This window comes from Gossypium raimondii, chromosome 1 (genome assembly GCF_025698545.1).
Source record: "Gossypium raimondii isolate GPD5lz chromosome 1, ASM2569854v1, whole genome shotgun sequence".
NCBI classification, from domain to species: Eukaryota; Viridiplantae; Streptophyta; class Magnoliopsida; order Malvales; family Malvaceae; genus Gossypium; species Gossypium raimondii.
Window position 1 is genome coordinate 47,866,564 of NC_068565.1, and position 144,179 is coordinate 48,010,742.

The following is a 144,179-nucleotide window of genomic DNA, read 5'->3' on the forward strand; positions in this document are numbered from 1 at the left end:
GGACAGTCCTATTCTTCCTTTTGACAAACACCGTCTTGCTGTGGTGTGTAAATGGTAGTCAGAATCCCAGCTTCATCACAGATCTTTTGGAACCTCTAAGACACATACTCAGTTCCATTATCTGACCTTAAGCATTTAAGCTTACAACTGGCTTGGTTCTCAGCCAAAGCCTTAAATTTGCAAAAGAAGTTAGCAACATCTGACTTTTGTTTCAAGAAGCTTACCCAGCAGAACCTGGTGTAGTCATCAATGAATAGAGCAAAATACTTGCTGCCATTTAAGGAGGAGGTCTTCATAGGTCCACAAATGTCTGTATGAACCAGTTGGAGCCTCTCTTGGGCTCTCCATGCTTTGTTGACTGGAAAAGGCAGTCTGGTCTGCTTGCCAAGCTGACAGACCTCACACACTTTCTTCTTTGGCTCAAACTTGGACATGTCTTCAACCAAATTCATTTTTTGCAACTGGCTAAGTGAATTATAGTTCACATGCCCCAGCCTCCTATGCCACAAGCTTGCTTCCATAGCTTGAGCTATATGTGCCTTTGCTTGCAGCTGGATTCACATCTACAATAAAAGTTCTATCGTGCATATCTACTATTATCAACACTTGGTCAGTAGCATCTTTAATCATACAGGTTTTCCCTTCAAAAAAGAGAGAGTAGCCCTTTTCCAGTAGTTGACCAACACTCAGCAAATTTTGATCAATGTTAGGTACATAAAGAACCTCAGAAATGGTTTTGTTACCTAACTTGGAGGCAATCACAACCTTGCCGTTGCCTTTGGCCATGAGAAGCTCACCATTCCCAATTCTAACTTTGGACACAAAAGCGATATCTAGCTCATTGAACATGCTTTCATCTGAGGCCATGTGGTCTGTACATCTACTGTTAATCAACCAAATCTTGCTGACCTTGCTGAAGCTTGCAAAACAAGAAGCTGTAAAGACATGCTCTTCTTGTCCTTTAACATCCACAGCAGCCTGAGCTTGATTCAGGTTTTGTTACTGTGCTTTTGGCTTATTTTTGCACACCTTTTCAATGTGGCCAAGCTGTTTACAGCCTCTGCACTGAATATCCAACCTGTACCAGCAGTATTTTCAAGGTGAGTGGTCTTCTTGCAATGAGCACAAGGTGGAAACTTCTTCTTGGCAGCTTCCTTCTTCTCTTTTTCTTTCTTCTCTGTCCAAGGCTTCTTGCCTTTGTAATTTGAGCTCGAGCTTTAGCTTTCTCTGCTTCTGGCCTGAAAAGCTCCCTTAGAATGCTCTTCCATTCTGTTTGTTATTCTCTACTTTTGTGCATAGAGAACATTTATCAGCTCTGTCAAGGGAATGACTGATAGGTCCCTCGAGTCCTCCAAAGAAGAAATATTTGATTCATACTTCTTTGGTAAAATTGTTATGACTTTCTCAACTACCCTTTGGTCACTAAACTCATCCCCAAAAAGTCTTATGTTGTTGACAGTGGCCATAATTCTGTCAGCATACTGCTTGATGGTTTCTGAGTCTTTCATTCTCAAATTTTCAAAGTCCCTTCTCAAGTTGATCAACTGTTGTTGCTTGGTCTTGTTTGACCATTGAAACTCTTCTTTGAGTTTGTCCCAGGCCTACTTTGGAGTGTTACAAGCCATTATCCTTATGAAAATCACATCTGAAACTCCATTTTGAATGCATGACATAACCTTATACTTCTTGGCACAGTTTTCATTGTGCTGCATGATTTGAGCTATTGTTGGATTAGCTCTCAAAGGTGGTGGCTCTGTGTCATTTTGAACAACGTTCCACAGGTCATGAGACTGTAGATATGTTTTCATCTTCACAACCCAAATGTTGTAGCTTTCACCTACAAAAATAGGTGGAGGTAATGGTGAAAAACTCATATTCACGCAGCTTCCAAACAAGTCAACAAAGGTAGCTCATTTTTCTTCTCTTTCAAGCATGAGTCACCCACAAGAACATCACACAATAAGAGGCCCTCAAAGATAACAAGCTCTCGATACCATTTGTCGGGTTATTCGATCAACAGCACATGAACAAAATGAATATTTTGTGTTTGAAAGATTAAAACAGAAGCAAAAAAAGGTTTTTGATGAGAATGAACAAAGATTAACTTCATTACTTGAATAAGTACTTGGTTACATACATAAGTAGTTCAAATTACATAGAAAGAAAACAGGGCTTGCTTGTTCAAGTATCTAAAGTATTACATCAACATAATGACAACCTAAGTGACTAACAAATCAGCTAAGCACACAATTAAACCTTAGCTGAACAAAATACAAATGATTACAACATAACCTAGCAAAAAGTCAACTATGCAAAAAAGGCTTTACAATCGAATTACACCATGGACATTAGCATGTTTCAACTGTGTTCCAGGTCCTTTGCATGCTACAACTGTCTTGCATGGTTTCTATCATATTGCCGCTGTGTTGCCACCTTTGAACAATGATCAAGAATTCAAAAGGATCTCCAAGTGTAAAAAAATAAAAGAGGTCTGAGATATTCTTAAAATTGCCCATAAACAAACCAAAGCAGTGAAGCAATTGAAGCTACTGATGCTGGCCACCAAATTTAAAACACTCAAAATGCAGGAAAGTGAGGCTCTTATTGAGTTTTATGCCAAGTTATGTAATCTATGAAATCAAGCATTTTGCACTTGGTGATGAATACTCAAGCCTAAAGTTGGTTAAAAAAGTCCTTAGATCACTAGGAAAGAGATTTGCCATCAAAGTGGCTACAATTGAAAAGGCCAAAGATATAAATAGTATGTGTAATAGGCCCAATTTGCCCGGCCCAATTTTATAAATAAAAACAAAATTATCAAAACTAAACAGTCCAATAAACAGTCCAAATTACAAAATTCACCAGACCCAATTACAGTGGCCTGATATCTGGCCCAAATCATTTTTAGCCTAATCCAGCCCAACCTAGCCCTAAAACATTTTCAAAACAAAACCCTAAAACAACTATCTGCCTCAGCCGCCGCTAGCCACGTACCAAACCTTTCGCGCGTAACCAGCCCCTGTACCCAGCTGAGCCATACCACCACACGTCCTTTCCATGTTACCGCGCCTCTGTACGCCCCATTCGAGCGTGTACCTACAACAAAAGAACAACAAAGCAGAAAACAAATGGGGCTAGCTAATAGAAAGAAAAAAAATAGCAGAAAATAACAAAAAAAAGAGAAGAAAAAAAAGGACTTTCTTTTGTAACTTTCATTTTTATTTTTGGCGATATAAAGCCATTTTTTCAACACTGTAAAGGGGTTATACACACACAGAATATCAATAGAAAAATTAGAAAAACAAAAGCTGAGTTTTTGGAAGGTGATTTCTTTTTAAAGTTTTTTTTCTTTATCTATCGTTCTGTTCTGGTTTCTTTTTAGGATATACTTGAAATAAACAAGGAAAAGGCGAGGATCTCACCTTCGCATGGACGTCGATGAAGCCCTGTTCGCTCCGTTCAAATTGAGACCGGAGGGGTTTCACATTCGGAGGCGGCAGAGGGGAATGATTCGGGTCTAAAGTGGTTAGGGGGACTAATGATTTAGGGTTTTTATGGCATTTATATTAGTGAAACGGCCCCGTTTGGGCCTTGCTTCGATGGCACCAAAACGGTGCCGTATTGGACCAAAACCGATGACCCGACCCAGACACCGATAGATCCGCGTGTTCTGGCATGGAGAGGGATATTTGCGCAAATGGTCCCTTAATTTTTATAGCGTGTTTAAATAGATCTTTTTATTTCCTTTAAATTTTGCCCTGCTTTTTAGTTTTTTTGTTTCACTTTAGTCCTTCGCATAAAACGTTGCGTTTTGGAAGGGAGGGAATATTTCCCACTCGCCCCCATATAATTCGCGCGTTGCGATATAGTCCCCGGCTTTGTTTTAATTACATTAATTTCTTGTTAATTTAGACTTAATTGCGATTTAACCTTTTTGACATTTGTTTTTTTTATTAATTCATTAATTATATTATTATTATTATTATTAGTACATTCGGTCATATTTTCATTTATGTTTTTGTGCATTATTTTATTACATATATTATCATTTTGAGTTTTAGTTATATTATTATTATAATTTTATAATGTGTTATTTTATTCGACATAATATATTATCGATTACATGTTATTATATTATTTCCACTTATTTCATACATAATTTATTTCATTTGAAATACTCCATTATACTTTATTTATTCCAACCTTTTATACGTACTATTATACATATACCATTATATGAAGTTTTTCAATCCTTATGCATTACTCATTTAAATTAATATATGTATATTATTTAATGTGTTTTGATTTATTTTATATAATATTTACTTTAAAATTTATTTGGATACTATTATTTTATGCAGTATTTATTTTTAATCGTATTAAAATTTATTTCAAATTTTATATATATTATTTATTTTAAATTTATTCTAATATATAATTTCCTTTCTTTCATGTTATTGTTTATTTTTCAAAACTTGTTGCATTTTTTTGTATTAATTTGCTTGGAACTTCGTTTAAGATTAGTTTTAGTTCATTAGCTTTTGAATATTAAAGCTATTATTTGTATGTGATGTGAGATAATTGCTCTTACGTGTATTGTATTGTTTGCTCATATCTATCACTTCTTTGTCGTTCATTCGCGTACATTTTAATTAATGAATCACCATTCCGCGTTGTATGTTATTATTTGATTGTTTTATTTGTTTAAAAGATTATGTTTAATATCATTCAAGTATCGAGAGCTTTTTTATTCAAAAAGTTTTTTTAAAAAATAATAACGCGACACTCGGGATTTGTGATCCTCAAAAAGATTGTGTCCTAACTCACTGGATTCCAATCTTCCTCGGGATCTAAGAGACTTAATATTCCTTTTAATTAACATAAATAAAAAGCTCATTCTCGAGAATTCGATATGTGGTGTCCTAACGTATTGGATATGACATATTGTTCTCTCGAGACGATGATTTTTCTAATAAATGAAAATAAAGGCAATATTCGATATTAAGGAATTTTGTGAAATCGAGCCCTAACTTATTGGGTTTTGATTTTCTCATTTGACCCAAATAATCAAATACCCTTCTCAAAATGCATAAGTTTTAAAGGTCAAGAGATAAACTTAATTTTGAGGATTTAAAATGTCGCACTCTAACTCACTGAATGTGACAATTTAATTCTTCGAAATAAGTGATCCTTACCATCCAATTCATTTTACCCAAATTTTCTTTTCAAAGGATCGTATTTTAAAATCTTTTCAAAATTTCAATATTAAGACATTAAACAATCAATTCGGTACCAATTTTGGGCGTCACGAGGGTGCTAACCCTTCCTCGTGCGTAACCGACTCCCGAACCTGTTTTCTCAAAATGCGCAGACCTAAAATCATTTTAATGGTGAACCGGTCACACCTTAATAAAAGATCGGTGGTGACTCGTACTTTTCATTTTTAAAAGTTGATTCCCCTTTTCAAAAAAACGGTTTCGACAGTATGTGCATTGATGAACACGTAGGGTCATTACAAATATTTGAAATGAACCTTGATGAATCTAGGAAGAACATAAGAACATATATAAAGGTGAGAATAATATAGCATTTCAAGTTGCAACTTTAGTTGTAACCGGTGATAATGCTGCTATTGAATAACTCCGAAAGTAGATGGCTTTGCTTACACATATCTAGAAGGAACAAGAAGTCTGATGTTGCAAAAAACTTCTCTAAAAGCAAAAGCAAAGGTGTAGTGATCAATGATGAATCCATCGGAGAAAAGAAGAAAGGTATACAATGTCATGTATGTCATGGCTTTAGACAAATTCAAGTAGAGTGTGTTAATACACTCAAGAACAAAAAAAGCTTTTTGTGTTACTTGGAGTGATGAAGGCTCTTCTAGCAGTTCAAATAAGGACGATGAGCATGTTAGCAACTATATTGCTATCACCACTTTTTTCAATAATCCAACTGTAACTGATTCAGAAGCTGATAGTGACTCTGATATAGAATCAAATGGAGAGTTCTTGGAGACTTACAAGACGATGTTGGAAAAATGAAAGCATATATGCATTATAAATAATGTAGTTAATAATGATGTAATCCTGATGAAACCGAGTTGTATTAGTAATAGTCTTGACAATTTAATAATGACAATTTACAAGACTTACAGTCGGTAATAACATCATTCATTCAATGTGATCTTGATGGAATCGAGTCGTATTAATAGTGATGCAATTTTAGACATTGCAACATCAACATGGTTGTCATATCTTCTACGGCTGTGGTGTATAATCGTTATTCTCTTTCCACTATAGCACCATTCACTTGAAATCTCGAAGGATCAGTGGCTATTTTGAAGGATGACAAAAAAAAAGACAAGAAATAAGAAACAACTTTATAACAAAGAATAAAGAAGAAGAAGAAGGAAGACGATGAGGGCTGGAAAACCAACTACCAATAGTTGGATCTCGTAAGACATATTCTGGGTTGGGTTACAGTAAAGGTTACCACCTGATGACAATGTCACATTATAATCATTAGGACTACCAAGTCAATATTCAGATCAAAGTCATGCCTGTATGCAGATGGTCGTCTAGGCATAGACTGTAACAGCCCGATTTTGACTCTAATCGGATAAAGTGGTTTCGGGACCACAAATTCGAGTTAGAAATATATTTTAAAATTATTTTTGGCATTTATAATGAGTGAATTACTATGTGTAAAAATTTTGTACAAAAATTTAATTGTTCGAGGGTTCAATTTGATAAAAAGGGCTTACTCGCGTAAAATAAAATTTAGGGGTTAAATTTAAAAGCACCCAATTGTTCTTGTCTTTTTAAATGGGAGGAGTTAAGAAGAAATTAGCCCATAAATTAGATAGCGGGTGACCATTGCCCTTGTATTATGTGTTTTATAATTTATTCAAATAAGGTTAAAATAGTAAATTAAAATACATGTTAATATAGGTTAATTAAAACAAAAGAAAAATAAATTCATCATCATCTTCCTTCTATTGCCGAATTTGAAATAAGAGAAAAAGAGTAACCTAGCTATATTCGGCCATTGATGAGCTCAAATAAAGGTTAGTTCTTTGTTCGGTTTTTGATAATTTTTACGTTTTTAATATCATTGCTTTGTATACTACAAGACCCATGTTTTAATTTTTAGAATTGGTGTTAATTTTGTGATATGCCATTGATGAATTCTTGAGCTTTGTGATAGTTGGTGATGAAATATGAAAGATAAGTGAAAGATTAACAATTTTATCTTTGAATTTTTGGTGAAATTGAGTAATTAGGACTAATTTGTGAAATTAAATTTTTGAGGGGCTAAAATGTGAAATAAATGAATTATGTGGACTTGTATGAACACTAGGGATATTTGGACCTTGTATATTGTAGACAAATTTTGTGTATTTTGTGTTTTATGCAATATGGACTAAATTGCAAAAAGTGTAAATGTCAGGGGTAAAATGGTAATTTGCCCATTTATATGTTTTTGGATTAAATTTAATATAATAAGATTTAAACTAGCTCAATTTGAATATATTTAGATCAAGAACCAAAGAAATCGGAGTTGGATCGGGGAAAAACTAAAGTCGTCGACTAGTCGTCCGGTTTCGATTTTTCACTATCTGAGGTAAGTCTACTAGTTATTAACGTATTTAAATCAGTATATATGTATGTATATCTATTGTATTTTTGTTAAGCTATAATTAAAAATAATTTGATTGAATAAGTTTGAAATATAAATGGTATATATGTATATACTATATTCGAATATATGAATATATGCCTATATAAGTCTTTGAATTAAATGTAAGTACGAATGGTATATAGATAAATATATATACATTGCTTGAATATTAAATATGTATCTATATGTTTATGTTATTGAAAATATTTGATGATATGAGGATTATAAATGTAAACACAAAATTGAATATATATGTACATTCATGTATAATCTTTGAGTTTGATTAAAAGTATGTATATTGCATTTGCATAGATAATTTCAAATAAGTATATATATATATGAGTTGAAACATATACGTATAAATGTTTGAATAGGTCTTGAACATATTTCAAGTTGTGAATGTTAAATATATATATGGGTAGTCTTGCATATGTATGAATATACATGTAAAAGTTATTTTCGAATAGATGTATATATATATACATAAATATATGTTAAGTTCTTGTATTGAATTTAGTTAAGTAATAATATATAAATATTTATAAGTGTTTGAATTGAATTGAAGACATGATTTATAAACTTTTATTTGATTGGACATGAACTACAATGAACATGTGTTTATTATAAAGAATTATTTGAGGAAATATTTTGTATATGTGAAATTGAAATTTTCAGACTTAAAGTCTAGCAGGTTTAAGGCCGGTGATATAATTCAAACATAAAGTCTAGCAGGCTTAAGGCTGGTGATATAATTCAGCCTTAAAATCTAGCAGGCTTAAGGCCGGTGATATAATTCAGACTTAAAGTCTAGCAGGTTTAAGGCCGGTGAAATAATTCGGACTTTAAGTCTAGCAGGCTAATTGTTGGTGAATTGAATCAGGTTTTTTTTTTTTAAAACCTTGCAGGCTAGTTGCCGGTGAACTTATTTAAAAATGTGTAAGTTGTGCAGACTTAAGTATTTGAAGGAGTTTGTGTTTTTATTTGGCATAAGTAGTTGAAAAATTTATGTATATATATCTATGCATTTGTTAATGGAATTGGAAGTTATATATATACGTGTTAATGTATGTGTATTTGGCATAAGAAATTGAGGAAATATACTATTGCGTATATGGGAACTTAAATATGTATAGTTATTGTTTGCAAGTAATTGTTGATCAAGAAAGCATTCGGCTTATCATGTTTAAGTATGAGTTAGGTAAAAAAAAGATTAATATACAAATACGTGTGATGGGTTGTGAAATGTGATTAATGTATCCATATTTATATTCAAGTATATGTACAGGGTAAGTTCACATATACCTTTAGTTATATGCTTATAATAAATACATGTACCCACTCAGTCTTTATATTTGTTAAGCATATATATATATATATATATATATATATATATATATGCATTTCGTATATATAATTATTATTAAGTTTCTATGAGTTTAGTGATATGTAATTTGACAGGTAAAGAAGTGTTCTATTATATTAGATTGACATTTACATGTATTTGTATAAGCACATATGTATATTCGATATTGATAGTTATTGAATATATATGTATATAAATAAGTATTCGGTTATACACACTTCATGTGTATGTATATTTAATTCTAAGTATTATATAATGGGATATGTGAAGGTTACGCTGTATATTTATGGAATCAGGAAATTATTTGATATTTATGTAATGTTTTAATATTAAATATTTTTGGTTTACTATAGACTTACAAAGCTATAAAAGCTTACTTCATTTGTTTATGTCTTTCTGTTTTATAGTTTTAAAGATCAAGCCTCAAGCTCGAGGATCGTCAGCAAGTTCATCACCCTATCTGTAGTCTCGGTATTTAAAATGTTTAAATTCTAACTATGGCATGTACAGACTAGATAAATGTGTTGAAGGTCGTATTTTGTAATGGTGTATATGAATATAATAGCCATACTAATATGGTTTATTTACTTATGGATTTGTTAGTTTGTAATGTCTTTGTTTACTTTAAATGGTTAGAAGGGAAAATTTAAAATTTACATATTTAATTTTAGGCTCTAATTATCATATGTAATTGTTAAAATTATTGAACTTTAATGAATGTCTGTTTGGAGTTGTGTTATGTTTAGTAATGCCTCCTAACCCTAATTTAACGACGGATACGGGTTAGGGGTGTTACACGGACGATTTTGGTACATCAAAGTACGTTTTGCTTGAATTCGATTATGTGAATTTATTGGGATAACATCTTGAACAACACATGTGGATGACGGTAGAATAGGTTTCTCGGTTCTAGGATGACCATATAACTTTGCATACAACTCCGCGACACGAAGGTACTCATGAAGTTATACATACGAGGATTGAATGGCATTGGCAATTTTTAAAATAGTTTTAACAACACCCTCCCGGAATGTTGAGCTAATTTGGACCCAATCTTTCTTTTTATTTCATCAATTTTAGCACTCCTACTAAACCTTACACCAACCTGATGACTCAATTCAAAAACATAACCAACATCGAACTAACGAATTTGGTCTTGAAGCTGCACAATTAAATTACTCGAATGGTATAGTCAGAGATCAATTTCAATTAAAATATTGCACACATTTTCAACTATTGCTTAAGGTTATATTATTTTCAATTTCTAACAATATATTATGCTACTTTCAATGTCTAAAAATTGAAACCCTAACAATTCACCAATCAAATTAATATAACAGTTACTTTCAATAGATTATATTTATTGTATCATCTAATTAAATTAAACATCAAAAGCGTAAAACTTGCAACTTAATACTGTGTCATTGAAGGCTCGACCCTGGAGTAGTTTGGGAATACGGCCGCCTAGGGCTCAAGGTTGGAAGGGGCTCAAAAATATTCTTCAGCTTTTAACGTGGAAAAAAAATCTTCAATATTTTAAATCTTTTGATTGACACTTCATTATAGACAGAAAATAATAAAATAAAAAGGGCCCCAATTTTTTATTTTATTAGTAGTATATGTTTTTATTTTATTGTATTACATTTTATAATTTTTTTTAAAAGGGACTCTAATTTATTGTTTCGCTTAGAGTCCCAAAATGTTAAGAATGGACCTATTTGTCATTTACTAAACATGACTAAATGAATACAAAATCATGCTAATATATACAAAAACTAATATAACACACTTTACGCTTATTTAAAATATTTATTTATCGTCCTAGGTGTGGTCGAAAATAACATATCATTAATATATATTTGTCATTCTAATTACTACAAAATAATACTTTTCACAAAACTCAATAAACATGTCAAACAATTATATTCATAAAAAAACCACATTACTTCAAAAAATTAATCAAAACATAATACTCTTAAAAATATAATAAAAGGACTTAATATTTTAAAATAAACCTATCATAATAAACCATACATAAAAATTCGAAAAATTAATAAGACAATAAGTAATTTCTTATTTAAGTGGTTTTTGCTAGAATGGTAAGTAGTTTTAGATTTTGAAGTTTAAAAATTATTTATGATTTTTTAGAGGTGTAGTTTAAAGTTTTAAAGAGGTTTTGAGAGCTCCAATTTTTTGAATTATTATTATTTTACATTTATGCTATTTTAACTTCCACATAAATTTTTTTGTTCAAAAGGAAAATTTTAAAGCAAAACAAAACTTGTTTGTCTTAACTTGTTATTGGATTGGAAGCCTCAAACTCCATAACGCTATGCAACGCCCAGCAAAATTCATCAAAGACTTTTCATTCCACATTCATTCTCATGTCAAGTTTGGCCATACCGTCCACTACTCTGTTTTTTGGTCTTGATACATGTTCTAATCTCAAGTATTAAGTTTCGCTCCAATAAATCCTCAATCTTCCTCCTAACAAGTTCTAATCTCGAGTCTGACCAATTAACAGATTAATTACCTTTATACAATCCATCTCTAAGACAATTTTCTTAACTCCCTTCTCTCATGCTAGTCTAACTCCCTCAAATGTCTCTCATAACTCAGCTTTGCATCGGATAGATCCCTAACTTACGGAAGAACCCCCAAAGCCATCGTCCTCCATCATCCCCCACCACAACAACAAATGAGCCAACTCACACTGTTGCATCAGTATTCACCTTTATCCATTCCTCTTTCGACACCTCCCATATTATCCCCCAAATCGACATAATCTTTCATCACAAAAATAAACTAATATTACTTTTTTTTAAATCTCCATCTTAAGTGACAATTTGATGATTGAAATCTTAAAATTGTCATTTCATTTGATGATTTAGGTGTTAAAAAAAATCAAATATTATAGCATTCATTTTATTTTGATAAAAAATATATTATAGGAGTAAAAAAATATTTTTATTTTATTTAAATAAAAAGAGCTAAATTTTTTCCAAAATAATTTGTTGACCTAATATTTATTTTTATCGCTTTTGACTATACTTCGAACTAAAAAAAAAAACTTGACAAATCTATCATAAATAAATAAATAAATAATAAAAAAGTGGAGTTTACGCGTAAGAGTGGACGCCGAAAGACGCAGCCTTGACAGTCAAACCTGCAGAATAAGTAGATGAAAGCCATTGCACTCGTTGAGTCAAACTCAAAACTCAAAAAAAAAAAAAGAAAAAAGAATGTAATAATAATAAACCATGGTTAGATTAGATTAGCTAAGTAGTACGTTCGGTCGATTCCCGTACGAGAAAATATGACGCCTGTCCCTCTGTCATTACGACGCGGTTTCTTCCCCCCTACCCCCCACCGCCCTATTTAAAGCTTCCTTAAAAGTCTCCTCTTTCCCCCCCCGTTTCCACCTCTCTTCCTCTCTTTTCTTTCTTATGCTCTTCCCAATCGCTTTGTCTCTTTTTTGGTCTCACCTAAATTAAAATATAATTCCATAACATGACCAATCACAACTACTGGATGGTTCCTTCCTTTTGATTTTCTTTCTTTTACAACTTTCCATCTGGACATAGCAAAAAAGCAGAGAGATCTATAGTTTCACTGAACTTGCAGTAGATGGCATCATCATCATCGGAAAACTTGGCCAACATTGAATCGTGGGCGTTTCGTCCCAGCTTTGCTGATTCTTGGCTCTCCGAAGCCGAAGCTCTTACCAGGGCACTCCAGTACTCCTTCTCTACTTCCTTCTCTAACTCTGATTCGCATTCTCTTTCCCCGCTCTTCGGCCTTGTCAACTCTAACCCCTTACCGACGCCTACTCCTACCCCCAGCGGGTCAAACGTTTCAGGCTCTGACCCTGAAACCACTGTTAAACGTCAGCGGACACTACTCAAGCCCCTTCCCACTGGAAAAGTCTCCAAGTCCAAACGCAAGTCTCGTGCCTCCAAGTTCTCTCAAACCACTTTCATAAAGGCGGATCCGGCCAATTTCAGGCAGATGGTGCAACAGGTGACTGGAGTCCGCTTTTGTAACGCGCAGATGTCTTTGAGTCCGATCCTGAAGCCCGAGCCTCAAAGACCCGGATGCCTGCCTACGCTCGACACATCAGCCTTTTTGTTGGATCAGCAGCAGCCATCTTCAGGAGCTGTTTCCGGGTCCAGCTTAGTTCCATTACGGTCTTCAGACGGTATAGCTTCTGCTGAAGCTACCTTAGATCCCAACAGTTTTCCCTGCTTTCCCACTCTAGAATCCTGGAAAGCCTAGTTTTTCATTTTTGCTAGTTATTTAAATTATCAGCTGTACCCTGCTTTTTTGCTACTAGTTTATCATTTTCGGAGTAGAATATGGGTGGAGCTGTTAATATAGTTTCTTTTCCCCCCATTTTTTTTGACTCCATGATGTTCATGTAGATTAGTATGGTTCATGAGTGATATTATAATGGCTAATTTATTTTACCAGTTGATGAATGAATCATACCACTTGAAACTTCAAAACTTTCAACACACATATATACCGAAAAGAAAACAACCTTTAAAACTTCGAAAGAAAAGAATCCATTTACATTGCAATTTATAATATATTTTCATAATTTTACGGGAAAGTATCCGTAAAATTAAATTAATTTTTACACTTTTTTATTAGGAAAAAAAGAGAGAGAGGTAATAGACCGATGAGGTATATTATTATTTTTTAAATAATTAATTTATTACAAGATTGTAATTAATGGTAAAGAAAAAAAATTAGAAAACTTCCATAACTAAATTTTCTACCCATTTAAACTTCAAAGAACTGCAAATCGAATCTTTGCTACAACTGTGCGTGACAACAATAACTATGCATCGAGCTTCAAGAGCTCATAGTGCTAAGCAATTTTCCTCGAGTCCAATTGAAATTTTTAGAACTCATACTGAACTTTTATCAAATTGGCTCTGAACGATATTTATTTATTTTTATTTTGGTACCAATTTTTTTTTGTCTTCCATTATTCGATTTAGTCTTTTTTTTTGTAATGACATAAGAAAAACCGTCATCGTGGTACATCTAATAAATCACAACATACAATATGGTAACAGATTTTTCTTTTAACACCGTTACAAAAGAAATAGTAACGAAATGATAATTCAAGCAAATTATGTACCAAAACGAAAAAACAGCTCGAAGGTGAAATTCAGCATTAATCCAAACTTTTATTACACCAATTGTACGTACTCTTACAATCTATTTTCTCTTTTTAAGTTTTTGCCAAAATTTGCCATATATTACAATAACCTTTTCAACACTTCTTATCAATTTAAGCCAATAGACAATTAGTGACTAAGACTCAATCCATTTTACAACTTATGTCTTTACACTTTACTAATTTAACTTTTATTCATTTGATAAACATATTTATAAAATTGTACTCTTTTAACTATAACTTGCTTTCTTAAACCCTAATTATCTTGACATCCCTTGTACTTTAAATTTATCATTAGCTATACAAGGAAGCATATTGGAACTTTTACTATCTTTACTCACCCTCTTTATGCTATATAAATACATTATATGACTTTAGGTCTTTCATAACTATACTCTTCTGTTTAATTTTCTTTTAAGCTATCAACTACCTGTTTAAACATCTTTATTAATTCTTTTATACTTTCACCCAAATAAACATGGATGAAAACCAATCTTAGATAGTGTTGGGATAAACCCGGTTAAGCAACAAACAAGTAAATACGGATAAATTGAAAAGATCGAACAAAAATATTTTATGTGGAAAAATCCTCTGAAAAGGGTAATAAACCACGAGCAAAGATAATTTCAATAAAACGATAAAAAACGAAGAGTAAAAAAGATGGAGATAAAATTAAACCCCAAAACCCGAAATAAGAACCCTTAAAACGTAAACACAAAATTATCTGAAAGCTTATAAAAGCTAATACCTAAATGTGTAATGAGTTATTTTTCTAAGGTGGAAAAAGGGCCTTTTTATAGGCTAAATTTGTAGGTCAAATAATATTAAAATAACCTACACTAATCAGAGTTTAAGTGGAAAACTAAAAACATAATTTAACTGGGAGAAGAAAAGCCAAAAAATACGAGGCATAACTCCACAAACCTTGACTCGTATTTCCACAACACCTTCTTTGCTAAAGTCTACCACGGGCTTATCTCGAACTATGCAGGATATTGACTGAGTCAAAATTGTTCTTAGAAGCTGGAAGTCAAAATTGTGCTTAGAAGCTGGAAGTCTTCTAGTCTTCGACTTGTGCACTGCCAAACCAAAACTGACTCGGGTTTAATTTTCACAAACACAATGCCCTATCTTTTCAAAACCTATATCCAAAAGAGAACCTCTCTTATACGAAACGGTGATACCTTTTTCCCTCCTATGACCAAGTTGCCTCCACTTCAAACGAGTCGACTTCGACTCCTTAACAGAGGAGGGATGTCCTGTTTCACCAATCATCGTTGATTCTTCCAGAACATAAAGACTGCCAGTCTTTTTTCCCTTTCATCAAAACAAGAGCCCTGCGGGATATCTTAATGTTGTTTGACTCGAAATTAATTCTACAACCCTTCGAGTTCAAAATTCCCAAGGAGATGAGATTTTTCTTTAAGTCAGGCACATGCTTGACATCTGACAATGCCCTAATTGTCTCGTCGTGCATCCTGATCTGAATAGTACCAATACCGGTTACCGTACTGGGTAAACCATTCCCCATGCGCACAACTCCACATTCAATTGAACTGTATGTGGAGAACTAGTTCCTGTTGGGATACATGTGGAAAGAACACCTAGAATCTAGAATCCACTCGGACATAAGCTTGGAGCTTTCACTTGTTGACACCAATAAGAAATCATCACCCTTGTCATTGGCCAAATTAGCACGAACTAAATCTTCCTCGTTGCTTTCAGCAACCCTTTTATTTCGCAGTTTGTAACAATCTGTCTTGACGTGACCTAACTTCTTACAATATCGACATCTCTTGTCTCGTTTCCTTGATGCTACCAAAATCGAGGCTTGCCTATCTGACTTGCTATCTGAACCACACTCATTGTTAATTTTGTCTTTACTTAACATGTGACCCTTCACATCTTCGAATAAGAGATTATCTCTGCCACAAATCAGGGGTTCCCTGAAAGACTTGTATGAAGAGGGTAAAGAGCACAATAATAGCATAGCTTGATCTTCGTCGTCAATCTAAACCTCAACATTTTTTAAATCATTCAAAAGAGTAATAAATTAACTGAGTGACCTCTAAGGTGCTTACTTTTGTCTATACGGAACGTGTATAGACGTTGTTTCAACACTAATCAGTTAGCTAGAGACTTTTTGTCACGTAGAGGGTTTCTAACATTTTCCATAAGGTGAATGTCATTTTCTCCATCAAAACCTCATGCAAGACATTATTTGTTAGACATAATTGAATTGTGGAGAGAACTTTTTTATCTAACTTATCACATTCTAATTTATCATTGTTTGCAGTTTTCTTCTTTGTAAGGACCTTTTCAAGATCGTTTTGAATCAAAATTTTCGTCATTCGAACTTGCCACAGATTGAAATTTGTAATGCCATCAAACTTATCAATATCAAATCTTATAACTGCCATCTCTGAACGTGTTGATTGTAGAAATCAAACTAGATTTTAATATCAGTTTATTGGGGATAAACCTGGTTAAGCAACAAACAAGCAAAATAACGAAGAAATTGAAAAGATCGAAAACAAATATTTTACGTGGAAAAACCTCTTTGAAGAGGATAAAAAAACCATGGGCGAAGATAACTTCACTAAAATGGCAAAAACAAAGAGTACAAAAGATAGAGATAAAATTAAACCCTGAAACTGAAATAAGATCCCTCAAAATGTAAACACAATATTCTCTAAAAGCTTGTAAAAGCTAATACCTAAATGTGTAATGATTTATTTTTCTAAGGTGGAAAAATGACCAATTTATAGGCTAAATTTGGAGGTCAAATAATATTAAAATAACATACACTAATCAAAGTTTAAGTGAGAAAATAAAAATAAAAATTAATTGGGAGAAGAAAAGCCAAAAAATACGAGGCATAACTCCATAAATAGGCAAATAAGTTTTCATTCTACTCTTTAAATTGAAATATAATATAGTAATATTTATCTATCTTTCCAAGTAAGGTATCAAGTGCGTATGCAATTGTTCAGTTATTTATTATGACACATATAATGCAAGTATTTATCCACTCAACCACACTCTATACAAACATAACTCGTACTATATGACAATATTGCTACGATATCCTATGGCATGCCATATCTATCTAACTAGTTTCCCACCTAGCTTACAAGGGTTTTCTCAGTTCATAAAATAGTTTTGTCACTTTGATTATTCAATGTAATTACTATCATATAAGCATGTAATTTCAGTAATACAAATAACAAATATTTAGCATACAATTGACGAAATTAATCATTCAATTAAGCTTACATTAAAGTATCACAATTCATTCTTATACAATAAATTAAAAAAAAATTAAACTCATTATAGATTCTTATAGAATCTGTGACGACTCGAAAGTCAATGGTGTCAAAAAATGTGGTTTCGAATCCTATTTTTGAAACCGATCGTAAATATATTTATTAAATATTTACTAAATTATATTATAAGTTAATTGAATTTCGGACAAGTAATTTTGTTGAATTAGTGCTTAATTAAAGTTAAGAGACCAAATCGCATAAGTAATAAAAGTGTAAATTACTTAAGGATTTATAATTAGAATTTAAAATAAGGGCTTATATAGTAATTATACCCTTAGAACTTTAGCGGCCGATTTCTAATTATGTTTGTAATAAAATTTTAGTTTAATTAAAGTATAAAATAATGATTAAAATGAAATAAACTAAAACATTAAGTAAAAGTGGGTGGAAGAAAAGAAAGATATTGTCATCTTTCTTCATGCAAAATTGAAACCAAAAAAATAAAGGAGAAGGGCAAATGGCTTGGGGTTTTCTAGTTTCAATTCCAAAATTGGTTAGTTCAATTTAGTCATTTCCTTGAAATTTTTATGTTTTTGGAATCCTGGGAGCTTAAGCTAGTTGACCTATGTAGTATTTTTCAGTGCTGTTAAAGATATTAGAAGTTGCCATTATTGAATAGTTGAAGTTTTAAGTGCTAATTTGATAGGTTTTAAGTTTAAAATTGAAAAGGGACTAAATTGTAAAGTCAATTGATGATTTTGTTCAATAGGGACTAAAATGCATAAATTTTGAAATTTGTGATAGAAATGAAAAATAGGAGGTACAATAAGGACTATAGTGAAATCGACATGAAAAATAGAGGTTAGAATTGAAAGTTATGTTAGTCTTGGTTTTAAGGACTAAATTGAATTAAATGCAAAAGTTACTTAAATTAGCAATTGAATGTGAAATTGTTTGCACATTGGTAATTTTGTATGCTTGTCTTAATTTGTAGCTAATGTCGATCTAAGTTCCTTGGAAAAGAAAGGAAAAGAAAAAATCGTCGACGAATAGCTTGTAGTTTACGGTTTGTGTTTCTATAATTCGAACTACTTTGTAATTGCAACATATTGAATTGTTTGGGCATGGTAAGTACTTAAGGTGAGACACTTTGTTATAATGAGTTATTTTGGATTGATTTGAATTGGATAATGTTAGGGAGGACTAAATTGAATGTATGTGAAAAATGTGTATGTTTATATAAATGTGTAATTGAATACGTATTGAGATGATTTATGCTTCCATATGAATAGATAAGTAAATTCATGATGAAAATACAGATTAAATGAGATTATTGATTGATAATGAAATGAGTAATGAATACCTTATTAATTGTTCGGGTAGAGTCAGATATAGTTGGCATGCCTTAGGATAGGAAGAGTTCAGGGTTACTTCGACTATGAGTCGATGAGGCACTGGATGCCAAATTACTTCAGTTATACTGATGAGGCACTGGGTGTCAAACTTATTGATAAGCGCTAGACGCAAACTATTTACTTCAGATTTATCCGATGAGGCACTGGGTGCCAAACTGGTGTGTTGATTGGATCCGTGTATCTGTTCGAGTTGAGTCAAATTAATAAGGAGATAAATGGTAAAAAATAAATATTCATAATTGAAATGATGATGATGAATAAGTCCTTGAATCCATGAAATTAAAAAATCTAATATGAGATGTGGTATTTGATATTGAGATTGCAAATGGATATGAAATAAAAGTAAAAATGTAAGATGAAATATCTATTTATGAAATGAGTTAAAACAATGATAGTTATGTTCATTAAATACATGAATTTGGAAATTGAGATAGAATGTGCTATCTTATGGATTGAGATATTATATGATGTATGAAGTGAATTGTTATGCCTATATATTAGTGGATTGTGTTAGATTTGAACAAGGAATGTGAGAAATGGTATATTTGACATGTTAATTGCATATCATCATTGTTTTTAACTTATGAATTTTAAATGACTTATGTTATGTTATAATGTTCGAATTATAGAAATACCATTGATTTATACTCAGTGTACAATTTTGTTTTTTTTTTGTGCACAAGTTAAGTTCTTTTTTGTTAGATTGTCACATCAGCATCTAACGGCAATCCCGAACTCGAAGTGTTAGTGATGTTTTGGTTATTAATGGTATGTACCTAGGGAGTCTTATGTTTTTGCAAATATTATGTTTTGGATGAGTTTGACATTTTGAATATCATGAATATGTGTGTGTGTGTGTGTGTGTGTGTGTGTGTGTGTGTGTGTGTGTGTGTGTGTGATGGTAATGATCATGATAATGATAACTTGTTAAGTAGTTTGGCATGTACGTTTATTTGCTTCAATGGTAATTAGGTGATGTGTAACAGCCCAATTTTGGGTCTAGTCAGAACAGTGGTTTTGGGACCACAAATCCGACGAGGAAAAAATGTAATGGCCTGAATTTTCAGAGGTGTCGGAACGGTGATTCGAGATCACTAAATTTGAAAAATGGGTAGAAAATATTATTAATTTAGTGAGTATAAGTTAAATGTGAAGTTAGGAAAATTTTAGAAATAGTGAATAGTACACTAGAAATAAATATTAAAATAATTAGAATCGAAAATGAGGTATCGAGACCTCGGGGATTTTAAACCGAGCCATAAACATTTTTATAAATATTTATGTAGTGTTAAAAAGTTAGTATTAAAGTTTCGTTAAGAAATTTTAAAGTTCCGATAATTAATTGAACAAAAAGGACTAAATTGTAACAAATGCAAAATTATGGGAAATGATTAAATAGCTTAAATGATAAAAGGAAGAGGGCTTAAAAGGCAAATAGACCCAAGGTATATTTGGGCTGGACGGCAAAGGCCTGAAATCAGCAACAAAGTAAGGAGAATTAAGGGCAAAATTGGAATATTGCAAAATTTACTTAATAAAATTAGGACCAATGTGGAATTATCTAGATTTCTCTTTATTTTTCTCATTATCATTAGCAAAAACACCATAGAAGGGTTTCCTTAAGCTGGTTCTTCCCATTTTTACTGCAGGTAAGTTCAATTCTTGATTATTTCTTGAAAATTTTATGTTTTTGTGACTTTTACAACTAGACCCACTTGTTGAATTCATTAGTTTTTGATTCTATGAAAGAAGTTGAAAGTTGCTATGAATATGTGCTGGAAGTATATGATGATTTAGCATGGAATTAGAGCTTTAAATTGTTCATATGCTGATTTTATTGAAAGAATTGAATAGAAAGTGAATGTTTGGGACCTAATAGTAAAAGAGTTTGAAGATAGAGTTATATGTGGAAATTCTGAATTTCAATAGTTGTGTAACAACTTATAATGTCTAGGTAAAGTATTAATTGAGAAAATTAGATTAATTGAGGGGTTAATTGAGAAAGGACCGAATTGTATAAACTGTGAAATTTGGGGCAAAATGGAAACCAACATTTTGCACTAAAGCAGTTTTGGACAGCAGCAGTAGTCTAAATTTGAAAAATTACCAAAAATTGTGGGAATTTAATTATAGGATGAATAAAATATGAAATTAAATCTTGTTGAGTCTAGTTTCTCATAGAAGAAACGGTGTAAGTAATGGAATTGTAAATTTTGAGATATTTGAAGTTTAGTTAGACCGAGTCAGAATGAGTTCAGAATCCCCTGTTCTGACTTTGGAAAATTGTTAAAAATTGTACAAAATTAATTATGAGTTATAGTTTATATGAATAGAATCCTTAATGAGTCTATTTTCAAAAGAAATAAATGGAAACATCATCTGAATTCTGTACAATGAGATAATTAATTTTTAGTGAAGAGAGGTCAGAACTGTCAGACAGCGAAACAGGGGAAAATTTAAAGAATAAACTGTACTATTTGGATAAACTAAAAATTCTGAATTTTTTATGGTAAGAAGATATGTGAATCTAGTTTTGGGGAAAATTTACGGATCTTAATTTGGAGTTCTGTAGCTCCGAGAAAAATAATTTGGTGACTCTAACTCAGACAGACAGCTTGAATTTTACATACAAGAAAATAGTGAAAGTACGAATAATGTTGTTTAAATGTGTTCTACACATTAAGGATGAGGAATGGAGAGGAGGTGGAGGAAAATTGGGAAATATATGAATGATTTGTGTATAATTGGTCATATGTTTGATTATAACTGATAAACGATGAAATATGAATGATGCTTATATTTGTGTATTATTGGTCATGGTTTAAGCTCATGTGTGAAAATGAAGTTTCATAGTATGTGTGTATGGTATATTCGGTATATGATTTGGCATGAAATAATGTCATGAATGGTTTATCATGTGGTTAGTTCCAAAAAGAATTATGTTTATATACACTAGCTTGCAACTATGGTTGAATGATATGTTTATATCTTGTGTGATGTGCATAGGAACAAGTGTGGAAAGATAATGAAATAGTAAGTTCATATGGCTGAAATTTAATGATTAAATGTTAATTTCATGAATTATATAATGTATGATGAAATATATATTTATTGATGAAATGAGAATAAAATAAAAATGCTAAAACTGAATAAATGATCAAATTGAGCGGAACGCCGGATTTGAGTACTTCTGATCAAGTGACAAAGTGATAAGTGGTAGCTTTAGCTACACTTATCTGATCAAGTGACAAAGTGATAAGTGGTAGCTTTAGCTACACTTATCTGATCAAATGAAAAAGTGATAAGTGGTAGTCTAGTTACACTTATCTGATCAAGTGACAAAGTGATAAGTGGTAGCTTTAGCTACACTTATCTGATCAAGTGACAAAGTGATAAGTGGTAGCCTAGCTACACTTATCTAATCAGGGACAAGTGATAAGTGATCATACGTAAGACCATAGTTATACTATGGCCAAGAGGAAGTGAAGTACTCAATTTTCCGTAATCGTTCCCTAATTTGATTAAGGATGGTAAGTGACAAATGGACCCAAAAGAATTAAAGCAAATGGATAAGTGATTGTGTATTTATAACAGGATGATGTTGTTATTTAAGCTAAAGTGATATTTTCATTGCAAAATTGAGAATTTCATAAATGTGTTATTGAATGGTATAATTGATAAACATTGAGATAAATGGTGAATACGTATTAGTGTTGAACTTAATGTCATTGAATTGTACGTGAATTAAATGCAAATTGCTAGTGATATGATTTAAATTGTGAGCATGAGAAATTGCGAATTAAATGAAATGGAAATGAAGCATTGAATTGCATGAGTATGTATCGGGTCTCGTAGGCCCTAATTATTATAATTATAATATTTTGAGGATATATTGTGAAAAGTTATAGAAGCATGTTAATTATTTTGAAAGTTTTAATTTAGATGAAATTTTATAACTCGGTTTAATACGTTTATAAGTGTATGTGTTTTGGTAATGCCTCGTACCCTATTCCGGTGTTGGATACGGGAAATGGGTGTTACATGATGTGCCATGGAATTGGTATGGAAAGGTGTTTCATATGCCTATGTTATGCTTGAAATAATTTGGTAGGTTTAGTGCATAAATTATAAGGTTGATTTGGAGTCAATTTTAGATTATTTAAATGGTTAAATTGATGCATGTTTGGTTGCTTGTTTTAAGGTGCCATTGAAGGCATATCAGTATGATTGGAATGTGGTATTTTGGATGCTATTCTAGTGAATTATGTGCAGGTTATAGATAGGTACCATTGTGAATCATACATGCATGTGGAAAAATGTTAGGCTTGTTGTTGTGATTTATAGGTCACTTTTGGTGCCACACGATCGTGTGCCTTACACGGTTCCTTGACACGACATCAGGCTGTTACACGGGTTAGCACACACTCGTGTGACCTGTTGAATTTTATGCTTGCATAATTGCACGTGGCCATAGCCTATTACATGGCTGTGTGACAATTTTTAGATAATTGCACTTTTGACCCACACGACCTTAGTGAGTTACACGGTTTGTTATCACGACCGTGTGACTCTAGTCTCACTCGGGGTCAGTCTGTTACACAGTCTGCCCACATGGTCGTGTGTCCCATCTTTGCACAGCCTCAACCTTTCACATGGTTAGGGGATAGGCCGTGTGACCCCTGTTTACAAAATTTTTTCATCTTTTTTTTTGTTTCAAATTAATCCCTGATTGATGTCAAGTTAATTTAAAGCTTTCGTAAGCTCGATTTAAACCTGAATTTGGTTGTATTGCATGTTATGCTTGATCATATGTGATAAATTGAGATTGAATTGGAATTTTGAACTATGAATTGCATGTAAATGTTTCGTATTTATCTATAGCATTCTATTACTCGGGTTCAACGACTGGACCTGGTAAAGGGTGTTACAATATCTTCTCTTTCTGATACAATACCTAGAATTACCTATAGCCCCTCCCCAACCCTTAGACAGGAGGATAATGTGTTTCAGTGCACTCGAACTCACGTCTTCCTATACTGACAATAATATCAATGCTAATCGAATTAAGACTCAATCAACTTATACAATAAACTTATAGAGCAACTTACTTACCTATTAGGTTGCCTTTGTATTTTATTAATTTCATAGCTTTTCCTATCCACATACAAACATTTAAAATAAAGTAAACTGGCATTTATCAACTTACTCGTCCTACTTCAGTAACTTTTAATTATTACTCTATCATGAATCAATTTCATATTAATTTTGTCACATCCATGTATATCATACGTGTTCATTAGCTTAAACTTATAGCTTAATTAATCATTTCCATTGATTACTCTAAAATCACTATAATTAAAACATATTTCAATTAACCAAGGTAACACTTAACTCTAATTCATCCTTCACTAATCCTTTTGATTCTTCGTACTTAAAAAAAATGAAAGGTAAAACTTTTTCATTATGGCTTGAGTTTAAGTCATGTTAATTATAATTCACTAAAAAAACTACATCCGAATGTGAGGTATTTCAACCATATTAAAAACTTGCTACCTCTAAACATGCTCTCTCAATCAACGTCAGATCCTTTACATTTTGTTAAATCCAAAGAATTTTTCTTTAATCAACGGAAAAATTAACAATTTATAGAATTAATACTAAAATTAAATATTAACAATAAATAAATACTAGCCTGAATAATAAGTTATGAAAACAACATATCCATAACTTCCATAAAGCATATGATTTGAATTTAAGGTAAAACAAAGAAATTTGGAGAGGCTTTTGGGTGAGAAACTCAAAAACAGTAAGACGTAATTTTTGGTTGCGTAAAAAAAACAAATAAGGCACAGTAAAAGAAATGATTATGTAGAACTCCACACTCATGGGAAAATTTTGCCACAAGTCCCTGTCATTTCAAAAATTGAGAATTTAATCCCTGTACTTTTATTTCATGGAATTTAGTCTCTCTATTTTTTATATTTCAAAATTTAGGTTCTAACTGCTAACAATGCTAACTTTTTTTTTGTTAAATTCAGGTTAATTACAAAGTCATTTTTTAATTACATGGCTACCAAGTGAGTATTTTTTATTTGAAAAATGTCACAATGACTACTTTAACGAAAAAAACTTAATAGTGTTAATAGTTAGATTTAAATTTTGAAATCTATGAAATATAAACTAACGACTAAATTCCTAATTTTCGAAAAGTATTGTGGCATATATTAACGTAATTACAATTAAAAAGCATAGTGATCATCGTTAAATGCAGATGCATTGATTTTTTTACAAGTAACTTAATACCTCTAAATGTTGAGGTCATTGAATTTGTACTAAATGCACATTTTGAACTGATAAAAATCTTGGTAGTTGTATTACCATTACGGCTCAACACGTTAAGCTATTCCTAAACAAATATTTTTAAGATATAACTTTTAACATACATATTTAGTAATTATTGTTTTCACTATATTCAAATGAAAACCTACAAACAAATATCACAATAGTGGATGAAAAAAAAGTCTTGAGTACGAAGTTGGAAAAAAAAAACTAAATGTACTAAGCTGAAAAGAGGAGTCAAATTCAGGACCAAATGAGCACTTAAACCATTAAGATTTAATGACGTTCATAAGTTCATTTTAATGGAAGTTCAAAAATCATGCAAACATTTAGTTTTATCATTTTATATCTAAAACTAAGAAACATTGTGTGTTTTTTAGAAAAAAAACATAAAATGTTTTAGATTTTTATTCATGAATTACTTTTGTTTCCTTCGTTGTTTTATAATTTATGTTTGAAGTTGGTAATTGTATTTTTCAACAATGTCATCTCCAAAAGTGTTCATGAATATTTTAATTATTCATTAGCATATTTAATTATACATTGATGAACATGTTCCTTTAATATTCGTGAACAAATTCATTTAGTTTAAAGTGAATACGAATACACATAATTTTAAACAAATTGAGCTTTGAACTCAAATTCGAATTCTTACAAAATACAAACCAAACACAAACAAACTCAAAAATAAATAAATGAACAAGCACGAACGGAAAACGGTTCATTGAAACTTGGTTGATTTATAATCTAATTGGTTTGGTGATTGTAATAATTAAGCTATACCAAATTTAGTTTGATCATGAAAATCTTGGTTCTTGGAATTCGAAGGCTTATTATCGAAACCATCAAAGTCGATCTTCTGCAAAAGCTTGGGAACTCCCAATTCTACGTCAAAATTTTTGGAACCAGTCTCGCTGTCTCCATTGTCATCTATAACTGAAAGCCCGGTGTCATCTTCTGATGTCCATGCTCTGAGATTGATCAACGAAGGTGAGATTTTTGAAAACAGTACTTGTCTGAAGTTGCTCAATATGCCTTTGTTGAATGGGTTTTCCTTCCTATCATACCGATACCGGAAGCTCTCATACGTTGTCTGAAATCAACCAATTATTTATTTATTTAACCTTTTACCGATAAAAATATCATGACAAATTAGTCTCTATACATTAGATGAAAGAATAAATTGATTCTTTTTGTTAAATTTTTTTTTATCAATTTGTACCATTAAAAACTGTTATTGTTGACGAATAACTAAACAGTGAACATGGCATGCCACATGTACATCATGTCAATATATATAATCAGTTTTTAACAACGAAAATGGATGAAAAGTTTTAACAAAAGAGCTAATTTGCACTTTTTTTTTAAATTTAACTACAAAGATTAGTTTACCTATTTTTTAGTAGAGTAAATAAAATGCAATCAAACTCTTAATACAAAGATACTTACGATACTTTTACCGCATTTAACCTTCATATATAGAGAGAGAGATGAGGGAGGGAATTAATGGAAAAAAGAAGAAGACCTGATTAGTGGAAATGAGGTAGAAATGGAAAACTGTAAGGCCACCAACAAACCAGACGACAATGAAGCAATAGAGTATAAGAATAACTGATAGTATATCACGAGATATGGCAGTCCAGAAGCTCGTGCGTTGTCGAAGAATATTCACCCAAGAGCACGTGAAGACGTATATGCACAAGGCAGTGGATGATGATATGAAACAAATGAAGAATGAGTAGTTGCGCTGCAAATCATTCATTAATTTGGTTTTAAACAAATGAAGAAAGGATAGATGAAGAATGAATCATTATAAAGGAACTTACAGCTCCGATGCATTGACCGACCCATGGACAATGGTGGTCAAACCTCTGGACGCAATTGTTGCAAATGGAGCAGTGAGAGGCACGGGGGGATCGATATAACAAGCAAGTTTCACAAAACTTGACTTGAACCGTTTCACCCGTCTCCAATTTCACTTCCTTAATCCTCGGTAGTCTCAGGGTTCCAGTCTTACCATTCGCCCAATCAAATGAGGTTGACTTGCACAGATCATCATCATCTGATGATGATTCTGGTGGTTTTGTATTTCTGGGTATTATTCCAGGATCTCCAAAGCTTGTCAGAAATAAAAAACCTAAATCCTGCAAAAACAACAATCTTTTCAATTTTACTAAACAATCAAGGAGCGGAGAAGATATAATATTAACCCAAATTTAAAATTTTTACTACTACTACTACTACTAATAAAGCTGTATAAAATCTTTTTACCAACCAAAACAGTGAGGATGAGTCCCCCAAGCAATATTTGATGGTTAAAAATTGTATCTTGGGGCTTGATATGCAACGCCATCTTTATACAGAAGGCAATTGCAGGGCATCCAATCAAAAACGACGTTAAGAAAAGTGATGAAGCATCGGGGCCAAGTATAATTCTTCCTCCACAACAAAATTTCTGAAATTGAAAAATGTATTCTTTCATTAGCACATAAAAATGCCGAATTTATAACTGTATCATATAAGCTTCTATACTCAAAATAGTCAAAATTTTCAACCCTAAAACCATTTAGATAGTATCTAAAGCATATATGTTTAGGTACCATCCCCTCAAGGGATTTAACCAGATTTTGCAAAATGATGCTATGGGGTACCTCGTTATCTTTTCAGCCCTCTTTTATTTAGCACCATGCATACATACTTTATGAAAAATAGGAAAATGGCATGAACAATGTTAAAAGTTCATTAATCAAAAGGAAAAGAAAAAAAGCCCTTTAAATATGCATAAATAAGAGAATATGATTGAAAGAAAGAAAGGGAAGTTGAAGAAGGATGAAAAAGAATACATTATTTCCTTTCCAAACTTGATAACTCCTTTTAGGAGTGGAATTGGGAGGGGAGGGGTCGATTTCAATGGAAGAAGAATCATAAATTTGGCTTTTGCTCGTTCTCATGCTTCTCTTTGTACGGTCTTTCAATTCTGTTGAATGCATGACCCAAGGTACGTGGTAATGGGAGACAAACACCCACAAAGAGGAAAAAAATGAACCTTAATTACAAAAACCAAACAAAATTGAAAAGGGTCAAAATGGCTTTCATTGTTTTCCTAACATAAGAAAGCCAAAGGACAAAGGATACCAAACGCTTCGTTAGCGTTTGCTTTTCTTCTCTCTTTCAACTCCCCTTATCAACAGTTGTTGGTTTACCAGATCGGTCCTCACAACTTTTTCCTAACGAACTTTTTCATGGGTCCTCAAGATTTCTAAATTCAAGCGAGCTTTCCGCAGCCGAAACTAATTTTTATTTTTTTATATTCCTTACCCTTACTTTTTATTGTTTTCAACCCTCTATGCTCCTCAACTAACTCATCACTATTTTTATTGGTTAACTCTCATTATCAATCCATCTATTTCTCTCTAAATAAAATTTTATTAATAATATCATGTTTTTAATTTGCAAAAGATAAACGCGAATTTTGGAGTATTATTACATGTGAAGAACCATTAGCAACTCAGAATGTACGTCGAAAAGGTGATGTGTGTATATATATATATATATCTCTAAAATAAATCCCTTAGATTTATAACGACAAACTAGTTATGGTGTCTAAAATAAATCCATGCACAAACTAGTTAATGCATAATTTATAATAGTTTTCTTTTAGGTAAACTTATATTCAAAACAAAAAAACAAGTAGACAAAATTCAACGACTATTATCTAGTATCCCTATTAAAACATCTAAAAATGAAACAAGAACATTATTATTACTTAAAACATCTAAAATTGAAGACGGTAAAGTAGACTATTCAATGTGATTAATATGTAATAAGGTTATCCGAGAAAGTGAATGAACTGCCTTTTTGCCGATCGACATATCCTGTAACACCCCTAACCCGTATCCATCTCCAGAATAGGGTTATAGAGCATTACCGGAGTTTACAAATTAATTTACAGACATTTCATTTCATCAAGCATTCATATTTAAAATCAATCAAACGTTGGCCAATTTAACTCATACATGTCATTATAACCAGAATCAAAACATCCAAAATTACCGATAGAATTAATGGATAGTGTGATAAGCATTCATACATCCATTCAATGCATTATTCCCCTTTTTATCAAATATATCAATGTTTCATCAATTTTCATACAATGAACATTCAAATCATATTCACATCAATAACATACATTTCAAGCATTTAAGAATATAATTCAAGTTACACGAACTTACCAGACTAAATTGCAGAAATACCAAAAATTCAGGGACATTTTGGTAATTTTTATTTTCCTCAAATTTCCACCCAATCATGATCTAAATTAATATTTTATTCAATTTATTAATTTAAATAATAAAACAATTCATTTCATGCAATTTGGTCGCTTTTGACATTTTTACCAATTTACCCTTAAAATGTTACTTTTATTCAATTTAGTCCTTGAACCTAAAACATGCAAATTGGTCATTTTAATGAAAACTCATGCTAGTTGAATAATCATTTATTTTCTCCTCCTCCTCTCCATTTCACATCCTTAATGTATAATATGCTTATATGTAACATTATCTATAATTCCATCATTTATTTATATATTAATTCAAAGCAGTCCACTTGAGTCATAGTCACTAAATTATTTATATCTTGAGCTATTGAACTCCGAATTAAGATCCCCTACATTCCTATGAAACTAGACTCACATATATTCTTACTATAAAATTTTCAGAATTTTTGGCTTAGCCAATAAATACAGTTTATTCTTTAAAGTTTCCTTGTTTCACTGTTTGACAGTTTCGACCCTCTTCACTAAAAATTAATTATCTCTTTGTACAAAATTTGGATGATGTTTCCGTTTGTTTCTATTGAAAATATACTCATTTAGGATTTTAAAATATAAATTTAAGTCTCTAATTATTTTTATTCAATTTTTATGATTTTCCAAATTCAGAACAAGGAACCCGAATTCATTTTGACCTTGTCTCACAAAATTTATTATATCTCATGATTTACAATTCCATTACTTACATCGTTTCTTCTATGAGAAACTAGACTTAATAATATTTAATTCCATATTTTTTCATCCTCTAATTCGATTTTCACAATTTATGGTGATTTTTCAAATTTAACCTACTGCTGCTGTCCAAAACTGTTTTAGTGCAAGATATTGATTACTAAATTTATAACTCCCTTATTCCCTTTCTCTATAATATTTCCCATCATTTTAACTTATTTACCTTCACTAGTATATCAAGAACATAAGACTTTATTTAAGAAAACTCTACTATAACATCATTTCCATACTTTTCAACAATAACAAACTTAAAAATATATTGAAATCTTGATGTTCTTACCTTATGCTATTGATTTCAATCTTTAACTTGATTTTCTCTCTCTTCCAGCTTCTATTTCTTGAATCTAACTTGACATTCTAGCTCCCCATTGTCTCCTTATTATTTTTCTCTCTTGGAAGCTATGGAAATTTTTTTGATTTCTAGGTGAAAATAGTGAATTTTTGGTGAAAAGACCAAATTGTAAAGAAAGTAAAACTTTCTTTCTTCTCTTCTCTTCTAACGTTGGTTGCATGGAAAGATGATGATTTTTCATCATCTTTCCTCCCTTTTATATTAATCATTTAATAATAAAATAATACTAAAAATCTTAATAAAATATTAATTAAATAACATTTATCTAATTAATTAATTAAAAATATCACAAACATCATCATTATCTTCTAGAATCCTCTCTCTATTTGACCATTTTTCCTTTATAATCTTTTGAAATTCCATCATTGAGTCATCACTTAATTTGGTATAATTACAATTTTGTCCTCAAAATTCTTCACCTTTTCAATTTGGTCCTAATTCATCCATTTTCCTTAGTTTCTAGATTATTCCACCCTTAAATATTTACACTATTGGTCCTTCAAATTTTTCGTATTTACACTTTAACCCCTCAAATTTTGAGTATTTACTCTTGGGCAACAAAACTTTTCTCACTTTTGCAATTTAATCCTTTCTTGAATTAATATGTCATAATATACTTCCCAATGTTGACATAACTCAATATTACCCTTTTTATCACTTTATTTCCTTATTTTACTATATCAAGGATATTATCTTACTTTCTTACTGTAGTAATTTTCGGGGTATTACATATCCAATTAAAGGATAAGTACTTAAAAAAAGCACTCAACATAAACAACCCAAAATTAAACAGTCGAACTCTGAGTTATCAACAATGGATTGATTCAATGCATGCACCACTGGCACACAATCCAACTCAACAATTATGTGATCGTAATGATTAGATTTCAACCATGACAAGGCCTCTCAGATGGCGAAGGCCTCAGCTAACTGAGGGCTAAATGTTACCTTCTCAAATGTTGACAACCCTTTTATCAAAACACCACGACTATCTCGAAGAACTAGTCTAACCCTGACGGTCGGTTCATCTACAAAAATAGAGGCATTGACATTACATTTGAACAGCTGGGAAAGAGTTGGTTGACACCTTGGAGCCTCCGACAATCCTCCTATCATCTCGACCTCGCTCCCATCCTCTATCTCAGAGGTCGATTGGGACTCAACTTTCGGATAAACAACATTTGCAACCATCCACTCTTGAACGAAACAATACACATTATAAAGAAGCTAAAATGGTGGAAGCTCACGATGTTGCCATAAAGATAAGTTCCTGGCCGACCATATTTGCCACAACAACACAAGACTCCGTCTCTAAACCTCACTGTTCGATATAGTCAACAATCTCTACAAGAAATCCAACCAAGTAACCTTATCTGTAGGTACCATTGCTATAGTCCAAACAACTTGTGCCTTACAGTAACACAATAAGGCATGCTCAATGTCCTCATTCCCATCACCTTCCCTACACACTTGCGTAACAAAAATACCCCTTTTAAGAAGTTGACTTTTAACTAGAAGAAAGGTACGCAAACAATGCTAAAGAAACTCCTTCACACGTGGAGGGATACACAAATGTCATATCTATTACCATGGCTTGTCCCGAATTAAAAAAATTCATATTCGAATACAAGTTCATCAAGAGCAAAGTGCCATATAATTTTATTTAGGCGACGACTGAAACTAACCGGGATCTGCCATATCCATTCACAATCACTTGGCGAAAACACACCTTTAACCAATGGCTTATTCCAAAAACACCCATCCACATTAAGCAAATCAGAAACTCGAAGATCCTCTATACTAGGTAACGAAAGTGAATCAACATAAAAATTATCATCAATAAGCCATGGATCCTGATAAACTTCAATGTCACATCTATTACCAACTCTCCATCAAATTCTGCTGCGCACAAGATGACAGACAACCATTAAAATTTGCCAAATAAAAGACAGATGGTCAGCCTCATCAGCTTCAAAAAGACTACAACTTGGAAAATATTTATCCTTAAAGAAATGACTAACTAAGTTAACCGGATTTTCACAACCTGCTTTCCAATAACACCAAGTCAAAACAATGAAATTCCCTAAAGCCCATGTTGCCCCACTTGTAAGAGTCTGATTTTCAGTGGTACCGAAAAAAGGCAGTTTCAAAACCCCATTTTTGTAAACCGAATCCATATGGAGTTGGTATATAGAATATTAAAGTTTGGTCCTTCAATATTTCTAATTAATTACTTAATTAAGATACAAGGACTCAATTGTAAAAGTCTTATCGCTATAAATTTTTAATTGGTCAAATACCAAGGGACTTATATTGCAATTAGCCTAAGGTTGAAATGGTAATTAAACCAATTTTCTATTATGGATAGTGGATGGTGATGATTTCTCCAGTAACTAAGTTTAATTATTAGTTTTTTAATTAATATAATTAAGTTAATTAAACCTAATTAACTAATCCCTAATCCAACTATATAAGATAAATTAAAGAATTAAAAGGTCGATTTCTATTCATCTTCTTCTCTACCGAACTAACAAAGAAAGAAAACCCTAAACGTTAGACCTTTAATTTGTATGTTCAATTAAGTATTTTTTTTCTTGTAATTTTTATATTTTTGAGGTCATGGGAGCTTGATTTAGCTAGCCCATGTACCAATTCGTAAAACTGTTAGATTTTTTGAAAGTTACCATTGTTGATATCTTGTAAAAAATTGGTGTTAAATTGATAAATCTTAAACTTAGATGTGAAAATGACTAGATTATAAAATTTAATTGTTAGTTTTGTTCATAAGGACTAAAGTGAATAAAATGTGAAATTTCAGTAATAATAGATAGCAGAGGGTACCAAAGGGATGAAATTGAAATTATTTTTAAAATCGAAGCTCAAAATTAAAAATTATGGCTATTTTGATTTTAGGGACTAAATTCAATAAAATGAAAAACTTAAGGGGAATTCAAAAAATGGAATTAAATAGGTTTATGCATATCATGGAATGATATCAAAATGTTCGGTATTAACGAATCGTCTAAGATAATTATTTAGATAAAAAATTGAATCAAACCGGAGATAATCGGGAAAAAGCCAAAATTATCGAATAGTCCTTGAGGATTCAGTTTGCTTGTTATTTTGACCAAGTAAGTTCATATATAACTTACTATTTTATTTGATGCCATGTTGAATTGTGTTTATTTAATTTATATGTTTATATTAAAGTTTGTGATACCCAATTGTTGCCCGGGGCCCAAAACCATTTGCACAGCCCAATAAACCAAATACATTTGGCCCAAATGGCCCAAAGTTAACCCTAGCCCACAACATGTTTTCAGCAGCAATGGAAGCAGAAACTGCAGATCGCGCCGCTCGCACGTTCTCCATCTGCAGCAACGGCCCCATCACCCCACGTTCAGCGATTCCTCGAATCCACCATGCATGTTCATCCTACAAATGAAGCAAGAACAATATTATAGAGGAGATACAACAAAAAAGGGGGGAGGGTTATAAAAAGCAAGAGGATTTCTGTAACAAGTGTTAGAAAAATTTTGTATTGAAAACCATTTAAGAAAATAAAAAAGGAAAAAACAGAAAAGCAAGGATTTTGAAGGTGATTTTCTTGGTCTATTTTTCTTCTTTCTCATTGATTTCTTTTCTTTTTTTTTTCTTTCCTTTGTACACCAAACAAAAATAAAAGAAAGAGGAGAAATCCTTACCAAAAGAGGCGCGCCGTCGACATCTTTAATTCTCTTCGTCTAAATCGAAGTTGGAAGGGGGAGTTCAGCTTGAAAAATAGAGGAGAGGATGGAGCAGTTCTTGAGGCTGCTGTTACCGCAAAAGGGAATAGGGTTTTAACTAGAGTTTGAAATGGATTTTAACTTTTAAACATTGATGGGTTATTTGTGTTTTTAATCCTTCCATTTTATCCTATCATTTCAAAACCATTTTTTTGTTTTCAAATTTTTCCATGAAATATCGAATCTGTTTTATTTTAGTCCAGTGCTGTTCAATGTTTTTGGGTAATTTGCTCCTTCGACCCTCCCCCTGTTACGCGTGTTTTAAACTACTCCCTTTCTTGTTTTGATTTTCAAATTCAGCTCTCAAATTCTGTTTGTTTTTTAACTTAATCCTTAATTTGTTATTTTTAGTTTTTTATTATATTGTTAATACTGTTTATTTATATTATTATTACTGTATTATTATTAGTTTATTATTATTATATTATATATTATTATTATACTTACTTATATATGCGTATATGCATATTAATATATATATATATTAACGTTTTAAATATATATACTATATACATATTTTATTTTCATAGTTTTATATATATATATATATATATATATATATATATATATATATACATTTATATTTCATAATCTTTATATGTTTTCCCAATTTTATAATTTATATGTTTATACAATTTTTATAACATGTACATATATATTTTATACTCTATTCAAAGCTATTATAAATATTTTCCACGTTTTTATATTTACTAATATATTATACTTATGCTTTTTTTAAGAAATGTATGAATATATTTTATATGTATTTTATTATTGTTTTATTTTTATGACTTATGCATTCATATAGATATATGCATTAACATTTTATAATACTTATGCATTTTTCTCTTATATTCATATACATATTTGCAAAATTCGTTTATATATCATACTTATGTATACATATAATTTAAATTAAAATTTTGTTTCATATTGCATTCACATTTTTAACATATCTTTTAAAATATATTTTGATTTTGTCAAAACATTAAAATCATTTTTTTTATGTTTTTCCAAAGGCTTTTAAAATAAAAATGATATTCAAAGTTAGGGATTTTCGAGGAAATTGAGCCCTAACGTATTGGGTTCCGATTTTCTTTGTTAATTCCCAAATAACCGAGAATATTCGTTATTCAAAATGTATAAGTGAAAATCATTTTTAGGAACTTAATTTGTTGTGTCCTAATGTATTGGGCATGACATAATTGTTTCTTCGAAATGAAGATTTACTTATAAAGTAAAAGTGATATTCAAAGTTCGGGAATTTTGAGAAATTGTACCCTAACGTATTGGGTCTCAGTTTCTTCGTCTGACTTGAATAATTGATTATCCTTTTCAGATTTCAACATTTGAGTTTTTTTTAAAAAAAAAAACTTTTTAACCCTTGACACCAAGACATTAAACAATCAATTTGGTACCGATTTTGGGCGTTACGAGGGTGCTAACCCTTCCTCGTGCGTAACTGACTTTCGAACCTATTTTCTCAAATTTCGTAGACCAAATTTGTTTTAAGGTGAGCTGATCACACCTAAATCACAGATCGGTGACGACTCTAGTTTTTGTTTTAAAGTCGACAACTAAATTTTTGTTTTCAAAAAAATGGTTTCGACAAAGTTAAATTGGTGAAATTGATATTAGGGTGAGCATTTGATTGAATCGAATCGAATCGAATAAAAAATTTTCAAGTTAATCGAGTTTTCGAATCTCATTTTATCATCCTAACTTTATTTGAAGTTTTCTCGAATCGAGTCGAGTGAGATGGAATTCGAATCGAATCGAATATATTTGTTCAAGTTAAATTTTAAAGAATAATTTTGGGTCCTTATAACCATTGTCACCCATCGTAATAAAATTTGTCCACCTTAATCAAATTTTTGATTAACTTTCATCACCTCATAATTTATTTATTAATTTTTTATATACTGGTTAACTTATTTGTTTGCTTAGTTGTTTCAATTATCTTCTGATTCTTGTCACTATGTATTTTGGAATTAAAAATATATTAAATATAAAATATGATTTTTAATAAAAGTTATTTTAAAAATAAAATGTGAAATTGATACCAATATAAAATTTTAACACGAATATTGTATGGCATAATTAAGAATTAAATTTTAATATAAATATTCAATATGACTAAACAATTCAATAATATAAATAATATAAAATGTGAAATTTAATTTCATAATATAAATAGTATATATAAATAAAATTATTACTATTTATGTTTAGTGATTTTTTGGATAATTTTGATTTTTATTTGAGAGTAAAGGGTGAGAAGTAAAAGTTTAGGGGGAAAATAAAAAGTTTTGGGGAATAAAAGTTTGAGGGAAAGTAAATAGGGGAAGTAAAATTTTGGAGAGAAAATATTAAAAAAAATTGGAGGGGGGTGAGTTTGGGGTAGATCGGAGGTGGGATGGGAAGAGAATAAAAGTTTTAGGGGAAAAGTGGGAGGGAGTAAAAATTTTGGGGGAAAATAAAAGGTTTTGAGGGTTTTGGGGAGTAAAATTTTGAGAAAAAGTAAATGGAAGAGTAAAATTTTGGTGGGAAATGGATTTTGGATAGATTGGGGGGTTGGGAGAGGAGAGGAGTAAAAGTTTTGGGGGGAAAGTGGGAAGGAGTAAAAGTTTTGAGGGAAAAGTAAAAAAGTTTGGGAGTTTAGGGTAAAAATGTAAAATATTATAGTTTGATATTCAAATTATTCGAATTGTTCGAGTTATTCGAATTCGAAAACTCAACTCGATTCGAACTCGAAATTCGAAAAAAAAAATTCGAGTTGATTCGAATAACTCGAATAACTCGATTCGTTAAACTCAAAATTTGAATTTTTTTTTGATTTTTCGAGTCGAATCGAGTTTTGCTCACGCCTAACTGACATATTTGGCTTCAAATGAATTGAATTGAAAAGCATGAAAATATTTGTTATTACGAATAGGTACGAAGTACTAAATATGATTGTTGAATGTTTACAGGACTAGTATGAAAAATGTAAAATGATACTGGGTTTGTTAATGACACGAATACGACAATGATGCCCATGTGAACTTAGTAAAATATTAAGATACGTATGGCATGTCATTAAGGTTATTTACGTAATTGATCAAATATTTACATGATGATACAAGATCTAGCATTTGTTGTAGATTCTCGAGCTATATATATCGTTGGTTTAGCTTGGGCTGGTAACCTTGATATGATGTCATCTTGTCTGAGAAAAATACTATTAAAATGTTAGCTTGTGTAAGCAACCCTAATCTATGTCAGCTTGTGTAAGCAAAACATTCTTGTGTATCTGGGTTCGTTTTACTATAGTTCCCTCGGGCAAAACTTTAACCTAATGGAGGTGGAAATCTTGAAATGGTTTGGATATAGTTTGCATATACACTCAATTTGAGATGTGGTATGTGATTTCTTATTTATTGATCTTGATATGCAAAATGACTAACTTATTTGGTTGTATATGATGATATGTAGTAGTTGCATCAAAGCATGTCAAGGTATGCCATATTGAATGCCAATGTAATTCATAATTTAGCTTGTTGAATTGATTAAGGTAAGTAATGTAATTTTCATATGAACTTACTAAGCATTTTATATGCTTATCCCGTTGTTTCCCTTTTTCTTGTAGATCTTTACCTTGCAAAACTCGTCAAGCCAGATTGTTCGAAGCTCACACTATCCTATCACCAAATTGGTAGATGTTTGATCATTTTGAACCTAGAATTGTGGCATGTAAAAAGGTATTTTGATGTATATAAGTGTTAATGAGTTGAACATGATATTGAACTTGGTATATATGTGATCTAGATGTTGGTTTTGTAGATGGTTTAAAAATGCATGATTTGGTATTTGTGATGCCTACTTTGAATAGGTACACTTTGACTTATATGTTTAAGGTATGTATGACTTATGAAATTGCATATACTAAAGTGGATTGGCATAGGTAAAGTTGCTATGAAATGACTTGGTGAATTTGTAGTAATTAACATTGATTTGTTGCAGTTTAAATGATGTTCATGTAATGAATGTTTTGATGAAACCTTGAACATAGTCATTTGAACAATTTGGTATGTTTGGTAAGTATAGAGAAAATTGGGAATGCTATTTTGATGCATCTTTGAATGGTTGAAATGGAAGCTTTAAAATAGGCACAAAAAATGTGTATTTTGCCAAAAGCAAAGACTTAGTGGTCTGTTTCCGTTATTGCAATACCAAGCCTTGGGTATCGCGATAACCACCTAGCATATTTTGAAAATTTTCAATTTGTTTAGGGTTCGAACCCAGGATGGTATTGAGCTTTTGTAAGCTCGACTAAGACCTTGAAATGATTTTTTATCATATTTTGAGCTTGATTAACAATTGATTACATGTATAAATGTTTGTTTGTTTATTGATTGACTATAGTTGCTCTGACAATGAATATAGAAGCATGCATCTTGGACCCGACGATCGGATTGAGCGAGGGGCGTTACAGCACTTCTTAGGGACGCAAAAATAATCCCACGCTGCCCAATGAACTTATTTACAAATGTCTTGACTAGGACCACACCAAAACAAGTTCGACATTCTATACAACTTAACACATAAAAGTTATAGGCAAAAAATACGCTCATGCAATATACGAGAACAAATGAGCAACATTCTTTATCAATACTTCTTTACCTACCCGAGACAATATCTTATTTTTCCAATGAAAAATGTATTTACTAAGACGTTCCTTGATAAAACCAAAGACTTGCCACTTGTTACGACCTACCAATGAAGGAAGCCTGAGATAACACCCATTATCAAGAGGGCTATTAACACCCAACATCGATTTAACTGAATCTTTAATGATGCCACTAGTGTTTGAATTAAACATGATTCCTGACTTCACAAAGTTAATTTCTTGACCCATGCCGCCTCATACATTTAGAGCGTCTCTTTGACCACTTTACATTCAGAATCAGTTGCCCAAAAGAACATAATATTGTCATCTACATACAGATATACCATGCAATTCACCTCGTGATTCCACCGTACTAATCAAGTAACTTAGTCCCTCAATACATGATAAGAACAAGTATGGAGATGATGAATCTCTCTGACGAAGACCCATAATAGGACCAACCTCGTGCCCATTTAAGAAAACAAAATACCGAACTGATGTGCCAACCAGTATAATCCAATCAATCCATTTGGGTTCGAATGTAATAAGAAACAATCACTATTTACAAAGAGAAATAAAAGCTTCTAGAATCTTCTTTAGCCAAAAGTTGAGTCTTGTGATTCTAGTCCCAACTTTGACAAATTATAGTAACATGATTCCTATTCCTTTCCGCATGCAATAAGGAAATATCCTTAAAACTGAGAGTTGTTTGGTGACTGTCAAAGATTAGAGTGTTGAAAGCAAGATTTTTAAAACTAGTCCAGTCAAGTCATCGATCCATCAATTCAATAAATTTGATTGGTTCAATTGGTCAATTTGGTTCAATTAAATAAAAAATATTATAAAAATAAAAATTCGATTCAACTTCCCTGTTTAACTTGTTTTTTGCCTTGACTAATTGGTCTGTACTGATTTTCGAGTCAACCGGTCGAATGGCTTTCTTTGTACCAGTACACAGGTTGATTCTCGATCTAACCAATCTAACCGGTCGATCCAATTCAGGTCAAATATCATTGGCCTATAAGAGAGGTGTAACAACCCATTTTCAATGAGATCGGAACAGTGGTTTCGAGACCACAAATCTGAGCCCTAAAGAAAATTTATTTTAATATTATTTCATGGTATGCATTATGATAGAAATGTTGCATGAAAATTTTGTAAAGAAATTTTTACTGATTAAATGTTTAATTTGATGAAAAGGACCAAATTGCATAAAGTGTAAAAGTTGAATTCTAGTAGCTAAAGGGATCAAATAGCTATGAAATTCAAGATTTGAGGTCCTTATATGACAAATAGACCATTTAGTGGAGGTAGTAGATAAGTATGATTAGTCATCAATGAATAATTTGATAAAGAAAATGATGAAATTGGAAAGTAAAAGATAAAAGATGATAAATAATAAAATAAAGTAAAATATTATCATATTATCATATTATCGTCTTTCCTAAATTAGAAACATGAAAACCCTAGCTATGGAGACTTGAATAAAGACAAGCTTATTTGGCTTAATTAGGTGAGTATCCTTATTCCGTTTTTAATGATTTTTATATTTTCGAGATCGTAACAGCTTAATCTAGCTATCTTGGGGATTAATTTGTAAAGTTATCAAAGTAATAGGGTTTTTCCATGGATGAGTATGTATGAATTATGGAGTTTTATGGTAGAAAATGAAAGGTTGTTGATAGATAAACAACTTTTGTTTAGGGAATTTTGATGAAATTATGATTTAGGGACTAAATTGAAAAGATGTAAAATTCATGAAAAAATTCTGAATTTTATGAAATACATAGGCTGCTATTGTTACATGTAAAAATCGGCTAGGCTTGGAATAAGGATTAAATTGCATGAATTTCATTTTCTGAGTCTAGGGACGAAATTATAATTAATTAAAAGTATAAGGGCAAAATGATAATTTTGCCTAAGATGTGAATGAGATTGAATTGAATATGAATTGTATTAAATTGAGATAAATTTACTCATATAATCCAGATAGACCAAATACAAAGTTAGATCGTGGAAAAGAAAAAGTGTCGGATTAGTAGATTTTGCGTACACGAACACTTGTCGAGGTAGGTTTGTATAACTAAATTGTATATTTATATGTTTTAAATTGAATGTTATGTATATGAAATGTATTAGCGCCCTGTATATGAAAACAATCACATATCCGATAATGTCTGACAAATATCAAGTCCCGTTTGAATAAATGTAATTCGATGGATACAGGGTTCCTGAATTGGTTGTGGTCATGCATGTGTTGCAGACACACCACAGCTCGAAAGAGCGTCCCGTTATTAGCTCTAATGAGTATCCCGATATTTGGCTCTCATGAGCTTTCCGTTATATGGTTCTTGCGAGCTTCTCGTTAATAGCTCTTTAGAGCATCCCGGTTGGTTGTGATCCTGTATGTGTTATGGACACACCACAACCTTTATGAGCATCCCGATATATGGCTCTCCGGAGCTTCCCGATATTGGCTCGTTTGAACTTCCCAATTACAGCTCTTTTGAGCTTCCTGTTACATGGCTCACATGAGCTTCCCATTATATGGCTTGAAAGAGAGCTTCTCGTGCAAGTGTTCGTATGAGCATTCCCGAATATGAATTGACGGATCACAGATTTGTACACTTCGTGTGTACTACTCGTGTATCCATCGATATTTTAAATGATTCAACAGGAAAATTTCTGAACATGAGATAACATGAAATTGAAATGAATTATACTAGTATATACCCAAAATATATGGAATTGATGTATGAACACAAGATGTGGAAAGTTTATGAACATGAAAATTTGATATTTGATAAGCTCATATATGTTTCATGAAATTCATGTGAAATACATGACTAACATGTTTGATGAGGATATGTGTATAGGCTATTGGCCAAATTGCTTTGGATGTATTTTGTATGCTTAACTTAAATGTAAATGAATGGTAAGTTAATTTCCCGTTATATGAACTTACTAGGCTTTAAAGCTTGCTCTATTTTATTTTCCTCTGTTCTATAGTAATTCGAAAGCTTGTTGGGTTGGAAGCTTGGCAGAGATATCATTACACTATCCATCGGCCCATTTCGGTACATATAGAAAACTAATTTTGGTTATAATGGCATGTATAGGGTAAATTGGCCAATGTTGGCTTAATAACACTTTGTTGTAATTAGCCATTGGAATGGCTTGAGTTGAACATATTTTGACATATATATATGTGTGTGGCTTTATCATGTTGTTGTTTTTGATATGGTTAAGTGATAAATAAATTAGGGATATGTTGATGAATGGTTTGAGATAACATGGTTGGTAAAATATGCATATATATTATATGGTCAATTAGGTAAGATTGAATACTTGGACATATGGGGTGTATTGACATGTATTGAACTTGACTTTGGCTTGAATTGAAGATTTTATTGTGACTTGTGATTGTGCAAATTGTTATGATTAGGTCGATACCAAAATGGGGTGAGAAATAAGGCTTGAAAATGGCCTATTTTGTCTACATGGGCAGAGACACGGGCGTGTCTTAGCCGTTCGCATGGGCATGTGGTTTGGCCGTGTGTCCCCTGTATCTTCAAAATTTCAAAATAGTATTCTCAGGTATTTTCACACGGCCTAGCACATGGGCTTGTGTCTTGGCCATGTGATCCCTGCACCTATTTAATGCAAGTCAGTATATTCACACGGCCTAGCACACGGGCGTGTGGCTTGACCGTGTGACCCAAGTCAGAGAGCACCCTAATTTGGACACGGGCTGGGACACTGCCGTGTGTCCCTATTTCAAATGCCCACACGGACGTGTGTCCCTTACACCTTGGAAAATTTTTGATATTTTCTGAAAAATTCTCTAAGTACCCAGTTTGGTCCCGACTTGTTTCTAATGCATATTTTGGGTCTCGAGGGCTCATATAAGGGACCACATGATTGAATACGAATGACTTCTTATATAAATGTTAAATGGTGTGAAAAATCTGTATTGGATCTGTAAATTTCGATAATGCTTTGTAACCCTGTTCCGGCGACGGATATGGGTTAAGGGTGTTACAAGAGGAGTCAAGTGTTAGTCATTTGATTTTCTTAATGACTCTAAATCTGCCCTTTCAACTTGAATCTTATGAAAATCCAAATCTAAAGCATACTCCATTGATCGAAGACAAGCTTTGGCCTTTGCTTCAAACATCAATTCTATCATCACAAAAGGTACTGAACATGTCATACACTCACCTTTATAATTTTTTTTATAATTACCCCTTTTGCTCTCTTTTTATCTAACCATCTGTAACAACCTATTTTTCAGTGGTATCGAAAACAACGATTTTGGAACCCAATTTTTTATGTTCGAGTCCATAAATATTATTATTTAATATTTAGTAGGTTATTAATTTTTTCAATTGGATGATTAATTAAGGTATAAGGATTAAATTGTAAAAGTAGTAAAAGTCCATTGATATGGATTTTATTAATTGAAGGACCAATTAAGCAATTGGACCATTAGTAAATGGCTGAATGGTGGTGGATGACAATTGTACTCCACCAATTTTTGTTAATTATGTTTATGTTTAATAATTAATGGTTAATTAAGTTAATTATTATTAATTATATATTAACCTAAGTATAAATAATGAAAGCAAAAGAGAGTCATTTTTCATCCATCTTTTTAACATTACGAAACAAAATGAAAAGAATAGGGTTTCATGCTTCAAATTTTCAACCATTCAATTGGTATGTTCAATTTAGTCATTTTCTTCTAATTTTTATGTTATTGACATCGTTGGAGCTTGATTTAGCTAGCCGATATATCAATTTGCAAAACTATTAAAGTTTCTAAAATTTTTATTACTTAATTCTTGAATAAATTGGTGTTAAGTTGTTAGATTTTAAGCTTAGATATGAAAAGGACAAAATTGTAAAGTATAATTGCTAGTTTTTGAACATAGGGACTAAAGTCTGTAAATTTCAAAATTTATGTTAAATTTCTGTAATTGTTGATAATAGAAGGGTTATAGAAGGAAGTAATATAGATGAGTTTTGAAATCAAGATCAAATTTGAAAGTTATGACAATTTCGATTTTAGGAACTAAATTGAATAAACTAAAAATTTTAGGAGGCATTCAGAAAATGAAATTGAACTAGTATATATATAATATAAAAATATAATATGCTTGAAACTAATAAGTTGAATTGAATTATTATATAGATAAGAAATTGGACCAAATAAGAAATAATCGGAGAAAAGACAAAATTATGAATAGTCCTTGAAGTTTAACTTGTTTGTTGATTTAACTAGGTAAGTTCATATGGTATGATTGTATTTCAATTTTGTATGTTTGATTTATGAATTTGTGTATGTTTAGTAGTAGTTTGAAATGTTTGCAATTTGGTACAAAAGGTGAGATATGGACTAAATCGTAAAGAACCGATAAATTGAATATGATGAATTGTAATTTGAGATATTAGATCAATTGATAGCTAATTATGATTGATTGAATCATATTGGTATGGATTTGATTGGTTTTTGAGATAGATGATTAAATTGAATAAAATTGAAAATAGTGTAACTTAGTGAATTTGACTTAAAACTAAGATGATTCATGATTTGTTATGTATGAATTGATATCTCAATTGATGAATTGATGATATTGAGATCGATAATATGGGAAGTCGAACTTATAATTAAATTGGATTATTGGATACCCTATCAACTGTTTGGGTTGAGTCAGATATAATTGACATGCCATAAGATAGATAGTGTAGAGGTTACTTCGACTACGTGTCCATGAGTACTGGGTACAACTTTTACTTCGGTTATATTGATGAGCGTGGGATGCAAACTATTTACTTCGAAATTGTCTGATGAGGCATTGGGTGCCAAATTGGTTTGTTGGTTGAATCCGTGTATCCGTTTGAGTCCGAGCCAGGTTAATAGAGGTATAAAATGTAATACTTGATAAATGATATATAAATTGGATTGATAATGTGACTTGGTAATACAAAGCTGATTTATGATACATGAATATCGATAACATAGGAAAAATCATGTGAACCGGATATACGAGCCTGGAAGGCCGATATGGAAATGTAGCAAATCTATAAATTCGATTCAGAATTCAAAAATTGAAACGAAATAGTGATTGTCATTAAATTGAACTTGGATGTATTATTGATAAATAAATGAAATGGTATGAAATTGCCATAAAGTTGATTAAATGTTGATTGATTAAGTGAATGGCATTGAAATGTTGATTATAAGTGGATTGAAATATTATATGTTTGAATCACTATATGATATGATATATATTGAACCCACCTTGTTGAATTGTGATTGCCATGTTTAGGCAATTTTTGTCAAGCTAGTAGCTTATCGTATTAAATTGTGAATCGAGGTAAGTTAACATTTAATGCCTATGAACTTACTAAGCATTTGATATGCTTACCCCGTTTTTTTCCTTTTCCTTGTAGATCGCCAACTTGCGGCACATGTCACGTGGATCGTCGAAAAGCTCACACTATCCTGATATTGATTTGGTAGTCTTTTAATCATTTTGAAGCTTGTTTTGTGGCATGAATATAGGTGTTATGCTTTTGCTAACTTAGAAGTTAATATGGTTGAACCTTATCTAATGTTTGATATTTGGGAAGGTTAATGCCAGCATGTATATGTATGCTTTCGTTACTTGATGTGACATTGTGAATGGCTTTAAAATAGTATGTTTGAGAATGAAATGATATACGTAAAATGATGGTATTAAATGGCCAAAAAGCATGGTTGAATAGATTGAAATTGAATTAGTATGCTTTGGTGTCAATTAGAAGTCATATTGGAATGAATGATTGGAAATGGTTAAAGACAAATTTTTGGCATGTAGTTGGTTGATTTTATGTAGGTTTAATTGTGCAATAGTGCACCAAACTAAAGGTTTGATAGGTGGAAATGAACTAGGTACCAAATGTCCTAATTTATACTAAAACAGAGTCCATGTCGCAACGAGCTCTGGATTTCAAGTCACGACGTGACGAGGAACTCCATCGTCACAACGAGACCAAGTAAGTATGTCATGTCACAATGAAGAACTCCCTCACATTGCAACGTCGACCCAAAGTTTTGTAATCTTTACAATTGGTCCTATTTTGTGCATGGGTCAACAAATGATCTTTCTTAAGCTCGATTAAAGCTCGAATCTGATTATGTGTCATTTTGTAAATGTGTTTATGACATGGTTGTATATTTGAATGATCATTTTACTGCATAATTGATTGTAGTTGCTCCGACAACGAATGTAACATCTTGTTACTTGGACTTGTCGATCAGGTCGTGTAAGGGGTGTTACACCATCGATATGATCTATCAAAGTTGACTTTTAATGTTGTTAGTGTCTTCTTCAAGCTAGTATTGATCTGGCTTGTTGAGATGCTTTGAGGGGTTTAATTCGATTTGCAAAACTAAAGGATAAGCTAAGGGTGCTGAAGTTGGCACTTTGATTAGTCTTTAATGTTTAAGTCAGTCAAGGATCCATAGTTATGGAGATAGTAAAAATATATCAACTTAGTGAAGAAAATGAAGAAGATAAATATGATAAGAGACATAAAATCTCGTGGTCTTATTCTTGGCCCTCCAAGCTTGCTTCTTATTGAATGTTGGTGTAAGGAGTGGTCTTACATTATACTAAGTAGAGTTGGTAGTGTTTGACAACTAGCATATTTTTCCTTATTCATATCATGATATAACAATAGGCCCTCTTCAAGTCTGAAGCTGGTTATAAAGTGACTAGGTAAATGCCAAAACAAACAAAATATATTGATAAATGCATTAATTAAGGATGCGGAAGATGTCAAAGGAAAAGATTTTTGCTCAACCAATTTTGTGGGAGCAAAACTTTTGTAATCAAGTCTCTGGAGAGTATCGAAATTTAAATGCATTCCTTGAAGGAATTTTGTATCCTTTGGGGGGATTTATGTGAAAGTCAAGTTTCTTAATGAATACCTCACATAAATATTTATTGTTTGTAATTTCAAAAATGTCTTGTAGGTGTATCAAAATGAACTCGAGGGTTTAAAGAGGATTTGTGGGTTTGAAGAGGATCAATGGATCTGGAAACGACCTGAGAATCTAAAGATGACATGTTTGCAAACTTATGTAGTTAGAGAGTGTCTTTAATATTTCTGTGGCTCTTGTGAGTATGTGTCATAATACTTAAATGAAACTATTTGTAGAAACCTGTTGGGAGTCGGAGAAAATTCTGTAATTTTTTCTCGAAACGTTTTACGTACTCCGCCTTTTATTTCAAAGGGAGTTTGAGAAAATTTTGTGATTCTATATGCAACTCTCTGTAAGCACTCTTTACACCAAACATTCCTTCATTATCAAACTTCTAAATACAAACATCAGGATAGTCAAACTTATTACTTGGAAAAGCAATAATCTGATCAGCATCATTAGGGATAAATAAGCTTTTTTTTCCCTCAACAATAAAAAATTTATTAATAAGCATCCAAAAGATAATAACAAGGACACCTGGTAGATTTAACGTTCTCAAATGCAAATTGGGATGATTTTTTCTCATGACCTCCATTGGCTAAAGAGTATGATTTGCATGATAAATGAAGAAGCCTTTCTGTTAAAAAGCTTTCACCTCTGTTGAGCAGTGAAAAGGTACCGCATCCTGAATTCAAGTTTGATCGTATCTGGAATCTAAAGATACCCCCGAAAATTTGAAGCTTCTTGTGAATGCTCATCATTGACAGAATTCCAACAATGTCATTCTTAATTAATAAAGGTTGTCATATTGACCAAGTGCAAAGTCTCTTCATCAACTGCTCATTTGTGGGGGAAAAAAAAATCTTTTAGTGGTTGAAGTTGCCATAGGCTCCTTTAGATAACATTTAGTTGTTCTTTGAGTCCTGTTTTTCTTGCAACTTTTCAAGCATTATCAAAAGTTGGTGGCTCATTAGTTGTGCAGCAGCGATATGGTCTTTGTGGCTAGCAAGAAATGGTGTTTGAAAGGAAAGTAACGAGAGACGAGGAAATTCTTTTCTTGGTAAAGCTTCGATCAATGATTTGGATTACAGCTACTTATGAGAAGATTCCTATCATGGAGCCTTCATGGTGGGACAACCCAAGGCATTGCTTTTCGGGTAAAGTGGTCCTGATATGAGATGTAAGGTGCTCTGGCTGCCACCTGAAGCTGGTTTTATCAAATTTAACGTCAACGGGGCTACTAGAGGAAGAGTGGGTCCAGGACCTGCTCGCATTGGAGGAGTCTTGAAGGATGAACATGGAGTGGTGGCTGCATGTCTCTTTCCAGTTCATCAACCAACAAATACCCTTTCTTCTCTCATTTTGCTTCCGCCAGTAAGTACTGATTAATCTGCTAAAGTCTACACAGAATGAACTAGAAAGCTAAAAGCAACTCATAGTCCTGTAAAATTGCCTTTACCACCACTAGATAGGCATCTGATGCTCTGACTAAATTTTAGCTTTCATATTCACCCTTTGCCCATAACAATTTGCATAGGACTGAATAATTTGTTTAATTTCCACTATCACCAGTGAAGACCCGATAGATAACACGAGGGCGATTTCTGCTTGCCTTGTTATCCTTACTTTTGCTATTTGCCTTCACCTTATTTAGAAGAGCTGAGAATCCTTCACTACAAGAAATAGAAACGGTGAAATTGGATCCTTTGGCGGAGGCCTGTTTTAGGGAAAAAAGCTCTGTCCATACATTTCTCATTTAATACAATAAGAAAAGATACCGACCGAGGTGACGCGACGTATCTCTTTATCAAACTAATCCCCTTGCTCGCAATGTCTAGTTTTTTCATTATTCTCTCCACAAAACCCCAATCAACTCGGTTGTAGGTTTTATTCATATCTAGATAGACTTTCATACGTCTATTATCCCTCATTTTATTTCATGACTTCTCCAATGACGATAAGATTTTGTTGAAATCACCAATGTCCACCAAAAATTAGATTGTGTTCCTAATAACCTCAAAAGATCCTATGGCTGCTAACAATTATATCTATTTTTTTAAACTTATAATATGAGTGCATATGATATAACATTTCATAAGAAAATATTTTTTTACATTTAAGATGATTGTTAGAATTTGAGGAAAGATAAACCTATATTAGTATAAAATTAAATTAATTTTCCACACATTTAAAATTTTTTTGTATGATTAATATTTTAACATTCTAAATTTTCTAACTATTTGTTTTATATAAAAATTCAACCATTACATATATTTTAATATAGATGAATTTTAGATCAGTATAAAAAAATTACAAGCATGACAAGTACAATGATTGTAACACCCAGTTATCTTTATTGACCTGAAAATTCAAGGATAGTTAGGATTAAATTGAAAGGATTTGCAAATTTCTGGACTCCATCAGGAAATTCAAAAAAAATTCAGAGGCTGAATTGCAAATAGTTGGATCGCAATTTTGGTTTAGTTAGGATGGAACTAGTTGGTTCCATAATGGGAGACAAAATTATTAAGAATGAATGGTTTTGGTGACAGGTGAAGATCGTGCCAAAGGAGTATATATATTTAGGTGTGTGTGTGTATGTGTGGAGAAATAATTTCTCAATTATGTTTACATGTTTTTCTTTCCGTAGCATCATCTTCTTCAGTTGCTCTAAAGAAGGAAAGGATTTAACTAAAAAATATTTTCATGCCACAATAGTAGTGTGAATTTTAAGTCTGGTAGTAGAGAAATTGAGGAACTGCTGCCAGGACAAAGTAGGTTCCAGCGATTCAGACAATCTAAACTGACTTATGTACTCCATTCTTGGAATGCTTAGTAGCTGGTTTAACTCGATGATAAGTGTTGTGATGATGAATGAACCATGTTGATTGTGAATAATAAGCCTGTATGAATTTTGCTTGATGTATAAGTATCCGCTAAAGTAGTTAAATAAATGTATCATGTTTAAAAGGATAGCGTACTCTATGCTAGTATATATGTGAAATGCATATATCGCATAATTATAACTATGAGAAAATAATTGACCAGATAGATGAAGTTAGGAAGGGAAAATTGAGTGATTCTGTTAGATATTGTCATATGGTGTTATTGAGTACACCCGTTATGAGCGAAGCTCTAGGCCTTGTCAAGGGGACAATACATTATTTGAGCATCAAGGCTGGGAAAGGTGAAATGGAGGAATGGGTGGAGGAAGGGGACACGACACCGTGACGAAGGTTATTAGGTTCCATAGACCAACACCACGACGACGGTCAGTAGGCTCTATAGGGAGACACCGAGACGACGATAAGGTCCTACGGGGCGACACCTCAAAAAAGGTCTAATGTGTAAGACCATAGCTTAGCTATGGCAACTAGAATAGTCCTTTAAGATAGTAAACATGGGGTAGTCTGCTAGGACAGTAAATACGAAGTAGTCTATCAAGACAATAAACACGAGGTTACACTAGGGAAGTCCGCAGTTAAGTATACCAGTAGAGAATTCGCCAAAGACGAAGATAAGAGTGGTAAAGGAAACGTCTCAAACCAAAAAGTGTAAAAAGAGGAAGTGACTCCTTAGATAATGAGGTATACATATTATGTTCAGTTCGAGTCTGCCAAGGAAGGTGCGGATCCCACCCTACTTGAGTGGATACGGAATTGGACTAAATAGTACTCTGACTTCAAAGATAGGCAAACCAAGAAGTGGTTATGGGTTTGGCAAAACCTGCCGAAGTCTTTTGGGTAGAAAGTGTCAGCCCAAGGCCAAATGACAAATGGAGTCTGCCAAGGCTAGTGAATTGTAACAGCCCATTTTCAATGAAATCGAAATAGTGGTTTCGAAACCACAAATCTAAAGTCAGAAGAAAATTTATTTTAATATTATTTTATGGTCTACAGTATGATAGAAATATCATATGAAATTTTCGTTAAGAAATTTTACTGTTTACATGTTTAATTTGATAAAAAAAAGGACCAAATTGCATAAAGCGCAAAAATTGAATTCTAGTTGCTAAAAGTATCAAATAGCTATGGAATTTAAAATTTGAGGTCCTTATATGACAAATAGACTATTTAGAGGAGTTAGTAGATAAGGATGATTATTCATAATTAGAAATTGAAGAAATATTAAGGTTAATTTTGGAAAGATGATAAAATAATTATGATAAATGAAATAAATAATTAAATTAATATCATTTTCATCATCTTTCCTAAAACAAAAACATGAAAACCCTAGCCATGGAAGTTGAGTTCAAGCAAGCTTATTTTGCTTAAATAGGTGAGTATTCTTGTCCCATTTTTAATGATTTTTATGTTTTCGAGATCGTAATAGCCTAATCTAACTATCTCAGAGATTAATTTGCAAAGTTGTTAAAGTATTAGGGTTTTTCCATGGATGAGTGTAGTTGAAATTTGAAGTTTTATGGTAGAAAATGAAAGATTGTTGTTAGATAAACAACTTTTGTAAAGAGAATTTTGATGAAATTATGATTTAGGGACTAAATTGAAAAGATGAAAATTTATGGAAAATTTTTAAATTTTGTGAAATACATGGGCTACTATTGATATGTATGAAAATCGGCTAGGTTTGAACTAAGGATTAAATTGTATGAATTTCATTTTTCGAGCATAGGGACAAAATCGTAATTGATTAAAAGTATAAGGGCAAAATAGTAATTTTCCAAAGATGTGTATTGGACTGAAATGAATATGAATTATATTAAATTGAGTTAAATTCATTCGTATAGATCCGAATAGATCTAATACGGAGTTAGATCAAGCAAAAGAAAAAGTATCGGATTAGTGGCCTTTGTATCTACGAACACTTGTTAAGGTAAATTCGTGTAACTAAATTATATATTTTTATGATTTGGAATTGAATATTGTTCTGTGTGTGACTTTTATAAAATGCCATGTATATTATTGATCACATATACGATAAGTACCAAGTCCCGTTTAAACCTTAGAAATTCGATGGATACAAATGACATATTATTAAGGGTGGTTGTGGTCCTGCATGTGTTGCGGACACACCACAGCTCTTATGAGCATCCTGATATTTGGCTCGCATGAGCTTTTTGATATACAGCTCGATTGAGCTTCTCGTTATACAGCTTACATGAGCTTCTCGTTATATGGCTCGAAAGAGCTTTTCGTTTACCTGCTCGTATGGTCATACCTGCATATGAATTGACGGATTACAGATTTGTACACCCGTGCGTACTACCCATGTATCTAATGATATTTTAAATGGTTCAATGGGCTAAGTTCTGATATGAGATAATATAACTTCAAAACGAACTATTACCGGTATATATATGAAGTATATGGAAATGATAATACTTGATATACTGAAGCATGAAATGATTGTTACATGTATGTGGAACTTAATTGATGATTTTGTTCATCCATGATGATAGACTATTATATGTGCTTACATGGCTAACATGTTGAAAATATGTGTTTAGGCTTTTGGCCAAGTTGATTGGAATATGTTTTGTATGCTTACCTTAAATGTAATTGAATGGTAAGTAAAATTCCATGTTATACGAACTTACTAAGCATTAAATGCTTACTTTATGTTATTTTCCATGTTTTATAGTAATTCAGAAGCTCATCTGGGTTAGAAATTAGAAGTTGGTCGGAGTTGATTCACACTATCCATTGGCCTTTTTGGTATATTTTGTAAATTAATTTTGGTTATAATGGCATGTATAGGTTAACTTGGCCATTGATGGCATATAAATGTTTTGTTGGAACTAGTCATTTAAATGGCTTGTGATAGGCATATTTTGAGGTGTGTATAAGTAGCCTTATCATGTTTGATGTGTGTTTGGAATGGTTGAATGATGGAAAACTATAGGGATATTGAAACAGGGTTTGATTTGGTATGTTTGGTAAAAATATGCATATATGTGTATTTAAGTAATTACATAAGTATAGATAATTGAATATATGCGATGATATTTTATGTTTGAGATATGATTTTGGCTTGATTTAAATGTCTTGTTATGGCTTGGTGATGTGTAAATTAATGTGTATTGGTTTATATCAATTTGGGTGAGAAATGTGGCTTACAAAATGGCCTATTTTTGTCCAAACGGGCAGAGACACGAGCGTGTGTCTCAGCCGTGTGTGACACACGACCAGATGACACGGCCGTGTGTCCCCTACATCTTTTAAATTGCAAAACAGAATGCTCACACGGCCTAGCACACGGACATATGGCTTGGTTGTGTGACCCAAGTCAGAGAGCTCATAAGTTTGGACACGGGCTGGGACATGGCCGTGTGTCCTTATTTCGAATGCCCACATGGCTTGAGACACGGGCGTGTCTCTTGATCGTGTGAGACACACGGCCTGGCCACACGAGCGTGTGTCCCTTGCACCTTTGAAAAATTTTAATGTTTTTTAGAAAAAAATTTTGAGTACCCGATTTAGTCCCGATTTATTTCTAATATGTATTTTGGGCCTCGAGGGCTTACATAATGGACAATATAATTGATTTTGATTTGTTTCTGATATGAATGCTAGTTGATTTGAAATGTATGTTATTTAATCTATAAGTTATGGTAATCCTCCGTAACCCTATTCTGGTGACGAATATGGGTTAGGGGTGTTACATGAATGGAGGAAGTCCGTAAAGACTATGAAAGGTAATAATGATCCGGTTAATCTACCCCAAGTAGGAGTTGTAGATTTAATGAAACCCATTAAGGAGTGGACTGAAAGAGCGAGTGTTGTGAAGGTTACTCTGTAAACATTAGTTTCCCTAGAAGAAAAGAATGTTAAGAAGACATTGTGTTCTGGTAGGGACCCGCGTTACTATAGTTATTTAAAAGTACAGAATATCCCTAGTCCAGAGTAATAAATATGAGTATTAAAGGTCATGTTCGCCGATGAATGGCTCAGAGTAATTAAGGCACCGGTCATTCCAATTGGGTTGGTAAAATTATCTTATGAAAACCAGGGAGTTTAATTTCTAAGCCAGAAACTTTAATTTCTCAAGATTTATGCAAATATATATAAAGCTATATACAGATCTCACTAAGTTCCTTTGAACTTATAAAATTGTTGCTTGAATGCATGATTAGGAATGATATGGGTATCAAGGGGGACCAAGCCGGTTTTCGTCGGAGTAAATGGGGAGTTGTAGTTGTTCACGTATATAGAGGGACACCTATAGAGTTCTTACCTAAGGGTTTAAGTTGATTATGTCCATAATCAAGTATAAATTCAAAGTTTGTAAATAAACGCCGGAGTCAAGGTTGTAGGAATTTCCCACTAGTTGTGTCTGGGTTTTTGTATTATATAGACTTTCAAAATTTTGAGTTATTAAAGTATGTAATTAAATCTGAGATAGAAGTAATGTTTAATTTATTCAGGTTAGTGTAACATCTAGTAACCAGATCTGGCATTCAGATCGAGTATAGGGTGTTACAAATTAAATGGTATCAGAGTTTTGATTTAGCCGATCCTCTGGACATAGGAAGTTAAGGAGTAGCCCCTATATACGTGTTACGGTAGAATTGGCTTAGTCCCTCAAAAGTTGTTAAGTGTAATACCAAATAGTAAGGAAAAGATGGGAGTTTCCGTTACTTCAGAAGGACTAGACCAAGTATAAAAAAGGATTAAGTAAAATCCTCAATTGACTAACCAACCATTTCCTCTATGATTTCCTCCCTCTCAATATTAGCTTCCCTTTAGGCTGAAGAGGTGAAGGCATCATCAGAGGTTTCATCTTCAGAGGTGGTACCATTCGAGTAATCCAAGCTGGATGTGTTTGAATGGTGGTCGTAGAAGAGTTTACTAGAATTCTTCTTTTTCTTTTGAAGTTTCATTCATACAACCCCTTTAGGATTTAGGACATCGAAGCTAAGGTTGATCTTGACGAGAGGCAACAAGCATTTAAGCTGGATTTCAAAATCGGTAAATGTGCCTTAATACCTTTGTTGGTATCCGCCACAAAATTTTCCAAAGTTGCGTTGCTTTTCTTTTTTATTTTCTCTTTATCAGTGAGGTGCTGCCTTTCCAAGGTCTCCAGATGATAGACCTTTTCTTCTAACTTTCGCTCAAACTGCTGATGCTTGGTATTTAGCTTCCTATACAGATACAAATTGAGCAAGTTCGTGGTTTTGGAGAATAAGGGTATCATTGGATTGGCAAAGTTGGGTGAGTGATTGTTCTCCCAAAAGTATGGTTTTCTCATAATCGACCCAATTGACCTCAACCTTTCTGTAAGTCTATTGAAGAGCCCAACTCATAATATCCCACTCCACGACGATAAAGACTTACGAGGCCATTGGGACAATAAACACGGGGTTAACCTAGGGAAGTCCGTATTTAAGCATACGAGAAGAGAATTTGCCAAATGCGCTAATAATAGTGGTTAAGGAAATGTCTCAAACCAAAAAGTGTGAAATGAGGAAGTGACTCATTAGATAATGAGGTATACGTATTATGTTCAATTCAAGTCCGCCAAGGAAGGTGCGAACCCCACCCTACTTTAGTGGATACGAAATTGGACTAAACAGTACTCTAACTTCAAAGGTGGGCCAACCAAGAAGTAGCTAGGAGTTTGGGAAAACCTATTGGTGTCTTTTGGGAAAAAAGTGTTAGCCTAAGGTTTAATACTAATGGATTCTGCCAAGGTTAGTGAAGGACGGAAGTTTGTTAGGACTATGAAAGGTAATAATGATCTGGTTAATCTACCCCAGGTAGGGGTCATAGATTCAATGAAACCCCTTAAGAAGTGGACTGAGAGAGCGAATTTTGTGGAGGTTACTCTGTAAGCATCAATTTCCCCAAGAGAAGAGAATGTTAAGAAGAGATCGTGTTCTGGTAGGGACTCACATTACAACAATTATTGAAAGACGCAGAGTATCGCAGTCTAGAGTAACAAATATGAGTATCAAGGGTCATGTTCACCAATGAATGGCTCAAAGTAATTAAGGCATTAGTCTTCCCAATTGAGTTGATAAATTTCTCTTATGAAAATCAGGGAGTTTAATTTCTAAGCCAGAAACTTTAATTTCTCAAGATTTATGAAAATATATATAAAGTTATGTACAGATCTCACTAAATTCCTCTGAACTTATAAAAATTGTTACTTGAATGTAGGATTATGAAATATATGGGTATCAAGAGGGACCAAACTGATTTCCGCCGAAATAAATAGGGTGTTGTAGCTGTTCACATATATAGAGGGCCAACCATAAAAGTTTTACCTCAGGGTTTTAGTTGATTTTGTCCGTAATCAAGTATAAATCAAAAGTTTGTAAATAAACGTCGATATTAGAGTCGTAGGAATTTCCCACTAGTTGTGTATGAGTTTTTGTATATATAAACTTTCAAAATTTTGAGTTATTACAGCATGTAATTAAATCCGAGACAAAAATACCATTTAAGTTATTCGAGTTAGTGTAGCATCTGGTATCCGAATTTAGCGTTCAGGTCGGGCATAAGGTGTTACAATTATATTGATAAATTCAATAGTTGGATTATGAAAATGTTAATCCTATAAAAATATGAAAGTGTATAAATTTACTTTGATCTTACTTTAGTGTATGTGGTTTCCTCCTCTTAAAATTTTATAAGAGGAAAATAGGAAAATTGTGCATTATTTATGTTTCAGTAAAACAAGGAAAAATACCAAATTATATCAATTTTAGATTAAAAACATAAAAAAATGTCTTTTTATTACCAATTAAATTATAAAAATTATTTTAAGTTAATATGTGTTAGAATTGTGTGACTCGAATATTGTTTGATCAGGATTGAAAAGTTCGAGGTGCAACTCACTTGTTAAATAAATAAAACAGAGAGACAAAATTGAGGATTTTTTAGGGGAAAGGATCGACGTTGTAGCTCGCCACAGATCCCCGTCCACCACTAAACTCGACTCTCGCGGTATGGACCATGCCGCACAAGTTGAATATGTATAGGTTTATACTTCTTCTATTAGACATTGATTATAACATGGTTGTTTAATCCTTAAAACATGTGTAGTCGAAAACCTCTTGTATTGTTTATCAATTTTAGTGAATTTCTCCTCTTTTGCCTGTGGTTTTTCCCGATAAAGGTTTTCAATGTAAAATCTATGTACTCTTATTTTTCTTTCTTATTGCTTTACGATCATTCTTACTGTCATTATCAACGTATAGTATAACAATATGATATTGATCTAGATCTTGAAAAAAATTTGGAAAATATCAAATTTATGTGAATTATGTAAGAAACAAAAAGAATAATAAAATAATGTAAAATAAATGAAATCATTAAATTAAATAAACAACAAACTTATAAAAGCAATATTAATGTTAAATAAATATTGAAAAAACATTATGTAACATTGTTATACCTCAATACAGCAAGACAATACAGCAAGACACGTGATAAGCTATCCAACGGTTTACGGCTGATTCTTCATGGACCCTTTAGTGAACTGGCCTATAGATAGTTTGCAACTCACCCTTCACTAGTGCCACTTGGGTTTAACCATTTTGTACTATCTCAAGGATATAGGTCTCAGAATAGTATAACTAATTACCTAGACAAAACAACCCAAAACTACCATGGCGACAATTGAGTTATAACGATGCTGACTATTAGCCATCCCGCACAACTATGCACGACATCGTACAGACCATCACGTAACATTGCGAAATAGATGCTAGTCCACTATATAAGCCTAGTTGCACGAGGGAGCCAAGACCCTTCTCTCCATCATTACTATCACCTTCTTCTTCTCCTTCTCCCTTCTCCCTTCTCTTTATCCCCAAGAGTATCCTCTCCACCTATTAAACAAAAACTCAACAGAGACTAAGACAAGTAAACTCTTACCCTCAAACAATGGTTAAATAGACTCTATCAACGCTCCAACCAACGAAGAACAACGAACAACGACACAACGACTATCTAATTAGTTGCACTGTTTCCCAACAATGAGTTGTAACACTCTACCATTAATGCCTGATTCTAGAATGTTTGGTGTGTCTCCCTCATCCCTTTGAATGTCTCCATCACGTGCAAGAAGCAAACTTTTCAACTCCTCAACCCCTAGTAAGAGTACTCAATAGAGGTGTTCATTGGCCGGGCCGGGTTCGGGCCTGGCCCAGAAAAAAATTCGGCCCGGGCCCGGCCCGGCCCGAAATATGGGCCTAAAATTTTGCCCAGGCTCGGCCCGGGAAAAAAAATCATAAGCCCGGGCCCGGCCCGGCCCGGCCCGTTTTTTAAATAAATACCAAAAATTTATTTTAAAAATTAAAAAAAGTATTTTAAAATTAAAAAAATTAAAAAAAGTATTTTAAAAAAATTTTAAAATTAAAAAAATTAAAAAAAGTATTTTAAAAGTATTTTAAAGTTAAAAAATAAAAAATAAAAATATTTATTATTCGGGCCGGGCCGGGCCCGGGCCAAAAAAGTGGTGCCCGAGGCCCGGCCCGTTTTTTAATCGGGCCTCATTTTTTTGCCCAAGCCCATATTTCGGGCCTATATTTTTACCCAAACCCTCTCATATTTCGAATGGGCCATCGGGCCGGGCCGCCCGGCCCATGAACACCTCTAGTACTCAAGCAGTGTTACCCATTTTGTTTCCATTAACCCCTGAGAAGGTCTCGCAGAAGGTCTTGTGATAAGTCACTTTATAACTTACTCCTTGATTGAGAGGAGCGGGTAATTTTTATGCCCCAATAGAGTAGAACATGTGGATAGCCATCCAACAACCCACGAGTGACCCTTCACGAACCCCTCGGTGAATTGCCCTACAGAATGAACCAATACTCCTCTCTTCCATCATAACCTCATTGTTTGTCACCTGTATCAACAAACACATTAATATTTATAAACTTTCCTAATTTAGTTATTTGGTGAATCAATGGATATTAGGATTATTTTATGGTTTTATTTAGTTGATTTCGGTTTTTAATTTAAAGCGAAATATTGGTGGGTGTCAAAATTAACAAATATAAAATTTTTATTCAAAAATATTAAATTTGCATATAATAGTGAGCAATTTCTAAGACTAGTAATAATTATAATATTTTAGTAAAAAAAAAATAATTAAAAATAAAGGAAGTTTTAAAATTGAAAATTAAAGTTAAAACAAGTAACCTACTAAAAAAATTTAAAATATATTTTGGCAAATTATAAAAAAGTCATTCACCTACAACTACTTCCCTCCTTAACTATACATTCCCCAGCTCTCATTTTTCTCGTTTGTTTGAAGATTGGATTTGATTTCCATTCCATTTCACAATAATTTGGCAAGGTTAGCCTTCATTTCAACTTTTTTCATACCAATTAATTTTTTTAACCAAGCAGAGTTTTAACATTTCATTCAAATTCGTTTGCCTAAATTAATTAAACAAACGAGCCTAAAGCAACAAAAGTGTGATCTCCTTATATATTGTTAAACCAATAATATTTAAAAATAATTTTTATATGATTCTTGGATGAAAAATGTCTCTGAAAATAATAATTAAAATGCTTTGTTCAAAAATAATTAAAATATTAGTATTTTGTGTTGAATTCAATTTTTTTCGAAAATATGAATTTATTTGCTATTTAAAAATAGAGGTTGCTTTTAAATTTTAAAAGATTAAATATTTGAGTGTTTAGTAAAGAAATATTTGTAATTAACAAAACTATGGCAAGTGTAAAAATAAAAGACAAAAAAAATCTTTGATATATTAGCCAACTATAAAATAAAAGTTTCTAAAAATTTCTAAAATAAAAATTCTAAAATTTGAAAGTTATGAAAAAAGTTGATAATTTCCTAAAATGAAAAGTTTTGAAGAATAGTCAATTTTGTCTAATGAACTTCCTCCTTGCATATTTTGATCTCAGCAATGTAATGAGCTAAATTAAAATGATTTGAAATAAAGTTTTGAACAAAAAAATTTAAGCTTTCATTTTACTTGACACACCTTACTTTTAGTGATTGAACCATTAGGCGAAACAAATTCTTGAGAATTATTCGTTGATTTTCCATGGTTTTTATCACTAAGCTCCTCCAAATTAATCTAGTACACATTGTTTTTTCCATTTTTCCTTAAATCACTCCCCTTTTGTTATTTTCTTTTGGATTTTTAGTTTTTTAAATGATTATGCGAGGTTGCTTTGTGAACTCAAGAAAAGAAGAGACTAGAATTGGGTTTGGATTGGAGGGTTAAAAGTAAGGGTTTGATTAAAGCAATGAGATCATGTTCTTGCTGAAGAGAAGGTTGAGAAATTAGGTTTAGTAAGGTTGTTGTTTATTGTTTAGGATTTTTTGTTTTTTAATTGATATGTTTAGGTTAAAATATTTTGAATTTATCGGTTTTGAAATTATAGGTTTTAAAATTATTTATATTTATATATATTTTAGTATCAAGATCAAATTAACACCATATATAAATATTAAAGAGCTAAATTTATTATTATGAGAATTTCAGAATCGCCATATCACCGTTATCATATTGTTAACATAAATGAACCATAAAAGACAATCATGATTAATTAAATGAGCATTTTATAGTTTTTTATAATTGAATGATAAAAAAAGAAGTTAAATATAATTGGGCAACCTATTATTAATTTACCTAATTTTCTTTTTGCTTGAATTGTTAAACAAACATCTTAGTTTCGTGTGACCTTGCAAATGTTAGGGCTTTAGAAGTTGTAGGAGACGAATAAGTCACCCTTTTACTCAATGAGAAATAATATAGGAGAGATTTCTGTTCCTCTCTTTAACCTTTTTCGGACAAGAAAAAATAGCTCATAGTAAGGAAGATGTCAATTAAAGACTAATACGGGTACCTCAACACGTAATCTTATCTTAAATATAATAATGCAAAGATCAATTGCCACTTCATCACTTCCTTTGTCAAAAATTTCATGCATGTTCATTATATGATTTATTTTGTAAGTCTTAGTGACCAAGCCACAACATTTGCCCCAATAAAATTTCCAATAATTTTGTATTTGGAAAAAAAAATGAATTTTATTCTGTAAAGGGCTAAGAAGAAAATGAATTTTTTTTTTATTCAAACACATTTCACCTTTTTATATTAAAACAAGAGAGGAAGGTAGAAAAACATTGTAAGGCAAATACGATTTGTTCATTAGAGAGTTCTTTCCTCTTTTTTCTGGATAATTTATTCTTTGCATCATTGAGCATCATTAGTATTATATTTTCTTTTCAAGTTAGTCATGGTTATCTTACATAAAAGTGTAATTAAATTTTAGAATTTTTATAATAACGCGTAGAAGAAGTTACACAAAATGAGCAAAGAGCACAGTGGTGTTCTACGAGCATGGGAGAGCACCATGCGTAAAACACAAGCAGCAAAAAAGCGTGCAAACAACATTTTTGGGATAACATCTATGGCAAATGTAACTAATAATGATCTCGAAGATGATACTGATAAAGGTGTTAGCATATCTGGGGAAGCGTACTTTGCAGAGAAAATTCTTCCAAATGGGGATTATTATACAGGGCAATGGTATGATAATTTTCCTGATGGACAAGGGAAATATTTGTGGACTGATGGGTGTATGTATTTAGGAGAGTGGCATAAAGGTAAAACTACGGGGAAAGGAAGGTTTAGTTGGCCCTCTGGTGCTAGTTATGAAGGGGAGTTTAAAACTGGATATATGGATGGAACTGGCACATATATTGGATCCAATGGGGATAACTATAAGGGAAAATGGGTGATGAACATGAAACATGGTCATGGCATCTTGAATTATTCAAATGGAGATTGCTATGATGGAGAATGGCGTCGCGGTTTACAGGAAGGGCATGGAAAGTATCAATGGCAGAATAAAAACTATTATATTGGAGAGTGGAAAAATGGTGTAATTTTCGGCAAGGGGATTTTTGTGTGGAGTAATGGGAATACGTATGATGGCTATTGGGAAGATGGAATGCCAAAAGGAAATGGAACTTATCAATGGCCAGATGGTAGTTTTTATGTAGGGAATTGGAGTAAAGATCCAGATGAACAAAATGGAACATATTACCCTTCAGAGTCTTCCTTAGCTGCAAATCTTGAATGGGATCCTACAACAGTGTATAACGAGTTAGCTGGTTGCAAGATTTGTGTAGGAGAAAGGGTTTCAATTATGCCATCCCAAAAGAGATTGGCAACATGGTATTCATCAAAGGGTGGGGATAAGCCTAGAAGGATGTCGGTTGATGGGAGGGTAAGTGTAGGTGTAGAAAGACCATTAGATAAAATGAGCCTATGGGAGAATGACGGTAATAGCAATGGTTTGAGACAAGTTAGAAGAGATTTGGATTGTGAGTTATTAGGTATACCTCATAATGATGCAAATCCTAAGTTTAACCTTGGATTGCCCTTGAAAGCACCCAAACTAGAAAAAAGACAAGGAGAAACAATATCTAAAGGTCACAGGAACTATGAACTTATGCTTAATTTGCAATTGGGAATCAGGTGACATTTACTATTCTACTGTTTCTTTAACTTGTTTTTTCTCATCTAATATTTAAATGTTCATTAATTGTGCTAATACTTATTATTAGTTCAATATGTAATGTTATTCTGTAAAATTCTCAACATTATGTAATATCATTAGAGTACAATTAATAACTATGTTTTGCCACATTTCATATCTAAACCTATGACCTAACTACATATGTGAATAGAGAAATTATAAATTCGATTAAAATAACATTTTTTTCTCTCATACTATTTTTCATGAAATTACATTTTTTTTCCTTTTTTTAGCTTTTATCAAAATTTCCAAATTTAAACATTTGATAATCATTTGTAGTGTGATGTGAAGTTTACTTACTACAAATATTTGGAGTGAGTACACAGGCATTCTGTAGGAAGACCCGCTCCAGCAACAAGTTTTGATCTTAAGGCATCAGCATTTGACCCCAAGGACAAAATTTGGACTAGGTTTCCTCGAGAAGGCAGTAAATACACTCCACCACATCAATCTTATGAGTTTAAATGGAAGGATTATTGTCCAGTAGTATTCAGGTTAGATAAATAAATTAGAATTGAAATTTTTCTTCCAAATCCCTCAAGCACACTTTAAATACTCTAAACTATTTTATAATATGTAATTATAATTACTTCCCACAAAAGAAAACCAAAATAGTTCTTTTTTATACATTAAAAAAGAAAGGAAAATACCTTGCTTGATTCTTTAGGTGTTGAGTTATCATCTAAGGATTCTCAAATCGTGCATACTAAGTAAATTCATATTATCATTTGGGTAAAGGACATTGAGAAAATTATTCAAGGTAGACCCTGCAGATTACATGATTTCTATTTGTGGGGACAATGCACTCAGGGAACTATCTTCCCCGGGTAAAAGTGGTAGCTTCTTTTATTTAACAGACGATGATCGGTACATGATAAAGACAATGAAGAAATCAGAGGTGAAAGTAAGTTTTATTTCCTCATATCTAACCTATAATATTTTAAAACCCATGTAAACTATTTCACATCTACTTGAATAACTTTATTAATTTGTTCTACAGATGTTTTTAAGGATGCTTTCAGCCTATTATAACCATGTTCGATCTTTTGAGAATACTTTAGTGATAAAATATTATGGCTTGCATTGCGTAAAATTGCCTGGAACAACTCAAAAAAAGGTTAGTAACTATTTTTTTCTAAAAATTCGATAATAATAGTTTAGTACAAAAAGGTTGCATTGAAAGATCTTTTATAGGTGGTAATAAAATGAATTTCATATAATTATAATAGTTCTAAAAGTACACAAATGATAGGTTGAACTATCCAGGTACGGTTCATTATCATGGGGAACCTCTTACGGTCAGACTATACAATTCATAGACGATTTGACTTGAAAGGATCTTCTTTAGGGCGCATAACAGAGAAGAATGAATTTGAGACAGATAATACTACTATACTTAAGGATCTTGATCTCAATTTCATATTCAAACTACAAAAAGCTTGGTATCAAGAGTTTTGTTGGTAAATACAATTTCTCTTATACTTTTTTTTCTTTCTAGATAGCTTAATAATGTAATTGGTTTATAGGTGTTGTAATTTTCTATGAAATAGGTGTTGCAACACTTGTTTGAACTAAAGTATGGAATAATTTGAAATAGAACAAATAAGTAAAACTAGAGACGTAGTTCGAATAGTTATCCTATCTCTATGGAGCTTAGCTCAGAGAATGAATCCACTAAACAATTAGCACATTGTACTTAATGATTACAGCCCAAAACTACTCAAAAACTCAAGGTAAAAGCAACTTCACAATGTACAATTGTTTGCATTTACTTTTCCCCAAAATAACCTTATATACAACTAAAAGTAACACTCTAATAAAACCTATAAAATAAGAGATAAAATGTCCACAATATGTTACCAAAGTGAATTTATAGAAAAGACTCAAAGCACAAGCTAAACTAAGCAATTCTCAAAGCACAAGCTAAACTAAGCCATTCAACACCCTTATATAGGCAAAGTTCGTCTTGTTCTTTGCTTAGATAACTATATCCCAATAGTTTGAAATTTGAATTGCTTTTAATTAATCATCAGATTACCTTTGATTTAAAAAATGTGATAAGACTTTTGAAACATCCCTTTTTGGTCGCTTGATCTTTTTTAAATAGAAGAGTCCTTGTAAGACTCAAACTCTTCAAACTCTTTCAAATTTAATTAATAGTTTATCAAATACTTTGTATAGTTTTATCTAGTTCCTTTTTACAATTATTTTCATATTTCTTATCCATCTTATATTTATAAAAATCAATTCTCAAAACATTACAAATAAAATTGCAATCAAATAAGATATATATATATATATATATATATTAACTTTTACATTTTTTTGTTGAATCTCATGTTGTAATATTGAATGCGACAGTTTTGCAATAGCCAATACTGCAACAATATCTTGATTTGGCATTTTGACAAAATTCTGCAATAAATGATTTTCTTATAACACAACCATTAGTAAAATAAATAAGTAAAGAAACAATACAATTATATAGCATGCTTCCCTTATCAATATGCTTTTGCAATTGTCAATCATAAGGGCAAAAACATGCATTTCCAAGGCATAAAAATATCATGCATTCCAAATGCGCCAAAAGCATAAATATGTAGAACTCATCTAGCATCCTATTTATTACCAAATATAAGTTAAATTTTTTTCAAGAATTCATTAGAATAGATTATATATTTGTTGCTAGTTGCAAAGCTTTCTCCCTTTTTTTGGCAATAATGCCAAAGAAATCACTAAGTGTTGTTTTGGAGATCAATAAAAGGCTAGCCATCCTTAAATTCTTCTAAAGTAACCTTTGAAGGTCTTGTCTAATAGAAACAATTTCCGCCTTAAGGAGATCAATTACTTTATCCTTCTAAAAAGTTGCTAATGGTTGAACAGAATGTGTTGTGTATGCTTTTGTAACATTAGATGTGTCAGAAAATTTTGATTTCTCATTAGAAAAAATATCATTAACATGCCTTCTATGAAGCAACTTATTGTCAATTCTGATTAGCTTAGGTTTGCTAGTAAAAGTCTCTTCCTCCTCCTCCTCCTTCTCCACTTTCTTTTGCTTTTTGAGAATTTTATAGATTAGAGAATGAAATGGTAAAAATTCATTATCTATCTTAGGCTTACCATTTTTCATTATATTTTTGAAGATCTATTCTCTAAGATAAAATGGCACCACGGTTCTTACTTGAAACATCATTCAACCAAATTTTTTATAGATAGTAGAATTTTGAACAGTTAAAAATCAATTTGCATGCATGAGCCTTATGCACTAGCTTTTAAATGTCTTAAAAGCTTTTTATTTCTCTTTGAAAAGTTCACCCAAGTAAAATGTGAGAAATCATTTAAACAAACAAATGCATACCTCTTTCCCCCGATGCTTTCAATTTGCATAAGCCTTATGAGATCCACGTAACACAACTTCAATGGCTTTGTTGTAATGATTTGTTACAACATTAGATATGACATTCTATGTTGCTTGCCTTTGATGCACTCACCATAAGGATTGGTAATGGCTAAGCTTTGGCAAGCCTCAATAGATAGCTTCGTGTCTAACAATTATTTGCAAGCTTCTATAATAATTGGCATGCCCAAAACTTTGATGCCACAACTCTATCTCATTAAAGTTTAATTGCATGTACTTTGGTTATCACTCTATAGTAGTTATTAAAAGATCTTTCCTCTTTCGTCAAGTGTTGATTTTCTAAATTTAGATCCTCATACCCATATTTGGTGAAGTTAACAAGACATACATAAGCTAATGCCAACTAGGTTGGCCTTGAGTCTTTCCACCACATAAACATTTTTAAGTTCAAGAATCCTTTCGATATTAAGGGTTTCTCTCCAACAATTTTGCTCTTTCTACCATCACCAAAAGTAACATTTTCTGTATCACAAATTTGTAAGTCTTTCAAATATTGTCCATCACCTACAATGTGAAGAGAGCAACCACTTCTAAAGAACCAAATCTCCTCAATAGTAACCTTCAAAGAAGTATGTGCCATTAGCATACATTGCTCTTTTTGTTTCATCCAAACATATTTTGTTGCACTCTACATGTTTCATGTTATGTTGCAACACTAAATTTAACAAATCTAAACTTTTTCCATCCGCAATCATTCATCTTTTTGTAGTAGTATGGACTAATATGTCCTACTACCCCAAAATAATAGCAAATGGTTCTTTTGGATGCCTTTTTTTGTCCCATAATAAGAAGAAAAAAACCTCTTCTTTAATCTTGAAAAAAACTATAGGTGATAAAAGTTTCTTACTAGCATGTTTAAGTCCTTTATGACATGGTTCAAACCTTCTTCTAGCTACTAAAATCTCATCAAATTTCATGCTTTAATTGCCAATTTTCCTAGAAAGCTTCGGAAACTTCCAATTATTGCTTTGTTGCCTTTAGTGTAGCATCTTTTTGAGCTATGATCTCATCCTTCTCTTGTTTAAAGATGAAATCCATGGTTTCTTATTTAAGGCTAACAACTTTCTTTCTCAATTACTCATTAATCTAGTACACCATTTCTCATTTCCCCATCCTTATCAATATTTGAATATTCTTTTATAATTGTTTGAGAGCTTATTGCAACATGAGATACAACATATGTGAATGATACATAGTTTTTCATTTGATCTTCATTTGGATTACAGTAATCATTCTCTGATTCTTCATCACTCTATGTTATAGTAGGAGATCTTTGTTTCTTCTTAAGATTTTTAGCACATTTTGATTAAATATGACTAAACCTTTTGCATTCATGATACTAAATATCCTTTCTCTTAGGTTTAACTTTTTCATTTTTCAAAATTTATTTTCCTTTTTTGCAATTTCGACTCTTCTCAATGTCTTAGTTACTCCCCTTCTTGAGAACTTTCTAAAATTCTGTTGCAATTTTTTGTTCACAAAGCAAGTTCTCTCCAAGTTCCTCAACAAAAGTAGTTGTTGGATTTAGTCTTGCAACAATTGATTGAACATTGAATGCTATGTTCTTTTCAGCCTTCACCTAATCCCTCTTCTATTCTTCTAGATTCATTTCAAAGAATCTTAGTGAACTAATGAGTTCATTAAGTTCGAGGGTAGTTATATTTTTAGCTTCCTTAATTTGATGTAACCTTGATAACAAACCTTTTAGGCTAGGAATGAAAAAAATTTCTATACAAGTTTAACATTAGAAAATCTTTCACCAAGGCAAAGAAAACTTTATTAGAAATTTCACTGAGATGAATATAAAATTATCAAACTTGGTTGTAAGAATTTAAATTTTTGACAAACAAATTGATGTGTTCTGTTCATGTTGTTTTTGCATACTAGTCCAAGCATCCTTTACACTCTTGTACATTAAAATGATCTTGAACTTCTCCATGTCTACGCCATTAAAGATGGCATTTAGTGCTTTAGAATTTCTATTGGCATCGTTTTCTTCATGAGCTATGTAATCTTCTACAGGAGGAGTTGTTCCATTAGTATTAGTTGCAACATGATGTGCCTATTCCATTTCAGTAGACCTCCGAGCCTTCTCATCAAGGGACTTTATAAAGACATTATTTTAGCATTCCAATAGGCATAATTTGATGAACCAATCAACAAGGTTGGATGAGAGGTTGAACAACCTTTATTCATTTCCTCCATAGGTGTAAACCAAATTCAAGATCCCCTTCAAATATATTTAAATAAAACTTTTAATACCAATTGAAAAAGTACACTGGCTTATATGTGTTGCAATTTTCTGTCGAAATAGGCGTTGCAACACTTGTTTGAACAAAAGTTTGGAACAATTTGAAATAGAACATATAAGTAAAGTTGGAAACCAAAATTGTTTACACTGTTCGAATAATTATCCGACCTTTGTGAGGCCTAGATTAGAGAATGAATCCAGTAAATAATTATTATAGTACACTAAATGATTAAAGACCTAAACTATCTAAAAATTCAAACTAAAAGCAACTCCACATTGTATAACTACTTGCACTCACTCTCCCCAATAGCCTCTCAAACAAGTGAAAATAACACTCCAATAAAATCTATGAAATAAGAGATAAAGCGCCCACAATATGTTCTCAAAGTGAAGTGATACAAAAGACTCAAAACACAACCTACTATTCTATAGCCTTTATACAAGCAAGTTCATGTTGTTCTTTCCTAAAATAACCATATCCAAATTATTTTAATCTCTTTAGAATATAAGAGCCCTTGTAAGACTCAAACTCTTCAAAGTCTTTTGAATTTAGTTACCAACTTATCAAAGAATTTGTATAGTTTTAACTAGTTCCTTATTTATTATTATTTTCTATATTTTTTTATCTATCTCAAATTTAAAAAGTAAATTATTACAATATAACAAGTCAAATTGTCTATCAAATAAGATATATATTGATTGTTGCAACATTGTATGCAACAAATTTTTGCAAAAGCCAATGGTGCAACATAAAGTATCAAATAAGCATGGTCATATACATATATTGCACTAGTTTTGGTTCTAAATTTCTAATTTTTTTTCTTTTTTTATTTTGCTTCAAAACCCTTTCAACCATGGATTATAAACTCTAAAGAATTCCTTTAATTTTTTCTAAGATAAATTGATTATTTATCTTCGCAGGCAAATAGAAAAAGATTGTGAGTTTCTTGTACAAGAAAGAACTATGGACTATAGTCTTTTAGTGGGTCTTCATTTTAGAGAAATATCAACTAATGGGGAGCTAATTCCTTGTCAAAGACGTACTTCCTCCGGTTAACTTTCATCTTTTTATAAGATTTTACATGGTCAAATAACTTTTCATAACACTAATTAAGTGCATTCTTTTCCAGTCATCTACACTTTGTTCCATATTCTTTAACAAGTGTTGCTTTATCTCTTTTAGGAAATTCTGAGAATGAATCGACTGATCATATTTCTAGACCAAATGCAGACCAACTTCTTCTGGACCCTAAAAGGTGAAATATTTTCATGTTTAATTATTGGCTAGTATTTCTAATTATTTAAACCATGTGTTAATCATAGCTCATGACCTCTAGTTTAGTTCATACTTAATTGTAACAAGTGAAGCATATTTTTCAAGAGGCAAAGTGCTTTAATCCTTTAAGTGCAAACAAGCTGAAGATATTTCAAGTATCATATGGTTTCAAAAAAAAAAAAAGGTATGTTAGTATTTGTTTTGTTGAACTATATAATACTTTTTCAAGATAAAATGAAAGAAATTCTTCTTCTAACTTAATAGATTGATTTGATTATTTTTACTTTATTCCATTTTCTACTCAAGAAAACATTACATCAAAATATAGTTCCGTTTTAATTTTAAAAAATTTTGGTATTATTATTTGGTTACATACCTTATTATTATTTTTATAACTATACTGAGAATACTTTTAAGAATTTGTAGATCATTTGCTCCAAAGTATTACAAGGCTAGACTTGTTTCATTTTAGACCAATCCAATCATAAACTTGAATTGTATTAATTCATCAAGTTTAGTAAACCATTTAACTTGAAGAGTAACGTATTTTCTTTATAGTTTTAAACCTTGTCTCAAGGTTTATTTAAAAACAGATAATTGTTTGTCATAACAATAAAGACTATGAAATATATATTACACAGTTAAATTTAATGGCTTTTTGGTTTGTACTACTCTAAACTTCCAAAACCTTGAATGCCACAATCATTGTTGTTGGATAAAATGAAAAAGGCTTTTTCATTTTAATATTAAAAATTAATTGAACATTGCAGGTGGGCTAGCGTCAAGCTAGGTAGTAACATGCCAGCAAGGGTAGAAAGAACTATACGGAAACCTGAACTTGAATTACAACTTGTGGGAGAACAAACAGGGGAGTGTTATGAAGTTATAATGTTCTTTGGCATCATTGACATACTTCAGGATTATGACATTACCAAAAAACTTGAACATGCATATAAGTCCATTCATTATGACCCTACTTCAATATCAGCTGTGGATCCAAAACAATACTCTAAGCGATTTCGTGACTTTATATTTAAAGTTTTTGCTGAAGACACTTAGCAAGTTTCTACCATGAAAAGAAGGCATGATGTTGTCTTCCATGAGTCACTATGTTGAGTTAGATATATATTTTAAGGTATGCCTCATTTATCACAAACGATTGTTGTAATAGCTTTTGTTATCAATATCATGTCATGTAATTCAAAAGCAACAAATAGTTGAGGTTGAGTTTTTCTTTTCAAGTCTTCACTATTATATACATTATATGAATGTCACGTATTTTAGCAAACACGTAGATTACATTGTAGCCAGAAAAGTTCAAGTAAGTTCTAAACATAAACCCTTTTTTATCGTATTCTCTTATAGAATATTCTGATGCATGTATTGTTAGGTTATGGTATGAGTTGTTTGCAGTTTGGACTTAACCTATGTCTACAAAGCCTTACTGAGAGAATCAATCGACTAAATTTAACTTAGTAATAAGAACTTATAATTTAAGCCCAACCCCTTCCCTCTTAAGTTGTAGCCTCACCTTTGTACATTTTAGTTTGATTCTCACACCTTACTATTTTTATAACTTAGGAGGTGCTTTAATCATATCATTCAAAGAGACACTCTCTCAACTAAACAATTCCCAAATGAACAACCTTCAACTCAAAATATCCTCCTTTTCAACTTTATACAAAATTCAATCTATTCAATGTTTCAATATAAGGTTTGGATGGTCTATGTTATCCCTCAACTCCAATTTGAATGCACCATCTTTCATTCAACACTATTGCTTTATCTTACCCAATCTTCATTTTAAGATAGCAATGAAATCTTTAAAAGTCACATGACTTTTCTCTACTTAATATTCACAGTCTTTGAACGAAATAAATTTTCTTGCATCGTTTATCGTTAAAGCTCATGAAGAATTTTTATACACATACCTCTACTTAAGTCTAAATACATAAATTTTTTCTACGTTTTATAAGATAAAAAACTATAAACACTGCATCAAAAACTGCCAACTAAGAATCAATATTGTGCCCTTAACATTTGCACAACATATATTTGACCCTTTGACATTTTTGACAAAACTTAATTAGTAGTAAAATATTTTAACTGAAAGGTAATGAGAAATTGAAATAAGTAAGAAAATTTGCAAATCCTCATTACAAACTTTAATATAAACAACTAACTACAAAATAAAGTTATGAATATATTGTAGCATATCAATTTTCCTCTTATAGATACTGAGTAGAAGAGAGTTAAAAGGAAGTCCAATTCAGCTCAAAGATTCATCAAGTCTCTAGCCAATTGTGCTCATGCCAATGTATTTGTGGCACCTGATGTTGGCATGATAACTTCCTCACCAACAAACTCTTTTTCAATTTCTTCAGCAACTAGAGCTTTTATACAATAATTTCTAGAAAAAAAAGGGATATTTCACGAAAAGAGTTATGTAAATGAAAAAAGGGATTATACTTTCCTTTTCTCTCTTTTCTGTTCAATCGGATTATTTCATTTGCTTTGGCTCTTTATTTATTCGATCACGAAAATGGTAGCAGTGGTCCCTCACTAACAGTATACCTGAGAACAGGGGATTACCACTCAAAGTCAGAATAGAATTACGTAAGCATAAATCAAAATAATAAAAAATAAAAACAAAAAACAAAAAATAAAAAAGGGAAGCGAAAGCGAGGAAGTAGACAGCAGGGGAGAGGAGTGGAGAAGCGGGTGGCTTGGCTGCTCCACCCGTTTTTGTTTTGTTTATCTTAACTTCAAAATCCACATTTCTTTTATCTTCCTCCAAATCCACAAAAATTTATACTTCCCTATCTCTATCTCTTTCTCCATCTCTCTCCTTTCCCCCACAATCATGGCTAACCTTCATTCTCTATCTCCCGTTCTTCACCCTACTTACCGCTTCTCCTCTGACAATGGATTGCTGCTCGTCGACTTCGTCGGTTTGTACTGTAAATCCAAACCTACTACCAGGCGGAGGCTTCCCCTCCCCCTCAATACTCGGACTATGCGCCGCTTTTCAACCTCCACCGCCAATAATTCTGTTAGGGCCGTTCTTGATCATCTTCCAACTACTACTACTACTACTTCCGTTTCTTCTGCGTCTGATCATCAATCATCCGCTCCTCAACCTAAGGTGGAGTTTTCCACTCTCAGTCAATCATATATTTCTACTATTTAACGTTTAAACTCAAACCTTTGGTTTTGACTTTTTTTTTTTCAATACAATGGCTCATTTGTTTATTTACATAAAAAACAGAAAGCGACTACTGCCGTGAACCAAAAGCCCCCTTCATTCATTCAAATTTAAAACATGTTTTTTACCTTTTCCTAAAAAAGATGATTGTATTATCATACGAGTTGGTAGCTGAATTTTTTTTCTTGAAAGTAAAGTTAGTAGTAAAGAAACAATTAAAACCGTTCATTGTTAATGAGAAGTTAAATCAAATTAAATAAAATTTGGATTCTGGAAGCTAGAAATTTTGTTTTAAACATATCAATTTTTTAGTTTTTCATATAATACCATGTATTTTTGTTGTCTGAAGTCCACGTAATTTCACAGATTAAGCAACACAATTTTTGGTGTAATAAACATATGATGCTTACTAAATGTTTAAAATTGGAGCCCTTTCTTAAAGCTCAAGTTTCAGTAGTTACAATGACCAAAGGTTATTTGAATTGAAACTTGAGTACTAGTTTTTCTTTTCATTTTTTTTGTATGAATTGATTAATAAGATTGGTTTTGAAATACGCCACCTTGCTGCCTTGATTCCTCGGACACTAAATTTGGAGTCATATGCTGTATTAAGATGATAAATGGTCGTGAATATTTTATATGATATTCTAGTGAAAGAAGTTTTTGGAAATTTATTTGAAGTTACTGACGGAAGGTCTGCTATGAATTATTGCATTTGCATGCCTTTTTCTTGTTGCTCTTGCTTCTGGGGCTACTTCTTGCTTCCCCTTGTTCTTCAGATGATTTTATACAGAGTTATGAAGTTGTCTGGGACAGGATATCCAATGATTGCCAGTGTGTCCCTTCTTGCTTTTGATGTTAGATTAATGGCTTGCCTTGTAAGAAAGTAGCTATTTTGATACTTCTTTGAGAGGTCTTATCTTTACACATTGAATTATGGGAAATAAATGGTTAGCAAACTAGAATGATATATGGCTTCATAAATCACAAATCTGTACTCATCAGCAGTATACACCCAAAAAGCAAAAAAGAAAAGCTTGCAGGGAGTGCCTGCTGCAATTACGAATTCAGGATATATATTGTACTTGAATGATGACTGCAATTACGAATTCATGGACTAAAAGTAATTAAAAGTGTACATGTGTAATACCTTATTATCTCAACTTCCTGTGCTAGTCGCATGCATAGCAGTAGCATAGTCTGCAATTCCTCAGAATTTGAGGTGTATGGTGAGCAAGGATTCCGACCCCCTTGTTTATTTGAGAAACTAAGTTCTATGTCACATTCTTGCTTTTCAGAATTTAGTAGAGAGTGCATTTTTCATGATCAGTTGGTCTACTTGTAGTGGCAGACATGCTATTTTGCCTTTTAGATAGAAGGTCATGGTTCTAGGCTTGTCTTTATTGCTTTCTTCTTTTCTTTTTGTCAAGAATTTACTAGTTTTTGTTAAGTTTAGAGTTACTGCTGATAGCAACTTGGTGACAGAATTAGGAGTGCAAGGTTTGCAGAGCATGGAGCCCTATTAGTATTAGGATGCAGTAAGTTCTTTGTTTCTACTGATACAAATTTGATTTTACTTAATTTCTATTTAGAAAATCTTCTATGACTTTCTCAAGGTTTATTCCTTGTAGCATTCTACTGTGCCTTAGATGACAATATGATAAATCGATAACCTTGTGTCCTATCGAAGATTTTCTTCATCTTTCATTGTTCAATATGATTCTCAAATGTTCATTGGCTGAACATCGATAAAGCTTGCTATACCATAAGAGGAGTATCTGACTATTAACAGCTTATGTTGGTGTAGCCCATACTTTTCTGTGTCATAGGTGAAGTGACTCATCTTTTTGAGTACCTAGGGAGCATGTTAAGTTCAGTTACCTTATGATATGTATAGTCAAGGTATGAAGGTCAAAGAGTGATGTTGCTATCATAGAGTTGTTATCTTCTCCTCTTATTACTGCTTGAAGAAATACATGATCCCTGGCATTTGAAAATTTATTTTTTCATAACCCCTTTTATTTGGTGTTGGTTTCTGTATCTTTTCTCCTGGTTCTACTTCAAGACGGTATGGAAAACATTTTTGTTTTCTAGGATCCAGTGGGGATAATTGAAGTAGGAATGCACTTGACTTCTAGAACACCGATATGCTATCTTTCATTGAAAATTGTTGCCATAATTTTCATTTCTTTATACTTTCTTCATCTTTGTGATCATTGATGAGTAGTTTCATGTGTTCACTTTTCTCTTCTTATGATCTGAATTTTATATAGGTTGCAAATTTAGAGGATATAATATCAGAAAGAGGTGCTTGTGGAGTTGGATTCATTGCCAATTTGGAAAATAAAGCATCGCATGGAATTGTTCAGGATGCCCTTACAGCTCTTGGTTGCATGGAGCATCGTGGGGGTTGTGGAGCAGATAATGATTCTGGTGATGGTTCAGGATTGATGACCTCAATCCCTTGGGATCTGTTTGACAGCTGGGCTGCAAATCAAGGAATGGCATCCTTTGATAAGATGCACACTGGTGTTGGGATGGTTTTTCTTCCCAAAGAAGATAGCCTTATAGAAGAAGCCAAAAAAGGTAATTATTTACTTTAATTACATCAACTGTTTGATTTACTATTCTTCCTAGAGTTGGAGCACATGTATGAATGAATTGTATTGATGCTTTAATTTTGTATATTATTCTGGTATGAGTGAAGCTTTTGTTCTTTCATGTAGTTGTACAACAATCGGGATTTGGTTCTGATAAATAAGGATTAAAGATACGAGTGAGAGCTTGCTGTATTCAAAGGGTTTTGCTGATGTGGATTTGTCTAGAGTTTTGACTGTGTAGAGTTTCAAATAGAAATTAAAGGAGATCTTTAAGAAGGGAAGAAGAAACTAGTTTTGATGCTGTGGCTTCTGGTTTTTTTGAAGTGAGCATTAACTTTAAAATATTCCTAGTCACTTTGGAAATACACAGAGGTAGAGATTGGAAAAATACTAATTTATCCTAACTAGACTGGCAAAGAATTGTTAAATTTATTAGCTTTAGGAATTAAACCCAGTTAAGTACCTTAATAGCCAATATAAGACAACCATGATTGAGGTCCGTACCAGCATAACTTAAAATGATGAATATACCCCCGTATAGTGACATGATTGAATGGAGAAATTAATGCACCAATGATCAATTTACAACCATAGAAACTTTCTCTTGGACCAAAAGGACATGTTATTGAAGAGCCCTTGACTTCTCCCCTTCACTTCCAAAGAGGATTTATATTATCAAACTTTTGATGCACCATTAATGTGGAATTCAAACACAATACTTTCTTTGAGAGCCCATTTGAGCATTTGTGAAACTTGTATTTCCGTAATAGTTGAATTTTGAAATTTAATTGTTGTGATTCATTTTTTCTTTCTATCATTGTATTTATTTTGGAACTAAGATAAGGAATTAGTACTCAACTAAAGATGAAACCAATGAAATGGATGCAGAACTAAATTCTGTTAATATTTGTTATCCAAAGGTTTAGGAGATATAAACTCATTTTGATTTTCTTTCACTTTCTTCATATGCCAATTCTTATTTAAATTTGAAGTAAAGATCATACTTGTTTCCTGACCCATATTATTCTATAAGCTATTGTTATGGCCTTGGGCAGATAAAGTAGTCATAGGTCAGTTTAATTATATATAAGGATTCAGTTCCAAATTGATTAAACATCTTTGAAGGGACTTTCTAATGCAGTTTAATCACTTAGTAGCTTTTCTGAAACTCACATCTCCTTATTATTACCACTAGTTTTATGGCTTTTCTTAGCTTTCATCACATATAAAGAGTGTTAATCATGTGGAAATAAATTTTCTCATTTCTGTACAATATATTCTCATTTCTGTTTCATTTTGATCTAGTCTGTCTTTTACATATCTATTCTTGTGTTTGACTAATTCTTATTGCTTCTGTAGTTATTGTAAATACTTTTAGACAAGAGGGTCTTGAGGTGCTTGGATGGAGGTCTGTTCCTGTAAATACATCAGTGGTTGGTTTTTATGCAAAAGAAACCATGCCCAACATACAGCAGATATTTGTTAGAGTTGTCAAGGAAGAGAATGTTGATGACATTGAACGGGAACTATATATCTGCCGGAAATTGATTGAAAGAGCAGCAGCCTCAGAGACTTGGGGAAGTGAGCTTTATTTCTGTTCTTTGTCCAATCAAACCATTGTTTACAAGGGCATGCTTCGTTCAGAAGTTCTTGGGTTATTTTATTCTGACCTTCAGAATGATCTTTATAAGTCTCCATTTGCCATTTATCACCGAAGGTATAGCACAAATACTAGTCCTAGATGGCCTCTTGCTCAACCAATGAGGTTTCTTGGTCATAATGGAGAGATCAATACCGTACAGGTTAGTTTCGCTGTAAATTTCAAGTTTGTCTAATAATATTATTTCCATTATGACAAATATGATTAATGAGCCATGTTTGTTCTCTCTGTCCTACTCTGAACCTTATGCAGGGGAACTTGAATTGGATGCAGTCTCGTGAAACCTCATTGAAGTCCCCTGTTTGGCGTGGTAGGGAAAATGAAATTCGCCCTTTTGGTAACCCAAAGGCATCTGACTCGGCAAATCTTGATACTGCAGCTGAAGTATGGGCTTTAAACTTAATTAATGTTTTAGTATACTATTGAAATTATACTAGATCATGATTGGTGAACCTAGAGCATGGCTCTGATGGTTTACTTATCTATCTCAGGGGAGGTGGATCCTGCAAGTTCAATCCCCAGCACATGCAAATTCACCTCCTTAATTCCCTTAGGCCTTGACCTTCTTTTTACCAAAATAAAAGATAAAAAGAACTCCAGTAACTGGTTATTGATCATTCTATAATTCATGTGCTAATTAAGTGTTTCACTGGAGTCTAGGTGTAATATGTATCTAGTTCTATGTATTTGTATTAAGATGAACAATTGAGGTGGAATACTATTGTTTATAATGCCTGGGGTTAAATCTAAACTCTAGTTTGTGTACTTCATTCCTCAACGAACAAAAGATAACTTTTATATCCATAGAGGATGCAAGTTGCTAAGGGCCTGCATGTGTCCAAATAAATAGATAGAATTTCCTTTGTTTGAACCTAATAGGTTGTAGTACTGAAATCTGATTCTTAGTTTGATTTCTGACACAAGCTGGTAATTTCTTTTAATGAAGGTGGTATTTGCAGATTGGAAATAACAGCACATAACAATTGTCCATCAGCTAAATATGTACAGATAGAATATTATTATTATTTCCTTGTTTGTGTTTGGGCTGTATTTGAGATTCAAGACTCCGTGCATCTTTGTGGAGGGAGTAGGTTCTTGTGTGCTAATGTTAAAAGGCTAGAATTGATCCCTCAATAGTAAGCTTTTGATCAAGCCAAATCTTTACTTGACCTAAAACCATTCTAGACAGTTTTGATCTCGTACAGTGCTCATGCTCTCAATGTATGTGGTTAATGTGGAGAAATTATCTTTTCAGTTTGATGTTATAGAATGTCTTGCTGCTTGCATTTTAGAAAAGGCATTTTCAGTGTGATATAGAATCATGGCCTTGGCAGAGTCGCAAACTAGGTTCTATGTTGGCTTTCATTTCAGCCTTGGTTGTCCAGTACGCAAACCTTTTCATTCAATCACTGTTTACTATGCTGGAAGTTTGGTGGTGTGGAAGTTTTTTATAGGGAGAGTTTAGATGATGTTCATAACAGAATTAATTTTACATTGCTTCATGTGTAGTAACTGTTTGCTATTGGTGTTATATACATATTCATTGGGACGTGTCAAGAGTATGTTTCTGCAGTTGAGTCATGAGAAACCCTTGACAAAACCATGTTTACTCAATGCTTATATTCACTTTCATGCATGAGCTGTTGGAGAAATTTAAATGATTTTTCTTTATTGTGTCCAGTTACTGATACGAAGTGGCCGTAATCCTGATGAAACTCTCATGATTCTTGTCCCAGAGGCATACAAGAATCATCCAACATTGTTAGCTAAGTATCCTGAGGTATTTGTCTCAAGACTATGCTGGTTATTCAAGTTGCTTATAAATTCTGCTACAGGGAGCAATGTTGTTATTCTTCACTAAACAAATTTTTGTTAAGTATAATGAATTCTCTGAGTTTTAACTAGGTTATTTCAGTTCCAGGTTACTTTTTAAGCTTAATTAAATCAGATAGATGATCAAGTCTATATAATTCGTTTTGGTCAATTTGATGATTCCTCTTGATTTTACAACTTTTAATTGTGCCCCAACCATATTCAGTACTGTTTCACTCTCTTTTCCTTTGAGATGCCTTTGCAGTCGTGTTTTTGATAGTTTTTTATCTGGTGTTTTAACACGTGTCTCTAGTTATCTTATTTCTCATTACTAGTGAATTTTTTGTGAATTTAATTATCTTTCACATGGACGATACTAAGTTAATTGTTTCTCCTTAGGTGGTAGACTTTTATGACTATTACAAGGGTCAGATGGAAGCTTGGGATGGACCTGCCTTGCTCCTATTTAGGTAATGCTTTCAGGGCTCATCTACCCTTTTAGTGGACTTCTAGTTTTATTGCCCATGTCTTCTCGTAATGATAGTGGCTGCCAGTCTTTTAAATTAACGAAAACAAGTTAAACAGTTTGGTCTCGTGTCAGTAGCATATGTTATAAAATGCATGATTTTGGTGAAAAGGCACGAATAAGTACATACATGCATGCTTGTCTGTGTATGCTCAGATTTATGGATATGTATTTTGTCGCAGCTGTTACTAATCAGTGACTTGCATTTCTATTGATTAGACTTGATAGCTAGTGGATCAGGAATGGTGTAATCCTTTGATGAATGAATGATATATTTTGAGTATGCTTATTGAGTGATCACTGTAGATGTCCTTTTCTATTTTAATTGGAAAAGTGAATACCTCCGGCTTTAAAGACTAGTCAATTTGACCTATGTGTTAAGGATAGTTGTTAACACTTCTGATATTATGGTCTAGCATGTTAAGTGGATCTGCTGTTGATGTTGATCAGTAATACACTTCTCTTTTTTATGTCTATCCTGTAGAATCACTGAATGATATTATAAATAAATAGGTACTAGTGTTCCTAATTTATGGTCAAGAAAGAAATGTGTTTTTGATGACATCAGGTTGTTAAATTCAACAGTACAATTAGCTAAGTATTGTTGTGCTAAACCTTTGGCACACAAATCCTTGTACATTGTTTTGTTACTTTTTTGCACTTTTGTCTCACCATTTTCGCCCAGTATTATTCCATTTTCTAATACTTCCTAGTTTAATTTGTGCGGTTCAGTGATGGCAAAACTGTCGGGGCATGTCTTGATCGGAATGGACTTCGCCCTGCTAGGTATTGGAGGACAATTGACAATGTCGTATATGTTGCATCTGAGGTGTGTTTTGATCCCTTAATGACTGCAATTCCTTATCAATGATTATAGTTAGAATCCTACTCTGTCCAACTGCAGTTTCAAATATTTGAAATGTAGAAGATTAGAGTGTACTTTTGTTTTTTGATTGAATAGAAGATTAGAATTTTCTTAAGAATAGGAAACTTGCTGATTAATCTTTGTTTTGATTACTGCAATGCCATTGGGATTCAAAATGAATTCTTTCTTCATTAAATTAATCTATCTTAGGTCAGTCTACAAATAAAAGGTTGTTGCACTGGAAATAGCATTAAAGGATGAATTTTATCTCATTATAAGCAGGCACATTACTCTATGTGATAGAAGTGTAAATATTGAATGATACAAGTCCAATATGACGAGGTTAATTTATTTTTGTTCTCATTTTTTATGAATTAGCCTGCTTTGATAAGTTGTGTTGAAAAGAAGCCACTTTGCTTACAGATACATAAGAGCAAACCTTGGAGGTTTATCATATCCAACTTTAAGCCATTTCAGATGTCCAATAAACACAACTTTCGTTATGTTTTCCTTGTCCACATAGAAATGGCTGATGGTATCTTTTTATGTACTTCAAAAATGGACATGTATATAATTAACATCCTACGTTTTCTTGGTGTTTCATGCATTTTGCTTGTGGTCTTGGTTCACTGCATAAGAATAATGGCCAATGTTTATTCTTTTATTAGGTTGGTGTTCTACCGGTGGATGATTCAAAAGTTATTATGAAGGGCCGTTTAGGTCCCGGAATGATGATAACTGCTGATTTATTAAGTGGTCAGGTTTGTATAGCAATTTATTGTGGTTTGATATTGTGTATGTCCAACTTCTGCATTGAAAGTGTGTTCATAATGATTACTGGTAATTGGTTTCTTAACTATTAGCTACTTAAAAAAAAAATCTTTTGGTCGGTTTGTTTCGGGATATACTTGTATATCTTTTAAAATCAACCCGTATGCATACTGGCCATTTGATATGTTTTTCTATCTCCAATTTCTTTTCGAGATATTCTTTAGTTTTCTTCCCAAAATATTTGTAAATGCTCAAATACTAAGGGGTTATTTGGTAATTGCATCCTTTTAAAAAAAACCTTTTTTTTTGAAAACATAAAACATGTTTGGTTTGTAATTCTGTAACGCTTTGAAACAAAAACTTATATTCTTTAAAGATAATAATTCAATATGAAAATAAAATTTGAAAAAGTTATATGACAATGGCACTTATGTTATTGTTTATTAAGTAAATTATCTTAATATTAAGCATATTATTCGATACATTTGTAGTAATATTTTAATGACAAATTTAATTTATCGCATAGTAAAATCTAAAATTGTTAATATTTAATAAATTGTATAATATTTTTATAACATATCTAATATTAGTAAATAATGTTAGTTCATATTAAAATTAATTTAATATTATTAATATTTAATATAACCTAAACTGATATGTTTCTAAATAATGTTATATAATATTAATTTAATTAATAATATTAAGTTATTTAATTATATCAGATGATTGTAAAGTTATCTTATATTAAGTAGTAGCTCTTGATACTATTTTTCATTAATACCATATGGAGATATCATCTAAATTATATGTGATATAATATCACAGTGTTAAAGTATTTCCTGTGATTATTTCTTTTCAATATGCTTATGGTTTACCTTTTTAATTTTGAGGCATTTAATTTTAGTTAAATATTTTAAATATATTATTATTATTATTTTATTTAATAAATTTTGTTTACAAATTAATTAATTTCATTTATAATTTTATTTTGAATATGTTAATACATTCATGTGAAAATGCTAGAAGCAAAAACATTATCTTTGGAAACAATGAAAGCAAGAAATTCTAGCTCCTAAGAATTTGGGACTATTTTTTTCTTTCTATCTGGAAAGGAAAACTGATTGCCAAACATGTTTTCTGTTATCATTTTCAAAATAATTGAACAAAAACAGAAAATAAAATACAAAAACAGTGCCAAACGAGACATGGGTAATTTTCCCATTATTCTTCAAGCTTACTTGCATCTTAAAACTTTGATTTATAGGTTTACGAGAATACTGAGGTCAAGAAGCGAGTTGCTGCAATAAATGCGTATGGAAAATGGGTTAGTGAAAACATGAGACCCTTGAAACCAGTAAATTTTCTCTCCACAACACTTTTGGACAGTGAAACGATCTTAAGACGCCAACAGTAAGTATTCAACTTCCATTGGATACTTTGAGAGTTGTTCATGGTGGTGTTCTGGTGAATGCAAATGAGACTGATTTTATTTCCTTTAATGCTCTTAGCCCTTTAACAACTATAGCTGCTGATGTTTTTGTGAGAGCTATATTTAGATTTGTTTGATTCTTGATTGATATATCTTAGGTGGTCAGTGGTGATTTATCTTATGATTTGGAACACTTCTTCTACAATTTTGCATGCTAAAATGAGTTGTATTCTTGTTAGCTAAGAGCAAGCCCGCATGTAAGGAAATATTGTCACTCTAAAAGGGATATTTTTTCCTGCTGATTGGAGTTTGTTTAGTGAGATGTAAAATTTTAAATGTTTCTTTCAAAAATAATTAAATAGACATGGATTTGATGTTGTATAGAAAAAGCCTATGGTGTCTATTTAGTAATATGTTCTTCTTGATCACTCCTTCACCATGATGGATAGGTTGGTACCTCACGCATTTGCTTTGCACCCTTATCTTCCAAGAAAATTACATTAATTTAATAGCATAGAGGTTTTGAGATTTATACCAAGACAGAGAGTAGAAAAACTAATTTGGATTTTTGCATTTGCATTGTTATGTGGTTATATTTCTTTGTTGAGAAACCTTCAAATACCTTCAACATCTTTGCAAGTAATAGAGAAGCTTTGGAAAATGTTGTGATAGGTATTTTACACAAATAAAATCTATATACAAGGAAATGACTAATTGCAATTAATCCTAATTGATTCTTTCAAGTCTCTATAATTACGTTAACATAACTAACACTCTCCTTCAAGCTGACACAACTAACGCTCACATCAGAGCATAGATATTAATCATGCCTACCTTGTCACGTAGATAGTCAACTCGATTTCCATTTACTGCATTAAGTTTGTTCTCTTATCATCATGAAGCCAGTAGAAATTAAATTATCCAAAATCTTCTCATGAATGAAATGACAGTAAACTTTTCTAGCCCAATTTCAGTTTAAAGAGTATATATCCACATGATCTCACGCATGGAATGTGCCACAATAATGTTTGGTCTTTCATTATTTTTTCTTATTTGTATCTGAAGCAAATATTTTACCTTACTAGTTGTTGTGATAACTATGATGTCTTGCATAATTATATCATGATTCTAGGATTAATTAGCATAACATTAGGCATATCATATCTTTGACTTACCTTATTTGTGTATCTAGTTTTTTATTATAAATAGGCTATGTAACCTAATGTAAATTGACAAGTAATATTTTCACACGTCCTTTCCCTATTTCTCTCTTCTTTTCTTTTTATTTTTTTCTTTCTTTTTCACGGCTGTTACAACCAACAGTAGAGCTGCAACAGCAGCTGTTTTCTTTCTTCTTTCTCTTTCTCCCTCTCTCTTCTTCACTCGATTTCACATGGTATCAGAGCCAATGGAGTCTCACTGCCCCTCTCACTGAAATACCTACCTTCCATCGACCTTCCAGTCGAAATCCGGTCACTGGAATCCACTCGTGTGAGCCACATGTTCCACCCTAATATTTTCTCCCCTCTCATGCGCCAGCATGTGAGCACGCATGAGACCACCTCAGGCCACCGTTTGGCGCCGCGAGTCTTTCCTAAAGGTAGACACTCCTCTCCCAACCATATTGGTGCTATCACCTATCCGTTTCCACTAGTTCGGAATTTTTCTTCGATATGGATTCTCTCAAATCTTTATTCTCTTGCCTAGTTCCCCTGCAATTACCACCCTTAAACTTCAAGGTAGCAATAACTATGTGTCATGAGCAGCTTTGGTTGAATTTTGGTATATGGAACAGGGTTTCAAGGATCACTTCGATAAAGAAGTAAGTCAGGTTGATGAAAAGAATAAAGAAACTTGGGTGAAAGTCGATGCTCAATTGTGAAGTCTTTTATGGCATTCTCTTGAGCCAAAGCTACTCACTTTGTTTCAATCTTGCAAAACATGTTACAAAGTGTGGGGTAAGGCCAAGAATCTATATACACTAATGATATTTCAGCGAATATATAAGATTGTCTCAGATCTTGTTAATCTCCAGCTGAATCAACAGGATATGTCAAGCTGTTTGGGTCAGATTGAAACTTTGAAGGATGAGTTCAATGTTCTTATGCCCTTTTCTGAGGTGTTACTGATCAAGAGAAGCAGCGAGACAATTTTTTTATGGTGTTGGTTTAATAGGGTTGCGAACAGACTTAGCTTCAATTTGAGATCAAGTCCTTGCTAGTCCAACCATTCCCACCCTTGACGATGTGATGGCTTGGTTACTTCGAATCTCCTCAAACCCAAACCAGGTTGAGGGAGAATCTTCTATGCTCACAATACAGAAAACTGGTCAGCAAGGAGATAATTGAAAAGGAAAAGGCAGAGGATCTCAGCTTCATTGTACATATTGTGATAAAAGTAGCCATATACGTGATAAATATTGTGGCAAGATCTAGTGCAGAAGCTGAATATCGGGCTATGGCTCTAGTTATTTGTGAGCTAATTTGGTTAATGCAATTACTTTAAGAGTTGAAACAAGAAACTGTCAGCCCAATGAAGTTAATATGTGATAACCAAGCGGCACTGCATATTGCCTCAAATCTAGTGTTTCATGAAAGAACAAAGCACATAGAGATTGATTGTCATTTGTGAGGCAAAAGATTGAGTCTGGATGTATTACTACTAGCTTTGTTCATTCAAATGACCAGTTAGCAGAAGTTTTTAACTAAAGCACTTAGAAAGCCTTGCATCGAATTTATATATAACAAGCTAGGAGCTTATGATTTGTATGCTCCAGCTTGAGGGTGAGTGCTGTGACACCTGTGATATCTTGCATAATTATGTCATGATTCTAGGATTAATTAGCATAACATTAGGCATATCATATCATATCATATCATATCATATCATATCTTAGACTTTCCTTATTTGTGTATCTAGTTTTTTATTATAAATAGGCTATGTAACCTAATCTAAATTGACAAGTAATATTTTCACACTAGTCTTTTCCCCATTTCTCTCTTCTTTTCTTCTCCTTAGTTTTTTCTTTCTTTTTCATGTCTGTTACAGCCAACAGTAGAGCTGCAACAGCAGCTGTTCTCTTCTTCCTCTGTATTCTTCACTTGATTTCACACTAGTTAATATCATTTAAATATTACGCATATTACATAAGTTTTTTTATATACATTTTACATATATATTTATATGTATGTGCCTTATTTTACTCGAGGGAGCGCTTTTTTTGCGCCTTGTGCCTTAGGCTATATAGGGGTCTTAGCCCTTCAGTGCACTTGGCACTTTTGTCAACATTGTTTATTCGTTCTTGGTATATTTGTTATTGAGTCTGATTTAGTGATTGAAATATCTTGGTTTCTAGCGACCATAAATTAGTCTATGATAAACAATGCAAATTCTAATGATTTGAATTGTTCTATTTTTCTTTTTGTAATGTGATGTATTAGGGCTTTTGGTTATTCAAGTGAGGATGTTCAAATGATTATTGAGACTATGGCTGCACAAGGAAAGGAGCCAACATTTTGCATGGGTGATGACATTCCATTGTCTATATTGTCTCAAAAGGCACACATGCTTTATGATTATTTCAAGCAGCGTTTTGCACAGGTTTGTTAGAATTTTGATCTTATTACTATGCTGTGAAGAGATCCTACAATATGGCATTTTAAGTGTTTGATTTTGTTATATGCTTGATTACCTCTATACTTTGTTTTCAAAGTTGGTTTTACTTGGTCTCCCTTTTCTCCTTTTTGGACAATCCTTGTTTTTGCTTCATCTTTATCTTAAGATGCCAAAGGAATATTAGGAATATTTGCATTACATGATTGAGATTTGGTTTAATTAAACATATAATGTTAGAAGATTATGCACTAATTCTTGAGAAACTCTAAGCTATTATTTATGCTCAAGATAATTAAGTTGTTTGCACTGAGGTTGAACAAAATCACATCCGACAGTCGCACAACGATAAAGTAGACATTGCATGTGTTTATGGGATCATGAGAAACCTTTGTTGCCTCCAATCCTCCCAAGAAAAGAAATCTTTGTTGGCTTGAATGCTGTCGTCAATTTTCTTCTTTATCTTGATTACTAGAGTGAGGATGAGGAATGTACAAGTTTACAAAACTTCCAAGGAAGTTGGAAACTGCCACTAAAAGCATATACTTTGTCATATTATGGGGTTTCATTTATATATATATTTTATTGGGGGGAGGATGGGTTTGACTAAAACACTGCATTATCTTTATGCAAACCTTTAGAGTTTCACGCGATTGGTTCTTAGGAACATGAAAACTGGTACAACACCTTTGGCATCAAATTTAATCTAGTAATTTAGTTTGTTTCTATTCCATGTCATAGTAAGGTTTATTTTATGTATCTAATGTTTTGAATTCATTTTCTTTATTAATTGTTTATATGCAGGTCACAAATCCGGCCATTGACCCTCTTCGGGAAGGATTAGTTATGTCTCTTGAAGTCAATATTGGAAAACGAGGAAATATATTGGAAGTTGGACCTGAAAATGCTTCTCAGGTTTGTATATTTCCTAAATTTATATTTGATGCCATCTCATGGTTGCTTTCAAATTGGAAATCAATTAAACTTTTAATCATTTTCCCACTATCAAAATTAATTGTCATTGGAACCAGGTCACCTTGTCTAGTCCTGTACTGAATGAAGGGGAGCTTGAGTCATTGCTTAAGGATCCCCAGCTAAAGGCCCAAGTCTTGCCTACATTTTTTGATATACGTAAAGGGATTGAAGGATCATTGGACAAGACACTTTACAAACTATGTGAAGCTGCTGATGAAGCTGTTCGTAATGGTTCCCAACTGCTTGTGCTCTCTGATCGTGCTGATGAGTTGGTATGAACCTTTTTATACTTGCACTAAAGCTTATGAATTAGTAAAACGTCTTCACTTTCAGAACTAGTTTAGCCATGATTTGAGTATGTAAAGGCTACTGTTTCATATACTTTCATCTCTGATTATAGTAGAATTTTCTGTTTCTTGATTGTTGCATCAAGAAGTGTATTTTGAAATCCCTTTCTGTGGTTAGTATATGAGAAAGACTTTGATGTAGTTTTGTTACCTTAATCTTATTGAACCGTCTTGCCCAGATTCATTAAATATGTAACATTCTGTGCCGTCTAAAATTTGGTGAGCATACACTAGTATCGCATAATGGGAGGGATAAGAATATGCATCTTCATTTTATCATTTAAAGTGGCTGTGTAGACATATTGACTTGTTAAATTTGTACATAATTGTTATTTCTAGGAGTCTTGATAGACTTGGTTATTTGGTTATTGCATCCCTGTTTCTATTTTTTTGTCTATATATATTTCGAGAGCCAAGAATATTTGTACCTTGTAACTTACTAGTATCTCACTTTTTGAGGAGTGGCTTCTTCTCTTTTGATCTTATATATCTTTGGTAGAACTTCATTCTGGATGTTTTCATTTTTCTGTGTCACTCTAGGAAGCAACTCGGCCTGCAATTCCAATACTTCTAGCTGTTGCTGCTGTTCATCAACATCTTATTCAAAATGGTCTACGGATGTCAGCTTCCATAGTTGCTGATACTGCTCAGTGCTTTAGTACACATCAATTTGCCTGTTTAATTGGATATGGGGCAAGGTGAGTTCTCTTTCTATTGGATGTAACCTTATGTTGACATAGATACTTAAAGAGAAATAAAGAGTTAGAGCAACATAGAAGTAAACTGTGCTTAATATTCCTCAAGATTTAAGTATATGAGATTACCAGATGTTTTAATAGTACCGTGTAGGAGCATACGTCTTTAAGTCAATCCCGTTTTATAAAAATTGCTTGTAAAAAGAGAAATTTGCTTCCCTTGAATGAGCATACCATGATAAAAGTTTCTACCATGGTTTTCTATAGTAGCATAAGTTCAGATTCTCATGAATGAGAGCCTGGGAATGATGTCCTTTGGTACTTGCGGTTTGTGCAAAAGAGATGACTGTGAACCCTTGTAAATGATTTTAATTGTTCTCTTTTATTTGGTTTCTACAAGATGATGACTTAATTGGTTTTTTTCAACGTGTGAACAGTTGATTACTTTTATTATTATTGTTATTGGTACTATTATTATTTTTGGTACTTCCCTAATAATTTATGCCATGCAATTTTTTTGCTTCCCTAGGATTTTCAAATTATGATTGTGCCTCCTTTAGTTATAGCATATTATTGTTGTCTCCTGAATCTAAAGAACACACATGTTTAGAATTATAGTAAAAGATCGTCATTAGGGAAATGGTTGTAGTTTACACATCCACAAGTGAATACTTCTATTTATGTTTGTATGCTTGTGCACATGTTTTAAACAAAGATTTATGCTTTTTGATTTAAGTTATGGCTAATGTTTTAGGCAAGTGATTTTCTTTATGGAAAGTATAAAAAAAAAGTTCATGATTTACCACATAAGCCCTTACATGGTAAAGTAAGAGTACAATTGGTTAACCTACTACATGGTAAAAAATAAAATTTTCCCATATTGTTTCTTTTTACTAGTTTCAAGATGGGTGCGTAATTTGTAAATTAATATTTTCTGCATATCTTAATTGAAGCTTTGTTCTCATTAAAGATCTCATTAGTATGAAGTTTATGATTTATGGTCTGAAGATAAGTCGTTGATAACATTTATTTGGCATGTGAGCAATAATTAGGTGGTTTATTCCATTTTCATGTATTTTATTTTTGTTCATCTAGTTCTTATGATCCTGTACTTTGGTTCGTAAAACCTATTTTTGTCTTCAAATCTTGAAACTGCTTCACTTTTTTTGCTAATTTCATTTTTGCAGTGCTGTATGTCCATACTTGGCATTGGAGACTTGTCGGCAGTGGCGTTTGAGTTCTAAAACTGTGAATTTGATGCGGAATGGAAAAATGCCTACTGTGACAATCGAGCAAGCGCAAACAAACTTTTGTAAGGTCAGTATATATCAAATGATGAAAGATTTTTGGGATATTTTATCGTCTTTGTCATATATGCATTTCTTTTATCTTCATTTACTTCAGGAATTGTTATGTTTTATATCCTTGTTACTGATTTTCTTAAGTTTGCTTGTAATGTGATAGAAAGTGGTGATATTTTGGTAAGAAAACAATTACTATCATTTCTACAAAGCACTACTAGTCTAAACAGGCCACCGTTTCCCCCACACAACTGGCTAGTCGAGTTTCTTATAGTTTGTGTAAATGCTAATTATTTGTCATGATCTAGGCAATCAAAGCTGGTCTCCTCAAAATTCTTTCTAAGATGGGCATCTCATTACTTTCAAGGTATTTGTTTTGAATAAAAAATGGGTTTGAATGATTTAATATATATTTTAACGATTAAATATGTATTTGTTAAACTTAATTGACTTTTGTTCTCTTTTTAGTTATTGTGGTGCGCAAATATTTGAGATTTATGGATTGGGGAAGGAAATAGTGAATCTTGCATTTTCTGGGAGTGTGTCAAAGATTGGTGGATTAACTTTTGATGAGGTTAGAAATACAACTTGCTCTTTAAGTTTAATAGTATCCTGGTATCAGAAAATGTGTGTTTGTTCTTGTGAAGTAATATTTTTGATCATTCTTTTTTCAAACTTATTTTCGAGACAATGATATGATGTACCAATTCAATTTTGTGTTTTGGTTTTACATTGATCATTTTTTGTTTCTCATGCGTAATGAGCTTGACAGGGCATGGCGCATACTGGTTTTATTCTGTTCTGTCAAGGCTTTAGACCAATTCTATTGACCATTGGCATTAATTTCTAGATATGTATTTCCTTTAATGTCTCAACTTTAAAAACTAGTGTTCTGCCTTTGCGAGACTGACAATCAGGTCAGTATCAAATGATATTATTCCTTCCAGAGGACTCCCACAGTAACCTTTCCTTCATTTACCAGAAAAGGAAACCAGCCAATGTTGAATTTTGACTTGTGATTCATGGATGTCTGGTGCTGATTCAATGGAATATTTAAGGATGCATTTTTATCGATTTTACTATTTTTCTATGAACTCTCCTGGCATTTTATATTAGTTTTGTCATTTGTTCTTATTTGCCAAGTACTAGGGTTTAGGGAGTAGCTTACTTGTTTTTACTGTCCTTTTTTTCCCCCAGTTCTAGCTTATCTTTTTATTGAGAGTATATTGAGACTTTGGGATTTTGAAATGTCCCTTGGCCTTGACATGCTCTCCAAAATTTGAGTTTCTAGTCTACTTTTTATCCTTTTCCCTCTACCCTACCTCAGGTGACTTAATTTGATTAAGCCCTTGCATTCTTAGGTCATTTATTCTTAATATTTTGATTAGGGTGTTATTATGCTGTTTTCTTCTGTGTCCTTTGATTTTGTTTTCTATGATTCTTGTTTTCTACAGTTAGCGAGGGAGACATTGTCTTTTTGGGTGAAGGCTTTCTCTGAAGATACAGCTAAAAGATTGGAAAATTTTGGATTTATACAATTCAGACCTGGAGGTATCCCTTATTCTCAAAATGTTTGTGCATTTATGTGCTGTCAAGGGAAATACATGATTTTATTTATAATTTGGTATCTCTTCTATTTTGATAATAAGATACCTTATCTGGAAATGATTGAACAATGTGCTGGATTTCAGTTGTAACTCATGCAGATTAGCTAGGAGGAGGTAATATCATCGATGAAAGTACCTGTTAGGTCTCTCTATTATAAGAACTGGTTCAAATCAATCTCTTTACTATTAAATAGATCAATTTAGTCCTTATTCTAGCAAATAGAATCAAATAAGGCTAAGTTTTAATAGAGTTCACATTTAATATCTAAAAATAGCATGAATTTTTTTTCTTTTCATTTGTAGTTCAACTCCAAACAAAAGATTTCATTGGAAGAACCATAAAAGCTTTAAAAATCTTAACTCTAGTAAACAATAAATGAGATTTTTAAACAGTAAATATTAACTCTATCAAAATTTGGCCTTATTTGATTCTTTTGACTAGTATATGGACTAAACTGATTATTTAGTACTATAGGCACTAATTTGAATGAGTTCCTATAATAGAGGGACCTGCCAGGTATTCTCACCTAACATCATCTTAGCCTAAATTTAGTCACATCAGTTATTCCCTGATTTAATAATATTCTCAAGCGCAATGGTATATTGAGTATATTCAATTTCACCTTTTCTTGTTTGTATCTTTCTTAATTATTATCTAATTGTTAAAGGGGAGTATCATGCAAACAACCCCGAGATGTCAAAACTACTTCATAAAGCTGTCCGCGAGAAGAGTGAAAGTGCATTTTCAATTTATCAGCAGCACTTGGCCAGTCGTCCAGTCAATGTTAGTCAATACATATGATATCCCTTCTTTCTGGTTTTAATGCTATGCTTATAGAATTACATGATCTGTTCCTATTATTTTAAATGCAGGTTCTCCGTGATCTTCTTGAATTCAAAAGTAATCGTGCACCAATTCCTGTTGGGAAAGTTGAACCTGCCTTATCTATTGTTCAAAGATTTTGCACTGGTGGAATGTCACTTGGAGCTATTTCAAGGGAAACTCATGAGGCAATAGCCGTTGCTATGAACAGATTAGGTGGAAAGTCTAATTCAGGAGAAGGCGGCGAGGTAATCCAGGACTGGAGATATATCTTCGTTGTTGTCTTTCATATTTCTTTTGAGCAATATATATACATATATACATACATTGTGTGTGTTTGTGTGTTAAAGTTACTCCTTTGGTCAGTGACTCATTGCACTTGTTATTTCACAAGAAAGGTCACTGCCATGTGTAAATTCATGGGAAGTGCCTATTCTATCTACTGTTCTATTAGGTTCTCATTTTGCAAGTAAATTATAGACCAGAATAATCTTCAAACTTATGCACAATAACCTTGACATGTGTCTCTTTGCTTAGCTGAGGAGCTATAGGGCATTGATAGGTTTGGTTCTGGTCTTCCTATCTGTAGGAGAATGGCCTTTTTTTTTCTCACCTCCCTTAACCCACCAAACATAAGGAAATAAATTGAAGAAACTAATGGTTTTTGTTTACTTTCTCCAAGGATCCAATTCGCTGGAGGCCACTTACTGATGTTGTTGATGGGTATTCTCCCACACTGCCACATCTCAAAGGTCTTCAAAATGGTGATACTGCTACGAGTGCTATTAAACAGGTTATGCAACGGAACTTTGCTTAGAAAAAGTTTCATATGATTCTGTCATATGTCATGTTGACCTCATGAGGTTTTCTTTAGGGCACAGATTTTTGAAACAATACATCTGTTGTTATCTGCACCACGTGAATGGTATACATTTGCATTGATTTATGCTTTTGCGCCATAACTGTGTAGCACTTAGCTATCTTGTTATTTTTTCTGTCACAAAAAATGCAACTAGGACTTTCTTTTAGAAGTTTATTGTAAGAAGTTAAAAGTACATTTAGAAAAAAACAACAACAATACAATGATTTCAATACTTGAATCTCCTTATGTTTGGGCCCATTTTTGGTAAAGTTTCAATACTTCTCAATCTTTTGTTTTTTAAAGAAAAATAATTAAATACCAATATGGAGGCAATCTGTCTTTTTTGGCACCAGATTCTAAAGTCAAGACTGGCATAAACATTTAACTTTTAATTGGATGGAAAGAACATAGATAAACCTGACGGTCCTGATCTGCTAGGAGCAGTCTGTGCTTTTGATACATTATAGAGTGGTTTAGCGGATAGGGAGCAGTGTATGCTTTTGATACATATCGAGCAGTCATGTAAATTGTTCCTTTTATTCTCATGATCACTATTTCTTCAGGTTGCTTCTGGTCGATTTGGTGTTACTCCAACATTCTTGGCCAATGCAGATCAATTGGAAATCAAAATTGCACAAGGTGCAAAGCCAGGTGAAGGAGGTCAGTTGCCAGGAAAAAAAGTTAGTGCATATATTGCAAAGTTAAGAAATTCTAAACCAGGTGTTCCACTTATATCTCCACCTCCGCACCATGACATTTATTCTATTGAAGATCTTGCACAATTGATCTTTGACCTACATCAGGTAATTGATTGCTTCATGTTTAATCTAGATTTGATTTATGCATATAGTACCTGCACTATAACAGATTCAGTGAACTTCAAAGACATATATCTAGTTTAACCATGAACACTACTCAACCAACTTGCTTTTGTGGCATGAAATAGGTTTTCAACATCTTCTAGTCCGTTTTCCAGCCAAATTTCTAGAAACTCAAAATCAGTTAGTAGATTAATACAGGATCATTGGCCAGTGAAACTCAAAAAGAGTTGTTGATTTATCCAAACCGATTTTAAGTTCCAAGATTTTTCCTGATGCCTTTGTTGCCTTGAAAACCAATTTTTTAAATGTTGAAAATCGGTTTCATTGTAACAAAAGAAGGCTGACGTAATGGTTGCTTGTACTAAATTGCTATGGTTGTGATGTGGGGGATAATTGCATGTTTTTAGTTCAGCTACCAAATTATCGTTCTAATCTGTTTAGGTATCCTTGGAGTGCTGATAAGAATACTATCTTATATCTACCAAATATTTAGGTCAACCCTAAGGCTAAGGTATCTGTAAAGCTAGTGGCAGAAGCTGGAATCGGAACAGTTGCTTCTGGGGTTGCAAAGGCTAATGCTGATATCATACAGGTGAATTATCCTAATTTATTACCAGTATCCTGAGCTCTTAGCTGTGTCATGTTCCTTCTGTTTTATTTCTATGCCCTTGAATATTATTATTATTATTATTATTATTATTATTATTTCTGGTTTCTTCAATTGCATAACACTAATCAATCTTTTTCTCAAGACGGTGTATCTACATAAGTTGTGCCTTGCCAATGTGCTTAGAGTTGTTTATGCATTTTTCTGCTGTTAAAAGTATTCTCATGTTTAACCCAGGCATCACTAGTGAAATTGTTTCCTAATGATTATATATTCTTAATAGTAATTTTCAAGATTAACAACTAGTGATGAATAAAGTAAGCGCAGCAGAGAAAGTAATGTTAAAGCACAAAAATTAACTTTTCTAGAGGAAGCTATCTGCAGCAAAGAAGAGCATAAAAGTCATTATATCACTTGAAAGACTTCCCAGAACCAGAAAACTTATGACTGCAAAACCTTAATATGAGGAAAAAGTCATAAAAGAAAAAAAAAAAAAAAGAGAAGATTTTCATAGACATCTAAGAGAAAGCCCCAACATTATGTTTAAAACCACTATAACCTTATTACAATGAATATAACAAAACATTGGTACACGCTAGAGAAACATCATAAAATTTCATTAAAAGTAAATAAACAAATAGGGAAATTAAAGAGGAAAATAAATCTAAAATACCTATAATTTGTGAAGCTGATTTTTTCTCTGCACCTGCAAAATATGCAAAAGAACACCATCAATATTGTTTTCCCTTAGATAAAAATGCATTAAATGTTACATGAAAATGAAATTAAGAATAAAGCTAGATCTTGTATTTGAAGCTCCTCCTAAATTTTAAACAAACAAAAAGGAAGAAGAAATATATAGATAAATAAGGAAATTCATACATGAATGAATTCCGAGCTGTCAAGGTGTCTGCCTGTGTGTTGCACCTTAGCGTGAAATAACAAAGGTGCCTTAGACCCTTTTAGGTCAAATGCATCTGATAAGCAACGTTCTTGGTGTGCCCAGGTGTGTTTTTTGTAAGGCGATAGGCATAAAAGGCCCACCTGATTGATGCTCTGTTTAATTTTTTTTACCTTATTCATTAGATGTGCCTTTACGAGTAAGAAAGGGGGTAATATCAACTATCTACACATCTGATGCATTCTTGCTACCTTTGTGTCGTCTCTTCACATCTCGAAGCTCCTTCTCACTTTGCACTTACGAAAGTAGAAAGTTATCTAATTTTATCATGGAAAAAATAAATCAAACCAAGTAAAAACTACTAGAAAATTAGTAAATCTGAATTAAAACTTCATAGACTTAGCTAACTTTAATGTAAAAATGTGACTGAATTAGCTAACTTGAATGTAGAAATGAGGCTGAATAAGTTTAATATAAAAATTACATTTCATGCAGGCCTTTTAATTGAATAAAAGAAATTAAATGCAATGTTTTGGAAGCACTCTAAACATATTGAGCTGGTGATTTAAGCTCTATGATTCAGGTTGATTTTGGAATATGAAATGAATGCTGACGTGTTTGTTTTGTTTTGTTTTTAAATTTAATTTTTTATCACACTTGATAGTTTAGAACTTGAAATAATTGTTAAAAGGATAAGAGAAAACATTTGAAGTAGAGTTTTGTGGTAAACAGACCATAGAGGAGCACAATTCTTAAAGTTCTAGCTAAAAGTGGTGATATTCACAGTCTATACTAAGTTTAGTACCCATGATCACAAATTTTGGTTTGATTTATATCTCTTTTAAATTCTCAATCCTACAAAGCTCATTAATACAAACTTTCTGCCCACAGAACTTTTATAGTAGAGTTAAATAGACAATTAAAAGAAATGTAAATGTAAGTTTCAAGACTCACTAGTTTATTGGTCTTAGCGGTTCAGCTCCTTTCCTAGTTTTTCATCTGCTTCTTTGAAGTTTCCACGTTAAAGTGGCATGCTGAAGAAGATTAAACTTTTGGCATATTTATTATTTGTCACAAAGTGCCTCTTCTGAAGTTGATTGCATCAAGATAAGTTATTTTAAGTTGATCATGAATCTCAAAAGTTTCTTCACAGCCAAACTGAAAAATTCTTGCACTAATGGACTTTCGGCATTTGTATCTGGCGGAACCAGTGGTGCTAGCAACCCAAGCTGTCTTCCTTGCAAGGCTGATATATGCCTTGGATATTCACGAGATACAATGTTGTATCTCTGTTCATTGTCTGGATTTATTGTGTTTTTAATGCTACTATTTTCCTTTTCATTTCATTTCTATTCTATTCAATTATGAATTTATATTAATATATAAATGTAATAAGGGGAAAGCAAAATCTAGAATGCTGTTTTTGAATATAGCTCTTAGGAATCCATCCAAAGTCATCTGACAACTGTAATTTGCTTTGGCAGATATCTGGTCATGATGGTGGTACTGGAGCTAGTCCCATAAGTTCCATTAAACATGCTGGTGGTCCTTGGGAGCTTGGACTTACTGAGACCCACCAGGTATGTCTTTATCCTACCAATTTAATCTTGGAAATTTATTTATCATTTAATAAGAGCAATGCTTTTTGTTTTTAATTTGAAAGAATAAGAGCAATGTTAAATCACTGATCTTTAACAGACTCTCATTGAAAATGGACTAAGAGAAAGGGTAATTCTTAGAGTCGATGGTGGTTTCAGAAGTGGAGTTGATGTTCTAATGGCTGCAGCGATGGGTGCTGATGAGTATGGCTTTGGCTCTTTGGCAATGATTGCCACTGGATGTGTAATGGCTCGCATTTGTCACACAAATAATTGCCCAGTTGGTGTTGCCAGTCAGGTACTAGAATATACCCTTTCCCTTATATGATGCTATGATTGCTTGTGCTCGTATGTAATGTACTATCCCCTACTTTTTGTTATTAATATGTATTTTTATTTCAACATTAGCGAGAAGAACTTCGTGCAAGATTTCCTGGCGTGCCTGGTGACCTTGTCAATTTCTTTTTATATGTTGCAGAGGAGGTAACCCATAATCCTTATTCTTGATGGGGTTTTGGATTCCTTTTCCTCAATTTAGAATTCTTTTTAAATTATCATTCTCACTTTTTCTTTTCTGTATTCTTTCCCCTCTAATAGAATTATTTTTATTTCTTTCAGGTGCGTGGCATGTTAGCACAACTGGGTTATGAAAAGTTGGATGATATAATTGGACGAACAGATTTGCTAAAACCACGAGATATCTCACTAGTGAAAACCCAGCATCTTGATCTGAATTATATATTGTCGGTATGTTTTTGAGTCATTGCCTTCTCTCATCACATGAAGGTTTCTTTTTCCTTCTGGTGAACATGCTTATTTTTTATCTGCATTCAACATGAAAATTGTCTCTGGTTCCTAGAATGTTGGATTACCAAAATGGAGCAGTACTGCCATCAGGACTCAAGAAGTTCACTCAAATGGTCCTGTTCTGGATGATATTTTACTTTCTGATCCTGAGGTAACACTTGCATGTATATGTAATTTCACATTCATGATCAATCGCTTTTTTCTTGACTGGGACATGAAGAGGACTCTGTGAGATTTAGACAAACAAAAGGTTTTCCAGTAGTCCCTTCTGTTCCAAATGCTCTTGAAAATCTTACAACTCGCTTGTTTCAACTAGTTTTCTCCTTATTTGACATGTTATTGTGTATGGCTCTACCTCCTTGCATTTGGTGTTGTGTTTGTGCTGAATGCCTACACACCTTTGAGATGCTGGGATATGTATCCAACATGGCTGAATATGGAAATTTTTTAAAATGATAACATTTTATTTGGACACGTTCATTGATGCCAGAATTCAAAAAAAAAAAAAAAAAAAAAAGAAGAAAGAAAGAAAGAAAGAAAGAAAAGAGGATAACACATGAAGCTATCATGGAGGTGGCACTGTCTTCACCAGAAAGGTGTTCAAAAAAAGTTGAGAATTGGAAGAGAAATGGTAGAAAATAAAGGGAGTGAATTAGGGTTGGTTGAGTGTCTTGCTGTCAATGCTGCCTCTTATCTTGAATGATTTTTTTTTTTTCTTTTTGAGCTTTGAAGTTGGTAGTGGTAGGCGGCTGGGTTGGAAAAGAGAAGGGAAATTAAAGTAGGTAGCTTTGCAAGAAAAGAAAATCAACACACAAAATGTTCATAGCACGTATGGCTTGGATTGGTTTTGATAAGTTTCTAAGCTTTCTGGTTCATGCCATTTTGTTTCGATATCTTTAAAGCCCAAATGTGAAGGATGTTGAGTTTATTTACAAAGATATTTCTCGATCATAAATTTCCTTAGTAATTTATTATAACAAAACATTTTTATTTTAGAAAATTAAAGTTTTTTATTGTATGCTTTGTTAAAATCTATTGAAATAATTTTTTTCTTATGGTATAATTCCACTTCTATATCCTTAAATCTTAGAAGTTGACATGTCACCATTACCATTCCATATTGTGTCATACTTGAGCCATATCCTCTGTAAGTACTTAGTCTTCCTAGGTAACTATGTTGCACTCAAGGGCTCTAGGAGAATTTCAAATGAAAGATGTCATAGTCGGTAGTTATAGTTGCAAAGTTTCATAAATAAATCTTTTGTTATGAACACACAAATAGGATCGAGTCATAGGGAGATTGATAGGGAGGTCAGTTGTTTTCCCTTTATCTTGATTCTTGTAATGACCTATTTTGATTGATAGTTCAGCTCATCAAAGGGAGATACCTTTGGACTCATTAGAGACAGACTTAGATCTCTTTAAATAAAGATTAGTCTTATTACATAAATAGGAAACCTATTGTAAAAGGGAAGCAACTTAACTGAAATAAAATCACAATCAAGAAACCTAAGAATTAAAATCTCAGTTTAAGCCTTAATTAGAGAATCGAAATTAATGACCTTTCCTAACATAGGTTTGACTCGTAGCTATGCCCCCACCAACAAATAAAAGGTTTTCCTCAAGCTTGAATTCATGATAACTTGACGATATAACTCAACCCAGTTCAGTCTCAGTCTCAGTTTTAGATTTTGGTTTTGCGTCATTCAGCTCTGCCAAAAGAGCTTCTTACATTGTTACCTAACCATATGCTGTTCGTCAGAATTATAGCATAAGCCCTTCTTCCTTCTTTCTGCCAATTTTGCCCATATCTTTAAAAAAGTGGCTAGATTATTTATCGATTTTGCTTCAATAGTTCCCCTAACATATTGCTGCCTTTAGAAAGTTGGGTGCCAAAATTGTTATATCCACAGGGAATTTGAAACTGCCCTCATTACCTTGCCAAGTTCCTTTACGATTATTTTTGACACATAGCATTTGCTACTTCTGTTCATAGGCTCTAGCAAGGCTTATAGTCATGGCTAAATCAATGGTTTGTGCATTAGAGCATCTAATTGAATGGAATCATGCAGTCCAGCCATGAATAACCCAACATGTTGGTCTACTTAAATGTATTGGCGTGCTCATGCTAATTTTTCCTGAAGTTATTGCTGATATAGCTCTAAAGTTTCGATCTGTTTCAAACTAATCGAATCTCCCAAGGGATTTCTGCCTACTGGAGGACTAAAATGAAGGGAGTGGCAATTATGGAACTCTAACCAGTTTATCACATGGCCCTCCAATTTGATCTAATAATACCAAAGATGTGCCTACCCATGTGGAAGGCTTCCAAACTTACCTTGTCTGCCTCATTGTTGTGTTGGTTTTTGAAGATTTGTTTACACAATACAGCTGAATCAAGGAATCTTCCAATCCATCAAAAGTAGGAAAAACTAATTTTGTGTACTTGAGAACAACTTCAACTGGCAGAACCACCCCACCCAGGAATGGTGGTGTTGTGCCTCCTGCAGTAACTAGTGGGAGAGGTGCTTAGTGTTGGGTTGTAGTACTGGTTGCATCACCATCCCCAATTGTTGATTTACCTAAGTCAGAGTTACGTATGTTCTTGGATTTGTAGTCATTTGCTGAAGGTGGCTGTTTTTGTGGCTTTTCATATCAATAAACCTAGCTTCCACCATGGTTTCCATAATAGTTTGCGTCAATGCACATACATCATTGCCTATTGTGGTAGGCTCTGATACCAAATTGTTATAAACACACAAACATATTATCACGTGGCAATTGCTACGGAAGTTGAAGTCAATTGTCTTCTCTTTACTTTGATTCCTGTAATGACCTATTGTGACGGATAGTTCAGTTCGCTAAAGAAAGATTGAAACCTTAGGACTCGTTTGAGAAAGACTGTTATCTTTTTAAGGCTTTGAAAAAAGTTTTGTTTAGGTTTTATTATTCCATACATCCCTTTAAATAAGGAACAATCTTATTACGTAAATAGGAAATCTATTCTAAAAATGAAATAACCTAACTGAAATAAAATAACAACCAAGAAACCCAAGGAAAGAAATAAAACAAAAACCTAAGCCTTAACTAGAGAATCAAAATTAATGGCCTTTCCTAAAATAGGTTTGGCCCATAAGATCGTTCTACTAATGATTTGACCTTATCTCTGGAATCTGAGTGCTACTCTCTAAGTTTCTATATGATACTTCAAAGAATTTCTACTGTCAAGGACTTTGTGGCTATTCTTAATAATCCTTATGCTAAGTCTCTATCTGAACACAAAAGCTACTAAATTTAGGTACAGGTTGTGATAAACTCAGGTGCTAGATGGTAGAATATAAAATCTCCCAACTTTCAAAAAAATTGTTTGGAGTGTGGAAAGGGCCTTCTGTAAAGTTTGGAAAAACATAATTTTCTTCTTTGACTTTATCCAGTAACATATATTAAGTGATTTTTCTTCACATTGGTGAAGTCTCGGATCTCTTCTGCGTTGTATTTGAGTTGTCCCCTTCCATTATTTCTTATTGGTTTTAGGTGGGATGGTAACATATTATAACCAGGGATTTAAATAGCGGTCCGTTACCGAAATAGCGGCCGTTATATAGCGGTAGCGGCACTGTCCGAAACTGCTACTGCCGAAACCCGCTATACCCGCAATACACAATAAGTAGTGTAAAATTCACAGCCGCGATACCCGCAATGACCGCAATAGCATCCGCTATGTCCGCAACCGCGATAAACGCAATGCGACCGAAAACGCGACCGCGACCGCGACCGCAATTTAAATCCCTGATTATAACATATTATAATGTCACCTCAATGTACTGGGGATTGTAATGCCAATTAGTGATGCCTTTATAGGAACTAGACTGGTTGATAGAAACACAAAATTGCAATATAAGGAAACAAAGTCGTTAAGGTAGATTTTAATGTTTAAACTATGTTATGAAAATTGTTAATTTAATTTAATTTGTTTTGCGATACTTTTAGTATGAGTTGTTAGTAATAGTCAGCAATTAAGAAGCTTTATTTCATTCATTCAGGTATCTCATGCAATTGAAAATGAGAAAGAGGTACATAAGACTATAAAGATATACAATGTGGACCGAGCTGTTTGTGGTCGTATAGCAGGTGTGATTGCAAAAAGATATGGTGACACTGGGTTTGCTGGGCAGATTAATATAACGTGAGATCCAACTTCTAAATAGTTGATGTTTGTGCTTAAAAATGCATCTGTGTCATGCAAGCTAAAACAGTTTTCTTCTTGTCCATAGATTTACTGGTAGTGCTGGGCAGTCATTTGCATGCTTCCTGACTCCTGGAATGAATATTCGACTTATTGGAGAAGCTAACGATTATGTGGGAAAGGTATTGTGACTAAATTGCTATCTACATGCTCTGTTGGATAATTTTAATATTTCAAAAAAAGTGCTATTGATTTTCTAAAATTTTGAACTTGGTTAGTAAAAAACATGCGATTTTGTGATTTAGTTATTTTTAATGGACTCTGACCACTATAGACTTTAACTAGATATGAAACAATCTAAACACGTAAACTATGTCAAAAAAATTCCTTTTCCAAGTATGTGTTTGTGTGTGTATCTGTTACAACTGTCACTCTGGTATAGCCTAAACTGATTTGTGAACATTGTTAGCCAACTCTCAAGTTAAATTAGAATATAATAAAAAGTGTTAAATGAACCTTCAAGGTATGATTGAACTTCATTGTTTGTTCATAGAATCTGACATGAACTCTATAAATATTTCAAGGGTATGGCTGGAGGTGAGTTGGTAGTAACCCCTGTAGAGAATCCTGGGTTTTGCCCTGAGGATGCAACTATTGTAGGAAATACATGTTTGTATGGAGCAACAGGTGGACAAATCTTTGTTAGAGGGAAGGCTGGAGAGCGCTTTGCTGTGAGAAACTCACTTGCCCAAGCAGTGGTTGAAGGCACTGGTGATCATTGCTGCGAGTACATGACTGGTGGTTGTGTGGTTGTACTTGGAAAGTGAGTAATGGTTTATTTTTTGTACTGGTTGTCACTAAGCTACTTGATGTAATCCAATTAGCCCCAGCCCCACCCCCCCTCCCCCCCAAAAAAAAAAAAGAAAAAAAATTTGATGTAATTCTTTGAATGTTGCATTTATTTTTGACAGAGTGGGGAGAAATGTTGCTGCTGGAATGACTGGAGGTTTAGCATACATGCTTGATGAGGATGATACTCTAATGCCCAAGGTTTGAGCAGAAGTGGCCCATCTTCCTCTCTTATATCTTGGCTTCTTAATTTATTATACATTGGAAAGTAATTAACAATCTTGCATCCTTGAATATAATTTCTAGAAATGCTGTGGTTAATTTGTGATGAGACCTCTCTGCTGCCATAGGAAATGATTCTTAACTAATTGCATGCCATCAGTCATCAGTTGTGTCCCATTTCTTCAGCTGCTCTGAAACAGAATGTGGTCACATGAGACACGCACAAAGTTTATAAAATATTTTAATGCTTTAGCCTTTTCTCCCCTTTCTTTCTACTTCAATTCACCTTATTATTACTGATATATTTTTTCTTAGATTCTAAACTTTGGAATAGTTCCTTTTCCCCCACACTCTACTAAAAGAAGAAGAAAAATATCCTTTTGAACATCAATTTCCTCTAGTTTTGAGGTTTCCAATTGTTAGCCAAAGCATTAGATTCATAGATTTTGCAATGAAGGCCTCTTGCACATTTCCAGTCTGCTTGCTTCACTTTTGACAATTGTAGCACATAAGTATAATCTATAGGGATGCAAGTCAGTGAAAGTAATGTTTTTGTTCTGGTTCTTCTAATTGATCAAATATCTATGAGAAAAATATATCATACTATTACCATTTGCTTTCCATCAATATTCCTTCAGATTCACATCTTTACAATTTTATAAATGTTTGATCAGGTAAATAAGGAAATTGTGAAGATCCAAAGAGTAACTGCCCCTGTTGGACAGATGCAGCTTAAGAGCCTTATAGAGGCCCATGTTGTAAGTTCACCTTGAATTGTCCAACAATCATAATGAACCAGCACAATGAACACTTTGACTTGTCACATATTTCTTAGGTTAAGAGCCACTGCTTGCTGACAAGTGGGCAGTGGCAGAGCCACTTAAGACTGTGGTCTGGCTAAGTTTTAGTATTCTCTTATGTACATGGTGAATTTAGTTTAGGCTCTTCAAATGGTACATGAAAAAACTAATCTGCCCCCCTCAAAAATCTAAACCTCGAGTATAAAATGCTGTTAAAATTTATAGGAATTTCTTTTATATGAAGTAATTTTTTTTTAAATTCAAGATTTCCAAAAGATTAAATATTGAAATCGTGATGATTAACAGTTTTTCTGTATAGTATATTCTTCAAACAAAATCTGTTCCTACTAATGTTAAGTGATTTGTCCATTAGCAAATAGTTGTCACAAACACATCAATAATACCTTTCTTTTATATGCTGAATTGTGATGTATATATATATATATATATATGCACACATGTATATTCTATTCTTTTGTTTCAAAATTCGTATTATATTTTCCAAACGAAAATGAAGTCTTGAATACACTAGGCTATAAATCAGTAATATGAATATAGAAATATAGTCATTTATTATGATTTTTGCTAATTGTAATTTTATCCCTGCTGTTTCTTATATTACGGAAAACACTTTGATTTTCTTTATTTTCTGAGTGAATTAATCAAGGACATTCTCTTTTTCAAATTGAAGACTACGATTATAATATCAGTACTATCTCATGTAATGATTATTGCCATTAACTTTAAAAACTACTTTTACAAATGTCGGATTTTCTATTGCGGTATAAGTTCTTTATGGGCTTTGCCTTTATTTTCTTGAACAATGTCCTTACTTTAAATCTTGATGGTGAAGGAAAAAACTGGGAGTGCCAAAGGCTCTATGATTTTGCTTGAATGGGACAAGTACCTATCACTGTTCTGGCAGCTGGTTCCACCTAGTGAAGAAGATACCCCGGAGGCTTGTGCTGAGTATCAGAGCACAGCTTCGGAGAAGGTGACGTTGCAGTCAGCCTGAGTTAATGATCAGACCATATGTTCACTTAGAGCATTATTCTTGCCCCACACTGTACAGATCAACCAAAAGGGGATTGTTGTGGGCGTTGTGAATGAATGCTATCTTGCTTGTGGGAGTTCAGTGCGGGAGAGGAAGAACTTCGGTAGTATATGGTGTCAGCATTTGGTCTTTGTCAATCCATCCAAAAGCATTCAACCTCCAGGTGTTATAGCAGTTATGTAGTCATCATGCTTGAAAGTTGTAGATTCAGATTAGTTTAGTTTAGTTTAGTTTTCATAATATTGTCCAAGGTTTATTTGGGTGGCACGCTACTCGCTGCCCTTTTTCCATCCAATTGAACTTGGTTTGTTCTACGCTCGTATTCAGTGCCATTACTTATCGTACTTTGGATCAAAGTGTATTGTTTATCTTCACTATTCTGTCAGCCAACTGAATATAAAAGCCTTGCGATGCCAATTTGTCTGAATACTAGTTTCACAGAGCCCAAATGGACGAGGACATGACTATCTTGTATGGCAATTATCCTACTACCATGATATGCTAATTGTGCATCCATCTTATAAAAATAAGTGCAAAACAGGTCAAAATGGAATCTGTTGGTTTGAAGAGCTTCCATTTAAGGGTATTTTGGCTTGGCTTTAGATAATGTGTATTATCTTAGTTTATCAGTAATCAAACTGACTTAATAAAAAAGGTCCATTTGAACGGATTAGACTTGGACAAGATGAAGGGGTAACCACTTGGATGAGTTTACATAGTATTTGAGAGCTTTAAATGTAAAAAAAATGATGAGACCTAGAACCAAGGGAGCTGCTGTAAATGTTTTCCTGATTAGAGCTGTGAGGATAACATCGGAGTTTGTCACTTCAGCCAAAGACATTTTAGCAATTAAGTTGGAAGTTAGGATTCATTAATTGAGTTGCTGCTGCCATCTTTTTTATGGATCAAATGCCCTTTTAAGGTATAAGGATGAAATTGAAATGATAGATTAGTGTTCCCACGCCCCTTTTGGTTGAGTAACCAACAAAGATAATCATAGGATTCTAACCAACTCTCTAAAATATGAACCTAGCAAATTAGAGTGTTAAAAGTTGCAAGCTTGATGTTGAGTTGCTGCAAATCTTTGAAGCTCAAACAATAATTGAATCTTGAAAGAAAAACTCTCTTGAGTAATTTTATTAATAATAAAAAAACAAAAACAAAGGTACATATCCTAATGGCGATCATGCCTTCCTATATATAGTTTAAAATTGGCTTGCAAGTTAAGAAACTCTAAACCTCTTAAGATTTAGTCAACTATCTTACAATGCATGCAAGCTAATTCTTCTAAGACCTACTCAAACTACTTGACATGCAAGTATTTTTATTGATTTGTATCAGCCACTTGCTTCCCAAGTAATCAATTATTTAACTCTAAGAAATAAAAAAAGTAAAATAAATAGACTTACTTGGAGTGTAATTTTCGGGCATGTGCAATGCCTTTTACTAGAAATGAGGGATAAACTTATTACAAAATTCTCCAAAGTTACTTGATAAATAATAAAATTGCTAGCTTCCTTCGACGGGAATGGGAGGTGCGGGTAACACGAAGGGAATCGGCTAGATGCAATAGCGGCTATGGCACTTGGGAACCATTATGGGATTCTTGTCTTTCCACAAGCTCCTATGGATGTGCTACAATTGCTACAAGATTATGAGAGTGGTTTAGAGAGGATGAGAAGGGTCTCTGTTTAGTTTAAGTTCTCTTCAATGCAAAAAAGAGTCTTACTTGACACATACTTGAGTCTGCTCTCCAAGTTTCTTGAGATTTGAAGATGATTCTAGAACTTCAGTTTGAAACTCACTTGAAATAGAGCTTTAAACAAAACCTTGAATTCCATCCTCCAATTGTTTAGTCTTGATCTTGTAATTGGTTCACTTTGGAAAATTCAAATCCTTTATGTTGTCCAAAATTTTCTTGTTGTCCAAGCCATTAGTGCATGCATCATTCCTCAAGAGGATTTGCCCTCAAATTTACATCCATACCAAAAGGAGATAAATCAGCAACATCAAAAGTAACACTGACATTATACTCAATAAATCAATTTTGTAACCATTTTTATTGATCTTCTCTAACTATCAAAAAGTTCATAAAAATTATCAATCCAAAAAAATCTAGGAGTATATAAATCATATGCCATAACTTTAGATTTAGCTTATTTACATTTAATACACTTGGATGAAATATTTTCCATTAATTAAGATTTTTTGACGAAATAACTATTTAGATGCTGCCAACTTATCATCGAGCTGCCCACGAATCCCAATTGGTTGATAACCTCCCAAGTTTAGTTAAGGCCTTATATTCCTGGAATGGCAATATACATTTAGGTGTATTAGTTGCCAAGTTTAAGAGATTAAAATGGTGCATATTATTAAGTATTAAAGTGGACAATAAAAAATATATTTAATTATCAAGTTAGTGATCAAAAGTGTTATTAACCCTTTTGTTATGTTTCGCTATTAGTATAATAATATGATAATAATAATAAAGCTTATTTAATACAATTGTTCTAAAATGGTTAGATATAAAATAAAGAATAATTAGTATAAATTTAAATATACAATTAAAAAGATGAGTAAAACTCTTGTAAAAATAAGTTTTGTTCAAATAAAAGAAAAAATTTCTTCTCTTTGCTATAAACAAGTCATGTGAGTAACTAAAATTACCAATTGTGATTAGTTTATAATTAATCAATGACTAAAACATGTAGAGAAAATAATATTCCAACCAACCCGATGGAGTTAGTGTCACGAATTAACCAAGTACCAACTCGATTAAGAAATTATTAAAATACCTTCTATATACAAAGTAGGAGTATGAGGTTGTTTTTGTATTTTTATATAAAACCAATAAAATGTCAAATATGATTAGTTTTAAACTCAAAACAAAATAAATTTTAAATATTCGATTTTACTATTTTAATTAAAGGTTTATTTGGTTTTATAAGAATTTTTAATAAATATATTTATTAAAATTTTCTTGATCTCTATACTTTTGAAAATTTAAAATTTAGCCATTATATTTTTATTTTTAAGAATTTAATATCTCAAGTTTAATTGTTAAAATTATTAATTTTTTATGTGAAATTTATTGGTATAACAATTTAAAATAAGAAAAATAAAAAAGTACAAAAGAATAAATTTCAAGATACACTGATATTTTAACTTTTCTTTTCATCCCACAATAAAATTCCACAAAAAAACTCTCAGATCCTCCGTTAATTCACTTTCATTTCCAATCAAAATCCTACATTTTAGAACCCGAAAAGCCTGGGGGTGAGTTGCCATTTCTCTTTTTATTTGTTTATTCTTCTATTTCTTTAATTATTTAATCCATATTCTTGGTTATGACTTAAATGTTTTTCATTTATCTAAAACTTGTTTGATTTCTTTAACTCCAGCTACTGTATTATATATTTGCTTGTCAATTATTAAAGCGAAATTCTGAATTTTGTGTTTAATAAAATTAATTTTACTCTTAGTTGTAATTATGGTTTTATTTCATTAGCATTTCTGTGTGTTTTGTGGTTTGCAGAGAGTCCAGGGCGATTCAAAATTAAGATGGTAAAGTATAGTGTTAGAATTAAGTGACCGAATCTTTATTTAAATAAAATATAGTGGTTAAATAAAATAAAAGTAAAATCCCTATAGAACTATACTTCTTTTATTTTATTTTAGAATAAGATTTTTTAAACCTTATTAAAATCCATCTATTTGATATTGATTAGAATAAGGTGTTTCAATCTTACTACACTCCTATTAGAATATGATTTTATAAGCCTATAAATAGACATAGTCTACTCCTCTTGTAATTATTCGAATTTGACATAGTGAATTTTCTTCTTCTCTGCCCGTGGTTTTTTCCTAAAAGGGTTTCTATGTAAAAATTTGTGTGTTCTTTATTTTTATTTCTCTTCTCTTTGTGATATATTGTCATTATCGATATTTTTTTAAAAATTGGTATCAGAGCTTCCGGGTTGTTCATCTCAATCACGATAATGACATCTTTGAAGTATGAATTTTCGCTGTTACATCGTAACACCAGATTCGCGTTGTGGCAGATAAAAATGCAGGCAGTTCTTGCACAGATGGACTTAGAGGAAGCCCTACTAGTGGTACATAAGATGCTTTCAACATTAACGAAGGAAGAGAAGAAGCGCAAGGATCGAAAGGCGTTAACACAGTTACATCTACATCTGTCTAACGAAATTTTGCAGGATGTGATGAAGGAGAAGACCGCCGCTGGATTATGGAAGAGGTCGAAACAAATATGTATGTCTAAAACTCTAACTAGCAAGCTGCATATGAAGCAGTGTCTTTATACTCATCGTTTGAAGGAAGGTGCGTCTGTGCACGAATACTTAACAATGTTTAAAGAAATTCTCTCAAACTTGGAGGCCATGAAGGTTCAATATGATAAGGAAGATCTAGGGTTGATTCTACTTTGTTCGTTGCCCCCGTTTTATTCAACCTTTAGAGATGCGATTTTATATAGCCGCGAGTCTCTCACAGTTGATGAGGTTTATGATTCTTTAACCTTGTATGATAAGATGAAGCATCTTGTGGTTAAAACTGACTCTCAGGGAGAGGGTCTCATTGTTCGTGGAAGATAAGATTGAAATATTGATGATGATCATGGAAGGACATAGGAACGGAATCCTCGCGGTAAATCTAAGGGTAGATCGAAGTCTTCAAACAGAAGAAAGGGCACATTAAATTTGAGTGTTATAAGCTACAAAACAAGATCAAAAGGATCAAAATGGAAAATAACCACTAAATTCTAGTAAAGCTAATATTGTAGAAGACTACAGCGATGGTGAACTTCTAGTTGCTTATGTCAACAGTTCTGAAGTGAGCGAGGAGTGGGTCCTTGATTCGGGCTGCACCTTCCACATGAGTCCCAATCAGGATAGGTTTACAACTTACAAAACAGTGTCTAAAGGTGTTATTTTGATGAGAAATAATGTTTCATGTAAAATTGCAGGTGTTGGAACAATTAAAGTTAAGATGTTTGATGGAGTTGTCAGAACACTTAGTGGCGTACGACATGTTCTAGAATTGAAGAGAAATTTAATTTCATTGAGTACTCTTGATTCAAAAGGGTACAAATACACAACTGAAAGTGGGGTTTTGAAGTTTTCCAAAGGTTCCCTGGTTGTGATGAAAGGGCAAAGAAAGACTGCCAAGTTATATGTTTTGCAGGGTTCTATTGTTACTAGTGATGCAGCTATCGCATCCTCTTCCTTGTCAGATGATGATATTACTAAACTTTGGCATATGCACCTAGGGCATATGAGTGAGAATGACATAGTAGAATTGAGAAAAAGAGGACTTCTTGATGGGCAAGGAATTTGCAAACTGAAGTTCTGTGAGCATTGCGTTTTTGGGAAGCAAAAGAGAGTTCGATTCACCAGAGGAATCCATAACATGAAGGGAACACTGGAGTATATTCATTCTGATCTATGGGAGCCATCCAGAGTGCCTTCGAGAGGTAGAGCTAATTATATGCTAACTTTTATTGATGATTTTTCCAGAAAAGTGTGGGCGTTCTTCTTGAAGCAAAAAATCGATGTGTTTTTCGCATTTAAGTCTTGGAAAACTATGATTGAAAAAAAGACGAGAAAACAAATAAAATAACTCCGCGCAGACAATGGCTTAGAGTTCTGTTTTTATGAGTTTAATAAATTGTGCAAGTCAAAAGGGATCGTGAGACACTTGACAATTCGTCATACTCCACAGCAAAACGGTGTTGCAGAATGAATGAATAGAACGATTATGGATAATGTTCGATGTATGTTTTCAAATTTCAACTCACCAAAGTCATTTTGGGCCAAAGCAGCCTCTACTACATGTTTTTTGATCAACCGATCTCCATTCGTTGCCATTGAGAAAAAGACTGCACAAGAGGTATGGTCTAGTAATCCTGCTGACTATTCTGATTTAAAGATCTTTGGGTATCCTGCGTATGCTCATGTTGATAATGGAAAATTAGAACCGAGATCCATTAAATATGTTTTTCTTGGTTATAAAGCTGGTGTAAAAGGGTATAAGTTATGGTATCCTGAAAATAGAAAAGTTGTGATTAGCAGAGATGTTGTTTTTGATGAAACTACTATGCTACCTAACTTTTCTCTTAAAGACTCTTCCAACAAAAAAAATCAAAAGCAGGTGGAGCATCAGATTAATGTAGAATCTACAACAGAGTCGACTCCTCAAGCCAATACAAAAATTCAGAATAGAGTTGCTTCTTCACCACAATACTATATTGCCAAAAATAGAATTAGAAGAGAAATTAAACCTCCAAAGAAGTATGTCGAGGCTGATCTAGTTGCTTATGCTTTAAATGTGGCTGAAGATATAGTTGCAAACCAAGAGCCATCTAATTATTTTGAGGCGGTTAGTTGTGAAGACTCAGAAAAGTGGATGTTTGCTATGCAAGAGGAGATGGAATCACTCCACAAAAACAAAACATGGAATCTTATGAAACTTCCTAAAGGTAAAAAGGTTGTTCGTTGTAAATGGGTGTTTAAAAAGAAATAGAGGACTCTAGGAGTTGAAGAACCCAGATATAAAGTAAGGCTTGTTGCAAAGGGTTACAGTCAAATTCCAAGAGTGGACTTTACAGATGTGTTCTCCCCAGTTGTGAAGCATAGTTCGATTCGAGCTTTGCTTGGTATTGTGACCATGCATGATTTAGAGCTTGAGCAGTTAGATGTAAAAATTATATTTTTGCATGGAGAACGTGAGGAGGATATTTACATGCAACAACTAAAGGGTTTTATAGTCTCAGAAAAATAGGACTATGTTTGCTTGCTGAAAAAGTCCCTTTACGGTTTGAAACAGTCACCAAGATAGTGATACAAGAGGTTTGATTCCTTTATGACTTCTCATGATTTCAAAAGAAGTAACTTTGACAGTTGTGTTTACTTTAAGAAAAACAGTGATGGTTCTGTTGTGTATCTACTCCTTTATGTTGATGACATGTTAATAGCAGCGAAAGATAAATGAGAGATAAGAAAGGTCAAAGCCCAACTAAATGAAGAATTTGAGATGAAAGATTTGGGACCAGCAAAGAAGATACTTGGTATAGAGATTCTCAGAGATAGAAAAGTAAGTAAATTGTACCTAAGTCAGAAGGGGTACATCGAGAAAGTTCTTTGCAGATTCAATATGCAGAATGCTAAGCCGTTAGTACTCCTTTAGCAGCCCATTTTAGACTTTCATCGGCTTTGTCTCCACAATCAGATGATGCGATTGAGTACATGTCACATGTTCCATACTCTAGGCAGTGGGATCTTTCGTGTATGCTATGGTTTGTTCACGTCCATATTTATCATATGCCGTCAGTGCAGTTAGAAGATACATGACGAATCCCGGTAAAGAATATTGGAAAGCAGTTCAGTGGATTTTAAGATACTTACGAGGTACTACTGATGTTTGCTTACAGTTTGGAAGAACCAGGGATGGAGTCATTGGGCATGTTGATGCTGATTTTGCTAGAGACCTTGATAGAAGAAGATCTCTCACAGGTTATATGTTTACAATTGGAGGTTGTGCAATCAGTTGGAAAGCCACTTTGCAAACTACAGTTGCTTTGTCTACCACTGAAGCTGAGTACATGTCGATTACTAAGGCTTGTAAAGAAACTATTTGGTTGAAGGGACTCTTTAGTGAACTCAATGAAGACCTTCAAATCAATACAGTATTTTGTGACAGTCAGAGTGCCATCTTCCTTACAAAAGATCAAATGTTTCATAGAGAACAAAACACATTGATGTTTGGTATCATTTTGTTCGTGATATTATTGCTCATGCTGATTTTGTTGTGAGCAAAATTAGTACTAATGAAAATCCTGTAGATATGATTATTAAGTCAGTTCCTATAATCAAGTTTGAGCATTGCTTAGACTTTATTAGTGTTCATTGTTGAAGTTAAACCCTTAAGGGGTTTTATGGAAGAGGTGGAGAACTTGTTCGTTGAGAGTTCACGATGAAGAACTTGTTCATTGAGAATTCATGTCAAGGTGGAGAATTTTAGAATTAAGTGACCTGAATCCTTATTTAAATAAAATACAGTGGTAAAATAAAATAAAAGTAAAATCCTTATAGAACTATACTTCTTTTATTTTATTTTAGAATAAGGATTTTTAAACCTTATTAAACTCCATCTATTTGATATTGATTAGAATAAGGTGTTTCAATCTTACTACACTCCTATTAGAATATAGTTTTACAAGCTTATAAATAGACATAGTCTATTCCTCTTGTAATTATTCGAATTCGACATATTGAATTTTCTTCTCCTCTGCTCGTGGTTTTTTCCCAAAAGGGTTTCCACGTAAAAATCTATGTGTTCTTTATTTTTATTTCTCTTTTCTTTGTGATATATTGTCATTACCGACATTTTTTTTACATATAGAAAGTCTTGAAATTAGTCAGCAAGAAACTACAACTTCTTCTTTATTTGATGCTTGAGATAGAAAGAGTTTCTTTTTTCTTAATGGACCAAAGGTGTTTCCAATCGCACAATAAACTTTAATGAGAAATAATGAGCCGTTTTAGGTTAAGGACCTGTTGCCAAACCTAGGCTTATAAATAGAATTGCTCTGAACAGTTGAGGGACAACTTTTTACTTAGTTTTAAATTTTATTTTGAATTGTAATTTAGAATTCTTTCTGTTGTAATTTTTATTTCTATTTTCTATTTCATTCTTCACGGGAACTTGACTGTAGATTTGTCAAACTCATTATGGATTACTGTTCGCGCCGCATTTTTTATTTATATCAGAATTTCTCTCATCTTTACTTTTGATCTTTTATAAATGTTTATCTTTCAAATCAATTGTATTGTATGTGTTAGATCCATAGGGAACTAATCCAGTAAGGGAGATTAATGAGTGGATGTGAGATTAATAAACACCTATGTACAGTTTCTTAGCGGATCAGTTAGTTAGGAAAGGAAGAACTTAAAACCCTAGGCTTGACGACCCTAGAAATTTGTATAGGTAGGAATGAACCCAGAATGGTATTGCCTAACCGTGAAAACCTTACCCCAATTCAGTCTAGATTGTGACATCGAGAGATAAGAAATTCTTGTCGACTCATTAGGTTAGTGGAAGGTCGAGAGACCTTGCTAGATTAATGACTAGCTGATTGAATAGAACCTGAAGTAGGATAGAAAATAAAGAGAATAAAGAAAATAAAGAAAATGAGTTTGGTTCTTGTATTTGGTGGAAGAAGAAAGCAAGCCTTCAATCGTAAGTCTTCACTAATCCATGGTAACTTTTATTTTTTTAGTTGGCAATTGATAGTCCCAAATTATTGAGGTATCACCCATGCTTAGGTGTGAACAATTGAAGAAGATTGGAGTTTTGGTAGAAAATTCAGGGGCTATTTGGTTGGGAAGAAAGAGGTGAGGAAGCTAATTATCGTTCATGCATCCGAGGTTCTATTATTGAAATTAGATATTTTTAATATTAATTATAGTAATTATGTACATGGTGTTGGTGTTTATATGTTTTGAAGCTACCAAAGGTGATTTTGGTGAGGGATCCAACAAAGGAAAAGCCGAAGTGATAAAGAAATGATAGCTTGGGATGTCCATTATTATGTGTTTAGTTTTGGGACAAGAGAAGATAACTTGGAGTGTGGGTTTGTGCTCTACAATCTTTGGCATATCCATTATTATGTGTTTAGTTCGACAGAGATTATGGTAATATGATTTGAGTGCCCTAATGAACTGGTAGGAATTAGTTTTGGATATAGTTGACTGTCAATAGAAAATTAAGAATTAATATTGAATTTCTCACCGGTCGAATAGCTTTGTAGATGGTATTGGTAGAGATTTTCAGCCAAGAGCCTTGTGAACAAAGCCATGAAATTGTAAAACACCGACAAAAGCCTTGTGGACAAAGCTGAATGGATACAGATGCCTTTGTGAAAAAATCGAAGTAATCTCGAATAAATGTTAGATTGTTACATAACCTTATAACAGATATATTTAAGTTAAAATATGCAACAAGTTGTTATACTTTCATAAATTTAGAATTTAGTATCTATATTTTTATTTTTAAAAATTTAACAGATTTTAATATTCGAATCAACTGTTAACACTTTTAAAATCATTTTGTTAAATTCAAGTTACAACGTTATCTTTTAGTTCCATGGTTACCAAGTGAGTTTTTCTTTTAATTTCAAAATGCCACACCAATAAATTTAATAAAAAATTCGACATAGTTAACAATTGGACCTGAATTTTGAAATTTAAAAAGTAAAAGATTAAATTCTTATAAATAAAATACAGGGACCAAATTTCAAAATTGTAAAGAGTATAGGGACCTATATCACAAAATATTTTCACCCACGTGTACCATAATTTAGTATTTATATAATTCTTTTGCATTAGACATTGCTTCTCCACTGCAGCAATCAATCTATAAGAGAATATCGATTTTAACATATGTACCAATGAATGCGGACTTTAACCTAAATAAAGCTAGTATAACATTTACGTGTATTTTCTTTTTTCTTCATACGAAAGCAAATTAACATATATACATGCATGCAAAATTTTGAAGAGGGGATTCAGCATCCTCATGAAATTGCATTATTCCATTTTTCAAGATCATGTCATTAACTTTATATTTAACATCAACAAATGAAATTTCTTCACTACAATTATTCACTCAAAGATTAGCGGGGCTTTTAGCGGCATTAGCAGCTAGTCATCTGATACTGATCCATAACCATGGTCATTTCTTAACAAGCATAAAATTTAGACTAGCATTTATGAATGTCACAAATGATCTTTTCTTTTTTTATACCGATCCTGTTAATACTGACTTGGTTACGAAAATATATGCAATCTGTCTCTATCAAGAGTTTTAAGTCTATCCTGGCCGGTTAACACCCCATACTTATTGATGTGTTCAATGATATCATGTGTTTAGATATATGATAACCTTAATGTAACGTGAATGTAGTGGAAGCTTGTATGAATAAAACAAAACTGTAAAGATAGTGAAACTGAATTTTGTAATCTTCTTTGACATTTCAGTACTATAATATTTGTCCGCTCCTAACAGCTAGGTTGTAAATATATCAACAATGTTTGCATTGGACATATATACGATTGTGTCAACAAGCTAGTAGGTGCAAGAGTATTAGATTTTTGGCATGAGAGTTGAGTTCAATCCCAAGCAACCCCATCCCCTACCCAATTACCAAAAGAAAAAAGAAAAACAATAGTTCTATAGTCAAGCATCATCAAAGACATCTAGTTAAAGACAAAGAACACCTAGAAACGGGATAACACGGAGAATGCTAACTTAGTCATTAATCATTCAATAAAAGTAGGAGTCCATATGGGTGTGTATATATCCATTAATATATAGGTCTTTAAAGATTACTCCATATCACAAATGGCAAAGAGAAACAAAGAAAGCCGCCTAATTAATATTTAATAAACGTGCTTAATTCAGCGGCTGACTCATGGCTTGAGATACCAAAGAAAAAACATTTATAATTGTTGTATAAAATGAACATGATATATATGCAGCTCGTTGTGCTAGTTTCAACATTTTCATACGAGAATCAGAATGTATTCATTTGCACCTTTCTGCAACTAGTGAATGAGAACCAAGAAGATGCTGGATTTTCCTAGGAGATCCGCTTACGAGTGAAACTGCATCTATATGCTGGTGAAATGAAACCAGTTCAATTCTAGATTTATATATATATATATATAGTGGAAAGTGAAGTAGCCCCAGGGATGTGCTGACCTACGTACCCACAGGTTGAGACAAGAATTAATATTAAGAAATCTATGGTTTAGCTGTAAATTTTTGTAAGTATCGGAGGCCAAAAATGGCAAGGGGGACAAAAAGGAGGATTACATGGAGGGAATCCAGATTTAGATAATACCAATTTATTATTAAGCTGTCCTGTGTGGTCACACTCAAATGTTGCATCCATACAAGACAAACAATCAATCAATTTTGTCCATTGCCTTGTGATTTTTCTACAAAAATAATTAGACCACTCCTATATAGCCAATTAAGCTTCTCCAAAAGCCCATTGAGTGCTAGAAAAGATATGGAAAAGAAAAAAAAAGGAATCCGAAAGACAGCTCATTTCTTTCAATATAAAAATGCGTAGTTCAAACTAAGCCTAATCAAGCCCAAGATAACCCCACCACTCCATTACAAGCCAAATTCCTCCCTTCTTAATTATATATCTTTTCTTACTTATATTAAATGTACATATAGTACTAAATTACTTTATACCGTGAAGAATTTTATCATTTATTTACTGACATATGTATATAGTGTATGTATATGTGTGAAGTAGTTGTACATACAATGAAAGGCAAGTGGTGCAAAAAAAAAAAAGTGGGTGTGGTCGTGTGGGGAGACAAGAAAAAAAGAGAAGGTAAGAGAGAAATAGGGCATGATATTTTGATACTATGAATAAATACAGAGGAATTGACAGATTGACCTGCGTGTCTCTCCATCACCTCCCTCCCCTCACCACAGAGCAAATCTCAGATCCTCCTTGTCTCATCCCAATCAATGAGAGAAAAAAAAATTTAAAAGCTCATGACATCTCCAATGAAACTGCATTTCTTGTCATGGGTCATTGAAAGCCTACAAAGAAATAAAAAAAAAAAAAACACCCCTCACAGCATAGGGAAAAAGGCTAGTGATTGAAATCAAAGGACGGACAAATATATAGATCCAATAATCTCTCATGAACGAGTTTCCATGAACTACTATTTTGCCTGTCTTTCACCATCCATTTGTTTTATATTATCTATAGAGAGAGAGTCAGAGAGAGAGAATGAGATTGATATATAGAGAGAGAAAAAGAAAGAGAAAGAAAGTGTTGGAGCTAGAAGTCATGAGAGTGATGGTACATTGTTGGGTCATGTCGATTCATGGCTTCTCTTTGACTGTTGTGGCTGCTATCATCATCACCCTCCATTCTTGATCCCATTTGAGTTGAAGCTGTAGCACCAAGATTGAGATAAACCAACCTTGAATCCAAATTGAGGTTAGCAAGGTTGTTTCCACTGCTACTGCTATTATGTTCATCACTCATTGGTGGGTAAATTGCAGTTGAAGTTGGTGGATTTACGCTCCCTTCTTCACGCGAGATAACCATAGCTGCTGATTGAACAAGCTCAAGACATAGCCTAAGCTTATTTGGTTCGATGTGAGTTAGCCCCGGCACCGCACCTTTGAACAAGAAATCTGAAGTTAGTGTTCGAAGGATGTCTAAAGGAGTCACCCCATCAACGGTTCTTACATTAGGGTCTGCGTGGTGGTCTAAAAGCACCGCAACCATATCTGGTGATACCATTTCCGCTGCAATGTGAAGTGGGGTTTTTCCTGCAGGCCCCGCCGGGTAGTTAACATCAGCCGCACCAAGCTCTAACAAGGTCTTAACTACTTCCCGGCTGCAGTTCTCGACAGCATAGTGTAAAGCCAAAGCTTCATCAAGATTCAGACCTTCTCCCATCACCATGAGCTTGACTAGTTCAACATCCGAAGAGTCTAATGCCCTTCTCATCCTTCGAATCTTCTGGTCCTCAAGATCAGCAGCCGCGGTGAGATCATGGTGGGGGTGGGGGTGATGATGATGATGATGATGATGATGAGGGATTAAGGACCGTCTTGTTAGAGATGACTTGAGACGCAGCTCTTCGATTTTGGCCACCACATCTATGGGCAGATGTTTGGCGAGAACTTCTGGTGGTAGACCTGATTTGGCCACTAGGTGGGAACAAGTAGTCCAAAGTTGGTGCATGTCTTGCTTTCTTGAAGCTATTAGTACTTTCATAACATCTTCAATTGAAGCCTTCTCCACCATACTGGCCAATTGTTTCTGTGAAACGAAGAGAACAAACAGCGTCAGCTTTGGTAAATGGAAATGAAAAGAGTCTTCGTTCCCATTGGTTGAAGCTAAACAAAGCGATGGGTGTTTGGGAAAGATTTTATGTGCTTACGAGGGAAGCCATTACCAGATATTATCAAGATCTAGATTTAGAAAGCCTTTGGTGAGGAGCATTTAGATGGAAGAAACCCAATTCAAGAAAACCAGAAAATATGATTATACATGACATCTAAATAAACCCTTTTCTTTCTGGGTTATTTGACAATGAATATCGTTTGAACAACATTTCTTTTTACTCGCAAGAAAATAGTAAATCTTTTCAACATCAACTGTAGCCTATAGAAGGAGAAGTCAAGATGACCGATGAAGAAAAACAGTGAAAGAAAACTGAAGCAATTAATGGTTGAATCAGCCGCTGTAGGAGAAAACTGCAGAAAAAATAACGAAAAAAAATACTAAAAATTCCGTGTTTTTGCAGAAAAGAGAGTTCCTAAATGAACTGAGAGGATAAAATCCAACTACTTTACAAACATGGAAATGAGGATCGGAAATATGTAGAACAAAAAGGTGTTTAGTTAATCGTTAAAAGAAAAAGAAACCCGGTTTGATAATGATGATCATCATCTTCATGTTAATAAGATTACAAAAAAAACCCTTCAATAAAAAAAGATTAAATTACACTTCCCAAAAACCAAGCCTAGTTATTGTCTGGGTACCCAAAAACCCAAAACACAAAGAGTAACAAGACTCCACACACACAAGAATCAAGAATCAGACAGCAGAAAAAGAGAGAGAAGGAAAGTAGTTTGTGAGGGTATGTTGATGATGATTGATGACGAAGAGAGGGAAGGGAAGGGAAGGGAAGGGAAGGGAAGGGAAGGGAAACCTGAGTAAGCAATGCAAGCTGTTCAACACCAAAGTATCTAGCGGCAGCAAGAGTGTCAAGCGCAAGATCAACGGCAGAGGTGCAATGTGTATGCCAACACGCTCTTTCACTACAATTAGGCCTTGCCTCATGCTTTTGAGGCACAATAGAGACCTGGCCACTATACAAGAACTGTAACAATAGCAAGAACACTTCATATCCCACTGAGTTCACGGGTATAACACCGGGCCTAGACCCTGCTGTTGATCCGCCTCCTCGGTTCATCCTCGAACCAACCGGGTCTAAACCAGCTGGAGGATCAGGTCCGCAGAAGAATTTCCTAAAGAAGAGACTCCTTGCAGCTAAAATACACCTGTGGGCATGAACTAACCGACCCTCTACACTGAAAGTTACATCAGAGAAAGCTTGGCCATTGATGAGGAGGTTGAGGTAGTCGAGGGAGAGAGATCTTAAAGACTCGTCAAGGCTACTCATTTTAGGGTTGTTTTCCCAGAGGAATACAAATAAAAAAATCTTCTCTTCTTGGATAAACAAGTGTGTTGTTGAATCAAGTACACGAAGAAGAAGAAGAAGAAGAAGTTAGAGAAATAAGTAGGGATTTAGATGATGGTTTCATTTGAAAGAAACGGAGGAGGTTACTGTAATTGGTTTTTGTATTGAGAGATTCTTTCCTCTCGATGAAGTGGTGTGGGTTTTTGTCGATAGAGATATATTTTTTTTGATAGACAGAGAAAAGAGAAAACTTTAGAGATAGAAAGAGGGAGAGAGAGAGCAACATGGGTGGCTGTTTGGGGCGGCTGAGCTATTTAAAATACACAATTTATTTATTGGAAAATTAAAAGAACAAAAAAATACTATTTGTTTTTTGTTTATACTATTAAAAATAATACATGGGGGTAGGGTAGGACGCTGGAGAAATGATGATGGGAATGGGATACATGGAAAACTTTGTTACAATTATCCTCATCATTACCTCGTGTTTTACTATTATAATTTTACTCAACTTAACTATTAGCAGCATTTATGTTCTCTACCAAACCAACTAAATTAATCTTATTTTACTCTCAAACAAATCAAGCTTAATTTAAGAGTATTTCAACTAACTAAACTAACCTAGTTTATAATATATTTGGGTAAATTTAAAAAATTGTCTTTAACGACAATCCTACGTGGCAGTCTAAATAGGTTTTAAATGTCAATTTGGATGTCCAATTGGGACGAGAATAGATTTTTAAATTTAATTAATTAAAAATTTTAAATTAATTACACCTTGAACTGGAAAAAAAATCATTCTTCTTTTTCTTTTACTTTTCTTTTCCATTTTGATTGAAAAAACTATTCACATCCCAGTTGGGCATCTAAGTTAGCATTTAAAACCCATTTGGATTGTCACATGGGATTGTCGTTAAACAGGTAATGGAACTTAACGGCAAAATTACTACTTCATAACAAAACAATAACGTAAGTGACTAAAATATAATATGAGACAAACAAAAATGATTAATTTTATAACTTACCCAAAATATTTATGTCAAATGGAATCTAATCTTCCTTTATAAATCTTTCTTATCCGTTTCAACTCTCTCATCATGTTTGAATACGTATATACATCCATATATATAATAAAATAATAAATAATGTAATTTGAAAAATATTGAAAAAAATGCCAACTCTCGTTTGAGAGTTGAGCCTTCAACTTGTATTTAGGTAAAACTTCTAACAATGCTTCTTCTATATAAAAGAAATTATTTTCAAATACTCTATTTTTTTTATAATCATATATGTTTTATTCGTTTTACGCACGTAATATAATTTTATTTGGGCCGAAAGTAATATTCAAAATTTCAAAAATTTAAATTAAAATACTGAAAATAAATTTAGTGGTTAGAAATTAGTTAATTCATTTATAAACAAAAGCAATAATATAAATTTAACCTTTTTTCAACCTATAACACATAATATTAATTTATAAACAAAAATATAAATTTATTTTGAAGGACAAACTTTAATGTAAAATACAAATACATAAATCTATGTATACCTAATAAATTACCAAACATTTCAAAGGTCAAAGCTACGTTGGCTCCTCCATATTGTCTCCCCTTTTAACTTAACCCTATGCAACCACCAATAAGGGTGTAATGGCATTGTACCAAAAGAAAGAAAGAAAGAAAAAAAACCATGTAGCCTCAATTCACTTCATCTTCTACCGGAGATGTCCCATTTACAAGTACATATGCAACCTTGATCTTTTTAGCTTACCTTCTAGAGGAGCAATCTCAACTTAAAGGATATTTTCATTGTTTTTAATTTATTCCTAATGTTACTAAGTTGAGCTTTGGTTTGCTTATATGATGTAAAGGTCTAGGCCTATCTTATAAAAGAAGGTTAATCCTTTGTTTTCATCTAAAAGATTTTCAATAATCTTTTAGAAAAAAAGGTTTGGAAATTACTTCAATTACAGTTAACATTTGTATTTTTTTCTAGTAAGTGAATTCTTTTTGTTGTACTGCTTATTGTGTATGTTAGGTTGAACAATACTAAGAGAGAGTAAATTGAGATTTTGAAAATTTTTTTACAAACTTTCTAAATTAAAAAAAAAAGAAGGAGAGAGAATAGTTTGAACACTTGAATTTATAATAATTTAGCTTCAGTTATTTACCTCCACTACCTTATTATACTTCTACTAAAGATTTTTCCAATTTACAAGACTAATATAGAACCTTCCCTTAGTTTTTATGGGTTAACTAAAACCCTCTAGCTTTTACACTTCAACTAGTACCTTTTAAATCTCTTTTAAGGTTTTCTATCTCAAAACCTTAAGTACACTCTTTAATTACAAAAAGAAAGAGCAAACAATTAATCAACCTTTAATAAATGTAATTTTGCAAATTTGAGTTCTAAATATAAAAAATAAAAGTGATGAAAGATATTACAATAATCTCTTAAAACAATATGTACAAGAGAAATGAAGATATGAAGTTACTTCTCTTGTGTTATCTCTCTTATAGGTCTTGAATTGTTCTTCACTTGTATTTATATTAAGGAATAACATTTGTGGATGTTTGGAGCCATTGGGGATGAAATAAAACTATTTTTGGGTTGAAAAAGTGTTCCTATAGCTCAAGTATCGATACATACTAAGAAGATATTGATACCTTTCACAAAAGTAGTCATTTATAGTCTTTACAAGACTAGGTACGAATGCCTATAGGGTAGTTATCGATACCTACAAGTTGGGTACCGATACATGGCCTCTCATTTTGTTTCTGAGGCTACTAGCTTACAATGTTTTGATACTTAGACCCTCAGTATCAATGCCTACCTACCAAAATGTCTTAAAAACATTTTAAACACCTTAGAGCAATTTGGTATTGCCTCGAAAACATTTCGTTAAGTTGAAACTCATTTAAACCATGTTTTTGAGTGCTTTGCAACTCTTTGAACACGTTTTGAAAATGTTTAGTCATTAAATGACTTAATTAGTAATGAAATTTATCTTATATATTGTTGTATAAAAACTTGGGACATCAAAACTAATAATCTTTCCCTTTTTATATAACAAAAGTTTAAAAGAAATTTGCATTTTGAAAAACTCTTCCTAAATGATTTAGAAATTTTCAAAATAATCTCTGTCTAATAAAATACTTATTGAAGCAAGACTAAAAATATTAAATTTCAATAGTAAATATTACAATAAAGAATATATGGATTTCAATAACCAAATCCAAGGGTTTATAAATGACATACATTTTCTCTAAAATATAAAATAAATGACATGCATTTAAACCATATATCAATAAGAATACACGCATAAACATTAAACTATTTGCATAAACATTGAAAGATAAACATTTTTGGCATATAAAGGTTTGCCAAAAATGTAAAAAATTATGGCATTTTGAAAATCAAAGCTTAAAGAGAATAAAGATAAAACAAAATACTTTCAAAGAAAGAAGTATAGCAATGAATGAATCATACTTGAAATCCATTCGTTTTAAACACTTAATGAAATATTCTAACGTGCATGCAAGTAAGTCTTAATTGCATAAAAGTTCATATAAAGATATGTCGAGGAAAGATACCAATTAATACTTAATAAAGATATCAATTGTTATCAAGAATTGCTATCAAGGCATGAACAAAGAATTGCATACTAATGATAACATTAATACAACCATATGCAATTTCTATTTCTAGTACTCACTCTTACTAAATACGTATCTTAATGATTTTCTCTTCGTTTGTTAGATACCAATTGTTATCAAACATAATAGGCATGAAAAGTGCAATGGTATCAAAATTGGATATCAAAAGCCATTAAAGCAATAATGATATCAACATCAAAAGCATAAGAAGAAGAAAGATATACAAAAAATATATTATTGAATGAACAAAACATATAGGAAAACAAAATGCATTTCATTCAATAAGGATATTAACCATCGCGTCTTTTAAGACCATGTTCAAATAAGAAAAATTCTTGAGGTGTGAACATGGCAGTGGCATTCAATTAACAAAATACCAATGTGAATACACAATGGATACTGAATAATTTGTGATATGAGGCAGGTGATCATCAAACATGACATATTTATATAAATCGATATCAAATGTAAGCTCAAATAAACATGTCATGGAAAATTGGTATGTAAATGATATATCAATTCATAGCATGATACCATTGAGAATTCCAAAGTCTTAATCCTAAGTAAAAATATGAAAATTATATCCTAAGTCTAAGTCTAATCCTAATTCTAGTTCTAAATCAGTAAGCTCAAATAAACATGTCATGGAATAGTGGTATGTAAATGATATATTAATTCAAAGCATGATGCCATCGAGAATTCCAAAGTCTTAAGCTTAATTAAAATATTAATCTTATATACTAAGTCTAAGTTTAATCCTAATTCTAGTTCTAAACCTAGTTTTGTGTTTAATCCTAAGTTGAATTCTAAACGTAATCCTAGATTTAATCCTAATTCTAATCCTAATTTTATAAACTATTTCTAATCCCAAGACTCTATACTAATATGTACAAGCATCTCATGCATAGCTTAAGGTCATAAGTGATTAGAGCTTAAATAAAGAATTTAAAGATAAAAGGGTCATAAAAGGTTCAAAACAAGATAATAACACTTATTGTCATCTTGAATATTTTCAAGAAAGTTTATCGATAAAATAAAGATGTTCAAATGATCTTATGACCTTAATTTCAATAAATTCAAATGATCATGCCTTTAAACCTCACATTTTCTTGAAAAGTCATGATTTTCAATAAATGTAATTAAAATACAAAGTATTTCAATAAATTCAAATGATCATACCTTAATGTCAATAAATGACTTAACCATACATCACTATATTCACTTAAGGACACAAAAATGAACTTAAAAACTACCTAGTGGTAGAAGTATTTTTAAATTCATTAAAAACAAATTTAAGCTAAGCGACTCCGTATAAGGATATGCATAAGTATGACTTGACCATACATCACTATATGCACCTAAGTGTTGGAAAAAATCCGGTTTGAAAACGGTTTTCTTGCACAGTGAAAAATTAAAATTTTGAAAATCAACTCGATTTATGATATTTATAGCAATAAACCTTAGACTGAAATCTACCTGTGTTTTTGGATAAGCGGATCCTTGATGTTTTTCTGCTTTATAGCCAACCAATTTTATAGCCAACCACTTTATAGCCAACCAATTTTTTTTTAAAAAAATTGGGCTATTTGCCCCTTAAGTCCTATCCTATTTCTCCCTTCTTCTAATAGCTCCATTTTTAACTACTAGTCTTAATTTACACATTTAAGCTCTACTTTAACCACTACTCCAAATTAGTCTCTATTATTATTTTTTTCTAATGCCCCGATTATTAATACCATAATTATTTAATTTAATTTTTATTTTTACTATTATTAAATAATTAATTATTATCCTATTTAATTTAATTCTTATTTTTACGACACAAAACTTGATTTTCTCTCAAACCCATAATCTAATGTCCAATTCTACTAACTCGATTTTCGGGATGTAACATTTTTCATTTCTCTATTTCTATTCATTATGTTCATTTTGATTCAAACACATAATTCATTTATGGTTTCAACAAGCTAGTGGAGGGAACGATTGAACATATATAATTAGGGCTCAAATGATTTATAATTAAGTTCTGACTTTTCGCTCATTAATTATAAACTCATTTAGTCACGAAGTCATTCAACTATAGTATTGTGACTGGGGTCTTCCTAACGACAAACCATTATGAAAACAACTATTCAGTTCTCGTCTAATGACCTTGTCATAAGTGTGTTACCCTTATTGGATATCATTGATCTCTCTAGGATATTATCCACTCTCCTAATATGATCATATTTTATCTCATGGTAACCATTAAATCTTCCTTCATGAAAATTCAATTACTATTAAATAGTAATCAAGTCGTTCATTACAAAGACGAACGACTCGTGGCGACGTTTTAATTTTCATCAACCATGTAATGCCAATAAGAGCATGTCATTTACCCATGTCTCAAGCTATGAATTCCACTATTGTGAATGGCGCCACGTACTACAAAAGTCATACATCTAATGCACAACTTTCAATTCCTTATCTATTCGAACTCAGACTTTTACTTACATCAAAGTGTATGAGTCACACATACATAGTCCGTCATCCACTCATGATTGAGGTATGTTGCATTATGAACGTCACAAGTGAATAAATCCATAAAAAAAATTTAGGATCTATTCTAATTGGGCCTTGTCTGATGTACTGTTAGTCTAGTCAATCACATCTATGTCTCTATCTTCTGGGAGTCATCCGCTCTAATGCCCAAGATAAAACATCTCCCAATTGGACTTGATAGATGACATATTAGTCTTTCAATCAGTTTGATCATTTCCGATGAGACTAAGGAAATTTTTAGATTCGTCTACTAATACAAGCTATCTTTTAGTATCATGATCTGACCACGTGATGCTACTCAGTATTAGTTTAAACATTAGATAACCAATAAGCAACATTTGCTTCCATTTTTCTTTACATGCAAAAACCATGTGAGGAAAATCATACAAATTATATTAATGTAATAAATGAATTTGTTTTATTAACCAATCTGTTCGAAAAAATTACAAGTGCACTTAGATGAAAATACTACATTTAGGGTACCAGATCCAACAGTATCCAAGTTGCCCTAGTGAAGTAGATGAGTCATGTTTCGCATTCTTGTGCTCTTTTATATGTTACCCAAAGGAATCTCTAACTACTAAAGTCTTGGTAAAACAAATCACCAAGATATGTCCTCAGATGCATTCTTTGACTACATTCACTATTCCGTCAAGCACTACCGTCTCCCTTAATATGTTTTGTCTTATGTGGTTTCTTTTAGGTTTAGCTATATCCACACTGTTATAGTGTCATAGCTTTTCCATACCTTATATTCGGCCCTCTATAGTGAAGTTAGTAGTGTAACCCTACTTGACACTTATTCACATTATGGACCCACCATTTAAGACAAAAGCACAATCCGATGTCGATTTCCTCGAATCCTGATACGTTTGAAAGTCAAATTTGGTTAATCTGATAGGTGTAGGATCTATTCCGGAATACAAAAGCATATAATCCCTCACTCTTTGTAAATACTTAAATATATGCTTAACTGCTTGCCAATGTTTTGGTCTTTGATTTGCCTAATATTGACTTACCAACCCCACTGTAAAATAGATATCTGGACGTGTGCATAACATAGCATACATGAGACTTCATACTACTGAAGTATAAGGAACCTTTCTCATGTTTTCTTTTTCTTCTGTTGTCTTAGGATAGTCCTCTAAAGAGTGACGAAATCTTGATACGGAGGGTTAATTTCCTTTCTTCGAATCAGTCATTGCATAACACTCCAATTTCTTATATTTGTATGAAGCCTGAGACAGTGCTATCACTTTGCTCTTTCAATTCTTTAGGATTCGAATGCCTAGAACAAACTTAGCTTCTCTCAAGTACTCTATGGTAAACTGTTGGGTTAGCCATAGTTTAACTGACAATAATGTCCCTACATCATTCCAAAGGAGTAGAATGTTATCAACTTATAGAACAAGAAAAACCACCTTTCTATCCCCTAAACATTCATAAACACAAGGTTCATCAACGTTTTACTCAAATCCAAATGTCTTGATTATTTGATCAAATCTTTGATTCCATGGGATGCTTGCTTAAGTCCATATATGGATCTAAGCAGTTTGCAAACTTATTCACGTTTTCTTTAGCTATATATCTGGTGGGTTGCATCACATAGATGTGATCTATCGTAATTCAGTGTAGCAGATTAAACTAGTTGTCGTACTTGATGAGCTTAAATACAAGCACTTTTATTATGTTTTAGTTAAGTTTTTATATTTTAGTTTAAATTCAATAAAAACTATATTTTGAGTATTTTATTAACCTTAGAGGTCGAATGAGGCCTAAAGGTGAGCTAATGTACTTAGTAAGTGTGTAGGAGACCATTCAAAGGCGTAAGAACTGAAAGCTAGTCATTGTGTTGCAACACGGGGAGTTCGATGTCACAACATAGGGAGTAGAATTCCAGAATTGGAATTCCAGAATTGCTATATTGCCTTTGGTGTCATGACACAGCCAAGGGATGTCGCGATACACCCTTAAAGCTACCCTGAACCTGAGATACTGCCTTCGATGTCACGACATAGGCACTAAGGTGTCACGACATCGGCCTTGTATGAGAAACACTTACGAGGCAGGGGTGTTTTAGTTTACACAATGAAGAGTTAACACGAGAACGTCAGCTGACCTAGGGTTGAAGACGACAACAACCCTAACTCTATAAATAGGCTCTTAATACACTTGTTGAGGACAAATTTTCATACTTTAAGTTTTCTTTGTAATTTTAGTTTTAATTTTTTCTTTCCTTGAAGCTTTAGGTTTATTTTTATTTGTGTTCTTCGGAGAACTTGGTTTGTAAACGCGATCATACGCTAGTAGATTTTCTACACTTTATCTATAAAATACAAATAGGATCCTCTAAACTCTACTCTATATTTGTTATTTATGTTTATCCTTATTATCAAGTTTATTGTGTTCATGAGATCTATGAGGAACTAATCCTCTTATGGGGGATTAGCAAGTGGAGGTGTGAATAATTGATTATTATGTAACGTTTTTTTAGCAGATCAGCTGTTTGGGAGAGGAAGAACTTAAACCCTAGGTTTGAAAACCCTATGAAGAAATTTAGGTGGAAATTAACCCAAAATTGGTATAGCCTATCTGTAAATACCTTAGCCCCAAACCGCTCTAAACTGTGAGGTCGAGAGATAAGTAGTTCTTATCGGCTCATTACTTTAATGGAAGATTGAGACATCATGCTAGGGTAATGACTAGTTGATTGAGTAAAAACCCAAAATAGGAATTAGTTATGACCATGGAAGCGAGCTAAGCACGCATGCTTAGAATTAATTAAGTTTATAAATTAGTTTTTTGAAGTCCTTTTAATTTAGTTTTTTGTTTTTTTTTATTTCTTTATTTCTAAAAACCCAAAAATTTTTATTTTATGTTTTATCGTAATATATTTTTTAAAGTACTAATTAGATCTATTTTCATATAGGTTAGAATTAATCTTGTAACTCGTCAAGAAGCATTATAGGAGACACTCTACACGCAATACACGGAGATTCGACAAAAATAAATATGAGATTGGAACAAATGCTAAAAATAGAATATGGATGTCCCGTCTTCAATTAAACAAAAAGAAAAGCTAACAGCTCGGTAAGATATTAGTGAGAGCAACCATCCCAAGTTGGATTGGATGATACATTGGAAGCAAGAGATAGACCCGGTTTTCCAAGAACACGCAACTAGAGCATGAAGAAGAGGGGCAAGAAAGTGATGAGCAAAAAGAAAGCGAGGATGAGGAAAGTGAAGGAGATGAGGAGATGGATTTTGAGGAAGAGAAGGACGATTAAACTTTTTAATTTTTAATGTTTATTTTTGAAGATTGTATTAAATTTTGGAGAATTTTTATTTTAGGAGAAAGACTAACATTATATTTTTATATCTTTGTTTTCTTTTCAATTTCAAGTTTTCTATGTAGAAACCCCACATGAAAGAAGCACAACATTTTTGAGCTTATAACGAACAAAGTAGGAAACACCCACTAATATACAGCACTATCACGATCAATCGGGTAACTTATTTCCTTATCCTTTCAAGACTGCACATTAGGAACAATGTGCTATCTAAAGTGTGGGGATAACATAGGAAATTTATTTTTATTTTTATAATTTTCTTTTATTTTTTATGTCAAATGTGTGCTTTAGCTTGTAGAAATACAAGTGATTGGTTAGGAGCATGTATATAGGTTGATTATATTTATTATAAATTTGGCATGATAGTGAATGATTTTAAGTTTTGTATTATTAGACTACTAAGTTCTATATATTACACTGTAAATAGGCATTGAGTAATTGAATTTACCAAATGATATAAAGAATACAGGGTAACGAGCATGCTAGTATGTATGATAAATAGTTGAATTTGTGATTGTTTGATTGATTAAATTTGTGAATAATGAAACACCTAGGGATGACCTAAGGCATTGTTTGGTATAAACCCAGAGCCAAAAACCTAACCTTGTTTATCAATCCTTAGTACCTATTTTAAGCCAGAAAACACTTTTTGATGAACCTTCATACAAAACCTGAGCCAAAACATTAATCTGTACTTACACTTTTTCTTTGGTCTTGAATTACATGAATAATAAACGTTTAACCATGCATATTGATGGTTAAGTAGATACATCATGGTAATTTTTTTAAAAATAGAGTGAAATAGGAAGAATTGGTATGATATAGTGATTATAGGTTAGCCAATATGTGCAACAAAAGAAAAATTCGGAAAGAAAATAAGAAAAGCGAGTAGAAAAAGATCATGAAAAATCAAAAGCATTATGAGTGAGATGTGCAAGAAAGGAAAAAAATGTCATAAAGTATAAAAAATAGAAAAACCTAGTCAATAGTGCACAAAAACTCGTGAGTTACTAGTAGTTGCTATATTATATTGTGACTTCTTACATGGAGAAATAATGAAGGTGAGAGAATGAGAAATAAGGTGGTGAGAGGACATGGGTTACTACGGGGGAAGAATAGGGACCAACACGATGTGCCAAACTATTTCCATGCTTGAAACCATTGTGATGCTTCCTGTTCTTGAATTCCATGCATGTCCTAAGCCTCATAAAGTTACAAGCCGAAAAGCCCTATGTGACCTATGTAGACTTATTCATGAATTGACATCATATTAAGTAATTACATTAACGACTGTTTATATTCTGCTAGGATAATCAAATTACTTGTACGATTTATTGATGGATGCATATATTTGAAAACGTTAATGTCTGTATACTTTGTAATATACTGAACTTAGGTGTTTGATATTAAAAGTGGTAAGTCATTTATGTATCATGCTAGGATTATGTGTAAATATGAAAATCCCTAGTTATGTACTCCAAAACCAATTTTTGTACCATACTTGCTCGAGGGCCGTCTTTTACTTTCTTTCTTTTTTTCCTTGCTTGAGGACAAGGAATGACTTAAATGTGGGGGAGTTTGATTTGACACAATTCGGTGTAGCAGATTAAACTAGTTTTCATACTTGAGGAGCTTAAATACAAGCACTTGTATTATTATTTAGTTAAGTTTTTATATTTTAGTTTAAATTCAATAAAAAAATGTATTTTAAGTTATTATGTACCTTAGGGGCCTAATGAGGCCTAAAGGTGATCTAATGTACTCAGTTAGTTTGTAGGAGACCATTCAAAAGCATAAGAACTGAAAGCTGGTCACTGTGTTGCAACACGAGAAGTTCAATGTCGCAACATAGGGAACATAATGCCAAAATTGCTATACTGCCTTTGGTGTTGTGACACACCCGTGAAGCTACCCTGAACCTAAGCATACTACCTTCGATGTCGCGACACATGGACAAAGGTGTCGTGACATCGGCCTTGTACGGGAAACACATAAAAGTCAGAGGCATTTTGGTTTGCACAATGAAGAGTTAACATGAGAATGTCAACTGACCTAGGGTTGAGGACAACGACAACCCTAACTCTATAAATAAGCTCTTAAAACACTTTTTAAAGACAACTTTTCATACTTTAAGTTTTCTTTGTAATTTTAGTTTTAAGTTTTTCTTTCCTTTAAGCTTTAGGTTTATTTTTATTAGTGTTTTTCGAAGAATGTGGTTTGTAAACACGATCAAACGCTAGTGGACTTTTTGCACTTCATCTATCAAATACAAACAGGATTCTCTAAATCCTACTCTTGATTTGTTATTTATGTTTATCCTTATCATCAAGTTTATTGTGTTCATGATATCTATAAAGAACTAATCCTCTTATGGGGGATTAACGAGTCGATGTGTGACTAATTGATTACTATGCAACATTTTCTTAGTGGATCAATTATTTTGGAGAGGAAGAGCTTAAACCATAAGTTTGACAACCCTAGGAAGTCATTTAGGTGAAAATTAACCCAAAATTGTTATGGCCTATCCGCGAAAACCTTAGCCCCAAACTAGTCTGGACTGTGAAGTCGAGAGATAAGTAGTTCTTGTCAGCTCATTAGTTTAATGGAAGATCGAGACATCATGCTAGGGTTAGGACTAGTTTATTGAGTGGAAACTCAAAATAGGAATTAGTTATGACCACCAAAGCGAGCTAATAATCCATGCTTAGAATTGATTAAGTTTATAAATTAGTTTTTCGAAGTCCTTTTTATTTAGGTGTTTGTTATCTCTATTTCATTATTTATAAAAACCATCATAATATAATTTGTGTATATTACTAAATAGATCTATTTGCGTTTAGGTTAGAATTAATTAGTAACTCGCCTCTCTTAGGTATGATCCTCGGAGTACTCACCCACTCCGTTGTAACTATATTAGAACCTGTCCCGTATACTTATGGACACTACCTCTATATTTTGTATCTTTTAGTTGCAGTATTCATACTCTGGACGTTAGTATGTTCGGAGGTGGTCAAGATGTTCTCTTCAAGATAGTTGTTCAAAAATGTTTTCTTGACATTCAATTGCCAGATCTTGTAATCAAGAGTCACCACAATGGATAGCAATATAGGGATTGACTTGAGCATGGCAACCAAAGAGAATGTTTTTTCATAATTGATACCTTATTTCTAAGTATAACCTTTTGCTACAAGTCTGGCCTTATAAGTTTCCACTTTTCCATTCGTTTTTTTCCTCTTGTAGATCTTTTTACACCCTATGGGTTTTATCCCTTCCAGTAAGTCTGTAAGTTCCCAACTGCGTTGGAATACATAGAATCTATCTAAGCTTTCATAGTTATTTCCCAGAGCATGGAATCAACACTTTGCATCAGTTCATCTTATGTGAGTGGGTCATCATCTTCTTATTTGGAAAACTTAATGTTAAAAACACTTCTGCCAGAGCGAAAGAACTTAGGTCTACGAAAGACCCTCCCACTGTGACGAAGCACCCTATGTTGCTGATTGTTTGCAGGTCTTCTATTAGGAGTTGGTTCGAGAACCATTTCAATAGGGTTTTGTATATTCCTCGAAAGTTCCTTGATCGCCTCTAGACATACCAACGTATAGAGTAAGAATCCTGTGCAAAAGCCGTGTCTACAAATATACGGGTCAAGATATAATATAGTTACAACGAAGTAGGTAAGTACTCCGAGGATCGTACTTAAGGGAGGTTAGCACTAAATTAATCCTAGCCTAAACAAAACTAGATCTAATTAGTACTTTAAATAAATTATATTATGAATAAACATGAAGAGAGGTTTTGGGGGGCTTGTAATAATGAAGAGAATAGCATAATTAAAGAGACTTTGGGAAATTAATATATTAACTTTATCAAATCTAACTATGGGTGATTAGCTCGCATTGATGGTTATAACTAATTCCCATTTTTGGTTCCTATTCAATCAAATAGTCATTAACCTAGTAGGATCTCTCGATCTTCCACTAAACTAATAAGTCGGCAAGAACTACTTATCTCTCGACCTTACAGTCTAGACTGATTTGGGGTTAAGGTGTTCATGGATAGACCATACCAATTTTGGGTTAATTCCCACCTAAATGACTTCCTATGGTTGTCAAGCTTAGGGTTTAATTTCTTCCTCTCCCAAATAGTTGATTAGCTAAGGAAACCCTACATAAAAATAAGTTAATCACACTTCCACTCGCTAATCCCCCATAAAAGGATTAGTTCCTTCTAGATCTCATGAATATAATAAACTTGATGTTAAAGATAAAAATAAATAATAAATTCAAGAGAAAAGTTTTAAGAGAATCCTGAATTATATTGAATGAAGCGCAGAATCCACAAAGAGTTGATCGAGTCTACAGATCAAATCTCTCAATGAACACAAATAGAAAAACTAGCAATAACCTAAAGCCTAAGAAAATGGAAAAACTAAAACTAAAATTAGAAAGAAAATACTCAAGTCTGAAAGTCACCCATAACAAGTGCTAAATGAGCCTATTTATAGAGTTAGGGTTTTCGTCGTCCTTAACCCTAGGTCAACTAACGCTCTCGTGTTCAATATATGATTATGCAGAACAAAATGTCCCTGACTCGTAAATATCTCTCGTATAGGACCGATGTCGCAACATCGAAGGCAGTATGCTCAGGTTCAAGGTTGCTTCAGGGGTGTGTTGCGACATCCTATGGTTGTGTTGCAACACCGAAGGTAGTCTTGATATTCTTGTATTTTACTTCCTATGTTGCGACATCGAACTTCCCGTGTTGTAGCACAACAACCAATCTTGAGTTTATATGCACTCTGATGGTTTCCTGCACACTCACTAAGTATATTAACTCACCTCTAGGCCTCATTCGGCCCCTAAGGTCAATAACAGACTCATAATACACTTTTTATTACATTTAGACTAAACTATTAAAAATTAATTAAAACATAATGAAAATGCTCGTATTTAAGCTCCTCAAGTGCGAAAACTAGTTTAACATGCTACATTGAATTATGACAGATCATTCCCCGAGTACTTTTTTACTCTGAGATTTGAATTCATTCATGTAACTTCTTTCAAGGAAAGTAGCATGAGTTGACACTATAACAATATGGTCTTTCGGGTTATAAAACAAACCACCCTTTGTTCCCTTTAGGCATACTACAAACATGTACAATTCTATCTGTGAGTCCAACTTCCTCGCATCTTTGTGCAATACGTGGGTCAGGCATTCCCAAATCCTTAAATATTTTAGACTTGGCTTCCTGTCATGCCACAATTAGTATGGAGTTTTCGATACTGCCTTAGTTAGCACATCATTCAGAATATAACAAGTCATTTGTATTGCATATCCCTAAAAAGAGATATGCAACTTCGAATAACTTAGCATCGAATGTACGATGTCTAACAACGTTTGATTGCTTCTCTCTGCCACACCATTCTGTTGTGGATTACTTAGCGTGGTTAGCAAGGATAAAATCACATTCTCTATTAGGTACCCTAAGAACTCATTAGATAAACATTCTCCACCTCGATCTGACCAAAGTGCCTTTATGGGTAAACCTAGTTGTTTCTTTACTTTCACACGAAACTCTTTGAATTTAACAAAGGTTCCACTCTTACAGTGCATTAAGTATACATTCCCATATCTAGAATAGTCATCAAGAAAGGTTACATAATACTCGTAACCACCTCTTGCACTAATGCTCATGGGTCCACATACATCAATGTGCACAAGTTCTAGAGGTTTTCTGGCCATTGTTCCTTATTGCGTTAAAAGATCACTTAGTCATCTTACCTTCCTAACAAGATTCACATTGTGGAAGATTAACTTCTTTAAGTGAACTTAATAACAAGTCTAGTGATTCTTTCTCGGTTAATATTACCAAGTCTCAAATTCCAAAGGTAAGCCTCACTAGAGTAAGAATTTTTAAGTCTTTTATTCGATATTTCAGCCTCAAGCAGTGTGTATATCTTTGGTTTGATAAAATAGAAATTATTTGTGTAATATCCCAAAAATTACTACTGTAATACCCCAAAAATTACTACAGTAAGAAAATAGGTATCCTTGATATAGTAAAATAAGGAAATAAAGTGGCAAAAAGGGAAATATTGAGTTATGACAACATTGGGAAGTATATTATGATATATTAATTCAAGAAACGATTAAATCGCAAAAGCGAGAAAAGTTTTGTTGATTAAGTGTAAGTACTCAAAATTTGAGGGGGTAAAGTGTAAATATGAAAAAGTTGAAGGACCAACGGTACAAATATTTTAAGGGTGGAATAATCTAGAAACTAAGGAAAATGGATGAATTAGGACCAAATTGAAAAGGTGAAGAATATTGAGGGACTAAACCGCAATTTTACCAAATTAAGTGATGACTCAAGGGTGGAATTTTTAAAGATTATGAAGGGTAAAATGGTCAATTAGAAGAGAGAGAAATCTAGAATGCAATGATGATGTTGGAGATATTTTAGATTAATTAAATAAATAAATACTAGTTTATTAATATTTTAATTTGATTTTTAAATAAAATTTTATTATTTTATTTAGTATATAAATAGAAAAGGAAGATGAAGAATCACCATCCCACCATTTTTTCCATGCACCAACGTGAGAAGAAGAGAGATAAAAAGAAAGTTTTGCTTTCTTTACAATTTGGTCCTTCCACAAAAAATTCACCATTTTCACCTAGAAATCAAAAGAATTTCCATATCCATCAAGAGAGAAAGATAACATGGAGACTATGGGGAGCTAGAATATCAAGTTAGATTCAAGAAATACAAGCTGGAGGAGAGATAAAATCAAGTTAAAGTTTGAAACTAATAGGACAAGGTAAGAACATCAAGATTTCAATATATTTTTAAGTTTGATATTATTGAAATAGCTCGAAAATGATGTTATAGTAGAGTTTTCTTAAATAAGGTCTTATGTTCTTGATATATTAGTGAAGCTAAATACGAGAAAGTGATGGGAAATATTATAGAAAAAAGGAATAATGGAGTTTTAAACTTAGTAATCAACATCTTGCATTAAAACAGTTTTGGACAGCAGCAGTAGTCTAACTTTGAAAAATCACCAAAAATTGTGGGAATCAAATTAGAAGATGAATAAAATGTGAAATTAAATCTTAATGAGTCTAGTTTCTCATAGAAGAAACGGTGTAAGCAATGGAGTTGTAAATCATGAGACAATGTTAGAATGATTTCGGGTTCTCCTGTTCTAACTTTGGAAAATCATCAAAAATTTGAAACAAATAATTAGGGGATTAAAATTATATGTTTAAATCCTTAATGAGTTTATTTTCAATAGAAACAAACGGTAACATCATCCGAATCATGTACGAGGAGATAATGAATTTTTCGTGAAGAAGGGTCGAAACTTTCAGACAGCAGAACAGGGATGACTTTAAAGAATAAACTGTACTTATTGGCTAAACCATAAATTCTGAAAATTTTATGGTAAGAAGATATGTGAGCTAGTTTCATAAAAACTTAGCAGATCTTAATTCAGAGTTTCGTAGCTCAAGATATAAATAATTTAGTGACTATAACTCAAGTGGACAACTTTGAATGAACATATATATAAATAGTGAAATTATAGATAATGTTACATATAAGCATGTTATATACATTAAGGATGTGGAATGGATAGGAGGAGGAGGAAAATATATGATTATTCAACTAGCATGAGTTTTCATTACAAATGGCTAATTTGCATGTTTTAGGTTTAGGGACTAAATTGAATAAAAGTAAAATTTTAAGGGTAAATTTGTAAAATGTCAAAAAGTGACCAAATTGCATGAAATGAATTGTTTTATTATTTAAATTAATAAACTGAATGAAATATTAATTTAGATTAAGATAGGGTGGAAATTGAGAAAAGTAGAAAATTACCAAAATATCCTTAAATTTTGGTATTTACGCATTTAGCTCGGTAAGTTCGTATGAACTATATTCTATATAATTTTAATTAAATTGAATGTTATTTGGTGATGAATATTATATAAATATGTGTTTTATTATTGGAATTAAATTATTATTGGTAATATGTATAATTATTAGATGCATTGAAATGATTATCGGAAGCTCGATTGGGTTGGAAGCTTGTCGGAGATATATCACACTATCCATTGGTTCTATCGGTAATTTTGGATGATTTGATTCTGGTTATAATGGCATGTATAAGTTAAATTGGCCAACGTTGGCTCATTAATGTTTTGATTTTTATTGGTTATAAGTATGAATGCTTGATGAAATGAAATGTCTGTAAATTAATTTGTAAACTCCGGTAATGCTCTATAACCCTATTCTGGTGATGGATACGGGTTAGGGGTGTTACAATTTGGCATCCATCCATTATAGATAAGATTGTGATTTCTAAATTTTACAATTCCATTATTAAAATTCACGGTCAAGCTGCAACAAAAATTATGTTTCTTTTGAAAGTTGGTACATAGAAAACGTCTCTTAAAATAATCTTCCTAAAATTATCAAAATTAATATGTACATTTCTCACTGCTTCAGCTACCACATTTTTCCTGTTCTTGATCCGCAACAATAAGTTTTTATCTCTTAGATCTTTCGTCTCCTCGAACCCCTGTAGAGAAACACAAATATAATTAGTGGCTCTTGAATCAATGACCTAGTGGTCTATCGAATCATCCACTAAACAAGCTTCTATCATAAAGAGTTTCATACATTTTCCTGTGGTGGTTAGTTATTCCTTTCACTCTCTACAATTTTCCTTAAAGAGCCATTTCTTACAGCAGAAGGAGCATTGAGACTTAGATAAGTCTTTAGGCTTACTGGTTTTCTTCCTTTCCACCTGTGGTAGCCTAGAGACCTTAGCCTTGCGTTTCTTAGCACACTTTTCTTTCCCTTTTGAAGAAGAAGTGAAAACTATGTTTACTTCTGCTCTTCGGACCAACTAACCACCATTCAAATTCAACTCATTGGATTGTAACTCTTTTATGAGTTGTGTAAGCGTTAGGTTTTTGTTGTAAGGGTTATATGCGGCCCAAAAGCCAGCAAAATCCTTGGACTAGCTCTTGAAACCATCTCAATTTGAGTATTTTGGTCCAAATTGGCCTCATTTTCCGTAGCTTCGGCAAAGTATCCCATAAGAGTAATCATATAATCTTTGACTAGAGTGTCGGATTTTTGTTAGGCATTCATCAAGCTAGTTATAGCAGACTATCGAGCTAAGGCAACTTGGCCTCTCAACATGGCTTCTAGCTTATCCAAAACTACTTTGGCATTCTTACAAATCTCTAGTTGCTTATATAAGGTGTTGTTCATGCTTGTCAGCATATAACAACGAGCTATCTCATCAGACTCCTCCTAGTGTTTTTGTAATAGCCCGATTCTGGGCCTAGTCGAAACAGTGGTTTCGGGACCACAAATCCAACAAGGGAAAATATGATTATTATTATATTTTATGGTCTACAATTTTGCGGAAAAAATTCCTAAAAATTTTGTTCAAAAATTTCAACGTTTGGGCACTCAATTTAGTCAAAAGGACTAAATTGTAAAAAGTGCAAAAGTTGAGTTCTACATGTTAGAAGTGTCAAATTGTTATGAAATTCTAAATTGGAGGTTCTTATGTTGTAATTAGACCATTAGTAAATTGATAGACAAAAATTTTCATAGAATTAGTGAAATAGATTTTTTTTAAGTAAGGGCATTTTAGTCATTTAGTAATAAAAAGAAATAAAATGGGAAAAAATGGAAAAATGGTGTCATCTTCTCCATAGTTGCTGCCAAATTTTGGAAGACACCATAGCTAGGGTTTCTTTGCTTTCTCAAGCTCATAGTAAGTGCATCCTAGCCCCGTTTTTAATGTTCTTCGCATTTTTGAAATCCTCGTAGCTCGGTTTAGCTTATTTTATCAATAATTCATGTTAGGGTTCATATTTGGAAAAATAACCATAGGTGAAAAGTGTTTATTTTTCTATTTTATGGTGGAATATGAAGCTAGAAATTATGTTAAACAACTTTTGGTAAGCGATTTTAAACGAAAATGGGTAAATTGACATAATCGGTAAAAATACCTAATGTTCAAAAGTGTGTGTTAGAGTGAGAATTTGATATTGTCATAGAAGGGAAAAATGTTCAGAATGTCATAAAACATAAGAATAAGTGATGAAGTTTAATTTCCGAGGTTAGGGACAAAAGTGTAATTATGCAAAAGTTTGGGGGCAAAATTGTAATTTTTCAAAAAGTTGGGTGGTGGATTATTTTAATAAATGTGAACATTAAATGATTTAAATTTTCCATTATAGATCAAGAAAAAATGAGAAGACTACCTCAAACGGGGAAAATAGAAGATAGTGGAGTAAATTGCAAAATTTCGATATTTTGCACCGAGGTAAGTAAACATGTGATTTAATGCATTATTTTGACATTATTTGATATATTTTGAGATTTGAACATAGAATAAATATTTGATAAAAATTCTAAAAATGTGGTTAAGTTGGGAAAGGTGGTAAGGTGTTGAAAATATGGGTTCCGGTTAAACACTCGGAATAAGCCGGAGTACATTGAATATAAAGGGGGTTGCTAAGTGCTGATTCCCCGAATCAGTGGTGGTTGCTAAGTGCTGATTCCACCGTATTTTAAATGTGAAGGAGGTTGCTATGTGCTGATTCCCCGAATCATTGGTGGTTGCTAAGTGCTGATTCCACCGTATTTTAAATGTGAAGGGGGTTGCTAAGTGCTGATTCCCCCAAGGGGTTGCTAAGTGCTGATTCCCCGAATCATTGGTGGTTGCTAAGTGCTGATTCCACCATATCTTTGAATGTGAAAGGGGTTGCTAAGTGCTGATTCCCCGAATCACTGGTGGTTGCTAAGTGCTGAATCCACCGATAACGGTTGATATTCCGAGTGTTCAACGAGGAAATTGGAAAGGTGAATATTTATATATGGTGGAAAATTTTATGGGAGGAATAGTGGGTTTGATACTTAATCAACCCATGTATAAGAGGAGAGGAAGTATCAAAAACTACAAAAGAGCAAATTGAATATAAAACTATTTTGAACAACAGCAGTTGGGAAACTTTGAAAAATCACCATAAATGGTGGAAAATTAATTGGAGGTTGAATAATATATGAAATTAAAGCTAAGTGAGTCTATTTTCATATGAAAGAAACAGAGCAAACAAAAGAGTTGTATACTTGGGGATATTTGAATTTATTTGAGACAAGGCTGGATTGATTTCGAAATCCCCTGTTCCAACTTTGGAAAATAACCAAAAATTGTAAAAAAATAATTATGGCCTAAAATTTTTATTTCTAGATTCCTTATTGAGTCTATTTTTAATAAAAACAAACGATACCATTTTTTTAATTTTTTACAGAGAGTTAAGTAAATTTTAGTAAAGGGAGGTCAGAACCTTCGGGTAGTGAAATAGGGGAAATTTTAAAGAATAAAATATACTAATTTGATAAATAAAAAATTCTGAAAATTTTATGGTGGAAAGATACATGAGTATAGTTTTGGGAAAAATTTACGGAACTTAATTTGGAGTCCTGTAGCTCTAGATAAAAATAAATTAGCGTCTATGACGCAGAAAGACAGTTTGCTGGAAATTAAACGAACTTTGAAATTTATGTGTGATTAAAATTATGTTGCTATGAAATCATATGGGAAATTTATTTATTTGTCATATGTTTACTTACTAAGCTATATGATTACTCGTTTTTAATTTCCCTTGATTATAGTGACATCAGCCAGCTTGGAATTTGGACGAAGTCAGGAAATCATCCACACTATCATCAACTTTTTGGGTATTTTGTAATTAATATTTTGAAATATGGCATGTATAGATGACTTTATGTGATGTTGTATAAATATATATATATATAGTGTTGTTCGGTTTAATATGTTGGTGATTATTAATGGAAAAATTATGTCTGAACATATATCTGTAATTGGTTGGAAATATTGAAGTTGTTTGAAATTGTTTTTGGAAAGTTGCAGGGGGTTTTATGTAAAAACAAGCAGAAATGCTGCCGAAAATTTTTTTATAAAAGAAAAATTTATAAGTGTTTGAGTTCTAGTAATACCTCATACTCTGTTTCGGCAAGGAACACGGGTAAGGGGTGTTACAGTTTTCTAGCCTCAACTTGAATAGTCGGTGGGCACTTATTATCAAGAATTGTTTTAAGTTTATCATAGCTTAGGACAATTATCAAGTTTTTTTTTCTGTTCCTTATAGTTATTTTCGTTCAGCTTGTTTTCAGTGAGTTTATTCAATAAAAGAGTTGGTACCATTTTCGAACTGAAAATAAAATATTCATATATTAATATATTTGTATTAAACAAATGTTTGAAAACATTTTGCAACATTACGATATGCATTAAGATGAAGTATATGTCTTACATTAAACCTTAAATACATTTTTAAGCCATTTCAATGATAATTCCTACACCCATTGAGTAAAGCCACTTTGGGGTGATCATGATCAACTACTAAGAACATGAATTTCCATCCAATTAGTACATAAACCCAATTCCTTAGGCATTCACACGTACTAATAATCGTGCAATGTTTGACCATCATCCTAACTTAAGCATATCTCTTTAGGGAGTTACTTAACTAGATAATCTTTAGTATATAACCATCAACTCAACACTTATCGCAGAATGCACCACATGTAATGCCCTAAACCCGGCCTAGAAGTTTAGACCGAATCTCGGAGGTTACATTGACCACCGAAGTGATCGTAGGAAAATTTTAGAAAACCAGTTATCTCAAATTCCATTACAAACATATTTATCTTTTTACGAACCAAGAACGTTTAACCTTTTAGATTTCAATCAGAAAAATTAAAGTTAAGTTTAATTTATGAACAAAATAAGATTTACGAGAAAAATCAAAAACAGAACTTGTACCACAGATTTTACAAAACCTTACAGTTCAAAATCGAATGAAGAAAAATAGAAACTGAAAAGAAGAGCTGTTCATTTATTTCTCACCGCGACTGTCTGAGACCTCCGCATACCTGCAAGGGAAACACTAAATGGGTGAGCTACACGAGCTCAGTATGAGTTAAAAACGATTAACAATAGATTTACAGAAGAGAACTCCATATGGTAGTTCAATGGCAAAACATACTTACAGAGATGTGAAAAAACAGAAAACAAACTTGAAAACAACGTTCCAACACACGTAAAAGTCAAGCACACCAAATTACACACAGAATACTCAAACAGATGCATATCAATGCAGTCAAGAATTAAAAACCCACCCATCCAGCCAAAACACCTCTTCGTCCCCCAATCACACCCCAAAAGAGCTATTTAAGCTCATCCAAACAAACACACCACTAGGACCTCGAAGGCCCATCCAACCCTACACACCGTGTATCTGGTCTAAGCCACTCAGATAATAATACGCTGCAAGGCTGGCGTATAGCAGTACAGTGATTAGTAAGTAGCAGGGCTAACGTACATGCGGTATAGTGCGGTAATGTGCTATACGAATAAGTTGCAGTAAAACTTCCAGATCAGATCAGAATCAGTCTGCCTTCTCCTCACAACCAACCCAATATTTACCTTATGCAAGTGTATTTATACATACAGTCCCACAAAACAATGAACACATCAATAGACAGTCAAACTTATGCATACATACCTAGCTAACCGGGTTCAGAATCAGGCATCTCACACCACAGTCACAAATAACACATAAAGCAGATCACATAGCCATAGATATAGAGACTTAATTACCCTCACTAAAGCATAGCCAAGGGTCAAAATACACAGACACATTTTAGATAAAAAACATACACAAACTAAAATTGGTGACTTAGGTCCACACGACTGTGTGTTCCGGCTGTGTGGAAAAACCTTGGCCATGTGGGGGTCAAAACGCCCGTGTAGAGGGAGGCACACCACCTTGTGGCAGAGGCATATGCCCATGTGAGCCAGGGACACGTCCGTGTAGCTCACCGTCTAAATGTGCTAAAAAAATAGTACAAGGTAGACACGGCTGTGTGAGGGTCTCTCCAGCCAGTGTGCCAACCAGACATGGCCGTGTGTCCATAACACACTCCCGTATGGGACCCCTAAATCCCCAAATTAGCCACACGTCCGTGTGGCTAGGCTGTGTGGCACCAAATCACTAAATCCCCAATTCCCAAACACACCCACCGTGTGGCCATCCGTGTGGTCACGAAACCACCCTAAAATAGCCCAGAAAAACGTGCTTTCATCCTCAAAGCACTTCCCAGCCCTTAGTAACTTGAAACTATACCAAATCAAACAAGTTCTAAGCATAAAAAATAGTGGTACCACATCATAACTAACCGATCTGTGAACACACACGTAAATTGCTGACTCTCACAAAGTCGAATCTAAAATTCACAAATAAATTAGAAAAGATACGGAACCCACACCTGATTTGTGATAAAAACGTCCAGATGTCGACTCAATGACCAGGAAATAGAAGCTCTTCGAAAACCACAAACCACCGTTTTCAAGAAAGAAAAGAAAAAGAAAGAAAAAGCAAACAAAAGAAAAGGGGAGAGGAGAACGTGAAAAAGGAAAAAGAAGAAAAAAATTTCAAAAATAAGAATAATAAAATAAATAAATAAAATAAGAATAAATAGTTATTTTTAAACATAAAGCAAATCTACTATTTAACAATATAAAAAATATATATCACTCAAAATGCACACACAAGGACTCAAACTGAGAACCTAGAGGTACACTAATACCCACTCAAACATTAGACCAGTAGGCCCATTCTGAAATTATAACGCAGAAAATATACACAATAGCACACCCTAACTACAAAACTCAAAACTTTTAACCCCAATATTCGAGATCTTACAACTCACCCCTCCTTAAAGAAATTTCGTCCCCGAAATTTCCAACAGAACAGAACAGTGGTATAACACAAGTTACACCACTACGT

General features: G+C 32.8%; 6 protein-coding genes and 1 long non-coding RNA gene across 7 annotated transcripts; 3 read left to right on the forward strand and 4 right to left on the reverse strand.

The window, feature by feature from the left end:
- Positions 1–498: 498 nt before the first annotated feature.
- LOC105787094 (uncharacterized) lies at positions 499–1,874 on the reverse strand. The gene is made up of 4 exons (XM_012613541.1): positions 1,677–1,874; positions 1,288–1,601; positions 1,079–1,238; positions 499–978 (listed from the first exon to the last, which is right to left on the reverse strand). Exons 1-4 carry the CDS (start codon positions 1,872–1,874, stop codon positions 499–501), a joined length of 1,152 nt encoding a protein of 383 aa, XP_012468995.1.
- Positions 1,875–12,440: 10,566 nt separating this feature from the next.
- LOC105786199 (calmodulin-binding protein 25) lies at positions 12,441–13,512 on the forward strand. Its single transcript, XM_012612539.2, has one exon. The coding sequence runs from the start codon at positions 12,671–12,673 to the stop codon at positions 13,316–13,318; it is 648 nt and encodes a 215-aa protein (XP_012467993.1). The 5' UTR covers positions 12,441–12,670; the 3' UTR covers positions 13,319–13,512.
- Positions 13,513–25,961: 12,449 nt separating this feature from the next.
- On the reverse strand, positions 25,962–28,485 carry LOC105786201 (probable protein S-acyltransferase 1). Its single transcript, XM_012612540.2, has 5 exons — positions 28,095–28,485; positions 27,527–27,706; positions 27,078–27,395; positions 26,777–26,998; positions 25,962–26,344 (listed from the first exon to the last, which is right to left on the reverse strand). The coding sequence occupies exons 1-5, from the start codon at positions 28,239–28,241 to the stop codon at positions 26,024–26,026; spliced, it is 1,188 nt and encodes a 395-aa protein (XP_012467994.1). The 5' UTR covers positions 28,242–28,485; the 3' UTR covers positions 25,962–26,023.
- Positions 28,486–33,804: 5,319 nt separating this feature from the next.
- Positions 33,805–34,538, reverse strand: LOC105787345 (uncharacterized). The gene is made up of 2 exons (XR_001131559.2): positions 34,373–34,538; positions 33,805–34,103 (listed from the first exon to the last, which is right to left on the reverse strand). It is a non-coding gene; the product is annotated as an uncharacterized LOC105787345 (long non-coding RNA).
- A 26,796-nt stretch (positions 34,539–61,334) lies between these two features.
- Positions 61,335–70,681, forward strand: LOC105787346 (phosphatidylinositol 4-phosphate 5-kinase 5). Its single transcript, XM_012613706.2, has 8 exons — positions 61,335–62,509; positions 62,897–63,064; positions 63,309–63,474; positions 63,571–63,687; positions 63,837–64,030; positions 69,161–69,291; positions 69,423–69,495; positions 70,286–70,681. The coding sequence occupies exons 1-8, from the start codon at positions 61,335–61,337 to the stop codon at positions 70,572–70,574; spliced, it is 2,313 nt and encodes a 770-aa protein (XP_012469160.1). The 3' UTR covers positions 70,575–70,681.
- Positions 70,682–72,229: 1,548 nt separating this feature from the next.
- LOC105786202 (ferredoxin-dependent glutamate synthase, chloroplastic) lies at positions 72,230–104,877 on the forward strand. Its single transcript, XM_012612541.2, has 33 exons — positions 72,230–72,660; positions 74,994–75,306; positions 76,680–77,122; positions 77,233–77,364; positions 78,662–78,760; positions 79,192–79,262; positions 80,051–80,147; positions 80,852–80,944; positions 82,219–82,364; positions 85,824–85,983; positions 86,800–86,910; positions 87,027–87,242; positions 87,858–88,015; positions 89,200–89,329; positions 89,622–89,680; positions 89,782–89,887; positions 90,768–90,864; positions 91,589–91,704; positions 91,794–91,991; positions 92,426–92,536; positions 93,169–93,408; positions 93,920–94,018; positions 96,419–96,514; positions 96,633–96,830; positions 96,941–97,015; positions 97,151–97,279; positions 97,392–97,490; positions 101,383–101,525; positions 101,614–101,707; positions 102,110–102,348; positions 102,497–102,575; positions 103,271–103,354; positions 104,250–104,877. Exons 1-33 carry the CDS (start codon positions 72,379–72,381, stop codon positions 104,409–104,411), a joined length of 4,875 nt encoding a protein of 1,624 aa, XP_012467995.1. The 5' UTR covers positions 72,230–72,378; the 3' UTR covers positions 104,412–104,877.
- A 12,277-nt stretch (positions 104,878–117,154) lies between these two features.
- On the reverse strand, positions 117,155–120,013 carry LOC105786203 (BTB/POZ domain and ankyrin repeat-containing protein NOOT2). Its single transcript, XM_012612543.2, has 2 exons — positions 119,231–120,013; positions 117,155–118,335 (listed from the first exon to the last, which is right to left on the reverse strand). The coding sequence occupies exons 1-2, from the start codon at positions 119,702–119,704 to the stop codon at positions 117,340–117,342; spliced, it is 1,470 nt and encodes a 489-aa protein (XP_012467997.1). The 5' UTR covers positions 119,705–120,013; the 3' UTR covers positions 117,155–117,339.
- Between the last annotated feature and the right edge of the window lie 24,166 nt (positions 120,014–144,179).

Excerpts from the sequence above, each read along its gene's own strand:
- LOC105786199 (XM_012612539.2), top strand. The coding sequence starts at position 12,671 with ATGGCATCATCATCATCGGAAAACTTGGCCAACATTGAATCGTGGGCG.
- LOC105787094 (XM_012613541.1), bottom strand. The coding sequence starts at position 1,874 with ATGAGTTTTTCACCATTACCTCCACCTATTTTTGTAGGTGAAAGCTAC. Across the intron at positions 1,602-1,676 it reads ACTGTGCCAAGAAGTATAAG|GCCTGGGACAAACTCAAAGA; the intron begins GTTATGTCATGC and ends ACTCCAAAGTAG. Across the intron at positions 1,239-1,287 it reads AATGTTCTCTATGCACAAAA|GCCAGAAGCAGAGAAAGCTA; the intron begins GTAGAGAATAAC and ends GGAGCTTTTCAG.
- LOC105786203 (XM_012612543.2), bottom strand. The coding sequence starts at position 119,704 with ATGAGTAGCCTTGACGAGTCTTTAAGATCTCTCTCCCTCGACTACCTC. Across the intron at positions 118,336-119,230 it reads AGCTTGCATTGCTTACTCAG|AAACAATTGGCCAGTATGGT; the intron begins GTTTCCCTTCCC and ends TTCGTTTCACAG.
- LOC105786201 (XM_012612540.2), bottom strand. The coding sequence starts at position 28,241 with ATGCATTCAACAGAATTGAAAGACCGTACAAAGAGAAGCATGAGAACG. Across the intron at positions 27,707-28,094 it reads AAGTTTGGAAAGGAAATAAT|AAATTTTGTTGTGGAGGAAG; the intron begins GTATTCTTTTTC and ends TTTCAATTTCAG. Across the intron at positions 27,396-27,526 it reads GACTCATCCTCACTGTTTTG|GATTTAGGTTTTTTATTTCT; the intron begins GTTGGTAAAAAG and ends TTGTTTTTGCAG.
- LOC105786202 (XM_012612541.2), top strand. The coding sequence starts at position 72,379 with ATGGCTAACCTTCATTCTCTATCTCCCGTTCTTCACCCTACTTACCGC. Across the intron at positions 85,984-86,799 it reads TCAAGCAGCGTTTTGCACAG|GTCACAAATCCGGCCATTGA; the intron begins GTTTGTTAGAAT and ends GTTTATATGCAG. Across the intron at positions 93,409-93,919 it reads TGATCTTTGACCTACATCAG|GTCAACCCTAAGGCTAAGGT; the intron begins GTAATTGATTGC and ends CCAAATATTTAG.
- LOC105787346 (XM_012613706.2), top strand. The coding sequence starts at position 61,335 with ATGAGCAAAGAGCACAGTGGTGTTCTACGAGCATGGGAGAGCACCATG. Across the intron at positions 63,065-63,308 it reads TATTGTCCAGTAGTATTCAG|GACATTGAGAAAATTATTCA; the intron begins GTTAGATAAATA and ends ATTTGGGTAAAG. Across the intron at positions 63,688-63,836 it reads CTGGAACAACTCAAAAAAAG|GTACGGTTCATTATCATGGG; the intron begins GTTAGTAACTAT and ends TGAACTATCCAG.